The 121,427-nt window shown below is 43.1% G+C and overlaps 2 protein-coding genes across 3 annotated transcripts; one reads left to right on the plus strand and one right to left on the minus strand.

Moving 5' to 3' along the window:
* Positions 1 to 27,045: 27,045 nt before the first annotated feature.
* Positions 27,046 to 40,499, plus strand: LOC311133423 (LHFPL tetraspan subfamily member 5 protein-like; the record flags this gene model as incomplete). Its single annotated transcript, XM_084166915.1, has 4 exons — positions 27,046 to 27,174; positions 27,618 to 27,891; positions 32,340 to 32,588; positions 40,489 to 40,499. 4 exons carry the CDS (start codon positions 27,046 to 27,048, stop codon positions 40,497 to 40,499), a joined length of 663 nt encoding a protein of 220 aa, XP_084023041.1.
* Positions 40,500 to 40,945: 446 nt separating this feature from the next.
* LOC311133585 (SRSF protein kinase 1-like) lies at positions 40,946 to 108,169 on the minus strand. 2 transcript variants are annotated; one of them, XM_084167101.1, is made up of 15 exons: positions 108,072 to 108,169; positions 107,282 to 107,336; positions 73,039 to 73,160; positions 70,173 to 70,281; positions 62,994 to 63,169; positions 54,108 to 54,214; positions 53,691 to 53,856; positions 47,665 to 47,690; positions 47,222 to 47,444; positions 46,579 to 46,821; positions 45,845 to 45,945; positions 45,437 to 45,544; positions 44,589 to 44,658; positions 44,309 to 44,401; positions 40,946 to 43,876 (listed from the first exon to the last, which is right to left on the minus strand). In XM_084167101.1, exons 1-15 carry the CDS (start codon positions 108,082 to 108,084, stop codon positions 43,692 to 43,694), a joined length of 1,797 nt encoding a protein of 598 aa, XP_084023227.1. In that variant the 5' UTR covers positions 108,085 to 108,169; the 3' UTR covers positions 40,946 to 43,691. The 2 variants fall into 2 exon arrangements, with proteins under 2 accessions (XP_084023227.1, XP_084023226.1); XM_084167100.1 differs by having other exon boundaries at positions 46,444 to 46,821.
* Positions 108,170 to 121,427: the final 13,258 nt, after the last annotated feature.

The following is a 121,427-nucleotide window of genomic DNA, read 5'->3' on the forward strand; positions in this document are numbered from 1 at the left end:
CGGACTTGAACCTGATCGAACATCTCTGGAGAGACCTGAAAATAGCTGTGCAGCAACGCTCCCTGTCCAACCTGACAGAGCTTGAGAGGATCTGCAGAGAAGAATGGGAAAAACTCCCCAAATACAGTTGTGCCAAGTTTGTAGCGTCATACCCAAGAAGACTCAAGGCTGTAATCACTGCCAAAGGTGCTTCAACAAAGTACTGAGTAAAGAGTCTGAATACTTATGTAAATGTGATATTTCCGTTTAACATTTTTTTAAACCTGTTTTTGCTTTGTCATTATGGGTGTTGTGTGTAGATTGATGAGGCAAAAAAACAATTTAATCAATTTTAGAATATGGCTGTAATGTAACAAAATGTGGAAAAAGTCAAGGGGTCTGAATTCTTTCTGAATGCACAAACAGACTGTACACAGAGACTCACACGTACACACTATGGTACACACAGATATAGCACTCACAGACTGTTCTTAAGGACTGTACACACAGACTCCCAGACACAGGCAAATACACATACTGTACGCACGAACAGATAAACATGCATAACCCCACACAAATATGTACATATACTGTACTGTTAAGGCACACTCCACACGCACACAGACACATATGCACACTCAAAGCTATTTTGATTTACTCCTTGTTCTCTCAGCCACAGCGACAGCAGTGCATTTTAGTGTATGGTCCCCACTTGACGTCAACTGTAGGTGATTACCTAAGGACTTTACACAGACAGACCATTTCATAACAGTCTGTGTGTTATGAAAGATACTTAAGTGATAATGCCAGAGAAGCTGGTGTGTGGAGGATATGTTGGCACGGGTGTTATTAGGCCCGGCAAATCGTGCAAATATATCCTCCAAACACAAGCTTCGAGGGCATTATCACTTTTATACAACGGGTTACCAACATATCAAATAATGATTTACATATTTTCAGAAACAACTTTATTTGTATTAATTTATTCATACTATTTCATCCTTGCTACCCAAGCCGGCTGGTCGTTCGTTCTATTGGTTCGGTTGCCAGAGACACGACCCAGTCGTTCAGTCTTTTTGTTCTGTACCTATGGACGCGACCCAGTTGTTTGTTCTAAATGTTCCATTGCCATACTGGCTGGCAATGTTCTTATCCCCTCCTTGCTAGCTAGCCAACTACGGCTAACTTACACATTCACAACAAACAGTGCAGCCAGAAAAACAGCAAAGTAGCTGCATTTGTGTGACGAATACTGAGTATAAGAAGAGGCAGGACGCGGACGCAGACGCAGGAATTAACAAGGTAAAGGTTTACTTAATAATCAGAAAGCGCATAACAAAACACTCGCGTAAACAACACAACGCTAACAATTACACACAACAATGAACGAACAGTCCAGGGCTATATAGTGGTGGTGATGAGGTGCAGGTGCGCTGGAGGTGATTAGGGTGCGTTGGGTTTCCATTCCTGGGTTTGCCGAGGTGGTGCGCTCAAACCGGTAGCTCAGTAGACCGGCGAATCAGAGTGCCGGAGTGGAGCAACGGGAGGAGACGTGACAATTTGCATTTGTTTAAGCTGTTTTCTAGTGACATTTATTTGGATACATCCATAACAATGAGCTAAAGATGCGTGATTTCGCCTGGTGTAGAAAATGTGCTCTCTCATCAAGACACTGTTGTTCAGATGAGCTAGCCAACAACACAGCTAACACAATCACTTCAAACTGAAGCTGGAAAGACAGCAAACTAGCTGCACTTTGTTTAGTTTGATCTGTTTTCTATTGATAGTACTTTGTATATAGCCATAAAAATTATGCTGATTCATGATTTCGACTGGCTGAGAAAAGCTGCCTGCCTGTCTGTCTCATCCCGACTCCTGACACGTTCGTTACTATGGGACAGCTTGAGATCTAATTTGAATATTGAAACAACAGACTGCAAGGTTTATACAAATCTCCGCTGTTGAAAACTAAATGTTAGTCTAAAAGAAAATGGAGATAATGTCTAGATGTTTTTCTAGTGGAGATCAAGTTTATAAATTGCATGGCTGGGCTGATGAGACAGTGGATTGCGCAGTCAGATGGAACAGAGTATATAGGTGTTTTAACATCATAGATTTAGCCGGTGGTAATTTGTGGAATAGACACCGGCTGGAATGCCGTTTTAACCAATCAGTATTCAGGATTAGACCCACCCCGTTGTACAAAGTATAACAACAACAACAAAGTACAGCAGTTTATATTTGTCGCAATTGCATACACCATAGCAGTGGAAATTCACAGGGATTTAAGCTTCCAATGTTGTAATAATGGCTCGACTACAATGCATGTGAAGCTGCATGGTATATTCAAAACACCCCACTGCATGAGGTTGTTGGACTGGATATGATAATAAAGCACTAGCTTCATATTTATTTTGGTCAGAGACCCATTTGCTAAACATATTATTTACTGTACACCATTAGTATTTACTGTAAACTTCCTGTGACCAAGCTCTTTACGGATTGCCTTCCTGTAAAATCAACCTGTGTATCATCAACACTGTCTGCTGATCAGAGAGCAACCCAGTTGCATCCATCCTGAGAGAGGAGCAGTAGTAAAGAATGCAGACCCCAGACGTCACACAGAGACACAGTATTCAGTGACTGCACGGAGGCCTAAGCCCTGTCTGTCTGTTACATGATGACAGGGAGAGATAGAGGAGCACACACACACACACACACACAAACACACACAAACACACACAACATTTGGGTCTGTTACAGAAGTGACAGAGATGTAGAGAAGAGGAAGAAGCTGTTGCCTAAACACACACACGCACATAGATACAGCTTCTATTAGTAGCTTTGAAGTCTCTAAGCTGATTCCCATCCTTTAATAAACCCTGTTCTCTCCACTTCCTCTCTTTTCCACCGTTTGAAATGAGCAGGATTACGTAAGAGTCTTTAGCTCACTGATTGGTTAGGAGGGAGGGAAGAAAGAAAGAAAAGTAAGACATACTGCCAATACTGCCACACACACAGCCCTTTAGCTGCGCTGCTATATTTGTATACACTGCCATTACTATCTATAGTCTTTCTCTCTTTTCAGTCTCAGCAAGCAGAACAAGGATACTGAGAGTGTGCACGTGCAGTCATGGGAGTGTGGTGTGTGTGTGCACGTGTGTGTGTGTGTGTGTGTGTGTGTGTGTGTGTGTGTGACGCTGGCTCTTGTTAACGGCTGATAAGCTACAGTACAGTAGGCCCCTCTCTGTTCTCAGTAATAGAAGCCCCTCTGTGGTTCTACAGACAAAGGCTTGTACACAGCAGCCAGGATTGTGTGTGTGTGTGTGTGTGTGTGTGTGTGTGTACGTGCGAGCGAGCGTGCGTACGTGCGCTTGTGTCTGCCATAACGAGGACCCATCCACTGAACAGAGAGTGAGGAAGAGAGAGGAAGAGAGAGGAGAAAGAATAATGGGACATAGATATACTGTACACTGGGAGCCAATTATTGTTTTGCAGTGTGTTGGTTTGGCAACAGTGAATCACTCCTGTCATGTAAATAAACCTTAATTTGAAGTTGGCAGAGATAGAGGGACAGAGATAAAGAAAGAGAAGGAGACAGAGAGAGCAGCCAAGCACAGAGTCAGCTGGTTGTGACTTCATCTAAGTCCAACTGTGTGTTTGTGTGTGTGTGTGTATGGCCTTGGGCCGTGCAGAGACAGACAGACAAACCACTCCCAGTCTCCATCCTACTCCTCCCCGCTCTTCATCCACCTCCAGAGAGAGAGCGAGAGAGCGAGAGAGAGAGAGAGAGAGAGAGAGAGAGAGAGAGAGAGAGAGAGAGAGAGAGAGAGAGAGAGAGAGAGAGAGAGAGAGAGAGAACCATGGATGGAATTAGCAGGATCTGTCTCTCTTTGTTTGCTTTTTGTTTACAGAGCAGTGACACAAAGTACACTACAGACCCTCACACACACAAATGTTCACAACAAACAGTTATTATAGTTATCATCACAACATTACACTGCCTACTGTAGTAACTGTATGAGCGATTCTGGGGTGCAAGGTCAAGTAAGAACAGTAGTAGTGACACACAGTAGAGTACATTACGTCCCTCTCTGCCCAGGGCGCCTGGTGACCCACACACACTCGGACAGCTGTGGGTTGCATGCCCAGGCTTCCTGCCTCCCTCTACCCAGGCCTGAGTGCTTTACACTGGGCTGGGTCAGTGCTGGGAGTGGGGCGAGGGTGGAGGGGCGCTAGTCTAGCCTCTGGCTGTCTGGGAGAGGGAGAAGGCTGGCCCACTGACACTGGCAAGGGGGCTACGGGAGGATAGGAGGACGGGAGGGTGGAGTGTGGGGTGGGAAGGGAAGGGAAGGCGGGGGTGTATGGTTGTGTGAGTGGCAGGGCAGGGGATGGTGACAGCTATACAGTAGGTTGAATAAGAACACTAGAATGGCACTTTGACTCCCCTCCCCCATCTCTCTGACACACAAACACACCAGAGAGGCCCGTCCATCAAAGAGCTATAAGTGAAGCCACATGCAGTAGTTGAACAGAGAGAGGAGAGAGACAACATAGCGACAGGAGGGTTAGGATCAGTAGTGGTGCCTAGGTAAAATCATTGGGGAAACCAAACCCCCTTTAGGCTATATTACAACTTATGTGTTGTGATAATTGAGTTGTTTGCTCTATAACCTGTTAATTCACATGCCTTGCGAGTGTGATATATAGGCTTAAAGGCCGAGACAATAAGAAGACACAGTGGCAGAATAAATTCAACCAGACCTTTGTTTTATCACAGAACCGGATAGCAACCTCTGTCCAGTGAAGTCCACAAAGCATTTTGCATGTACAGTAACAGACAGTTACATGACCTAGAGCATTATCAAGCAAGTTAATGTTTCCGACATTTTCGGACCACTAAACTATTGATTTAGAACCACAGAGAGTTACCGCAAGTCACAAAGAAAACAGAAGCTGCCTTTATCATTCCAGCACCATTTCAACTTCAACATTTCAACAATATCAAATCACCTCTGCCTAGTCTAATACAGTGACAAATAAAAGATACCAAAAACAATTTAGTCCAATGAACGTAAGCTAAATATGTTGTGGCTGTCCATGGTTCTGATTTCTGTGTGCATGTGTGCGCACGCGTTCGTGCAAGTAGGAAAACATGTTGACTCACCCTACATGTAGAGAAACGCCAATGCCATCCTCCTCTCTTTCATGTTGACGAAACGGTCTATCACGCTCTCATACAGTACACACTTTGGATAAAATGCTTGCTCGCTAGCCTAACTTCCATTAATGGGCAACGTTAGCTAGTTAACATTAGCCTTCTACATCTAACTACATATTGAACTTCTATCCTCTCAGGCCAGGGGCACAACAATGTATGAATTAATGGTTGGATCAGAATCGCCGTTGTAACCAAATAAAATAAAATGGTATTTGTCACATGCGCCCAATATAACAGGTGTAGATCTTACAATGAAATGCTTACAAGCCCTTAACCAACAATGCAGTTTTAAGAAAAATAATTGTTAAGTTAACAATTGATAAGTAAAAAATCAAAGCAGCCTTTTTAAGAAGCCTTTTGGAACTAGACTTGGAGCTCCGGTACCGCTTGCCGTGCGGTAGCAGAGAGAAAAGTCTATGACTAGGGTGGCTGGAGTCTTTTACAATTTTTAGGGCCTTCCTCTGACACCCCCTGGTATAGAGGTCCTGGATGGCAGGAAGCTTGGCCCCAGTGATGTACTGGGTTGTACGCACTACCCGCTGTAGTGCCTTGCGGTCAGAGGCAGAGCAGTTGCCATACCAGGCAGTGACGCAACCAGTCAGGATACTCTCGATGGTGCAGCTGTAAAACTTTTTGAGGATCTGAGGACCCATGCCAAATCTTTTCAGTCTCCTTAGGGGGAATAGGCTTTGTCGTGCCCTCTTCACGACTGTCTTCGTGTGTTTGGACCATGATAGTTTGTTGGTGATGTGGACACCAAGGAACTTAAAGCTCTCAACCTGCTCCATTACAGCCCCTTCGATGAGAATGGGGGCGTGCTCGGTCCTTCTTTTCCTGTAGTCCACAATCATCTCCTTTGTCTTGATCACGTTGAGGGAGAGGTTGTTATACTGGCACCACATGGCCAGGTCTCTGACCTCCTCCCTATAGGCTGTCTCATTGTTGTCCGTGATCAGACCTACCACTGTTGTGTTGGAGTCGTGCCTGGCCATGCAGTCATGGGTGAACAGGGAGTACAGGAGGGGACTGAGCACGCACCCCTGAGGGGCCCCCGTGTTGAGGATCAGCGTTGCAGATGTGTTGATGGGGGCGGCCCATCAGGAAGTCCAGGATCCAGTTGCAGAGGGAGGAGTTCAGACCCAGGGTCCTTAGCTTAATGATGAGCTTTGAGGGCACTATGGTGTTGAACGCTGAGCTGTAGTCAATGAATAGCATTCTCACATTGGTGTTCCTTTTGTCCAGGTGGGAAAGGGCAGTGTGGAGTGCAATAGAGATTGCATCATCTGTGGATCTGATGGGGCGGTATGCAAATTGGAGTGGGCCATGAGCAGCCTTTCAAAGCACTTCATGGCTACAGATGTGAGTGCTATGGGTCTGTAGTCATTTAGGCATGTTACCTTAGTGTTCTTGTGAATGTTGACCTGTTTAAAGGTCTTACTCACATCAGCTACGGAGAGCCTGATCACACAGTCGCCTGGAACAGCTGATGCTCTCATGCATGCTTCAGTGTTGCTTGCCTCGAAGCGAGCATAGAATTGATTTAACTCGTCTGGTAGGCTCGTGTCACTGGGCAGCTCGCGGCTGTGCTTCCCTTTGTAGTCTGTAATACTTTGCAAGCCCTGCCACATCCGACGAGCATCGGAGCCGGTGTAGTACAATTCAATCTTAGTCCTGTATTGACGCTTTGCCTGTTTGATGGTTCATCGGAGGGCATAGCAGGATTTCTTATAAGAGTCCCGCTCCTTGAAAGCGGCAGCTCTACCCTTTAGCTCAGTGCGGATGTTGCCTGTAATCCATGGCTTCTGGTTAGGGTATGTACGTACGGTCACTGTGGGGACAACATCATCGATGCACTTATTGATGAATTCAGTGACTGATGTACTCCTCAATGCCATCGGAAGAATCCCAGAACACATTCCAGTCTGTGCTATCAAAACAGTCCTGTAGCTTAGCATCTGCGTCATCTGTCCACTTCTTTATTGACCGAGTCACTGGTGCTTCCTGTTTTAATTTTTGCTTGTAAGCAGGAATCAGGAGGATAGAATTATGGTCAGATTTGCCAAATGGAGGGCATGGGAGAGCTTTGTACGCATCTCTGTGTGTGGAGTAAAGGTGGTCTAGAGTTTTTTTTCCTCTGGTTGCACATTTAACATGCTGGTAGAAATGAGGTAAAATTTGATTTAAGTTTCCCTGCATTCAAATCCCCGCCACTAGGAGCGCCGCCGCTGGATGAGGGTTTTCCTGTTTGCTTATGGCCTTATACAGCTCATTGAGTGCGTTCTTAGTGCCAGCAACGGTTTGTGGTGGTAAATAGACAGCAACGAAAAATATAGATGAAAACTCTCTTGGGAAATAGTGTGGTCTGCAGCTTGTCATGAGAGACTCTACCTCAGGCAAGCAAATGACGTATGCTCTCAATGGGATTTGACAGGAGTGATGCCAAAATCCAAGCTGGCTTCCCTTGACACTTTTTTTGGTGCGCCTTGACCATTCACAGTTGAGCTCACTCAGTTTAGCTCAACGCTGATTGGCACATTTTTCATACATTTTTTATTAAGGGAGGCCAAATGCTCGCTGGCTTTCCTTGCCTTCAATGCTATGGGCGGCAACAATGTTATACTTGTTTGGACCAGACAGCATCAGATAGATGGCCCACGCGTAGAGAGACAGAGGGGCGCTGTTTAGCTCGCTCGGATGCTTTCTCCTGTGAGATACATTCAGCCTCTTGTGAATTGAAGGAAAATTATGAAACACAATCATTATTATTTTTTATTAATTTTTGTATCTGTCCATTTTCTAGGGAAGCCTGGCTTTCCTTGGCATCCATGAATACACGGCACTAGTAGGATACATCCAGAGGTCTGATCTGACCACCAACAGATAGATACACCAGTCAGTCATACATCACACTGGGCTATTCTATCTACACCTTGGGGATATTACCTGTGCCTGTCGTCATCATCATATTTGTTAACGCTGTAAGTTCATTCAGTACAAGTTTTCATTTTCAATGGTGACGACAATATATTGGCATATTAGTTAAATATGCTGTAATTAACAATAGGATGAGAACAGTTTTGGGTGATAGTCGAGTCACATGGTGAAAATAGACCGTTTCTGTGCTTTGATTTGGGCGTGGACATCTTTCTCTCTGCTTTTCTTAAGGGCATCCTGCACATCGTTTCTATGGAAACAGACTCTAAAAAGGGCTGAGAGAGAGAGAGAGAGAGAGAGAGAGAGAGAGAGAGAGAGAGAGAGAGAGAGAGAGAGAGAGAGAGAGAGAGAGAGAGAGAGAGAGAGAGAGAGAGAGAGAGAGAGAGAGAGAGAGAGAGAGAGAGAGAGAGAGAGAGAGAGAGAGAGAGAGAGAGAGAGAGAGAGAGAGAGAGATGCCTCTTAGGACAGGGTAAACACTAACCAGCGCACACACCCTCTCTCTCACACACATGCACACGGCTGGAAGAGAGCAGCATCACCGGATCATAGGACCCTGGTCTGTCTGTCTCTACACCCCAGAGCCCAGGACACCAGCAGACCTAGAGCCTTTATAAATGGCTGCAGAGATGGCTCTGTACAGGCCATAAGACCTGAATAACTCTCACTAACTCATCACAGGACACACGTAATTTAAGTAAGTAAGGCCCATGTTATGGTAGAGAGCCCATGGTTTAGACCAGGTCAGATCATTAGAACTGACTGGGTTTTGGTTGGGGAGTCTCGGCTTACTCATGATCTGCCCTCGACTAGATGTTGCAAGCTCATTAGATCTACAGTCGATGCAGAGAGTGCACAGGGCTCTGTGACTGCGGTGGCAGGGTGTTTTGGCCTGCACAGCACACACACACACACACACTAATGAATACACTCACAAGACACACACACTTACTCTCTCTCTCCATTATGTGGATGAAAATTGGATTGTGTCACACCAGCCTTTGCTTTGGCTCCCCCTCCTGTCCAGCTCAGGCGTTCGGCATCGCTGGCCTTCTAGCTGCTGCTGGCAAACACCCTTCACTCATCAACCCCGGACTTGTCTCGTCATCATTACACACACCTGGTTCCAATCCCCACTCTATCACTGTATATACACTCCCTCTGCCATTTGTCTTTGTCGGTCATTGAAAAATGTTGCTTGTTTTCCTGAGAGGAATCGCTCCTACTATTTCCTGAGTACTTTATATGTTGCACATTGGGTTTGCCCTGTGCCTTTTTTGTTTATGAAGATATATTTTGAGCACAACAGCGTTTGGGTTTGGTCCCGCTTTGATCTATGGTGCTTAATTAAATTCAGTAGTTCTAAACCTGCGACTGCCTCCTGCCTACTCCTCTCTACACCAGTGATAGATTGCTGCTGCTGCTGCTGCTGGATTTGAAATAACTTGATTATAAACAGCCTAACTGTAGTGCTGGGATAATATCACTTAATAAAGCTGAGTGTATTGACACGAGGGAAAACACAGTATACACACACGTAGCTACTGTTGTACACAGAGTATACAAAACATTAAGAACATCTGCTGTTTCCATGACATAGACTGACCAGGTGAAAGCTATGATCCCTTATTGATGTCACTTGTTAAATCCACTTCAATCAGTGTAGATGAAGGGGAGGAGACAGGTTAAAGAAGGATTTTTAAGCCTTGAGACATGGCTTGCGTGTGTGCCATTCAGAGGTTTAATGGGCAAGACACAAAATGTAAGTGTCTTTAAACTGGGTATGGTAGTAGTTGCCTGGCGCAACAGTTTGTGTCAAGAACTGCTACACTGCTGGGTTTTTCTGTTTATATCAAGAATTGTCCACCACCCAAAGGACATCCAGCCAACTTTACACAACTGTGTGAAGCATTGGGGTCAGCGTCCCTGTGGAACGCTTTCGACACCTTCTAGAGTTCATGCCCCGACGAATTGAGGCTGTTCTGAGGGCAAAAGGGAGAGGTGTTCCTAATGTTTAGGATACTCAGTGTATCATGCAAGGATGCACAACGTCCTGCTGTTTTTTATTATCAATTTATGTCATTGATGGCCCAGAGAGTGAGCATAATCTCGAATAAGAGATCAGGCAGGAACCACCTGGAAAGAACTTAAGAAAATTGCCCAGAACAGGGTCCACTGGAGATGCACTGTTGAGGCCCACTAGAAACTAAAAGGAATAAGTTAAGTCAAGATGTACAGGAAATAAAAGAAAGACAGGACTTTAAGGGGAAGTTTAGTAAACTGATAGAAAACGGTAAGAGTTCTGCCCATATATATACACAACACATACTAACCAGGGAAAGTTTAGTGGTTGGGTTAACAATGAGCCAATGTTCTAAAGTAAAATAATCTAAAAACTGAAATGGACTTAAGTCAAAGGACCCTTTCATCCACACAGCTACAGTGTGTCGTGTTTCTCCATAACTATGTTGCATTAAGATATGGGGGGATTAAGATTGAGGGTAACTATGGGTTACCAGGGGTCAGGAAGGTCACCATTCATTCATGTTTTCTGTGCTGTGTAGACCTTCTGTGTGCCTTTCCGTTGTTTATGTATACAGAGTGGTGGACTCTGTATACATAAACAACTGAAAGGCACACATTGTGCGTTTGGATTTTACGACCTGGCTCATAGCTCGTAACAACAAAGGGAGACCACGCATGACTTAAATGTAAAAATAAATAAATGTATTAAACTAACTAATAAATGTAACATAAGCTGTGGACGTCTGTAGGCTCTGTAGCGTATGGATGAGTGGAGAAGGTGGTGGAAGCCAGCCTGCCAGTAAGGAAAGAGAGAGTGTGTTGGCTGATGTGCCCACCCTTTATAGCCTGCAGGCCAAGCCTGCCCAGGTGCGCCACATCAGCTGACAATCCTGCAACAAGCAGACTACCAAACAGAAGATCCCAGCAGACAGAGTAGGAGGGATGTCACAGTAAGGAAATCATTAAAGACTCTCTACAGTATATAATATAACTGTTGACTTTGGCATGAGAGATGACGTAGGCTAAGCATAATTATGTTTAAAAGTTTGCTAAATGATAGGCCTATTACAGTCCTATTTCCGTGAAAAAAATAATGAGTTCAATTCTCAGGGAAAACCTTAACTTCCACACACAGTTATATCAAATGTGAATCAGTATCCTGTATCAAATAGGTCCACTGAGACAGTTAATTAACTGCAGGTCAGCTTTGTTTGTGACCTCACAATCATTAAGGGGTTATCTGATACACTGAATCACCCATGGTAAATATGCTACTTATCCCAAAACACAGGACCTCCATTGTCCTTAGTTGCCAAAACACAACAGTTGCTGATGACAGCTGCTGATAGCTATCATTGATTTATGTGGATCTCTCCTCCTCTCGCTCTCTTTCTCTGAGTGCCTCTTGCACTGTCCTTCTCTCTCCCTTAATCTCTCTATTCCTGTCTCTCAATGTCTCTTTTAACAATCACTTTGGTACAATTGTCACAAGTATGTGGTAGATTTTCATAACTCTAAGCACAAAAATCTAAACAGATCATCACAATGGCTCATGTTTCAAAACTAAGCACATTTTCAATTGGCTGAGTACAAACAAATTTACAGTCATTTGTTCCCTGTACAAAATTAGATACATATTAAATCTAAGTATCTGCTTTTCAAAATGCAATATTAACTTTGATATGATTTTCTTGTCAATTGTTAACAATACAATTAACTATCACAAACTGCTCAAAACTGATAACTAATGAAACAAAAGTACGTAGTGCCTAGTATCACATTTCAGGAGAAGACCCAGGTGCAGACAGTGTCGAAATAACAAAAGTTTATTACAAAAACAGGGGGCAGGCAAACGACAGGTCAAGGGCAGGCAGAGGTCAGTAATCCAGATCAGAGTCCAAAAGGTACAGAACGTTAGGCAGTCTCAGGGTCAGGGCAGGCAGAGGTCAATAATCCAGGCTGGCGTGATAAGGTACAGAACGGCAGGCAGGCTCAGGGTCAGGGCAGGCAGAATGGTCAAAACTGGGAAAACAAGAACTTGAGAAAGACAGGAGCAAGGGGAAAACCGCTGATAGGCTTGACGAAACAAAACAGACAAACAGATAACACAGGTATAAATACACTGGGGATAATGGGGAAGATGGGCGAAACTTGGAGGGGGGTGGAGACAATCACAAAGACAGGTGAAACAGATCAGGGTGTGACACCTAGTTAACGTATATAGTTTGATAACTGCTGAACACTGTACATTTCTATATTTTCACCTCACAAATGTATCAATTTGATATCAATTTATGTTGGAAGGTAAAAACGAATAATATGTGGCTGTAAATATTATATAATCATTCTCCATCAGCCAGTGTGCTTCAGTAGGACAAAGTGTAAGTAGTCACTATGTGGTACCATTTGGAATTATAGTGTAGCGTACAATGCACTGCTGAAATACCTGGGATGTATATAACAATATATTCCGCTCATTATCTGAATTTCCTTGATACACACTGTAAGCTGAAGAATTTCAAGCAGAGCGACAGGCGATACTGTATCAGTTGACAAATCACGTAGAAAAGATGATCTTGTACAATGTTGCATGGTGCAGAAATGGCATATCAGTAAATTTTTACAGTAGCCAACTGCTTCACAATACCCCTATTTCTGATGATTTGTCCTACGTACAGGGGAGTAGCTAAGGGGTAGCTTGGTCCTTGCATAGGGTTGCTTGTAATGTATGGTGTACATGCATGCATGTGCTAACAAAATCTTTCTTTGGGGTGTTAGGCCTATTCTAGAGGGGGCTTCAGCACTGTCTTGCCCCTCCCTGGAGCCACCCATGTCTATACCTATGTACTGTATCAAGATAATGAAATTGTAAGACTGACATATTTCTCAATATGCTCACAACATGCCATTGGATACAAATTAATGAAAAAATGGTGCATGTCAAGTTATAGTCAAATACTGTATGGAAAATGATATTTACCATCTACTATTCTTTCAATTCAGCACATCAAAAATAACAGTTTTGAAATGTGTATCTTGTATGTTTTGCTAGTGGATTAAATGGTAGTTAAAATGACTAAATGGTGAGCCTATAATTATCTAATGTATTGGTGAATAATCAAAATATTCTCAGAAAACGTTGATTTAGCTTGACTGACTCAGGGGTGAAAGATGCGTGAAACCCCAATGAGTGCATAATCACAGGTTCTGAACAAAAGCTAGAAGGCATTACAAGCGTTAACAGTTTAGAGTTTTGTACTAAAGAGTTTTGAAAATATACCACTTACATCTGAAACATTTGCCAAAGTGATTGAAAAAAACATGTACTATGACAGTTACAGTTCCATAGCCTTCTAGTAGGCATATACATGTAGCCTACATGGAAAGGATTAGTCTAGTTGTTGTGGTAGAATTAGCCCAGTGTTCCTATAGAGTTATCATCACGTTTAATAATTTCATCGCATTTATATTAGTTGGCTCATTTCCTTAACATTACAATTGATTGACATTTAATGTTTGGCTACCATTAATTAAAATAAAAAAACATCACTAGGTTGAAGTTGGCAATGTATCTTCAACCTCCCCCTGTCAGCGGAAGCAGATGGTCGTTTCCATTCATCACGAGATGCATGTCTGGTGTTCTATTCATGAGATGTGACGCCGGCGGGGATGAATGGAGGAGCAGATGAGCGGGAGCGTTTAAAAAAAAATGATTTACTGGCCCAGCCCGCCCCTCCCACGAGACCCGGCATTGTTCGATTGTCTCGCACACCGATAATGTGTTTCAGTACAATAGTCATGAGATTATATCGTCAAAATATGCAATGAGACAGGCGGCAGTTCCTATTCTTTGCCTATTATACTCCTTCAATGTCATGATCATTTTGGCCTTGACTAGTTTTCATGAGAGCATCATCTGGACGTGTCATTCTGAGAGTTGACATTGATAATGGGAAAATAATACTATATGCAAATTAGGTTTGTAAAAATAATTGACATTGCAATTAGGGTAATTGGGTAGGCAGGCCTAATAAACATTGGGTCAGAAAGATGGATTGCTCAATTAAAAAAGAGTTAAAAGAAAATAACAATCCATCTGTTTCTGTTTTTATGATGGTTAACATTTTAAGAAAAAGCTGGAGGAAAGCTTTGCTATTGTGTCCTTTATTACTCACATAGCTGACATCTGTCAACTTCTAGATAAATTGTCAGAAAATTGGGCCTAGTGAAGCATTTTAGAACCCGTGTTAGTGTTAGAATATGCTTAAAAAAATACCCATAGTTCCTGATCAAATTCAGATTCGTATTTTAGTCTGACTGTTCATTTGTGTTGTGATGACCTTGTAAGCGCTAATGCTATTTCAATTATAACATTATAGTGACACCTACTGGTGAGCTTCTGTAGCCTATGGCCCTGAACTAAACTTCAACATCAAATAACATTACAAACATTAGACATTGTCGTGCATGATCCGTATACGTTTTGTTACTTTGATTTCCGAGTCAAAACGGAGAGTGGCTTGTTTTCCCATTTATTGTGTCAAAATTGGACATGGAATAACGGTAAATAAATAACATGTATCCATTTTTTAAATTTTACTTTTTACTTTTTGTTAATACCGGGAAAAACACACCCCCTCATAGAATATTCACAGGGTTTAGGGTGTGTGTTTACAGCCTAGGTTGGCAGCACAAAGAAAGGATTAGACTGTGTGAGTGTGACAGGAAGAGAAAAATACTAATGTTAGCTAAGATGCTAAACTTATTATGAAGTTACCAATAGAACAAACTTAACAAAAATTGAACAAAGTTGGCCAGCTACACTCTTAGAAAAAAACAACTAAGTAGAACCATACAGGGTTCTTCGGTTTGTCCCCATAGGGGAACCCTTTTTTGGTTCTGGGTAGAACCCTTTGCAGAGGGTTCTATCTAGAAGCCTCCATGTAGGGTTCTTCAAATAACTCCCTGTATATGGTTCTGCCTAGAACCCTCTATGAAGGGTTCTACCAATAACCATTTTATCATCTAAAGGTTCTTCCTAGAACCGTCTATGAAGGGTTCTACCGAGAACACTTTTATCTTTGGAGGGTTCTTCCTAGAACCCTCTATGAACAGGTTGAACCCACCAGCCTTATTAGCCTTTATGTAATTATTTATGACAATACATTACATATATCATAAGGCCTTTTGTTGAGGGCCTAGTTATACGCTAACACAGTGGTGTTAGGAATCTCTGGGTTTACAGGCCACATCATGCCTACAAGTCACATAATGCTGACATAATGCATTCCTTTTGGAATACAGCCAGATTTAGGATATCCAACAAGTGTAATTGTTAATCACCCCCAACCTGCATTCAGAATAATTGCCAGGATAGGGAAGATTGAATACTGAGACTACCTCAATCATCTAAACTGGAACAACCATCTCAGTAATGGGTGCAATAAATCTAGTTACTAACAGATTGGATTAGTTTATAAAACTGATTTCCAAAAAGGGTTCTTCTGATCAAAACGGTTCTTGGTAGAACCCTATCCCTCTGCAAAGAAAACCTTTTGGAACCTTTTTTTCTAAGAATGTAGCAGGCTGGCTTGCTAGCCCTACCTGGGTGCTGGCTATAGTCATGGGTCGGTCGGTTGGTGTGTGTGTGTGTCTGTGTGTTTGTGAGATCTAAATATTCCCGCAGGAGAAAAGCACAGTATGGCATTTCAGCTGATCATCATGAACTTAATGTAGTTACAGTGCCTTCAGAAGGTATTCATATTCCTTGACTTATTCCACATTTTGTTCTGTTGCAGCCTGAATTCAAAATTGATTAAATGTATTTATTTTTATAATAAAAATCCATTTAAATTACAGGTTGTAATGCAACAATATAGGAAAAACGCCAAGGGGGATGAATACTTTTGCAAGGCACTGTAATGCCACACTCACCCTTAAATTTCCCCAGGTTGTGTTTCCCATTTGTTCTACTAAAACACTCATATATCTGCTTTTTCATCATTGGTCCTATATATTTTGCTTGATATGCCTCAGCCACTAGAAGTGTTATGTGAGGTTCTGTTCCTGGTATCTGAAACCAGTTCTGAATAGTATCAGATCCTGGAGCATCGTGTGCTTCCATTGTTACCCTTGTTTCCCTATTATAAAATATTGTGATCTAATGGGGACCGGTTTACCCCATGCTTTCCTCAACTATAGTTGTTCCAGCAGATTCTTTTGATATTGGTCATATTGCAGTGTACAATGGAATCCTAGCTTGGGTAACATCGTCTGTGGGACTTGTGCCCGTATAAACTTTCCCATTTATTTAGTAGCTCTCGCACCGGGTCTTCTATGTTCCCTAACCTGTACACATTTGCTGTTTCTTCAGCAGTCATCATCATCTGTGGGTATGTTCCTCTTCTGATCTATCACTACTCTCTCTGATGTGCATTTAATTTGGATGCCCATTCTACACAGTGCATCTCTTCCTAATAAGTTAACTGGAGTGTGTTCTGATACTAATATAGGTATGCAGGTAACATTTCCTCCTGCTTCTAGTTTCACTGGAGCTGTTATAGGTATTAGCTGCATTTGTCCCGAAGATCCTACTGTCTTTGCATATTTGCCTGACATGGGGAGATGAGAGGCATAATTTGGACTTACACATTGGTAAGTTGATCCAGTATCTATCATCATGGGTGTGCCTCTGACCCTCCCCTTTAGGATTCCCTGGGCATCCCTAGTATCCCTGATTCTGTCCTCCCCATGGGTTCACTGGGCCCTGTGGAGCCTGTGTCTGAGACTGCTGCCATGCATCTGAGCTTGCCCTGCTGTGGTTGCATAGGCAGCCACGGGTTGGTAGGACAATTCCTTCTTGTATGTCCTGATTGATTGCACCTCCAGCAAACACCTGGAGGCCCTCTTGGTCCTCTGTTTTGATGTGTCTGATGTTGTGGTCGGTGCCCTTGATTTCTGGGGACTGTTTCCATTGCTTTTGTCAAAACTGTCAAGGGGATTGTTGCGTGTACACATTTACTACTGGTGCGGCAGGAGCTTTCTGGCCTTGCTGTTGAGGCGGTGGTTGTAGGGGTCCCTGGGTGACAGGTGCCCCCTTCTGGTGTTGATGGAGTGGTCAATGGGGCTTGTGTTTTCTTTTTGTCCTTTCTTGTCAGCTCTTCCATCTGCGTCAGTTTTCTCTGAATGTCTCTCCCCTGTTCTGCCAGTTTCTGTTCGTCCTTCCTGTATTTTTCCACTGCGTGGATAACATTGTCGCAGAACTCTTTGTGTGATTTTGACGTTAGTCCCAACACGTCTTCCAGTCTGCTTCTGACAGGTGTCGGCATTGCTTCCATCAATGATGTCCTGAACAGTGTTGTCATCAGTGGATCCCCCTCTGGGTCTTTCTCTGTTTCTTGTCGCCATTTTTTCAGCTGGTCATGTAGGTTGTTTGCCGGGTTTTCTTTATCCCCCAGTGGTTCCCCTCTCAGTGCTTTAGGGTCTATTTTGGCTGGATACTCTGTTCTCAGAGTCCTCCATAACATTGGCCTATAAAGGTCAAATGTCTGTCCACCCATTATCACCGTTTGCACCGCCTGTCCCAGGCCACACATCTGCATCATGTCCTCCATTTTGGTCACCTCACCACCCTGGCCAACAATGTCTTCAGGTCTCCCACCGCCAGCAGTTTCCCCATTGTTTGTTCTTCAAACGTTCTAATACATTTTCCTGCTCCTTCATGCATGTTGGGCAGTATAGTCACCAAGCCTTCCAGGTCCTGAGATCCCCAGGACACATAATGGCCTTGTGTCCCTTTTATCAAAATAGGGTATTGAGCCTTGTATCTTTCTGTTTTTTTTTATTGTTTCTCTGTCCCTTAATCTTCTTTCTGACTTTTCTAGGTGAGCTTGTATTACCTCGCTTAGTTCTGTTACTATGGATTTGTTCCCTGCTTTTTATTCCTGCTTTTTTAACTGTTTCTTTAGCCCCCTCTGCTCTTGTTCAGAGGCAGCACAATTTTTTAATTCTTCATCATTACTTACATCATCCCATTCACTTTGCCCATCATAATCTCATCCATACTTTTCCAGTTCTGCTAACATGCCCCTCAGTTCTCCATAGCAGTCCATATCTAGTTTTTGCTCTCTTTTTTCTATTGGGGTAGAGGCCTGCTGCTTCCCATTTCCTTCTTCTATCTTTACATCTCCTTTTATTTCCACCAGTCCTGTAACCTGAGGGTATTGTCCCCCTTGAATGTATGGTGGGGGTGCGGTTGCGCAAGCCCTTTTTCCTTCTCTCTCTTTTTCTTTTAATATCATTCTAGCTTTAGCCATGCTGTCTCTCCACCCCTTGCCTTCCTCCCAGAACATTTTCAGAATCTCTCTCTTTCTTTTTCTCTCTTCTTCTTTCTTTTCTCCTCTTTATCTCCTGCTTTATAGTTTTTTATTACTGTATCCAATTCCTCACACACTGCCACATCAAACGTCCCTTCTTTTGGCCATTTTGTTGCCATTTTTCTGGGGGGTTTTCCCCATTTTGCAGAGATTTTTCCAATCTCTTCTTTATTCAATGAGAACCTTTTCTTTGTTACTTCTACTGGTGTTCCTGCCATTTCTACTCCTTGTATTCTTGGTCTTCCTGTTGTAGCCTTATGTTTGGTTCAGTGTCTCTGTTAGGATGTAGGGTCAGTAATATTTTCCTTATTGTTTTTCTCTTGCCTTTTTGTTTCCTTAGTATTGTTACTCATTTTGGAATAAACCACTGAACTTCTCTTAAAATTACCGACACTTCTATTTGTGGTTCTGTTATTAGTTTTCCTGTCTGTCCTTTTCCTCTCTCAAAACCCTGTTCTTCTCCCAATGCCAGCCAAGGTTCAACTCGTTTATCTATTGGTATTACTAGAACATATAACCTTTTTTGATCTGCTAGCTCTTCAAGAGTTTTTCCAATTTTCTGTACTATCCAATTCCTTCCTACTATCCCGGCCCAATCCACATATGGCCACTCTTCTCTTGTTTCTTCTAAAATTTTTGTTTCCGTTAGTGATCTCAGCTGAAAGTTTTTATATTCCTCAGTCAACTGTATTTTTCTCCCTAATATACCTTCCTACTCTGATTCTTTCCAAAAAATGCATTCTTATCCCTTGTGTCTTTCTTAATATTATTTGTATTATTTGTTCCCTTGTCTAATCTCCCATTAAGAAACCACTCTTGCTCTCCTGTTTTTAGGTATTTTCCCAGTGGTCCATTTAGCCTTGGCTTTTTTGACCACACCCTGTTTTCCCCTATCAGCATCCACATTACTTCCCTCTCAAGTATTCCTCCAGTTTTATTACAGTGATCTATGTTTCCTGTATCTAAATTCTTATATCGGTTTTCTCTTTCTGTATATACAGTGAGGGAAAAACGTATTTGATCCCCTGCTGATTTTGTACGTTTGCCCACTGACAAAGACATGATCAGTCTAAAATTTTTATGGTAGGTTTATTTGAACAGTGAGAGACAGAATAACAACAACAAAAATCCAGAAAAACGCATGTAAAAAATGTTAGAAATTGATTTGCATTTTAATGAGGGAAATAAGTATTTGACCCCTCTGCAAAACATGACTTAGTACTTGGTGGCAAAACCCTTGTTGGCAATCACAGAAGTCAGACGTTTCTTGTAGTTGGCCACCAGGTTTGCACACATCTCAGGAGGGATTTTGTCCCACTCCTCTTTGCAGATCTTCTCCAAAACATTAAGGTTTCGAGCCTGACGTTTGGCAACTCGAACCTTCAGCTCCCTCCACAGATTTTCTATGGTATTAAGGTCTGGAGACTGGCTAGACCACTCCAGGACCTTAATGTGCTTCTTCTTGAGCCACTCCTTTGTTGCCTTGGCCGTGTGTTTTGGGTCATTGTCATGCTGGAATACCCATCCACGACCCATTTTCAATGCCCTGGCTGAGGGAAGGAGGTTCTCACCCAAGATTTGACGGTACATGGCCCCGTCCATCGTCCCTTTGATGCGGTGAAGTTGTCCTGTCCCCTTAGTAGAAAAACACCCCCAAAGCATAATGTTTCCACCACCATGTTTGAGGGTGGGGATGGTGTTCTTGGGGTCATAGGCAGCATTCCTCCTCATCCAAACACGGCGAGTTGAGTTGATGCCAAAGAGCTCCATTTTGGTCTCATCTGACCGCAACAGTTTCACCCAGTTCTCCTCTGAATAGTTCAGATGTTCATTGGCAAACTTCAGACGGGCCTGTATATGTGCTTTCTTGAGCAGGGGGACCTTGCAGGCGCTGCAGGATTTCAGTCCTTCACGGCGTAGTGTGTTACCAATTGTTTTCTTGGTGACTATGGTCCCAGATGCCTTGAAATCATTGACAAGATCCTCCCGTGTAGTTCTGGGCTGATTCCTCACTGTTCTCATGATCATTGCAACTCCACGAGGTGAGACCTTGCATGGAGCCCCAGGCCGAGGGAGATTGACAGTTCTTTTGTGTTTCTTCCATTTGCGAATCATCACACCAACTGTTGTCACCTTCTCACCATGCTCCTTGGCGATGGTCTTGTAGCTCATTCCAGTCTTGTGTAGGTCTACAATCTTGTCCCTGACATCCTTGGAGAGCTCTTTGGTCTTGGCCATGGTGGAGAGTTTGGAATCTGATTGATTGATTGCTTCTGTGGGCAGGCGTCTTTTATACAGGCAACAAGCTAAGATTAGGAGCACTCCCTTTAAGAGTGTGCTCCTAATCTCAGCTTGTTGCCTGTATAAAAGACACCTGGGAGCCAGAAATCTTTCTGATTGAGATGGGGTCAAATACTTATTTCCCTCATTAAAATGCAAATCAATTTATAACTTTTTTGACATGCGTTTTTCTGGATTTTTGTTGTTGTTATTCTGTCTCTCACTGTTCAAATAAACCTACCATAAAAATTATAGACTGATCATTACTTTGTCAGTGGGCAAACGTACAAAATCAGCAGGGGATCAAATACTTTTTTCCCTCACTGTATGTGTACCTCGAACGTTATTACTTTTACGTTTTCTGTCACTGTATACTCCACTGTTTCACAGCCCCTTATCTGATATTTAAATTCGCTTGGTTCTCGCTGTAATCGACGTTTTGGCATTTCTTTTAAAAAATGTCCCGTCCATTCAGACCTCTAGTTGTTACACCAGAGCGGTATCCGGTTCTATTTATTCTGCCCATTCAGACCCCATGTAATATATTTAATATCCTAGGGCGGTATTCACAGATTCTAATCTGTCTGTTCAGACCCCATGTAATATATTTAATATCCTAGGGCGGTATCCACAGATTCTAATCTGTCTGTTCAGACCCCATGTAATATATTTAAAATCCTAGGGCGGTATCCACAGATTCTAATCTGTCTGTTCAGACCCCTAGTAATATACACTAAGGTGGTATCCACAGAATCTAACCAGGTACCTGCCCGTTCAGTCCTCTAGTGCTATATTCCCTTAACACACCTAGAGTGGTATCCACAGGAATTTTCTTATGTTAACATTCATGCATGCTTTTTGTATTTTTTCTAAAAAAAACTCTGTGCTTTTTCCTAAATTTAGCCCGAAATTTTGGTGAGACCTCCGATACCTGACCTCCGAATCAGCTGATCCGAACCACACAAACTTCTACACTAATAGTAAGAACTCTGCTTACCTATTTTTCAGAGGCCACTGTGTTTGTGTAGTTCATTCAGACTTCTCCAGTGGCTTAGTACCCGTCTGGTCCCTTTTTCCAATTTCGTAGTCGCCAATTACAGTGGGGAGAACAAGTATTTGATACACTGCCGATTTTGCAGGTTTTCCTACTTACAAAGCATGTAGAGGTCTGTAATTTTTATCTTAGGTACACTTCAACTGTGAGAGACAGAATCTAAAATAAAAATCCAGAAAATCACATTGTATGATTTTTAAGTAATTAATTTGCATTTTATTGCATGACATAAGTATTTGATCACCTACCAACCAGTAAGAATTCCGGCTTTCACAGACCTGTTAGTTTTTCTTTAAGAAGCCCTCCTGTTCTCCACTCATTACCTGTATTAACTGCACCTGTTTGAACTCGTTACCTGTATAAAAGACACCTGTCCACACACTCAATCAAACAGACTCCAACCTCTCCACAATGGCCAAAACCAGAGAGCTGTGTAAGGACATCAGGGATAAAATTGTAGACCTGCACAAGGCTGGGATGGCCTACAGGACAATAGGCAAGCAGCTTGTTGAGAAGGCAACAACAGTTGGCGCAATTATTAGAAAATGGAAGACGTTCAAGATGACGGTCAATCACCCTCGGTCTGGAGCTCCATGCAAGATCTCACCTCGTGGGGCATCAATGATCATGAGGAAGGTGAGGGATCAGCCCAGAACTACACGGCAGGACCTGGTCAATGACCTGAAGAGAGATGGGACCACAGTCTCAAAGAAAACCTTTAGTAACACACTACGACGTCATGGATTAAAATCCTGCAGCTAACGCAAGGTCCCCCTGCTCAAGCCAGCGCATGTCCAGGCCCGTCTGAAGTTTGCCAATGACCATCTGGATGATCCAGAGGAGGAATTGGAGAAGGTCATGTGGTCTGATGAGACAAAAATATAGCTTTTTGGTCTAAACTCCACTTGCCGTGTTTGGAGGAAGAAGAAGGATGAGTACAACCCCAAGAACACCATCCCAACCGTGAAGCATGGAGGTGGAAACATCATTCTTTGGGGATGCTTTTCTGCAAAGGGGACAGGACGACTGCACCGTATTGAGGGGAGGATGGATGGGGCCATGTATCGCGAGATCTTGGCCAACAACCTCCTTCCCACAGTAAGAGCATTGAAGATGGGTCGTGGCTGGGTCTTCCAGCATGACAACGACCTGAAACACACAGCCAGGGCAACTAAGGAGTGGCTCCGTAAGAAGCATCTCAAGGTCCTGGAGTGGCCTAGCCAGTCTCCAGACCTGAACCCAATAGAAAATCTTTGGAGGGAGCTGAAAGTCTAGATTGCCCAGCGACAGCCCCGAAACCTGAAGGATCTGGAGAAGGTCTGTATGGAGGAGTGGGGCAAAATCCCTGCTGCAGTGTGTGCAAACCTGGTCAAGACCTACAGGAAACGTATGATCTCTGTAATTGCAAACAAAGGTTTCTGTACCAAATATTAAGTTCTGCTTTTCTGATGTATCAAATACTTATGTCATGCAATAAAATGCAAATGAATTACTTAAAAATCATACAATGTGATTTTCTGGATTTTTGTTTTAGATTCCGTCTCTCACAGTTGAAGTGTGCCTATGATAAAAATTACAGACCTCTACATGCTTTGTAAGTAGGAAAACCTGCACAATCGGCAATGTATCAAATACTTGTTCTCTCCACTGTATATGGAAAAATCGTCCTTATCCTCATAAAAAATAAAGCACTTTCCAGAGTCTTGTAGAATCAAGATAGACTTTATTAGACAAGCAATAGAGCCGAGCTGGTCTGCAGAGCAAGTAACTTCTCAGCTCTCGGCTCTCATCCTTTATACAGTTTCATTTTCACTCATAATCCACGCTTTCTAGCTTAATCCCTCCCTGGTCAGTTCACTCCACCATTGTTTCCCAACTTTGACCGTTCCGCCAATTCTTCTTCTTAAGTCATTTTGTTTGTTTTTAATGGTGGCATTATCTGACTGCTCCTCCTGTTATTACTCAGTTTTTGGAAACAATAGTGGCGTGACCAAACCCTATTTAGTAAAAATAAAAGAGCCATTTAATTGGTTCTTAATCCATAGGCATATATGGCATATAAGCGTTTCATTCTACAGCATGCATGATTCATATAATTGTTTTGTTATGTTGTCCGCCCTTAAGTGAGACAGTAGTTAACTAAAAATCTCCAATAAGTGTGGAAAATGTGAAGGGGTCTGAATACTTTCCGAATGCACTGTATACAACAGATTAATGTGTTATCGCTGTCCTTTATCTAATAGGTTGTTTTCAATAACTAATAGATCGTTATCAATAACGTCACAATTCCAATTTTCTATTTTCTGCTGGGGGGCAGCTTCAAATGAAATGTCAACGGAAGCTCATTTAGATATGGTAGAGATGCCTGTGTCAGAATATTTCAAAGGAATCAGCAACAAAGAAAGAGACAGGTACTTGGACAAAATACATCTGTGCGATGGGTGTGATCCTTTTACGATAAATCCGGGAGAGTTATCAAGCGAAACAACAGATTTGTCCAGCCTCCAGTTTCCAGACATAAGCAATTATTTACTGTACCAGACAAGGTAGTCCAGCAATGCCTACAACTACTTTGTATCTGGGTGGGTCCATGATGTTAAAGTGAAGAAATACACTCCCTGGTCAGTTTATTAGGTATACCCATCTAGTACTGAGTTGGACCCCTCTTTGCCCCCAGAACAACCTGAATTCTTTGGGGCATGGATTCTACAAGTCGGAAATGTTCCACAGGGATGTTGGTCCATGCTGACGCAATGGCATCACGCACTTGCTGCAGATTGGACGGCGGTACACCACCGCCACCAGCCTGTACCGTTGACACCAGGCAGGATGGGTCCATGGACTCATGCTACTTACACCAAAACCTGACCCTGACCTCAATTGTCCAGTGTTGGTGATTGCATGCACACTGGAGCCGCTTCTTGATTTTAGCTGATAGGAGTGGAACCCGATGTGGTCGTCTGCTGCAATAGCCCATCCGTGACAAGGATCGACGAGTTGTGCGTTCCGAGATGCCGTTCTGCACACCACTGTTGTACTGTGCCATCACTTGTCTGTTTGTGGTCCGCTTGTTAGCTTGCACTATTCTTGCCATTCTCCTTCGACCTCTCTCATCAACGAGCTGTTTTCACCCTCAGGACTGCCGCTGACTGGATGTTTTTATGTTTGTCATAACCATTATCTGGAAATCCTAGACACTGTCGTGTGTGAAAAGCCCAGGAGGGCAGCCGATTCTGAGATACTGGATCCAGCGTGCCTGGCACTGACAATCATACCACGCTCAAATGTCTTAGGTCACTCGTTTTGCCTATTCAAATGTTCAATGAAACAGTAACTGAATGCCTAGATGTCTGTCTGCCTGCTTTATATAGCAAGCCACAGCCATGTGACTCACTGTCTGTAATCAATTTTTGTGAACGGGGTGGTATACCTAATAAACTGTCTGGTGAGTGTATAATGAAGTTCACGTCGTTGTCAGAAGGGTAAGTGAAACATGAAAGTTATCTTTAGGCTCCTTGTTAACGTTACATTAGCTACCTTCCAATAACTACGGCTACGACAGAGCCTGGATTTGAACCAGGATCTCTAGTGGCACAGCTAGCACTGCGATGCAGTGCCTTAGACCACTGCGCCACTCGGGAGACTAGTAACTAGCCTTAATATTAGGCTATTTACTGTATTACAAAAGTAATATTTAATTGTGTTTGGTTGTCAACGCAACCAAATATCAACATTTGAAGGAGATTTATCTTCTGCTTGGATAGTATCAATTATTAATTTATAGACAAACTGGAATTAAAGCCAGACTAAGTCAGTGGCACAGATGGAACTGTCTAGGCAGAAGATACCTGTCCTTCAAATGTTGATATTTGGTTAAATATCATTACATTGGAAATCAACCGGAGCTTGAAACGCAAGGCCTGTTGTATTGTCTATTTTTAGTTTAATCCTGGGTTGAATTTAAACAACAGCTGTTGATGACTTCCCAAATGCTATATAGGCCTAAGTAGCATCATTGATGATATATGAATGATAAAGTATGGTCACATTTCATTTGCTCTGTTAAACCTTCCAGCAACAGTGAATCGATTTAGTTTTTCACTCAACAATCATTCTCACCACAGCACATTGTTAATAGTTACTGACAAATATCATAGCTAAGCTGGATTTGGTTAAAACCCTGGATGGTAGACCAAAGGGTATCAGTAGATAGATCAATTCTGCAGTAGGATGTGCTGCCCAGTTTTATTTTTTATTTGTATGATAGTGGATAGAACGTTGAAGATCTGACATTGTTTTAAAAGATACAAATTCAACATATTTTATACAAGGTTTGATGACTTTTTTCAAAATCCAATGTATTTTCCATATAGATTCCACATCACAATACGTTGACAAATTACATTGAAACAACCATTTTGTGCCCAGTGGGTAGGCCTTCATAGAGGCTATAAAACACACTCACAAAGTGTCTGAAACTCTGCTGTGACACCGGTGTTTTTAGATGCCTGAGTAGGACTGCATAGCCTATACTCTACACTGCCTTTTCTCTGTAGACAACAAAAGGCTCAGTGTCTTCCTCACCAAATTACTCTCACTATCCACGTAAGATCCCGTTTATCTGTCCATCAATACATTAAAATAGTTTAGAACTTTCCTCGTTCTTCCAAGGATCTGTTTCCCACCATCAATGAATCATTTATTGGAATCCTGAGAACCACGGGGCATCACCCAATAGGCCTACCTTGCACTGCATGCCTCAGTTATGAACCAACCACCTCAACAGGTGGTATTCTGACTGGCTGCCCTGCACAACTGTTACATTCAGTGTGTGTGTGTGTGTGTGTGTGAAAGAGATACTGTATGTCAGTAAGTGACGCCTTTAGCACCGGGATCTGTCCATGGTTTTGAATTTCCGAGCAGCAGCATGCATCAGGACAGAAGACTGACAGAAGAGGCAGAGTGGATACATAACTCTATACCTACGGACACCTAAGTGAGTGAGCGTAGAAAGAAGGAACTACAATTTTTTTTCAATGACAGCATTATATATATTTTTCTCTCTTGACTAGACAGTCACTTGGAAACCATCACCGAAACTCAGTCACTCTTTTGTGTGAGCTTCTCTTCTTCTTCAAAAAGATAATAATCATCTAGAAATAGTTTATCCAACCGTCGCCATGCTCCCGGCGCAGGAAGCGGCTAAGATCTACCACACCAACTACGTGCGTAACGCGCGCGCCGTGGGCGTCCTGTGGACCATCTTTACCATCTGCTTCGCCATCTTGGTGATGGTGGTGTTCATACAGGTCAGTAGACAGTTATTTATTTTCATAAACTATTTCTAGATTAACATTCCTGTGTGTTATGTCCCAAGGACCACATTGGAAATAAATGTGGTCACACTTTCTTTGGATAGACCCATACAGATGGTTATACGAAATCTGTTGATAAGCAACTGCTTGCTAAGGTTAGGGTTAGGTTTAGAACAAGGGTTAGGGTAAGGGTTAAGGTTAGGGTTAGGGCTAGGCTTAGGGTTAGTGGATAGCTAAACTGTTGTTGACAGTTATTGAACATCTGCTGAACATCTACAAACCTAGGTGTTAACAAAAGTGTTTTTAACATTTTCAATGTGTCATCTTCTGGGGTTCTTCTTATTATAAAATGATTTTGTACGCAGCACCCGATGATGCTGGAAGTAACCAAAACCCTTGTGTGCATATTTCTTGTCCTTGGTGTCCCTCTTGTCCAGCCCTACTGGATCGGGGACAGCGTCAACACCCCTCAGGCGGGCTACTTTGGCCTGTTCCACTACTGTATCGGGAACGCGCTCACCGGCGAGCTCATCTGCAAAGGGAGTGCGCTGGACTTTGGCTCCATCCCGTCCGGGGCCTTCAAGACAGCGATGTTCTTCGTTGGTATTTCCATGCTGCTAGTGGTGGGAAGCATTGTTTGCTTCAGCCTCTTCTTCTTCTGTAATGCCGGCAGCGTCTACAAGATCTGCGCCTGGATGCAGCTGGCCTCCTGTGAGTAGAAGAAGAAGCTATACACTAAAACATTTCCTGTAATTTATACAGTAAATCACTGGCAGCACAGTAGTCAGTAGGTTACTGTACATTTACAATAAACTACTGGCAGCACAAAAGCCAGTAAATTACTGTAGATTTATAGGACCTTTACTGAAACACAAATTTACAGCATATTACTGGAACACCTGACTACAGCAACATGCTGTATTTCTAGAATGTATAGTGCAATACTGGAAGCACAGTGGTTAGTAAACAGTTAGATTTACAGTGCAGTAATCTAGTGCCAATGATGGGCAGTATTTCTGTTACATGTATTTGATATACACTACCAGTCAAAAGTTTGGACACCTACTCATTCAAGTTTTTATTTTTTTTGTACAATTTTTTACATTATAGAACAATAGTGAAGACATCAAAACTATGAAATAACACATATGGAATCATGTAGTAACCAAAAAAGTGTTAAATAAATCAAAATATATTTTATATTTGAGATTCTTCAAATAGCCACCCTTTGCCTTGATGACAGCTTTGCACACTTGGCATTCTCTCAACCAGCTTCATGAGGTAGTCTCCTGGAATGTATTTCAATTAACAGGTGTGCCTTCTTAAAAGTTAATTTGTGGAATTTATTTCCTTCGTAATGCGTTTGAGCCAATCAGTTGTGTCGTGACAAGGTAGGGTTGGTATACAGAAGATAGCCCTATTTGGTGAAAGACCAAGTCCATATTATGGCAAGAACAGCAAAGATAAATGACAGTCCATCATTACTTTAAGACATAGAGGTCAGTCAGTACGGAACATTTCAAGAACTTTGAAAGTTTCTTCAAGTGCAGTCGCAACGACCATCAAGCGCTATGATGAAACTGTCTCTCATGAGGACCGCCACAGGAATGGCAGTCCTCTGGAAGATCCAGAGTTACCTCTGCTGCAGAGGATAAGTTCATTAGAGTTAACTGCACCTCAGATTGCAGCCCAAATAAATGCTTCACAGAGTTCAAGTCACAGACACATCTCAACATCAACTGTTCAGAGGGGACTGTGTGAGAATCAGGCCTTCATGGTTGAATTGCTGCAAAGAAACCACTACTAAAGGACACCAATAGTAAGAAGAGACTTGCTTGGGCCAAGAAACACGAAAAATTTAAATTAGACCGGTGGAAATGTGTCCTTTGGTCTGGAGTCCATTTTTGGACTCCAGACACGGTGTGGGTGAACGGATGATCTCCGCATATGTAGTTCCCACCGTAAAGCATGGAGGAGGTGTTATGGTGTTGGGGTACTTTGCTGGTGACACTGTCTGTGATTTATTTAGAATTCAAGGCACACTTAACCAGCATGGCTACCACAGCATTTTGCAGCGATACGCCATCCCATCTGGTTTGGGCTTAGTGGGACTATCATTTGTTTTTCAACAGGACAATGACCCAACACACCTCCAGGCTGTGTAAGGGCTATTTTACCAACAAGGAGAGTGATGGAGTGCTGCATCAGATGACCTGGCCTTCACAATCCCCCGACCTCAACCCAATTGAGATGGTTTGGGATGAGTCGGACGGCAGAGTGAAGGAAAAGCAGCCAACAAGTGCTCAGCATATGTGGGAACTCCTTCAAGACTGTTGGAAAAATATTCCAGGTGAAGCTGGTTGAGAGAATGCCAAGATTGTGCAAAGCTGTCATCAAGGCAAAGGGTGGCTATTTGAAGAATATCAAATATATTTAGATTTGTTTAACACTTTTTTGGTTACTACATGATTCCATATGTGTTATTTAATAGTTTTGATGTCTTCACTATTATTATTACTATTTTCTACATTGTAGAATAAAGAAAAACCCTTGAATGAGTAGGAGTGTCCAAACTTTTGACTGGTACTGTAGGTATTTCAATAGTTTCAATACCTATTTTGTATTTCACTAGCCTACAATTCAGCAAGTTTGAGGGCGGAGATCATTATAATAATACCCAGCAGTGTGCTTTGCAAGTGTTCATTTTTTACACTTACATTTTGGTCATTTAGCAGAAGCTCTTGTTCAGTCAGTGCATTAAAAAGGTTAAAAAATAAGGTTTAAAAAAAACAAAAACATATCACAGTCATTGCAAGTAAAACGTTCTTTAACCGTTACTGAGAATGTTGTTGTAGTTAAGGATACGTTGGTCTTCAAGGTATTTTGTATGATATTGTAATATTCACAGTAACTTGCCACCAGCCTCCTGTAAATTACTGTAATATCAGAGCAACGATACAGTACAATACTGTAAAAGTTTCCTACTATACTGTAAGAAAGTAAATGCTACTGTAATTGTAATATTGGTATTTTACGGTAATTATATGGGATTGGAGCAAGCAGGTTGGCTGCTAGGTATTGTATATTACAGCATATATATGGATATTTGGGGTTTTGCATTTCTAGAGGCCTAAACAAAGGCTTCCAAACTGGCAGTGATTACAGGGCGAAACAGACCAACAGGACTTGGCAAAACACTCAACCAGTAAAGGTTTAAGACATGATGTCACTCTGATCTCTCCCCTATACAAATTATATTCTTCGGGCACTACATCCACATATCAGTTCAATTGGTACAGAATTCTCACTAACAGGTGCAACAAATATAGCCACTTACAAGCCAAGCCTCGAAATATATGAATGAGCCAGAGATTCTTTCCCCTCCCACACCGCACTATACTTTACAGAATTCTGCTGTAAATATATATAAAAACAGCACTTTATTGTTAAATTGTATTGTAACAGAATTACAGCAATTGCTAACAGTGAATATGTAATGATATATTACAGCATACCAATGAATATTTGGTGTTGAATATCACTTGCACTTCTAGAGGCCTAAAGAAAGCTTTCCAAACTGGCCGCGACTACAGTGCAAAACAGACCAATAGGACATGGCTCAACACTCAAGGTCTGAGACTTGCTGCCACTCTGCTCTGTTCCCTATACACATTAAATTGTTAGGGAACTACTACCACATTTCAGTTACACTGGTAGAGCGCTCTCACTAACGGGTGCAACAAATATAGCCGCTTACAATGCACGCCTGAAAATCTGTTAATGAGCCAGAAACAACAATACCATGCACCCACTAGTGTTCAAAAGGTTTTTGGCGCTCCAAAAAATACGGTATGGTACTGTATTCTGTGGGGTACAGCATTCTCACTAACGGTTGCAACAAATATAGCCTCTCACAAGGCACACCTAAAAATATGTTAATGAACCAGAGATTATTTTGCCGCCCACAACGCACCATTATTCACAATATGCTGCTGTAAATATACAGCAAACAGCTAATACAATACTTTACTGTAAAATTGTATTGTAAAAATACAGCAATTTCTGTAATTTTACAGCAGTGTAGCAGAATGCCATTGAGCCCCCTTAATGTGTTGCTCTTTACAGTACTGTAATATAGAATTAAAGTAGCTAACTATTTTTCTTGCTGTAAATTTACAGCAATTTGTTACTGTGTATGATTAGGATAGTGTTTGTTCGGTGCTGTTTACTTGTTTGTAGGCTAAGTATTGAGAGTCTGATTAGTGGTATTGTTCCACTTAGTAGTCATTCTCTTCCTTTTCCTCCTCCACCTCCACCAATCCCACACCTGTGCTTGTGAGTAATGCGACACTGAGGCTTTTCCCCATGGCAACGCAGTCAGTCTGTTTGTGCTTGTGGTGAAAATAACTTCACTCCATCTTTTATCTACTTCTGAAAAGTAGGCTGCAACATCACTGAGTGAACACCTCCCGGGGAGTTTAGGAAATGAACAGAATTAGTTGTTCAACTGAGTATTTCAGCACCAAAGGCAGCTACCTAGAGGGAAGAGGACATCCAGAGTGGTCACCAACTCTGGTCCTGGAAAGCTATGTGGTGCAGGCTTTTGTTGTAGCCCAACACTGGCACATTGATTCAACTAATGAAATGAGTTAGTTAGTGCCGGGCTAGAACCAAACCACATACCCATAAACTCTCCAGGACCATGAGTGAGTTTTAAGAGAGCAAGGCAAGCTGTTGCCAAATGTAACTCAGGAAGCCGAGTCTGAATTGAAAGGGAGAGAGTATATGCTCGGAAAATAGAAAGTGAGTTTGTATGTGCCAGGTTAGAAAGCGAGAGTGTGTAATGTTTCAGGATGGGTAATGTAATCCTATCACATGTAGCGTAGCGTGCCAAGCTGCAGTGAGATGGCTGAGCTCAGGGGTGAATTATGGATGAAGCTTATCTAACTCATCAGACTGGAGTTGCCAAGCAACTACTGCCGTAACTTTCATTACTGTGTGTGTGGGTCTCGGTCTTGTCCATCTGTCTGTCTGTTCATCTACCTACCTGATTGTCAGTCTGTCCATCTGTCTTGCTCCCACCCCCTCCCGAGTCACCTGTACTACAATTCGCTGTATAACCGGTCCATCACTTTCTCTCTTTCCCGCCCCCTTCCCAGCCACTTGCATGGTGATAGGCTGTATGATCTACCCTGACGGCTGGGACAGTGAGGAGGTGAAGAGGATGTGTGGACAGAGAACAGATAAGTACACCCTGGGTAACTGCACGGTGCGCTGGGCCTACATCCTGGCTATCATCAGCATCATGGACTCCCTCATCCTCTCCTTCCTAGCTTTCTCCCTGGGAAACAGACAGGACCAACTGCTGCCTGACAACTTTCAGGTGGACGGGAAAGAAAAAGACAAAGGTAAGGGGGGTGGGATGGAGGGACATGCAAAAGTTGATAATATATATATATAAAATTCCATCTCTAGACTTCCTATTAAAAAAAACTGGAAATCAGAACAGTGGTGGAGAGAGAAAAGAGAGAGAAAAGATGAAGAAGTCTATAGCCTAATTTCTAGCACTGATGTTGATGTGTGTGGGCAGAATGTTCCTCCAAAACAAGGTGTTCCTCCAAAGAATGTTCCTCCAAAACATTATTCTCTGATTGTTGTCCTTGTCCTCATCCAAATCATTAGTGCTAGAATCATATCATATCACAGAGGGCATAATGAGGAACTGGGGCCACTTCAAACGCACCATTATTCAAAATACATTTAGGCAAAGCAACCTCTCAAAACACTACCGACAGTTAGTGAAAGGAATGAATTGGGAGAGCAGAGAACTTGTGACACCACTTTGCAGGTCTTCATCTATATTCTTCGTAGCTGTCTATTTACCACCACAAACCGATGCTGGCACTAAGACCGCACTCAATATACTGTATACGGCCATAAGCAAACAGGAAAACGCTCATCCAGAGGCGGCGCTCCTAGTGGCCGGGGACTTTAATGCAGGGAAACTTAAATCTGTTTTACCTCATTTCTACCAGCATGTTAAATGTGCAACCAGAGGGGAAAAAAACTAGACCACCTTTACTCCACACACAGAGACGTGTACAAAGCTCTCTCTCGCCCTCCATTTGGCAAATCTGACCATAATTATATCCTCCTGATTCCTGCTTACAAGTAACAACTAAAGCAGGAAGCAGCAGTGACTCTGTCAATAGAAAAGTGGTCAGATGAAGCAGATGCCTGCTATACAGGATTGTTTTGCTAGAACAGACTGGAATGTGTTCTGGGATTCATCCGATGGCATTGAGGAGTACACCACATCAGGCACTGGCTTCATCAATAAGTGCATCGATGACGTCGTCCCCACAGTGACTGTACGTACATACCCCAACCAGAAGCCATGCATTACAGGCAACATCCGCACTGAGCTAAAGGGTAGAGCTGCTGCTTTCAAGGAGCGGGACTCTAACCCGGAAGCTTATAAGAAATCCCACTATGCCCTCCGACAAACCATCAAACAGGCAAAGCATCAATACAGGACTAAGATCGAATCGTACTACACCGGCTCCGACGCTCGTCGGATGTGGCAGGGCTTGCAGACTATTACAGACTCCCATCACAGACTCCCATCACATAGACAGACTCCCATCACATAGAAGTAAACTTGGAGTCACGCAATGACATGTTGTATGGTCCTCCACATATGACTCCTCGGGAAAGCATGCAGTTTATTAGGCTACAGATGAAATAAGTTATGAACTTCACAGGGTGGTGAAAGTGCAAGGTGATGAGCTTGATGCTCCTTTCCAATAAATATTGAGGGTCTTATTCTGGTGACATGACCATCGATGCTTGGCTGCTGTTTGACAAATAAAAATAATCTTGCTATTAAGTCCATAATAACAACAGCGCTGTTGGCTAGAGCGCACGTGCGAATACCGGAGTGGGCACACTCCTAAACATTTTGAGAGAAAACCATCAGTAGAGTTGAAAATGCAATGGAAACCCATTTAACTTGTATTTTCTTGTACACTGTCATCACGCACAGCCTTTTATCCACAACAAGTCAATTTGATGGAAACATCTCTGGTGGGAAAATGCGCATATTGTTTTTATGCAGATTTTTGAATATTCACATGTAAATCTGTAGCCTGTTGGAAACTTAGCTATAGTTGAAAATGTTTACAAGCAGTAGGCATTTAGAATTACATGTGGGGTGGAGCTTTATAGTTACATGGTGACATCACGTGCCCTGCTTAGCTTCAAAATAATTAGTAAAATCCACCCGTTGTACTGATACAAATGTTGTTGATCTTTATAAAATGTATCCTATATCTGGCATTTCATTTATATACATACATACATACATACATACATACATACATACATACATACATACATACATACATACATACATACACACACACACACACACACACACACACCAGAAACAAACTTATACAAACATACAAATGAACATTCCATTCACCAAACTTATATCAGGTTTATAACCAGTCTGTGTAGGGATATCTGATGCAAGTTAGAAATGCTAAAGTTTTAACATTTAGCTCAAATGGAAGCTAGCTAATAGCTGCAAGGGTCAGGGTTAGTTCTAACAACTTTTTTTTACAACTAACCCAGAGTAAAACTGAATGTTTTTGGTACATGTTTTCTTTTACTTTCAGCATGCCGAGATCATGGAAAAGAAAGACAGGGGAGTACCTCTCCACACTTTGAAAAGAGCATCAAATGATGTAGCAGAGTAGGGGAAGTAAATCAGATCACTTGCAAAGTTGTATGGCATATGTCATGTGACGCTGTACAGATTCTGCAAAGAGTGAAAGAAGCTACTGGAGAACCGGTCGAGAGCGCTTCCTCATGTAGGCTACCGTAGTGGAAACAGGGTCTTCATGGATGAGAAGGAGCAGAAGTTGTCAGAGTATCTCTTGAGGGCAGCTGATTTATATTATGGATTGTCTCCCCGTGAGGTAAGCACTTGATAGGAATTAGTGAAGAGTAAGTCAGGGCAAAGTTAGCAGTTCATGTTGGTGGCAATTAAGGTCAAGGGAGGGAGTACTAATGTAAATTAATAATGTAAACTATTAATTGAGGGAAGTATTGAATATATTTTATTCTATTGTTACAGGTCAGGAAATGTGTCTACCAACTCGCTGTACAATATGGTTGTAAGCATCCTCAGTCATGGGATGAGACCTCTATGGTGGGAGCAGACTGGTTCTTGTCTTACCTAAAGCAACACCCTCCTCTCTCCATTAGGAGTGCTGAAGCAACTAGTCTGTCGCGGGCCACAAGTTTCAACAGAACAAATGTGGCAAAGTTTTTCAGCAAACTAGGAGAGGTGATAAATAAATACAGCTTTAATGGCAATGACATATGGAATGTTGACAAGACAGGAATAACCACAGTACAAGCACCTGATAGAATGGTTGCGAAACGGGGCACCAAACAGGTTGGAACAATCACCTCAGCAGAAAGGGGTACACTAGTGTCAATGGCATGTGCTATAAATGCAATAGGAAACTGAAACTGAATCTTCCCACGTAAAAGACACCACGACCACTTTGTATGGGATGGACCAATTGGATGTGTTGGAAGTGGAAATGGATCCGGCTGGATGCAGGAGGATGACTTCCTCATTTTCCTTGAACACTACCAAACATACCAAGGTCAGCCTGGAAAGGAAGGTGGTCCTTCTCCTTGACAACCAAAGCTCACATCTGTCTATCAAGGCCATTGATTTCTGTAGGCGCTCTGGCAGTCTTGCTTTCTTTCCCCCCACACTGTTCACACAAGCTCCAACCCCTGGACAGGAGTGTGTACGGGCCATTGAAGAAAATGGTGAACTCTGCCAGTGATGCCTGGATGAGGATGAACCCTGGAAAGACCAGGACCATATATGACATTCCAGGCCTTGTCAAAACAGCACTTCCAGGTGCCACAACACCCACCAATGTACAGGCTGTGTTCAGGTGCACTGGTATTTGGCCATACAACCCTGATATAATTCAGGAATGTGACTTTTCACCCTCACTTGTCACTGATCATCCTGCTTCAGCTGACACACTGTCCTTGCCAGCTGCCTCCCAGGTCACCTCTTCAGCCATCTCTCAGACCACTGTGCCCACTGCTATCCAGCCCACCTCTCCAGCTGCCTTGCAAAAATTAATTTAAGGTTAGGGTTAAAAATCAGATTTTATGACTGTGGCGGTACCAGCTACTAACCTGCGACTCTTAATGGGAAAGTAATCTATAAATAAAAAAGTAATCCGATTACGTTACTGAGTTTGGCTAATCCAAAAGTTACGTTACTGATTACAATTTTGCAGTTAACTAGTAACTAACGAATTACATTTAGAAAGTAACCTACCCAACCCTGCTAAATGCCGATGCATTTTCAAAGCGCAAGATCGGTTACAGAAATAAACTGTGTTTTACACCTGCATTTGGAGTTGAATGTCATTAATGTTAGCAGCCAGTAGAAACTAGGGATATACACTCACTGGCCAGTTTATTAGGTATACCACCCGGTTCACGAAAATGGATCGCTGCTACAGTGAGTCACATGGCCGTGGATTCAATTTCAATTTTATTTTATATAGCCCTTCGTACATCAGCTAATGTCTCGAAGTGCTGTACAGAAACCCAGCCTAAAACCCCAAACAGCTAGTAATGCAGGTGTAGAAGCACGGTGGCTAGGAAAAACTCCCTAGAAAGGCCAAAACCTAGGAAGAAACCTAGAGAGGAACCAGGCTATGAGGGGTGGCCAGTCCTCTTCTGGCTGTGCCGGGTGGAGATTATAACAGAACCATGCCAAGATGTTCAAAAATGTTCATAAGTGACAAGCATGGTCAAATAATAATCAGGAATAAATCTCAGTTGGCTTTTCATAGCCGATCATTAAGAGTTGAAAACAGCAGGTCTGGGACAGGTAGGGGTTCCATAACCGCAGGCAGAACAGTTGAAACTGGAATAGCAGCAAGGCCAGGCGGACTGGGGACAGCAAGGAGTCACCACGGCCGGTAGTCCCGACGTATGGTCCTAGGGCTCAGGTCTCTCAGTTGGCTTTTCATAGCCGATCATTAAGAGTTGAAAACAGCAGGTCTGGGACAGGTAGGGGTTTCGTAACCGCAGGCAGAACAGTTGAAACTGGAATAGCAGCAAGGCCAGGCGGACTGGGGACAGCAAGGTGTCAGCATGCCCGGTAGTCCTGACGTATGGTCCTAGGGCTCAGGTTCTCAGAGAGAAAGAGAGAACGAGAGAATTAGAGAGAGCATACTTAAATTCACACAGGACACTGGATAAGACAGGAGAAGTACTCCAGGTATAACCAACTAACCCCAGCCCCCCGACACATAAACTACTGCAGCATAAATACTGGAGGCTGAGACAGGAGCGGTCCGGAGACACTGTGGCCCCATCCGAAGAAACCCCCGGACAGGGCCAAACAGGAAGGATATAACCCCACCCACTCTGCCAAAGCACAGCCCCCGCACCACCAGAGGGATATCCTCAACCACCAACTTACAATCCTGAGACAAGGCCGAGTATAGCCCACAGAGGTCTCCACCACAGCACAAACCAAGGGGGGGCGCCAACCCAGACAGGAAGATCACGTCAGTAACTCAACCCACTCAAGTGACGCACCCCTCCTAGGGACGGCATGAAAGAGCACCAGCAAGCCGGTGACTCAGCCCCTGTAACAGGGTTAGAGGCAGAGAACCCCAGTGGAGAGAGGGGAACCGGCCTGGCAGAGACAGCAAGGGCTGTTCGTTGCTCCAGAGCCTTTCCGTTCACCTTCACACACTGGATTGCTATATAAAGCAGGCAGATGGGCATCAAGGCATTCAATTACTGTTCGATTGAATGTTAGAATGGGCAAAACGAGTGACCTAAGAGACTTTGAGCATAGCATGATCATTGGTGTCAGCGGCAGTCCTGTGTGTGAAAACAGCTCGTTGATAGGAGAGGACGAATGACAATGGAAATAATTGTGCAAGCTAACAGACGGGCCACAGACAAATCACGGCGCAGTAAAACAGTGGTGTGCACAACAGCATCTTGGAATGCACACCTTGTTGATCCTTGTCATGGATGCAGCAGACGGACCACACCGGGTTCCACTCCTATCAGCTAAAAACAAGAAGAAGCAGCTCCAGTGGTCACGTGATCACAAACATTGGACAATTGAGGAGTGGAAATACATTGCCTGGAACATGACAGCAAGTTCAGTTTACTGAGTGGCCTGTGCAGTCCCCAGACCTCAACCCAATAGAGCATCTTTGGGATGAGATGGAACGGGCTGTTCGCAGCATGAATGTACCGCCGTCAAATCTGCAGCAACTGCACAATGCCATCCCGTCTGCATGGACTAACATCCCTGTGGAACATTTCCGATACGTTGTAGAATGTCCCGAATAATTCAGGCTGTTCTGGAGGCAAAGGGGATCCAACCCGGTACTAGATGGGTGTACCTAGTAAACTGTGCATCACGTCACTTCTCTGGAGTCCAGAGCAAGCAAAATCATACGGCCCACTTGTAGCGGCGGTTGCCAGAGAGGATGGAAAGCATGTTCTGGCTGCACCGTGCCATCACTTTGGAGGGCTGCCTGCCTGCAGAGTGGTCATTGCCAGCCGGGTAGCCCTGTTCTTCCTCACAAATATCGTAATAAATTGGCCAGAATGTTACATCTTCATCCCATAATATTGAAGGCAGTGCGATGTTACAGCTGCTTAAGACATAGCTAGTAGCCAATATGAAATATGAAAATGATCAATCAAATCGCCAGGTAGCCTATTATGGTTCGGGTAAAGATGAGTCGGTAGTAGATTGCTAAACTGTATTTAATATGGATGATAAACGTAGGCCTACTTTGTTTTTGCCAGGCAAAACTGGAGGAAATGAAACAAGTTCTTTCTGGTCAAAAATCTAGATATGCACGGCTGCCTTTGCACGCCAATGACTGGTCATTGGTTAACAATCAAGACACCCAACTTTATGGTTCTGAAGCATAGATGATAATTTAATGACTTGTGGGCAGTGGGTTCAGAACTATAAAACATTTATAAAAATATATTTTTTGGGGGGAAATTATACCACCACCAAAAAGGGCACTTTGGAGATTGGAAGGGCAAAGGGGCATGTGCTCTGCACAGGTATCTGTGCATGTGCCTGGTACTGAGCAATTAGTGCTTTTTGAGGTTCAGTTTCAGTTTGATTATTAAAAAATAATCACGGTTTTCGAATTTCGATTATTTTCTTAAACATTAAAGCTGCAATATGTAACTTTTTGGGCGACCCAACCAAATTCACAAAGAAACGTAGTTATAGATCTGTCACTCTCATTGAAAGCAAGTCTAAGAAGCGGTAGTTCAAATTCATCCCAAAGGTGTTAAGATGGCATTGAGGTCAGGGCTCTGAGCAGGGCAATCAAGTTCTTCCACACCGATCTCAACAACCCATTTCTGTATGGACCTCGCTTTGTGCACAGGGGCATTGTCATGCTGAAACAGGAAAGGGCCTTCCCCAAACTGTTGCCACAACATTGGAAGCAATTTTTACACGCTACACGCTTCAGCGGTCCCGTTCTGTGAGCTTGTGTGACCTACCACTTCGCAGCTGTTGTTGCCCCTAGACGTTTCCACTTCACAATAACAGCACTTACAGTTGACCGGGGCAGCTCTAGCATGGCAGACATTTTATGAACTGACTTGTTGGAAAGGTGGCATCCTATGATGGTGCCACGTTGAAAGTCACTGAGCTCTTCAGTAAGGCCATTCTACTGCCAATGTTTGTCTATGGAGATTGCATGGCTGTGTGCTCGATTTTATACACATGTCAGAAATAGTTGGCTGAAATAGCCTAATCCACTAATTTGAAGGGGTGTCCACCTACTTTTGTATAGTTAGTGTACATTGCCTTTAAGCAACTGCTCTCTATCCCGCTTGATCCTGCATTCTTCAGTCTCTTCTCTCCCTCTCCATGTCTGCCCCCACACTAACCTAATTGCTTCCTTGCCAAAAGGAGGTAATAGAGGGGAGGACCGTCTTCCGTTTGCCTACTAACGAATCAACACTCTCCTCGACCACTTATCAGTTTCCAGGTCATGGAGGATGGAGGGCCGAGGACAGACTTTTTCCCAAATGAGAAAAGGTCATTGTCTTACATCAGATAGCGAAGTCTCCGTCTGCACCGTCTGTCAGTTGATGGATAAGTAGGAGTGGCGCCATCTGCCGGAAAAGAACGCTCCCACAGTACAACAAGAGTCTTATCTCTTTCTCTCTCTGTTTCAGAGGAAGCCTGAGCTCATGAATCTACCACAGAAGACAGACTTACTACATACAACATGACTGAAGGATCTGAGAGGTGGTGGTGTTGTGGAAATAAAGCACAGCTAGTTAAAAGTCAATATCAACTCCACTTTTGTGCACCACTTTACAATACTACATATACCAGGTAGAATGCTGATAAGTGATAATAAAAATGTTCCATATTAATATACTCTGACCTTGCTTTACCGGAATACAGAATAGACTACAGCAGCCTCCTAACAAGTACAAGTCAGACATTTTCTAAATCATTTTTTAAATTAAAACTACAGAAAAAGGGCTTAGTTTAGCAGTGAACAATCAAATGCAGAGAGGGAGGTCAGGAGAGGGGGAGGCAGAAAGGCAAAGAGAGGTCAGGGAAAGAGCAAATCGAGAACAGGGGAGGAAGGCTTGTAGAAAAAAGGCAACCAATGCATTGTAACAGCGTCATCATTATTATTCTTTATTACAATCCACAATTATTAAATGTCTCTGATGCAGTTAAAACAGTCGAACACTGCAAGGGGGGCAACGTCAGTATGAAAATAAGCTTTAAAATGCAGCAAAAAAACTAGCAAATGCGTCTCAAGGCATCAATCGACCTCATAATGACTCATTCAAACATTGTCACCTTAGCAGTCATTCTGTATTCCAAATGGCACCCTATTCCCTATATAGTGCATTACTTTTGACCAGAGCCTAATGTGCCCTGGTCAAAAGTAGGGCACTAAATATGTAATAGGGTGCCATTTGGGACACAAGCAGAGCCTCCTCTCCTTTATAATATACACAGTTCAAACAGAAGCTCCTAAAAAACTGTACAGCCGTCGTTCTGTAGAGGGAGCGCAGAGAGCCAAGGCCAACTCTTTGGTACAGATATGTACAAGATTGGGCTCAAGATATGGTGTGCGCCCAAAATGGCACCCTGTTCCTAACTATATAAAGAATGAGGTGCCATTTTTTTCCTGAATCTGTTCTGCAATAGGATACAGAATTATTCTGATTCTGATCATTTTTCTGAAACTGGAAAATTCTCATGATCTTGTATCACACCATCTAGCTAAACAAAAATCATTATTTTCTCAGAGGCAAACCTTATCTAGAACCTTAAACATCACAGGAGAGGTATGAAACTAGCCAGCAGATTCCGACCCTATGTTACGCTTGTTTACACTGAGCTGCACTGGGGTCGGAACACAATCATTGTTAGATTAAGATACCACTGAGCCGGTGCGAGATATGGCCCGGAAAACGTACATCAATGCAGGGATGGGATGTGCCCAATGATATATATACAGACATTAGATTACTTAGATGGGGCTCTGTTTTGAAGCCGCCGCGCCGTCATCTTGGCACTCCCTCACCATTGTAAAAAATATTTTGGAAACTATAAAAATGCATTTATTTATTTATTTTTAGTCATTTAGCAGACTCTCTTATCCAGAGTGACTTACAGGAGCAATTACGGTTAAGTGCCTTGCTCAAGGGCACATCGACAGATTTTTCACCTAGTTGGCTCTGGGATTAGAACCAGCGACCTTTCGGTTACTGGCACTGCGCTCTTAACCACTAAGTTTGCCACGTTTATTCTGTTAGACACCTTGATTCATACTTTTAAATTATATTATGTGAGCTAAACATAAAAAATATAAAAAAATACAGGTAATTTTGTCCTTTAATTTAATTGAAATACTGTAGAACTCCATTAATTGCTATGAAGGACTGCCTCTTCTGGGGAGTGCTAATATGGCCGACCGGTTGCTTCAAAGTCACTCATTGGTCATACATAACATCAGCAATCCAGGGTTTATATACATAATTGGATGTGCCACTGTACCTATATCCAAACTGATACATCAAGAAGATTGAAATACTGCCAGTTTTTCCAGAAAAATGCCCTTTTCGTCCTCATGCTAGCGAGCAGTAGCCACCAACACCATTTTGGAATGGCAGTTTCAGCCAATCAACTCCTTTTTGTTCAACATGCCGTGCCATTCCATAATGGCTGCTGTGGCTACTGCTAGCTCGGATGAGGAGGACAAGGGCAGTTTAGATATAAGTACAATTTGGAGTACAGTGGCACGTTCCATCGCTGCATTGAGGTACGTTTTACGACTCATACCTCGCGCCGGCTCCGCAGTGTCTTAACCATGATTGCATTCCTGCTGGCTAGTATGAAACATGGTTATTCCGTAGCACTGGTATAGTCATGGTCTGTGGATCCATGCAGGTAACAGAAGGTAGTAAATTAAACACGGGACAGAGTTTGATGGTACCATCTCCACACTGTGCTAAGTGCCATTCCAAAACTGCTGCCTGGTATGAGACATGGAAGGATAGGACAGGGATGATGTCATAGAAGAGACACAGAACCACATGCAGAACCAGAAGTTCCATTCCTTTCAGTCAGTTCCAGTTAGTTCACATCTGTTCCCAGTTCAGGAATACTTAATGGCGAATCAATAGAATCTATAACAGAGTCCAAACCCTTTTCATTACATTCTAGGCAGCTACTCTTCCCCACAATCCTACACACATTGTAAATATGCTTTGTTATTGAAGGAAAAGATTCAAACTAACCTCTATCAATACTGTATATAAAATCACTACCATTTGGATGAGCTAGTATAGTGGTACAGTGGGTGTTTTGTAGATATGATTGGTCTTGAAAATGTCCACTGGAGGTCTGTGAGGTTTGACCTTAACTCTGATTGAACATGCACAGCTGTCAAACAAAGAAACAAAAAGAAAAACACTGAATGAAACTTGTTAGAGGTGTCAATGGCATGGAGAAAAACATGCGTAAAGAAAGAAAAAGAGATCAGATACTCAAGTCATTTCCAGTCAGTACCAAAAAGGAACAAAATAAAGAGATATAGATAGATATAGTGCTGCCGGATTGGACTTCCTTGTGTTTGTTTATCTGGAACCAGTGTTTTCTATGAAGGCCACCAGTAGGGCTTTAGCAGCCAGTCTAGTGTGGTGTGTGTTGAGGAGCCACTAGGGAGGCAATGCAGGCATGGTGCTGGCAACGGCTTCCTCCTAGTGTGTATGTATGTGTGTGTATGCTTGTGAGTATGTATGTTTGTGTGTGTATATGTACATATGTTCATGTATGTGTGTGCATGTGTGCATGTATGTGTGGACTGTATGTGCTGCTTGTTGGCTGTAGTAGCGCTGTGGATCCTCTAGGAGGCGATCCATGCGTGTCTGAGGCACTCTGCAGCCGTAGCTCTCTTCTCTGGTACCAGGTCCAACATTGGGAGCAGGAAGCTAGAGAAGGTAGCTGCCTCCTCTTTAGACCACTCATATTTCTCCACCAGCACCTCCAAAAGACCCCACGGCTTCAGCTTGGTAATGTGCCTCAGGTCACCTAGGGAGGGAGGGAGGAAGTTAACTACACACACATACCCAAGACAGTTTAGTTTACATGTGGGGGGGGGGGGGGACATACACCCACACTTTTAGACAAGGCTCAACTTTAAACCTGCTATGACACGCACACGAACGTGCACACGAAAACTATGGTAACACACACACACACACAGCAGATGGGGTAAACTACAAAGCAGAATCAATGAATTAGCCAGCTAACTCTGATAAACAACCAGCAATTCTTTATTTTGTCATTCATTAACAAAGCTAAACTCAGATATGTTTTTGTTTGTTGAGTGAATTTGACCATGCCCATTTCAAGCATATCCTTCTAAAAAAACACAGTTACTTCATAATATTTAGGCAAGTTTGATGGCTAACTTATTGATCCTGGTTTGTAGTATACCACTCTAGTGTGGTGTTCGATTACCTTTCTTGGTGAAGAACTCCTTGGAATATTTTCCGGCCAGGATCAGCTTCCTAGGAACTTTACCCAACAACTCAATGATCAACGCTATGTGGTCTACACAAGAGAGGAGGACGACAAATGAATTAGACGGTGCCAATCTCATTTGTGATGGTCTGCAGAATCCTCACGGATATAGCAGCAGGATCTACACAACAGGATGTGAGTGAGTGTGTCTTGAGGTATAACATGTTTGAAGGACTATAAAGGCACAATCTTGTGCATTATAGGGAAGGAAACATACCTTCATCTCGAGAGTAGTCTTCCCCAGAGTGAGGCTCAAACAGGTAGTCTCCTGTAGCCAGCTCAAAGGCCTGGAAGGGACAGTCACATATATAGTTACTATAATACAGTACAACAAACCATTGTATATCACACAATACAAATCACACAAAATCAGTCAGTCAGCCAGCATGTCAGTCAATCAGTCAGTGTCTCTCAGTTACCGAAATGTGTTCTTTATGCATTGTCCTTGTACTCTTTCTGTCTTGTCGTCTTTGTGTGTGTTTTCCCTCCATTCCATCCCTCACATTCCTTTGTGGTTAGCTGCCTTCTGAAAGCATTACACTCCTCTTGTCCTTCAAGGAAGGCTGCTCTCCTTTGTCTGTGTGTTACCTTCAGGGAAAACTCTCCTTTGTGTTGGTGTAGGCAACTAATTAAGTAAATCTCAGTGGATTCCCCTGCGCTGTGTAGGCCCAGTCCATAGCTGGTTTTAAAACGCTGAGTCGTACCAGACAGGGGATAGACTGATGACTAGCCAGCCCGGCAGCTCAATACAAATACATATCAGAGCACTGTCTGCTAGGCTAGTTAGTTAAAGATTTTCTGAGGCTAGTTATACATTTACTAAGGTGTTTCACATTCTTGGGGGACCTCCTTGGGAAACTAAACAATTTATTAAACGTGGTTGTACTTGTGAGTTGTAACCCACATTTTTCTTTACCTGACTAAGTCAACATCATACAGCCCGACCTGACTTGACCTGTAATAGTTGGTAAGCACAGAAACTTTCCTTTCGTGTTCCTACTGACAGGAACATGGAGGCAGACTGGCAAGGCCAGTGTGTGTGTCCTCTATCCTCTCTCTACCCACCATTGTGGCAGTGCTCCAGATATCAGCAGGCGTCCCGTAGCCGGCTCCCATCAGCACCTCCAGAGAACGGTACTGACGAGTTTGGATGTCATCTGTAAAGTGCTTGTGCTGAGGAGGAGAGGGGGAGAGAGGGATAGAGAGGGGGGGGGGAGAAAGAGAGTCGGATAGATGACTCGTATTGGTGTAAGCCTTTAAGTCATACACTGTAGTAAAACCCTTGCTGTCTGTCACATATCCGGACATATTTATTCCATCATCTGGTCGTTTAGCGTTGACGGGATGAGAAGTGGCTCTTCCACAATACCCGGTCCTGATTAACGATGAAGTACTTCAAGCTAGCGAGCAAGGAAGGATGATTTGGGCTCAAATAAGATATCTATTTTTCCAAAATGACTGTACTGTACTCACCACCCAGCAGGCATTCCCCAGGTCAGCTATTTTGATCTGGATCTTGTCTGCATTGAGAGGTTCCAGAGGGTTGACCAACAGACTACCTGCTGCTACTTTATCTAAAAAGAGAGCAGGGAGAAGAGGGTGGAAAGTGGAAAGAGAATAAGGAGAGGAACAAAACGCAATATATAACTAGAATGTGAGTGTTGTGTGATGTGGCACCCCCCTGAAAAAGTAAGTTCTACCGAGTCAACTGGAAGAGACGGAAGACAGAAAAGATTGAAAGAGAAGTACTGAGGTGGTGATATTATAAGGAGCACTCAGAATGATGACAGAAGGAGCAGTGAAGAGGTGGTTACTGGGGAGAAAGAGGAGACATTACAGCTATTGACACTTACAGATAACACTTACGCCACCAACAGGAGTGTATTCAGTGAGGTGAAACATTCAGAACGTTGCAACTAGAAATGTCAGGAATAGAGCTGACATGATACATGAATCTATATTTCAAAGAGACATGTCTGAACTACATGATCTCTATTCTATCCGAATGTTCTATAAGGTTTCCCCTCCTGATGAAGTACCCAGCATAGTGTCACCTCTCCCCCTCCACTAACCGTTCCTCTCGCCCTCCTCTCTTCCAGGCACCACCTCCGTCTCCATCTCCTCGTCTTTTCTCTCCTCCTCATCCTTCTCTGGTCGTTTACACTCCTCCGTCTCTCCCTCCGTTCCTCTCCCTCGCCATTCTTTACCGTCTGTTCCGGGGTCGCCGTTGCATTCTGGGTAAGCTGCGTTGGCTGGCAAGTCCCGTCCCTGGGTACTGGCGTTGTCGGGGGCTACGGCGTCAAGTTTGTTGGCGTTCTGTTGGTCCTCCTCTTCTTCTTCGTTGGTCCTCTGTACCGCATGGCTCTCTGAGTGGGCGTGGCCATTGCAGTTCACCTCCATCCTGCTCTCCTCCCGCTCTTTCTTCTCTTCCGTTTTATCTGGAGCTGGGTCTAGAGGACAGAGGGTTAGGGATAGGACAGTCAGTCACATAACCATATATCAACAAGTCAAATCGGATTTGTCACATGTGCCGAATACAACAGGTGTAGACCTTACAGTGAAATGCTTACTTACTACTGATCAGCAACCCTGGTCCCATGACATTTGGTCCAAATATTGTTGGAAATCCACTACATGGCAGCCAGGCTGCCAGAATCACTGATCTACAAATCACCTTGCATGCCATAAGACTACTCATTATGTAATCAAGATTAGCGATTCTGCGCCTCCAATTGATCTCCCCAAACACATGTTTTGCCTTTCAGTTTATTTTAAAAGGTGAACAGGAACAGAATCAAATGGTGGTCCATAATTTAAAATGTGTTCTGTAAAACCATTGTGTTTGTTTACCTGCTGTGACATCATTAGCGATGTCCTGTAGCGTGTCGGAGGTGGGCGGGGGGGCACAGGGAGGGGCGTCTGTGGTCCCTGTCCTCTCCTCGTCTTCCCCCTCCTCTTCCTCTCCTACCTCCGGCGCTCCCTCCATCTCCTGAATCCTCTTCTCTAACATCTCTGCCTGCTTCCGCTGTTTCTTCTTCATCTTCTTCTTCTTGTTCTTCGACATCTTTGCTGTCTGAGGAGAGGGATAAGGAGAGGGGGATGAAGAGAGGAGTGAAGAAGGGAAGAGAGAAGAGGGTTCAAGGCTTGGACTACTGTACAATTTGTAAAACTGCTTTTCCATTGATAAGTGTGAACAGAGAGCCACCCACTCCCATACATTATATGGTAGCAGCAACCACACTCTCAAACACATCATGCTTTTATAAATAACGCATAAAAACTGAGCGACTTACTGGTTTGGGTGCAGGGGCTGTGCTCACTAGGCAGAGAGAAGAGAAAGAGAACATTCTAGTCAGTGTCATATCCTCAGCTAGATAATCACTAAACCAGCAGCATAGGATCTGTCAAATCTGCCTCAGTAATTAGCATCCGGTATCAGTAGCACAGTGTCTGTAGTGTATTGTATTGTCCCTAGAATTTCTAAGCAAACAGCTGGAGGCAGGGCTTTCTCCTATTGATCTAAATTTTTATGGAATGGTCTGCCTATCCATGTGAGAGATGCAGACGGTCTCAACCTTTAAGTCTTTACTGAAGACTCATCTCTTCAGTAGGTCCTACGATTGAGTGTAGTCTGGCACAGGGGTGCGAAGGTGAACTGCAAGGCACTGGAGTGACGAACCACCCTTGCTGTCGCTGCCTGGCCGGCTCCCCTCTCTCCACTGGGAGTCACTGTCTTACTAGTGCTCTCCCATGCCGTCCCTAGGAGGGGTGCGTCACATCTAGCCAGGCTTTTTTCTCTATACTCGACTTGAGTGGGTTGAGTCACTGACGTGAGCTTCCTGTCCAGTTTTAGGCCCTCTCGCGCTCATGCGGTGGGGGAGATCTTTGTGTGCTATACTCAGCCTTGTCTCAGGGTAGTAAGTTGGTGGTGGTCTGTTGATATCCCTCTAGTGGTGTGGGGGCTGTGCTTTGGCAAAGTGGGTGGGGTTATATCCTGCCTGGTTGGCCCTGTCCGGGTCCCCCGTCCCCACCTGTTTCAGTCTCCAATATTTATGCTGCAATAGTCTGTGCTGGGGGGCTAGGGTCAGTCTGTCCTATGTAGTGTAATTCTCCTGTCTTATCTGGTGTCTTATGTGAACTTGAGTATGCTTCTAATTCTCCCATCTCTCGCCCCCCTCCCGGAGGACCTGAGCCCTAGAACCATGCCAGAGGACTACCTTGCCTGACGACTCCTGGCCGTCCCCGTGTAGTGTACAAAACTTGCCTAGCTAACAGCTACACTACATGACCAAAAGTATGTGGACACCTGCTCGTCGAACATCTCTTTCCAAAATCATGGGCATTAATATGGAGTTGGTCCCCCCCTTTGCTGCTATAACAGCCTCCACTCGACTGGGAAGCTTCCACTAGATGTTGAAACATTGCTGCGGGGACTTGCTTCCATTCAGCCACAAGAGCATTAGTGAAATAGCAGAATCCACTAATTTGAAGGGGTGTCCACATACTTTTGTATATATAGTGTAAATGTATGTTTTTGACTTTGTTATACATTTTGAAATATTTTTGAGGCTCCACATGTTGTCATAGAAAATATTAATGTTATTTCTAACAACCAATGAGCAAATCCATCGTAAATCCAGAGCATATTGAACAATGAGAGGGCAGATTCGTGTGTGAACAGGCACAACTCCAATATAGTGTTTTTTTCTCAAGGTTGCCAGGATGTAACATGTCCTACCTATCAGTATACTTCTAACAACCTAAGCACTACAAAACGTATATTAGATCAAATAACACGTAGCAAATAAGTCATTAAATTTTTTTGTTAACCAAAAATTCAACACTCATTGACCACCTGCTGAAGAAGAAAGATTTGGGGCCCAGTTATCCCTCTTGCTTCGCCTCTTGCTCTCTGGTTTGACTCACAAATGTCAGTTAATTACTATAGCTCCCGCCTTGGGCCAGTGCGGTCTGAGATATCGCGTGTGACTAACGTATGGACAGAGAGCGATCCACTGCCCCCTCCCAATCACCCATATAAGCAAACTTCTTTCATTTTAACCTTCACATTTCTCTAGTATAGGCTACTTATCGTAATGAACGATATTATAAAAATGCCTTGTCTGTGTGCTGTGATTCACACACAGCTGTGCTGATACCCTCCCCAGAGCTGAGGACCAGCGGGACTCACACACTCCTCGCTGGCGCTCTATTGCTGCAGTTGCGGAGGGGCCGGTGTATGCAAGATAGGAGAGAGCCGAGCAGACAGAGGGAGAGAGGGAGACAAAGTAACGTTAGTCAAGGCAACTCGTCTACAGCCAAGACTAGCTAACTTGTAGCAGCCACAATGTTATTTATCATCCCATATACAAGTGCCTGTCTTGACTCGAGTAGCCTAGATAAGCTAGCTAAACTAACCAGCTATATCTAGCTAGGGTAATTAAGTCTACAGCTGCGCTTTCTCCCCAACCTCATTCACCTAAAACAGCTTACCTGTTGGTTGCTCGTAGTAGCCTGCTCCTTCTCATTTCGCTAACTTTTAATTCCGTAATTGTATTCCATCTTACATTGCATTAGTGAACTCTCACTCGCTACACATTGAGCCGTTTTGATTGGCCAACATAAAGAAGCTACGCAAGTGAAGGCTAACAGTCTTTATGGGGTCCAAGTCATAAAAACTACATTAAAAAGTTTGTTGATTTATTAAATTAATCATTTGAAATGTCATGGTATAAAATAGGCCTATACATTTGTTAATCTCACAAAAATGAATACTCACAAGTATTTGAATATTAACGTCCATTCGGATATTCAAATAAACGTGCACATCCATCCCTATGCTCTCCCTCTCAATGTCATCTCTCACATTACACAGACGGATGGATCATCACAGCCAGATGAAAGAGTAGGTTGTTTCATAATTTCAACATCGCACCAGATCAAAGCCCAGTCTCATCTCAATCCTTCCATATCACCATCTTCAACTACCTTTGGCACCGCTCCAAAGTCTGAGCGCTCTCATTCATCCCTCAGATGATTTGGTCTCTGATGCTTGCGTGTGTGTGTGTGTGTGTGTGTCTGACTTTCCCTACAAAGCTCTTTATATACCAGCAAAACACAAATCCAGTCAATGAATGAATCATCTCAATGTTTTTACATTTGTGTTCTGATCAGTCTCAAACAGTGTCTCCTACACTGGCTGGTGAGCACAGACTGAAACACTGACTGACTGGCTGGCTTGACTTGGCAGGGTTTGTTCTTTTTGTTCCGAACATTGGGACAAAGCTCTATACAAAAATTTCACTTTTTCCTTTATAGAGTTTTTTTTAATATCCTTTACACAGTGAAGAGTTTTGAATGAAAAGCACTACATTAAAGCTGGAACCCTTAGTTGCTACATCCATTGTTGGATATATACATTAATGATAGAGTGCATTTGGAAAGTATTGAGACACCTTGACTTTTTCCACTTTGTTACGTTACAGCCTTATTCTAAAATTGATTAAAAATCTACACACAATACCCCATAATGACAAAGCAAAAACAGGTTAAGAAATGTTTGCATATATATATATATAAAAAAAGGAAATATCACATTTACATAAGTATTCAGACCCTTTACTCAGTACTTTGTTGAAGCACTTTTGGCAGCAATTACAGCCTTGAGACTTCTTGGGTATGACGCTACAAGCTTGGCATACCTGTATTTGGGGAGTTCCTCCCATTCTTCTCTGCAGATCCTCTCAAGCTCTGTCAGGTTGGATAGGGAGCGTCGCTGCACAGCTATTTTCAGGTCTCTCCAGAGATGTTCGATCGGGTTCCAGTCCGGGCTCTGGTTGGGCCACTCAAGGACTTTCCGGGACTTGTCCCAAAGCCACTCCTGCGTTGTCTTGGCTGTGTGCTTAGGGTCCTTGTCCTGTTGGAAGGTGAACCTTCACACCAGTCGGAGGTCCTGAGTGCTCTGGAGCAGGTTTTCATCAAGGATCTCTCTGTACTTAGCTCCGTTCATCTTTCCCTCGATCCTGACTAGTCTCCCAGTCCCTGCAGCTGAAAAACATCCCCACAGCACGATGCTGCCACCTCCATGCTTCACCGTAGGGATGGTGCCAGGTTTCCTCCAGACGTGACGCTTGGCATTCAGACCAAAGAGTTCAATCTTGGTTTCATCAGACCAGAGAATCTTGTTTCTCATGGTCAGAGTCCTTTAGGTGCCTTTTGGCAAATTCCAAGCAGGCTGTCACGTGCCTTTTACTGAGGAGTGGTTTCTGTCTGGCCACTCTACCATAAAGGCCTGATTGGTGGAGTGCTGCAGAGATGGTTGTCCTTCTTGAAGGTTCTCCCATCTCCACAGAGGAACTCTGGAGCTCTGTCAGAGTGACCATAGGGTTCTTGGTCACCTCCCTGACCAAGACCCTTCACCCCGATTGCTCAGTTTGGCCCGGCGGCCAGCTCTAAGAAGAGTCTTGGTGGTTCCAAACTTCTTCCATTTAAGAATGATGGAGGCCACTGTGTTCTTTGGGACCTTCAATGCTGCAGACATTTTTTGGTAAACTTCCCCAGATCTGTGCCTCGACACAATCCTGTCTCGGAGCTCTACGGACAATTCCCTCAACCTCATGATTTGTTTTTTGCTCTGACATGCACTGTCAACTGTGGGACCTTATATTGACAGGTGTGTGCCTTTCCAAATCATGTGCAATCAATTGAATTTACCACAGGTGGACTCCAATCAAGGATGATCAATGGAAACAGGATGCATCTGAGCTCAATTTCTAGTCTCATAGCAATGGGTCTGAATACTTATGTAAATAAGGTATCGGTTTATTTGTAATACATTTGCAAACATTTCTAAAAACCTGTTTTCGCTTTGTCATTTTGGGGTATTGTGTGTAGATAAATGAGGTCAATTTTAGAAGGCTGTAACGTAACACAATGTGGAAAAAGGGAAGGGGTCTGAATACTTTCCAAATGCACTGTATACCCACTGATTCTTGAAGAATATAACTTATGAATGCCTCATGAGCTTAGTTCAACTGTCGTACTTCATTAGAACTGAAAATACAAAATGGATTTACTCCAATGTTTGTAAACAATGTAAACAAACACTTACATGGTTATAATTTTGATATCATGGATAGTCAGTCCTTTAATCCATAGCTCTGTCTATGAATTTGAGAAGTTACATTTCTCCAGGCCCATCCCTCAGCTTTTTACCAAAACACTAACCTAACATGCTGACCAAACCGGCTCCGCATGTGCGTCTGTGTGCGCCATGGTGCAGGTGTTGATTTTGTCTATTCCCACCAGACGCGTTCATGACACGCAGGTTAAAATACCAAAACCAACATTCATGGACATTAGGCTAGCTTGCTGTTGTCCTGGAAAATAAACATTGGGTTGATATTTTACCTGAAATTCATATGGTCCTTTTATTTTTGCTGGTTCTTTGTAGAATTTTGACCCATGTTGAGTCATACAAAATCGTGTGTTCTCTACTCCGACAATTAATCCACAGATAAAAAGGGGAAACCTAGTTCATTTTTCTCCTTGTTCATTCTTCTTCTTGTTCTTCTTCTGTGGATTTTATATGGCAGTTAGCAACCAACTTTAAGGCGCATTACCACCACCAAATGGACTGGGGTGTGGCCCTCGTTCATCTTTCAATCACCCACGTGGGTATGTGCTAAAAAAACAAACAATGAGGGGATGGGAGAGGCGGGACTTGCAGTGAGTCAAGAGTCTAAAATAGAACCAAGTTCTATTTTAGCGCCTGGCTATGCAGACGTTTGTTGACGCGTGCGAGCAGTTTGGATGAATGATTGATTCATGTGTTTAAATATGCATGTGTAAATGTATTTCGCAACGCTCGCGCACACAATGTGGTCAGCATGTAACGTGGCAGGCGTAAAAGGAACGTCTGTGCGGGGTTAAAAGAAACCGTAAGCATCCGGTTCAGGCTTCGCCTCATCTCTGCTTTTTCCCTGAAAACCATATGCCTCGGGTTCTTCCGACCCCTCTCAGGGTGCCAAAATACATGTGGGGTGACAGCTTTATTGTTTAAATTAAAGATTATAGCTTTACAATCCCATTATTCACCATCCCAAGACCTGATTGGTAACGTTATGTTCATGTTGATACAGCCTTCCTAAACGGTTCACTATGTTAATTCAAAATGCAGCGTGCCAATTGGTTGAGAAAAGTGTCAGTCACCTGCGGATCCAGAGGAGGCTGGCGCGCCTGTCCTCTGCAGCCTCGTCAGCCATCTTCCTATTGTAGGATGTGTATACGTGTCTACTTTGTGGTGTGTCTGTGTATGTACCTGCAGATCCAGAGGGGGGTGGAGCTCCTGTCCTCTGCCACTCCGTAGCCTCAGCAGCCATATTCCTAATGTAGGGCTCGTTAACCGTCAACAAGATGTTCTCTGGCTTGATGTCCGTGTGGATGATCTTACACTTTGAGTGGAGGTAGTCCAGCCCCTGGAGAACCTATAGGAGGAGGGTAGAGCATCAGTAAGACCACTGCTGTGTAGGGTTTCAACAGGAGAATTCCAAGAATCAGGGAAACTTTTGGGAAAGTGTCCGGAATTTTCAACCCTCTCAATAAAAAAAAGCATAATTACTAACAGTTTCAACGTAAAAGTTCTGTAGAGTTCTGTTGAATGTTTGTTTTTGCTAAAAAGAATGCACCCAACCTGGAACACACCCAATGTTGTGTGAGGAATAAGGTGTTGTTTTACCTGTCGTATGATGCTCTTGACACAGGGCAGAGGAAGGCCCTGGTAGTTAGACTTGATGATCCACTTCAGCAGGTGATGACCCAGAACCTCAAACACCATACAGACATCTGATGGGGAGCTGGGTCAAGGACTCAAAACACACACACCCTTGTCATTCTCACCTAATCAAATCTAATTTGATTTGTCACATACACGTGTTTAGCAGATGTTATTGCGGGTGTAGCGAAATGCTTGTGCTTCTAGCTCCGACAGTGCAGTAATATCTAACAAGTAATATCTAACAATTTCACAACATATACCCAATACACACAAAACTAGTAAGGAATGGGATTTAAGAACATATACATATACAAGCAATGACAGAGCGGCATGGACTAAGATACAGTAGAATATTATAGAATAGAATACAGTATATACATATGAGATGAGTAGTGCAAGATATGTAAACATTATTAAAGTGACTAGTGTTCCATTTCTTAAAGTGGCCAGTGATTTCAATAGGCAGCAGCAGCCTCTAATGTGCTAGTGATGGCTATTTAACAGTCTGATGGCCTTGAGATAGACGCTGTTTTTCATTCTCTCTGTCCCAGCTTTGATGCACCTGTACTGACCTCGCCTTCTGGATGACAGCGGGGTGAACAGGCAGTGGCTCGGGTGGTTGATGTCCTTGATTATCTTTTTGGCCTTCCTGTGACATCAGGTGCTGTATGTGTTTTGGAGGGCGGGTAGTTTCCCCCCGGTGATGCGTTCGGCAGACCGCACCACCCTCTGGAGAGCCCTGCGGTTGCGGGCGGTGCAGTTGCCGTACCAGTAGGTGATACAGCCCGACAGGATGCTCACAATTGTGCATCTGTAAAAGTCTGTGAGGGTTTTAGGTGCCAAGCCACATTTCTTCAGCCTCCTGAGGTTGAAGAGGCTCTGTTGCGCCTTCTTCACCACACTGTCTGCGTGGGTGGACCATTTCAGTTTGTCGTTGAGGTGTACGCCAAGGAAGCTTTGCACCTTCTCCACTGCGGTCCTGTCGATGTGGATAGGGGGGTGCACCCTCTGCTGTTTCCTGAAGTCCACAATCATCTCCTTCGTTTTGATGTTGAGTGAGATGTTATTTTCCTGGCACCACACTCCCAAAGCCCTCACTTCCTCCCTGTAGGCGGTCTCGTCATTGTTGGTAATCAAGCCTACTACTGTTGTGTCGTCTGCAAACTTGATGATTGAGTTGGAGGCGTGCTTGGCCACGCAGTCATGGGTGAACAGGGAGTACAGGTGGGGGCTGAGCATGCACCCTTGTGGGGCCCCAGTGTTGAGGATCAGCGAAGTGGAGATGTTGTTTCCTACCTTCACCACCGTTGAATTGTGACTCCACTTTGTCTCTATACTGATGTTTTGCCAGTTTAATTGCCTTGCGGAGTGAGTAGCTACACTGTTTGTATTCTGCCATAATACGGTCGGCATTTGATTGTGAGATATTCTAGGTTGGGTGAACAGAAGGACTCGAGTTCCTGTATGTTACTACAATTACACCATGAGTCGTTAATCACGAAACACACACCTCCGCCCTTCTGCTTCCCGGAGAGATATTTATTCCTGTCTGCGCGATGAACTGAGAACCCATCTGGCTGGACCGATTTCGACAGAATATCCCAAGAGAGCCATGTTTCCGTGAAACAGAGTATGTTACAGGCCTTGATGTCTCTCTGGCATACACCTACACAATATAAAAAATGCGAACACCTAAGGTTCTGCCAAGAACCAAAACGGAAGTGGGCCAACGAACCCAGAAATCATTACGACTCATTACGACCTAGGAATGCTAGGACGGAGGAAGTCTGGGCACGTTGCCCGGACACCCAGCTGTGACTAGGATGTAAGCATTGCTGGGACGGACAGGCAAACTGTCACTACATCTGTGGCTCTGTGCGTGTCATCTAGCTGGAGTGTTTTGTATTGTGCTGCCAAAAGCCATACAACACGGTCCAAACGTCAGTGCAACATCTGTGAACCACTGATAGTGTCAAGACTGGGGCAATAAAGATTTTAAGGCTCATAATATTGACCAATACTAACGCACTGATCTTAGTGAGTACTGAGTAGATGGAATATGCCTGCTTCCTTTGTCTGTTTCAGGGTTATTATAGTAAACTAAAACGAAAAAACTATTGAAAAATGTACTGAAACTATTATATTGGACTCAAAAACTAACTAAAATAAACAAATTATGTTAAGTTTTTTCTTTGTCTTTTAAACTTTCGGCAAAAATCTGAATGGGATTTTCTAGGTTTTTTCAAGCTTCCGAATCTGGCAGGTAAGTGCTGGGAGGAGATGGTGATGTTTCAAATTGGCCTAGCTTGTGCAGACCTATCACTAGCTATCAATGTTGAATTGTTGTGGGAGCATCGAGCACTCCTTAAAAGCCCAGTGCAGTCAAAAATTGATTTTCCTCTATACAGTATATATACAAAAGTATGTGGACACCCATTACAATTACTGGATTCGGCTATTTCAGCAGGTTTCCACATACTTTTGGCCATGTAGTGTATTTCCACACTATGAGGTTGGAATAATACTGTGAAATTGTGAAAATGATAATGCCCTTTTAGTGTAAGAGCTGCTTGAAAGCTCCTGAAATTTCTGCCTGTTTTGGTGGGATGGAGTTTTGGCCTTCCATGGTGACATTACCATGTGGTAAATTAGTTAATTGACCAATAAGAGTTCCAAACCTCTCTGCCAATAACAGCTAATTTTCAGTTTTCCCCTTCCCACTCACACCACTCCAATACACTAAGTCCAAAAATCTTCCTTGAAAAATTGCACTTTGCACTAAGCTATTTTTGTTTCTTTTTGACCATTTTAAAAATTGAAAACCACAGTAACACTTCAGCTCCACTATATGCGTCGCATTGCATTGCCATCAGCGTCGTTCTACCTGCTACACAGAGCATGTAGTTTTGAGAGCAGAGAAGAGCAGAGCGGAAGAGTCTTTATTCTATTTTTATTAAATTGTTGCTAGTGGTTGTACTAAATGATCCTATGATTAAACCAAAGCAACATGTGTAGATTGCAAACATAGCTAGCTAGAGTTTCTGCTAGCTAGTAGCTTCTTGACTTCATAAATCTTAGTAAAATAACCAGTGGTGTATAGTCGAGGCCATATGCAACCGAAATCAACTTTATTTCTCATGATTTCAATTCACAAGATAGAATCAATACGCGCGTCAGCCATCGACAATTGAACTTCGGCGATTCTTGAGCTTGGAAGCTGCCATTGGACTTGATGCAATGCAAGCGCAACATGGGCAGTGTAGTAGCTTGCATTGATTTCAAAGGTGATGGCAATGCCAGACACCCGGTGGCTGTAGTGTAGCAGGGCCGTTAGGTACTTAATTGTTACCCAGAAATTATTTGATATTTAGACAAAATCTGCTGCATAAGACCTTTAAAACAGACAGGATTCAACCCAACACAGGGGTTCCAGGCTTCTCTCAAGCAACATTTCATAATCAGCAACAGAGGTCATGGAAAGCATATCACCTCCCGTAGAAATGATAGTACGGTCAATGTAAGTAGCCTAATTTACATTCCTCTAAATATCTCTATCAAACCGACAGCTATTGTCAGCAGTAATCCTCTGCCTATAAACATGAATTACACTTAGCACAGACAGTTTTCCCTAGTAGGAAGCCAACTGTGAGCAGTTCACCCTGAAGCTCAAATGTAAATATCACGGTCTACCTCTGATAAACGTCCCAGTATAGCACTACAAACAAACAAGGAACACAGAAAAGAGCTCTAAATAGGCCACAATTACATACGTAGTCTAAGAAACAAGGTTCATGAAATCAATAAATTGCTAACATCGGATAACATTCATATACTGGCCATCTCTGAAACTCACCTAGATAATTCCTTTGATGATACATGGTTATAACATCTACAGAAGAGACAGGGATGCCAATGGGAGATGTGCTGCTGTATATATTCAGAGTCATATTCCTGTAAAGCTTAGAGAGGATCTCATGTCAAATGCTGTTGAAGTAATATGGCTACAGGTTCACAGGCCTCACCTAAAGCCTATTTTTGTGGGAAGTTGCTATAGACCAGGGTTTCCCAAACTCTGTCTTGGGGCCCCCCTGGGTGCACGTTTTAGTTTTTGCCCTAGCACTGCACAGCTGATTCAAATAACCAACTCATCATCAAGCTTTTGATTATTTGAAAAACCAAAACCCAGGGGGAGCACCAGGATCGAGTTTGGGAAATCCTGCTATAGACCACCGAGTGCTAACAGTCAGTATCTGGATAATATGTGTGAAATGCTTGATGGTGTATGTGATATCAACAGAGAAGTATATTTTCTGGGTGACCTAAATATTGACTTGTTTTCATCAAGCTGTTCAGTCAAGAAAAAGCTTCAAACTGTAACCAGTGCCTGCAATCTAGTTCAGGTAATCAGTCAACCTACCAGGGTATATACAAACAGCACAGGAAATAAATCATTGATCACATCTTTCCTAACGCTGCAGAAATGCTCTAAAATCAGTATCCACACCCCTCAGATCATAATATAGTAACAATATCTAGAAAAACCAAAGTTCCAAAGGCTGGGCCTAAAATAAAAAGATCATACAAGAGGTTAAAAGATCAAATAAGAGGTTCTGTAGTGATTCCCATGTTGAAGATGTAAAGAATTTGCTGGTCTGTTGTGTGTAATGAGGAGCATCCAGATGCCGCATATATAAAATTGTATTTTCCAGTTACTAATAAGCATGCAGCCATTAAGAAACAGACTTTAAAAACTGCTAAATCCCCATGGATTGATGAAGAATTGAAAAACTATGGTTGAGGGAGACAAAAAGAATGGCAAATAAGTCTGGCTGCACAGCCGATTTGCAAACGTACTGTAAATGGAGAAATCATGTGACTAACCTAAACAAAAAGAAGAAACTGTACTACAAAACAAAGATAAATTATATATAAAGGATGATAGTAAAAAGCTTTGGAGCAGCACCTTCAATTAATCCGACACCCTCTGATATTGCCAGCTACTTTAATTACTTTTTCATTGGCAAGATTAGCAAACTTAGGCATGACATGCCAACAACAAACTCAACCTTCATACCCATGCATAACTGACCAAATTATGAAAGACAAGCATTGTAATTTTGAATTCTGTAAAGTGAGCGTGGAAGAGGTGAAAATTATTGTTGTTTATCAATAATGACAAACCACCTGGTGCTGACAACATGGATGGAAAATTACTGGGGATGGTTGCGGACTATATTGCCATCTCTTCAATCTAAGCCTACAGGAAAGTGTGCGCCCTCAGGCCAGGAGGGAAGAAAAAGTCATTCTGTTACCCTAGAATAGCAAAGCACCCTTTATTGGTTCAAAGAAAAAACCAAATCAGCCTGCTACCGACCCTTAGTAAACTTTTGGAAAAAATGGTGTTTGACCAGATACAACGCTATTTCACCGTAAACAAATTAACAAATGTCTTTCAGCACGCTTATAGGGAAGGGCACTCAACATGTACGGCACTCACACAAATTACTGATGATTGTCTGAAATACATTTATAATTAGATTGTGGGAGCTGTTTTGCTAGACTTCAGTGCAGCTTTTGACATTATCGATCATAGTCTGCTGCTGAAACAACTTGTTATATGGCTTTACATCCTCTGCTATATCGTGGATTGAGAATTGCCTAACAGAACACAGAGGGTGTTCTTTAAATGAAGCCTCTAACGTAAACCAGGTAGAGTTTGGCATACCTCAAGGTAGTTGTATTGGCCCCATACTTTTTTATATTTTTACTAATGACTAGGGTTGGGCATAACTAAGGCTCTAAATTAATATTTTTCATTGGTCGCACTGGTGCTCCCAACATAAAGTTAGGAGCACCACAATAAATTTAGGAGCACCAGAAAATAAGATTTTTCATTGAGATACAGCTTATATTGGGCCTATATGAATTCTAGCTACTTTTGAAGCACATGTTATGCCCTAGAAACTAATATGTGACACGGTAAACGAAGTTTATTATGAATCCTAAAATGGTTAACGACGCGCAAGTAGTTTTAGAACGGACCACGACATGGTTCATGAATATAACATGCGGTCCCGGCGATCTGCTACAGCAAGATAAAAATGTACAATAGGTAGTTTTTGCTAATGGGGCAACCATGACGCATATTTTTTTCTCCAGGGCATTTGGAAACAATGAAGCATTACAACAATTAATTACAACAATTAATTACAACAATTATCTGGCCGATTTTCTTCCTAGTCACACAGTGCACCCAAAATAAAAGTCCTGGTCACACAGCAAAATATTTTGGTCGCACTTTAGAGCCCTGGCGGTCTACAAATGTTCATATCGTCATTCTCTCATTCCGGGATTTACGGTATCACAAGCTTAGTACACAAGAAAGCCCATTGAGTGTCTACTACCAGAACACTAACAAAACTAGCACAAGTACTACTGAATTTCCATAGAAGCTGCTAGCTAAATATGCGAACGAGCGCAAACAAAAATAAACTAATTGCAAAGACAGGCAATCCAACTCAAAGTTTTACATATATACAGTGCATTCGGAAAGTATTCAGACCCATTCACTTTTTCCACTTTGTTACGTTACAGCATTATTCTAATGTTCGATCGGATTCAAGTCTGGGCTATGGCTGGGCCATTCAAGGACATTCATAGACTTGTCCCAAAGCTACTCCTGCGTTGTCTTGGCTGTTAGGGTCGTTGTCCTGTTGGAAGGTAAACCTTCTCCCCAGTCTGAGGTCCTGAGCGCTCTGGGGCAGGTTTTCATCAAGGATCTCTCTCTGTACTTTGCGCTGTTAATCTTTCCCAAATACTGAATAGACTCCCGGATTCAGGCCAAAGAGTTCAATCTTGGTTTCATCAGACCAGAGAATCTTGTTTCTCATGGTCAGAGTCCTTTAGGTGCCTTTTGTGCAAAGTGACCATCGGGCTCTTGGTCACCTCCCTGACCAAGGCAGTTCTCCCCCGATTGCTCAGTTTGGCCAGGCGGCCAGCTCTCGGAAGAGTCTTGGTGGTTCCAAACTTCTTCCATTTAATAATGATGGAGGCCACTGTATTCTTGGGGACCTTCAATGCTGCAGACATTTTTTGGTACCCTTCCCCAGATCTGTGCCTCAACATAATCCTGTCTCGGAGCTCTACGGACAATTCCTTCGACCTCATGGCTTGGTTTTTGCTCTGACATGCACTGTCAACTGTGGAACCTTATATAGACAGCTGTGTGCCTTTCCAAACCATGTCCAATCAATTGAAGGGGGTCTGAACACTTATGTCAATTAGGTATTTTTCTTTGTTTATTTTGTATAAACTTGCAAAAATGTCAAAAAAACAGTTTTCACTGTCATTATGGGGTATTGTGTGTAGATTGATGATAATTTTTATTTACTGAATCCATTTTAGAATAAGGCTGTAACGTAACAAAATGTGGAAAAAGTGAAGGGGTCTGAATACTTACCGAAGGCACTGTAGATAGTAGCTACCGAAAGTAATTTTTGCTAAGTTTGGACATTTACAAGTGAATGTGAATGAGAGACATTGTATTTCCAAATACCCCGTTATACGGTATACTGACCAAGCCTACTAATGACCTACCACTAGTATTGAGTAAAGCCTGAGTTCAATGTACGCTGATGACTCAACATTATACAAGTTAGCTACCACAGCAAGTGAAATCCCTGCAACACTTAAAGAGCTGCAGTCAGTTTTATAAAGGGTGGCAAGTAATAAGCTAGTCCTAAATATATCTAAAACTAAAAGCATTGATATTTGGGACAAATTAGCTAAACCCTAAACCTCATCTAAATCTTGTAATGAATAATGTGGCAATTGAGCAAGTTGAGGAGACTAAACTGCTTGGTGTAACTCTAGATTGTAAACTGACATGGTCAAAACATATTGATGCAATGGTAGCTAAGATGGGGAGAGGTCTGTCTGTGATAAAGCGCTCTTCTGATTTCTTGACATCACAATCAACCAAACAAGTCCTACAGGCCCTAGTTTTATCACACCTGGACTACTACTCAGTTATATGGTCAAGTGACACAAAGGAGGATAGGCAAATTACAGTTGGCCCAAAACAGCGCAGCACAGCTGGCCCTTGGATGTAGACAGAGCGCTAACATGTCAATATTTCCTGGGTCAAAGTAGTTTAGATATTGACTGCATCACTACTTGTCTTTGTGAGGGCTAACACACAGCTCAGACACCCATACATACCGCACAAGACATGCCACCAGGGGTCTCTTCACAGTCCAAGTCCAGAACAGACTCTGGGAAATGTGCAGTCCTACATAGACCTCTTCCACATCAAGTAACTGAAGCGAGCAGTGAAATCAGATTTAAAAAATAGATAAAACACCTTACGACACAACACAGACTGTGAAGAGACGCACACACATGCTGGCTGCATCACCGCTTCATATGGAAACTGCAAGGCACACGACTGCAAGGCGCTACAGAGAGTGGTGAGTACGGCCCAGTACATCCAGGACATCTATACCATGTTTACGAAGGATGTGACATAACATTTGATTTGAGCAGAAATACAACCTACAAAACATAAATGGCCCCTCCCCTCCCATAGGCTACTTTCTGTCCCTAACACTAAAACAAAATAATATAACAATGAAATCCAAAATGTTTATCAAATAAACTGAATAAAAACTAGTAAATCAACTCGGAAAACTAACTGAAACTAAACTGAAATTCAAATAAAAAACTAAAAACTAATATAAAAACCCAATACTATAATAACCTTGGTCTGTTTTGTTGAATATACTTTGTTGAACATGCTTGTGTATAAAAGTTGATAAAGCACTGTTGTCGTTGTTTTACTTAGGATACGACTTCCGTTCATGCCAGAGATCTTGAAGTCGTCTAGTAGCTGAACCACCTTCTCCCTGCTGGGGTCGTTCTGGTCCGTGTTCCTCACTGATCTCAGCAGCTTGATCTCATCCAGGGCTGTCTCAGTGTAGTGCTCTGCACTCTTCACCACCTTCATGGCCACAAAACGCTTCCCCCTGGAAATACAGGACAACATACAGTGTACAAAACATTAGGAACACCCTCCTAATATTGAGTTGCACCCCTTTTGCCCTCAGAACAGCCTCAATTCGTCGGGGCATGGACTACAAGGTGTCGAAAGCGTTCCACAGGGATGCTGGCTCATGTTGACTCCAATGCTTCCCACAGTTGTGTCAAGTTGGCTGGATGTCCCTTGGGTGGTGGACCATTTTTGATACACATGGGAAACTGTTGTGTGTGGAAAGAAAACCCAGCAGCTTTGCTGTTCTTGACACACTCAAACTGGTGCGCATGGCACCTACAACCATACCCCGTTCAAAGGCACTTTTATAAAAAAAATTAACTCCCCGCCCCTCCTCCAAAAATAATATACCGCACAAAAATAAACGCAACAATTTCAACGATTTTACTGAGTTAGAGTTCATAAAAGGAAATCACTCAATTGTGATAAATTCATTTGGCCCTAATCAATGGATCTCACATGACTGGGCATGGGCCCACCCACTGTGGAGCCAGGCCCAGTCAATCAGAATGAGTTTTTCCCCACAAAAGGGCTTTATTACAGACAGAAATACTACTCAGTTTCATCAGCTGTCCTGGTGGCTTGTCTCAGATGATCCCGCAGGTGAAAAAGCCGGATGTGGAGGTCCTGGGCTGGCGTGTTTATACGTGGTCTGCGGTTGAGGCCAGTTGGAGGTACTGCCAAAATCTCTAAAACGACGTTGAAGGTGGCTTATGGTAGATAAATGAACATTCAATTATTTGGTAATAGCTCTGGTGGACAATCCTGCAGTCAACATGTCAATTGCACATTCCCTCAAAACTTGAGACATCTGTAGCATTGTGTTGTGTGACAAAACTGCACATTTTAGGGGGTCTTTTGTCCCCAGCACAAGGTGCACCTGTGAAATTATCATGCTGTTTAATCAGCTTCTTGATATGCCAAACCTATCAGGGGAATTGATTTTCTTGGCAAAGGAGAAATGGTCACTAACAGGGATGTAAACAAATTTGTGCAAACATTTTGAGAGAAATTACCTTTCTGTGCGTATGGAAAATTTCTGGGATCTTTTATTTCAGCTCGTGAAACATGGGACCAACACTACATGTTGCGTTTATATTTTTGTTCAGTGTAGATCACCCCTTTACAAAAACAGAAATCGAAAAGGCAATTTCCTCTCTACAATCCGGCAAATCACCAGGAGACGATGGCTTTCCCCCAGAGTTTTATAAGGATTTGCTTATTCCTCTCTTGATGGATGTTCTAAATTTAGCTGCTGAGATGCAGAGCCTACCGGACTCCCTTTCCATGGCTATTATAACAGTAATACATAAGAAAAATAAAGATCCTCTACAATGCTCTTCCTATAGGCCGATCTCGCTCCTCAATGCCGACTATAAATCAATTTCTAAGGCGATGGCTAATAGATTAGGACAATATTTGCCAAACCTGATCAACACAGATCAAATGGGCTTTATACAGAAAATACCCTCCACCAATCATTTGTGCAGGTTATTCAACATAATTCACATGGCCAGTGTACAGAGCAATCCTAGTATAGCAGTATCTCTAGACGCTGAAAAAGCCTTTGATAGGCTGGAGTGGCCATACCTATTCAAGGTCCTTGCTAAGTTTAACTTTGGTCCTTCGTTTGGCAACTGGGTTAAGACTTTGTACCATAAACCGTAAGCCAAGATCCACTAATGGCATGTTGTCAGCCACTTTCCCCGCTCCTTTTGGTGCTAGCCATAGTTCACCTGGCGGAGGCCATAAGAGCGGATCTTGGCATAAAGGGTTTTCAGATGGGCCAGATTGCGAACAATGAGATCTTGTGTGCTGAGAACATTATCTTGCTCATCTTTGACCGGACCAGATGCCTCTCAAAACTACAGACGCTTTGGGTACATACAGCTCTATATCAGGTGACAAAGTCAACATGGACAAAAGTGAAGTACTTCCATTGACTCGGTTTGTTTATAGCATCTGTGACAGTTCCCTTCAGATGGTTGCCACAGGGGTTCAAATATCTAGGAATCACAGTTGATAATGACTTAAGAAATGTGTACAAGCTTAACTACCCTGTCTTGGTTCAGAAGGTGGTGGATGACTTGAATAGATGGATAGATATGCCTCTTACATTATTTGGGAGAATTAACTGTTTTTAAGATTAACGTTCTGCCTATTAACGTTCTGCCTGAGTGGCGCAGTGGTCTAAGGCAGTGCTAACTGTGCCACTAGAGATCCTGGTTCGAATCCAGGCTCTGTCGCAGCCGGCCGCGACCGGGAGACTCATGGGCGGCGCACAATTGGCCCAGCGTCGTCCAGGGTAGGGGAGGGAATGGCCGGCAGGGATGTAGCTCAGTTGATAGCGCACGGGGGGCCAGTATAAAAAATAAATAATGTATTCACTAACTGTAAGTCGCTCTGGATAAGAGCGTCTGCTAAATGACTAAAATGTAAAAATGTAAAATGTAATGATGATGTATCCATTTCAATCTTAACGTATATCCCTACCCGAGTGTTACTTTAAGTCTCTTAACAAGACCATTAGACAATTTGTATGGAACCGTAAAACTTCAAGGGTGAGCATGGACAAATTAACATGGGATTGTAGTCTAGGAGGTCTCTGCCTACCAAATTTGAATTGAATGTTCATTTCTCTACCAATGTCGTTTTAGATAATTTGGCAGTAGGTCCAACCGGCCTCACAACCGCAGACCACGTGTATGGCGTCGTATAGTTTGTTTTGGTCTTCCTGTGTGAGGTGCAGTAGTTCAATAGTAGACAGAAATGTGTCCATCATTGCTGGTTCCGTTCCATCAGAAGTGTATAACTTAGAATAGTATTGTTTAAATGACTCAATCTCTTCGGGGTTGTGAGACGCTTGACCGAGTTGAGAGTTGATGGTTCTCGAATTCTCCTCCGCTTTTATCTGCCAGGCCAAGACCTGGTGCGTTTTCTCCCCCAATTCATAATATCTTTGCCTAGTTCTAAGAATAAATAGCCTTTTCAGTTTTGTAAGTACTTAGGATATTATATTGTAGTTTTTTATTCACCAATGAGCGGTATGTTTCGTTAGAGACAGATTTTTGGCGTTCCTTTTGTAGTAGGATTTCGTTCTCTAATTCATTCAACTCAGCAGTGTATTTATTTCGGAGACCTTTGGTATAGGAAATGATTTGACCCCTAAGAAAGACCATTAATGTATCCCAGAGTACAACACTATAGGGAGAGGACGGACAGTTTGTTTCACAGAAAACTTAATTTGGTCTCTGATAAATTGACATAATTTTGCCCGTTTCAAAAGAGTTGGGTTTAGGCGTCATCTAGAGGTCCCTTGAACTCCATCCGGCATCCAAACAGAAAGTGTGAGGGGAGAATGGTCTGAGATGGTTCTGGATAAATACTCAGTTTCCACAACTCTATGGGTTAACTGAGCTGATAGGAGAAAATCATCAATCCGGGTATGAGAGTAATAAGGGACGGAGTAGAATGAGTAGTCTTGGGGATGGAGTGGTCTCCATGTGTCTCTCAAATTTAAGTATTTCATAAATGATCAAGTGCATTTGGCTGACTTAAGTCAATAAGGTTACTTTAGTTGAGGATCTATCGAGAATCGGATCCAGACAATTTAAGAGTGTTCCCTGAAATTCTGCTACCTTGAGGAATATATCTTGAATAAAAATGTGATCATAATTAGGTGCATATACATTTAGCAAGGTTCAAGATGCAGAATACATTCTGCCATGGACCACTACATCACGTCCCAGTGGATCAACAATTGTTTTCGTTACATAGAAGGGTAAATTCTTATTGATTAACACAGCTACTCCCAGTGTATTTGTGTTAAATGAAGAGGCAAAGACCTGTCCCAACCATTCCCTCTAACTTTTTATGGTCTGCCCCTGTTAGATGTGTTTCTTGTATAAACGCAACATCAGTCTTTAGCTTTTCAAGTACATAAGCACTCATTTTCGTTTAACAGGTCCATTCAGTCCATTAACTTTCAATGATGTATGATTTACCATCTTAGCCATATTGTTCTGTTCACTCAGTACATGAATGCAAATGTCAGGAATATGTCTCTGGTGAAAATAAATAGCTTGTTTACATGGATATTGGGATCTTACCTCATTGATCTGTCCTTAGCAAGACAGCTACAGTATAATCCAGCAAAGCAGTCCTACCGGTTATACATCTAATAAGGTAGGCTAGTGGGATACAGCAGTGAAATTAGCAGTGAAATTAGCCTGGTCCGCTAGCCAATCAACCATGTCCTGAGCCGATCGCCTTCAGTCCGCTGAGAAAAGTTGCAACTTATTTGGTCGCTTTGAAGAATCTTCTCTGTCCGCCATGGACGATTCTCATCGTTGCAGGTTGAAGCAGCGCAAAGGGAATGTTCTTGGAGCTAAGTAATTTTTTCACCTGTTCGAATTCCTTCCTGCGTTTGAACATCCCAGGATGCATGTCTGGAAAGAATCCCACTGTGTAGGATCACTCCCTTCTCTTTGAAATGTTTGGCCGCAGTGCTGAAAACTCTCTCTGTCCTGGTACACTATATATACAAAAGTATGTGGACATCCCTTCAAATTAGTGGATTCTGCTATTTCAGCCACACCCGTTGCAGACAGGTACAGTGCATTCGAAAAGTATTCAGACCCCAGCTTTATTCTAAAATTGATTAAATTGCTTTTTTCCCTCATCAATCTACACACAATACCCCATAATGACAAAGCAAAATCAGATAAATATCACATTTACATAGTACTTTGTTGAAGCACCTTTGGCAGCGATTACAGCCTCGAGTCTTCTTGGGTATGACGCTACAAGCTTTCCTTCGACCTCATGGCTTGGTTTTTGCTTGTTACATGCACTGTCAAATGTGGGACCTTATATAGACAAATCATGTCCAATCATTTGAATTTACCACAGGTGGACTCCAATCAAGTTGTAGAAACATCAAGGATGATCAATGGAAACAGGATGCACACCTGAGCTTCAATTCTAGTCTCATAGCAAAGGGTCTGAATACTTATGTAAATAAGGTATTTTTGTAATAATTTTTTTATACATTTGCAAAAATGTATAAAAACCTGGTTTTCGCTTTGGCATCATGGGGTATTTTTTAATTTTTTTACCTTTATTTAACTAGGCAAGTCAGTAAAGAACAAATTCTTATTTACAATGACGGCCTACACCGGCCAAACCCGGACAACGTTGGGCCAATTGTGCGCCGCCCTATGGGACTCCCAATCACGGCTGGTTGTGATACAGCCTGGAATCGATCCAGGGGGTCTGTAGTGACGCTTCAAGCATTGAGATGCAGTGCCTTAGACCGCTGCACCACTCGGGAGCCCTACAATCTATTGTGTGTAGATTGATGATGAAAAACATTTATTTAATCCATTTTAGAATAAGGCTATAACCTAACAAAATGTGGAAAAAGTGAAGGGGTCTGAATACTTTCCGAATGCACTGTATATAAAATCGAGCACACCGCCATGCAATCTCCATAGACAAACATTGGCAGTAGAATGGCCTTACTGAAGAAGTAAGTGACTTTCAATGTAGCACTGTCATAGGATGCCACCTTTCCAACAAGTCAGTTAGTCAAATATCTTCCCTGCTAGAGCTGCCCTGGTCAACTAAGTGCTGATATTGTGAAGTGGAAATGTCTAGGAGCAACAACGTCTCAGCCGCGAAGTGGTAGGCCACACAAGCTCATAGAACAGGACTGCAGAGTGCTGAAGTGCGTAAAAATTGTCTGTCGTCGGTTGCAACACTCACTACCGAGTTTCAAACTGCCACTGGAAGCAACGTCAGCACAATAACTGTTCGTCGGGAGCTTCATGAAATGGGTTTCCATGGCCGAGCAGCCGCACACAAGCCTAAGATCACCATGCGCAATGCCAAGCGTCAGTTGGAGTGGTGTAAAGCTCGCCGCCATCGGACTCTGGAGCAGTGGAAACGCGTTCTCTGAATCACACTTCACCATCTGGCAGTCCGATGGACGAATCTGGTTTGGCAGATGCCAGGAGAACGCTACCTGCCCCAATTCATAGTGCCAACTGTAAAGTTTGGTGGAGGAGGAAAAATGGTCTGGGGCTGTTTTTCTTGGTTCGGGCTAGGCCTCTTAGTTCCAGTGAAGGGAAATCTTAACGCTACAGCATACAATAACATTCAAGACGATTCTGTGCTTCCAACTTTTTGGCAACAGTTTGGGAAGGCCTTTTCCTGTGTAAGCATGACAATGCACCCGTGCACAAAGCGAGGACCATACAGAAATGGTTTGTCGAGATCGGTGTGGAAGAACTTGACTGGCCTGCACAGAGCCCTGACCTCAACCCCATCTAACACTTTTGGGATGAATTGTAACGCTGACTGCGGGCCTAATTGCCCAACATCAGTGCCCGACCGCACTAATGCTTGTGTGGCTGAATGGAAGCAAGTCTCGCAGCAATGTTCCAACGTCTAGTGGAAAGCCTTCCCAGAAGAGTGGATGCTGTTATATCAGCAAAGGGGGGACCAACTCCACATTATTTTGGAATGAGATGTTTGACGAGCAGGTGTCCACATACTTCTGGTCATATAGTGTACCTCAGGAACCGAATGAGAAAGGGTTGTGGGTTCCGGTCAGGGGATGGGCGAGTGATCTGTGCACCCGTTCGATGACCAGGGGCTCAGCAAAATGTTCTTTGCCCAGTAGGGAAGGGATAATGGCAGCAGAAAAATCTATGGGGTCTGTCCCCTCACAGCCCTCGCGGAGGCCGATAATTCTGATGATGCCTACTGTAGTTTTCCAAATGGTCTACCTTATTCATCAGGTATTTGTTGTTTTATACTCTGTGTATTTTACAAACTCAAACACACGCACACAGAAAAACAAACACACGCCTCTACTCAAAACACAACTTAGTTTAACATGCCTTTACACAGACAGATAGACACACTATAGATAAGATGTCAGAAAGACAAAGATACTATATGTCAACACTTACTGTATGTCCCAGGCCAGCCATACAGTGGAAAAATGTCCCCAGCCCAGCTTCCTGATCACATGGTATCTCCCATTGAACAGGTCTCCTATCTTCACATGGTGGTAACCTCCTGCAACAGTAACACATGGTAGTTGGTGTGTGTGTGTGTGTGTGTATGTATGTATGTATATACATACATACAGTGAGGGAAAAAAGTATTTGATCCCATTTTTTACATTTTACATTTTTAGTCATTTAGCAGACGCTCTTATCCAGAGCGACTTACATTATGTTTTTATTTTATTTTTCATACTGGCCCCCGTGGGAATCGAACCCACAACCCTGGCGTTGCAAACGCCATGCTCTACCAACTGAGCTCCATCCCTGCCGGCCATTCCCTCCCCTACCCTGGACGACGCTGGGCCAATTGTGCGCCGCCCCATGGGTCTCCCGGTCGCGGCCGGCTACGACAGAGCATGGATTCGAACCAGGATCTCTAGTGGCACAGCTAGCACTGCGATGCAGTGCCTTAGACCACTGCGCCACTCAGGAGTGGCGTCTTGATTTTGTACGTTTGCCCACTGACAAATAAATTATCAGTCTATAATTTTTATGGTAGGTTTATTTGAACAGTGAGTGACAGAATAACAACAAAAAAATCCAGAAAAACAAATTGATTTGCATTTTAATGAGGGAAAAGTATTTGACCCCCTCTCAATCAGAAAGATTTCTGGCTCCCAGGTGTCTTTTATACAGGTAACGAGCTGAGATTAGGAGCACACTCTTAAAGGGAGTGAGAAGGTGACAACAGTTGGTGTGATGATTCGCAAATGGAAGAAACACAAAATTCCTGTCAATCTCCCTCGGCCTGGGGCTCCATGCAAGATCTCACCTCGTGGAGTTGCAATGATCATGAGAACGGTGAGGAATCAGCCCAGAACTACACGGGAGGATCTTGTCAATGATCTCAAGGCAGCTGGGACCATAGTCACCAAGAAAACAATTGGTAACACACTACGCCGTGAAGGACTGAAATCCTGCAGTGCCCGCAAGGTCCCCGTGCTCAAGAAAGCACATATACAGGCCCGTCTGAAGTTTGACAATGAACTGGGTGAAAGTGTTGTGGTCAGATGAGACCAAAATGGAGCTCTTTGGCATCAACTCAACTCGCCGTGTTTGGAGGAGGAGGAATGCTGCCTATGACCCCAAGAACACCATCCCCACCGTCAAACATGGGGTTTTTCTGCTAAGGAGACAGGACAACTTCAACGCATCAAAGGGACAATGGGTGAGAACCTCCTTCCCTCAGCCAGGGTATTGAAAATGGGTCGTGGATGGGTATTCCAGCATGACAATGACCCCAAAAACACAGCCAAGGCAACAAAGGAGTGGCTCAAGAAGAAGCACATTTTCACATGCTGTTGTGCAAATGGAATAGACAACAGGTGGAAATTATAGGCAATTAGCAAGACACCCCCAATAAAGGACTGGTTTTGCAGGTGGTGACCACAGACCACTTCTCAGTTCCTATGCTTCCTGGCTGATGTTTTGGTCACTTTTGAATGCTGGCGGTGCTTTCACTCTAGTGGTAGCATGAGACGGAGTCTACAACCTACACAAGAGGCTCAGGTAATGCAGCTCATCCAGGATGGCACATCAATGCGAGCTGTGGCAAGAAGGTTTGCTGTGTCTGTCAGCGTAGTGTCCAGAGCATGGAGGCGCTACCAGGAGACAGGCCAGTACATCAAGAGACGTGGAGGAGGCCGTAGGAGGGCAACAACCCAGCAGCAGGACTGCTACCTCCGCCTTTGTGCAAGGAGGAGCAGGAGGAGCACTGCCAGAGCCCTGCAAAATGACCTCCAGCAGGCCACAAATGTGCATGTGTCTGCTCAAACGGTCAGAAACAGACTCCATGAGGGTGGTATGAGGGCCTGACGTCCACAGGTGGGGGTTGTGCTTACAGCCCAACACCGTGCAGGACGTTTGGCATTTGCCAGAGAACACCAAGATTGGCAAATTCGCCACTGGCGCCCTGTGCTCTTCACAGATGAAAGCAGGTTCACACTGAGCACGTGACAGAGTCTGGAGACGCCGTGGAGAACGTTCTGCTGCCTGCAACATCCTCCAGCATGACCGGTTTGGCGGTGGGTCAGTCATGGTGTGGGGTGGCATTTCTTTGGGGGGCCGCACAGCCCTCCATGTGCTCGCCAGAGGTAGCCCGACTGCCATTAGGTACCGAGATGAGATCCTCAGACCCCTTGTGAGACCATATGCTGGTGCAGTTGGCCCTGGGTTCCTCCTAATGCAAGACAATGCTAGACCTCATGTGGCTGGAGTGTGTCAGCAGTTCCTGCAAGAGGAAGGCATTGATGCTATGGACTGGCCCGCCCGTTCCCCAGACCTGAATCCAATTGAGCACATCTGGGACATCATGTCTCGCTCCATCCACAAACGCCACGTTGCACCACAGACTGTCCAGGAGTTGGCGGATGCTTTAGTCCAGGTCTGGGAGGAGATCCCTCAGGACCGCCACCTCATCAGGAGCATGCCCAGGCGTTGTAGGGAGGTCATACAGGCATGTGGAGGCCACACACACTACTGAGCCTCATTTTGACTTGTTTTAAGGACATTACATCAAAGTTGGATCAGCCTGTAGTGTGGTTTTCCACTTTAATTTTGAGGGTGACTCCAAATCCAGACCTCCATGGGTTGATACATTTGATTTCCATTGATAATTTGTGTGATTTTGTTGTCAGCACATTCAACTATGTAAAGAAAAAAGTATTTAATAAGATGATTTCATTCATTCAGATCTAGGATGTGTTATTTTAGTGTTCCCTTAATTTTTTTGAGCAGTATATATATGTGTGTGTGTACTGTATCTTACCCCTACAGTAGTCGTTGGGATCCTCCTGCTCCTCGTCATCAGAGCCCAGTATCTCCTCATCCTGGTCTGGGAGAGGAGAGTCATTATGCTGGGACGCACCTCCCCGCAGCGCAGGGTCTGGTCTGGAGAGAAAGAGAGAGGGTTATTGTAAATTAGCCTTTTCCGCTAATTTGGGATTGAGGTGTATAGCAGCTGGATCTACACAACCAATGTCATGGGACGTGGTTTCATCTTGACATTCTACTTTTAAAGGTCGGAAAACGTTTGACATTCTTTAATTTTTGAGTGATATGTCCCTTTAATACTCCCTGAAGCTGGGAGGTCAGGTCCCATCAACAGCTGTGATGCCTTTGTACATATACATTATTTAATCAATCCAAACAATCGGCCTCAATGGCAATAGGCCTAAGTGATATTGAGGTATCTGTCTCTGCATTCCAAATGTCACCCTTTATCTATTTAGTACACTTCTTTTGACCAGGACCCATAGGGTGCAATTTGGGATGCATCAGGTGTCATAATTGTGTATCCCCTACTCCACAACTTAAAGCAGGTGTAAATGTGAAATATATATACAGTAGCTCTGAGAATACAGTAGTTACTTCACTATACACACAGCGGACAGTGGAGAGTCAGTAGTGAGACTAAGTTGATGAAGTAGCTCATTAATGGAAATGTCTGTTTCTCTGTTCTCCCCGTGCTCTGTCATCATCATGTCTTTAATGGACTACTGCAGACGGACGCAGCACACTGCTTAACTCTTTAGAACCCATAGAGGCCGTTGACAACCTTTCTTTAAATTATTATGGTGGTCGCGAACCGCCTTGTTCTAACAATAATATCTGTGTCAATATCGCACAATTAACTTGCTAACAACCTGTTGTCATATTCGTGTGGCTGTTGTCATCAACCAGAAACAGGGTCAGCTGTCAAAGTTTTTTCCACTTCATTACTCAAAATGACGGCGCCGAAGCGGAAACGATTTTTCACTGTGAAAGATCCTGTATCTATGTTGGTTGGTGATACGGATTCGGACACGTCCTTGCACTGTGAAAAGCGATGATGTCAAGGTTAGTGAAATAAATAAGTAAAACAGCAGATATATCCAATGTTTGATGCTGTGAAACTTGGGGAATAGCTCTCAGATTAGCAAGTCCTGTCATGATAACTTGGTTGGTACAGGCGAGCACATCAGCAGTGGAGACTCAAATGATTGCTTTCAGTCTTATGGAAACAGTTGGTGTTAAGCTGTATATAGTCAACTAACTACTTGGTTGTTTTGTCTTGTTTCTACCGATTTAATTCATATGGAAAAGACCCAAGCTGCTTGCTATAGCTAGCTAGCTAGTTTGTCTGTCAGGCAAGAACAGTTGCGTGTAGCGGTAAATTTGGGCTGCGCTCACGAAGCGTCAACCTCAGCTGTCAGTTTCACTAGCTAGCCATACAGACAAGTTTCAAGTTTTAATGTCACATGCACAAGTACAGTGAAATGCCTTTCTTGCAAACTCAAAACCCCACAATGCAATAATCAATAACAATGTACTACTAAATAAAACAAGAAATAAGAAGGAATATGAAATGCACAATAAAGTAAGTAAGCATACTATAGACACAGGAAATATTCAGTTCCAATACCATATTTACAATGTGCAGGGATACTGGAGTGATGGAGGTAGATATGGATAAGGGGACTAGGCAACAGGATACAAGATGTTAACTCAGTCTGTGTACCTATTTTGTTAGCTATTGATCAGTCATATTGCTTGGGGATAGAAGCTGTTCAAGAGCCTGTTGGTGTCAGACTTGATGCACCGGTACCTCTTTCCTTGCGGCAGCAGAGGAAATAGTCTATGGCTTGGGTGGTTGCAGTCTAACAATTTTCCGGCCCTTCTTTTCACACCGCCTGATATAGAGGTCCTGGATGGCAGGGAGCTGATGTACTGTGCACAACCCTCTGTAGCGCCATGCGATCGAGGGCGGTGCTGTTACCATACCAAGCAGTGATGCAGCCAGCCTCCTGAGGGGGAAGAGGCACTGTTGTGCCTTCTTCACAACTGTGCGTGTGTGTTCGGACCATTAAGTCTTTAGTGATTTGGACAATGAGGAACTTGAAGCGGTCTACCTGCTCCACTGCCGCCCGTCGATGTGGATGGGGGCGTGCTCGCCCCCCACTCCCCTTTCCTGTAGTCCACCACCAGCTCCTTGGTCTTGCTGATGTTGAGAGAGAGGTTGTTGCTCCGGCACCACACTGCCAGGTCACTGACGACCTCCCTGTAGGCGGACTCATCGTCGCCGGTGATCAGACCTACCACGCCGTGTCGTCAGCGATTGGTGTGGTGTTGGAGTCGTGTGTGAACAGTGAGTACAGGAGGGGACTAGCACACACCCCTGTGGGGCCCCTATGTTAAGGCTCAGTGTGGCGGAGGTGATGTTGCCTACCCTCACCACCTGGGGTTCGCCCGTCAGGAAGTCCAGGATCCAGGTGCAGAGGGAGGTGTTCAGACCCAGAGTCCTAAGCTTGGTGACGAGCTTGGAGGGGACAACGGTGTTGAACGCTGAGCTGTAGTCAATGAACAGCATTCTCACATAGGTATTCCTCTTATCTAGGTGGGTGAGGGCAGTGTGGAGAGCAATTGAGATTGTGTCGTCTATGGATCTGTTGGCGCAGTATTCAAATTGCAGTGGGTCTAGGATGGCGGAGTTAATGTGTGCCATAACCAGCCTCTCAAACCACTTCATGAATACAGAAGTGAGTGCTACAGGGCAGTAGTCATTGTGGCATGAAACCTTAAGAGTTCTTAGGAACAGGAATGATTGTGGTCATCTTAAAACATGTGGGGATTACAGACTGGGACAAGGTGAGGTTGAAAATTACTGTGAAAATGCCTGCCAGCTGTTCTGTGCATTCTCTGAGAACGTGCCCTGGAATACCGTCGGCCTCTGAGAGCGAGATCACCCAATCCATTGAGTTGGATAGCCATGGGGGGCATCTTGTCCGAGAGCCATGTTTATGAAAAGCAAAAAATATTGCAGTTCTGAGAGTCCCGTTGGTAGCAAATCCGCGATCGGAGGTCATTCATCATATTATCAAGTGACTGCACATTGGCCGGTAGAATGGCGGGAAGAGGTGGCCGGTTTTTCCCTCGCCTTAATCTCACCAGGATCTCCCCTCTCTTGCCTCTGTAAAGCCGGCATTTCATCTTGGGAAACACTAAAATTTGGTCAGAATTACAGAGAGAGCCCAGGGAAAATGAGTTGAAGTAGAAGCCAGAATTGGGGTAAGTAACTGCCAATCTGATGTTCAAAAGTTATTGTCGGTTGTAAGAAATTATAGCGGATACATTGTGAAAATACAGTAAAAACAAACAACAAAATAACCACAAAATAGCAAAGTTGGGTCGGAGCTTGAAAACAGCGGTCATCCAGTATGGTGTCATCTTGGACTTCTGGCCAACCACTAATTAGCCTCCGGAATTAAGGCTAGAGTAATTAGTGTTTGTAATTAGTAATTAGTGGTCCTCTGTAGCTCAGCTGGTAGAGCACGGCGCTTGTAACGCCAAGGTAGTGGGTTCGATCCCCGGGACCACCCATACACAAAAGATGTATGCACGCATGACTGTAAGTCGCTTTGGATAAAAGCGTCTGCTAAATGGCATATTATTATTATTATTATTATTATTATATTATTATTATTATTATTATTATTATTATAGTGTTTATTTGTTGGGCCTAAATTATGGTTTGTCATGTTTGCTAAGTGTAGATATTCATAGGCTATATATTGCCTCGTTTTCATATTATTTGACAGCTTAGCTGTGTAGGGTAGATGCCCACGCAGTGGAGCTCATATGATTATTTGGATATTTGTTTACATAACCAGCTAACAAAGTTGCTAGTTTATTCATGTTTCGACCGATGCAATTAATTTGGAAACTGTCCCAGTTTTGTAACTAAATCAGCTAACATAACATCAAGCAAGAGTTGATTGGAGAGAGAGCGAGAGGGGTTTTGGATTTGTTTTTAAAAGTGTTAGGAACGTATATCTGTTCCAGGGCTTGTAATGGATTACAACATGACAATGGGCGGGGTTGACCATCTTGACCAACTGAGGAGCTATTACAATGTTGGACGCACAGGCAGAAAATGGTGGAAGTATGTATTTTGTCATCATAAACGTATATTGCCATCATAAACGTGTACATTCTCAGAAACTGCAGGAGCTGGTCCCCAAAGGCAATCAAAATGCATTTGTGATATGGCTACAGTGGCAGGAAGACGGGAGCCAAGAGTGTGGCACCAGGGTGTGTGGACTGAGTTGTAACTCATAATTTGAAAGCAGGTAAAGTTTGAAGGGCGCAAGAGAGGGTGGTGTGCATCCGGAGTGGACGCAGGGCAAAGAGTTGGAGATGCGTAGAAACCACCTTTGGGTGCTCTGTGTGTTCTGTGCCACTTTGCAGGATGGGGCCGTGCTTCCAGAAGTTCCATGACATGTTGTAGACTAAATGCAAACACTAAAGTGACAGTGTGAAATAGGGCTTTGGCGGTCATGAAATTGTCAGCCAGTGATTGTCAAGTAAATAACTGCCGGTCTCACGGTAATTGACCGTTAATTAACATAAACACGTTTAGCATCTCCTGGCTTCCACGCATAGCCTACAAGCCACTGATGCACACCTTTGGAACATCTACATTTTAGTCTAATAAATCCATTTAATAAAGCCTACACCATCACAATAAATCCATTATTTCTATTAGACAGGTCTAAAGAAACATGATATGCAGAAAATGTAGTCTATTTCAGAAGAACAGAATAACATACTCTGAGTTGTCCTTATGTTAGGCCCTGATCTGGCTATGCCATATGGCTGTGGGCTACACTAGTTCATTTAGCAGACAAGATTTGATTAGAATTCCGTTGCATTATTTATAGTATGAAGAATACAATTTTACATGGCTGAATAAAATAGAAAGGATATTTTCTCCAAACAATTTACGAGGGAGTGCGCACATGCAGCTATTCTGCGTTGAGCGGTTAACAAAGAAACTGGTCCTTCTATATGCTTAATTTAGAGTTATTTATGCAACTTTAGTTGTGATACAAACATTAGGCTATATGTTTAGATTAATACATTCTAAGGCTGCATGGTGGGACTAATGATGATTTGAAAAAAGTCACATGAAAGGCATGAGCTCTGCTCTGTGTCTTGCGCAAGCTGCACACACTTCATCAGTCTGTCATTGACAATTTGGCACACACTTGATAATATTCTCACCAGGCCTTGAATTTCCCGGTGGCATCGACGGCCTTGTGTGGCCGTAACGCCGCCTAAAAAAATCCATGCCTTGCGACCAGTGGCCGTTGTGCCCTTGGGCTAAATATAATCATTATAATTCCCTTCTCCCGGCTGCCGATCACCGTGCTCCGAAGCACCCGTCACTCACATGGCTCTCTCAGATATCTGAATTATTATTAGCCAATGCCCGTCACGTGATCGCAGCTCCGAAGTAGGCTACAAGTGAAGACCGACACATCAGGGACGCAACTGCGCGCGTCCTTCTTATCGAATACTAGTTCACTACGATTTGGCTTGACTGAATCGTTAAAATGTGAAAATTTCTCTGGTTAGTGTAGTGTATTTCAGCCTTTAGACACATGGGACCTCAGCCCACAGAACTAGAATTCATTCTATATCTATGCCACAGCCTTAGCGTGTGCGCGTGTTCTCCAGTCAGCTCGAGAGGCTGATGTTTGCCATGGGGTAAATCAGTGGGTGAAAACAGAGCAGCAAATGTCAATTTTTTTTAGACTAAGACACTGTCTGGTGTTTTTCCACTCAACACTGGAGGTCTGAGGAAGACTGGATTGTGGATCAAAATTAGTATTGACTTGCACACACACACACACACACACAGACACACACAACAGCACTGAGACAGAGGTGACCTAAAACCCAACAACCACCAACTCCTGTCATCTCAATATCAGCTGAGACTGGTTAGCTGACTGGGATCAAGGGTCAAGTATAGCAGCACTATGCTGAACCTCAGGGACAACTACAAATTCATCCGTCCTTGATTCCTTGAATCCTATCTCATAGCGTTTTGAAAAGGAGGTGAAGTGAAAGAATACAAGGAATCAAGGAAAGATTAATAGACAAAGAGCCATGGTCCTCGTCCACAACAGCTGTAGGTTACAGGGATCCATCATCCTACACAACAATACCAGTGGTTATATTTGTTATTCCACTGCCTCCAGGTTTATACTGTGTGGGAGGAGGCAGGTTTTTATTTTATTTAAATCAGGCACTTCCTTGGCAACAACTTACAGATAATTTTATTGCACAATCAGTTTCATCAAACCAACAGATATACAATCCCATCTGGCAACACATTTAATCTTCCATCACTTATCTTGTATTTATTTATGAGAAATTAGAAAATGTTGTACTGAGTCGAGTGTCAATGTATGGACAAAAAGAAGGGGGAGAGAGAGAAAGTGTGAGTGTGTGTGTATGTGTGATGTGCTTGCAAGTGTGGATACAGCCCCTTTTCTTGTGCGGGTATTGACTGTGAAAGTTAAATAAATCTGAGCCTTTGCTTTCAGTACTTTTCCAGCTCACACCTCCAGCTGCACAGCATAGCACAGACAGCACGAAAAACACCTTGCCTGCATTATGCTAGTCAGTCTCACACACCAGGAATAAACCAGCAACATTCTCACGTTGTCACGCACACTAGAGGTCTTCACGGTTCCAAAAAGTTGGACCGGTTCCAAAATGGATCCGTGGCTTTCCCACCCGATTAGATTTCCAAAGACTGTTCCCGAGGACAGTCAGACCTGTCCTGAAAAGGCCTGTGGTCGGTGTCTCAGACTGCGTGACGGGAAGATAAAACAGACCCGGGTCCCCTGGTTCCAACCACACAAAGACTTGAACACCTGCCTCTCTATAACTGCATACCCAACTTGACACAACACAAGACTAATCAGACAGAGAGAAATAGAAAAGTGGATAGAATGAGGGAGAAAGAGGTGGGGAGTAGGGATGTGACAAATGTACAATTGTTAACGTTTTAACTGCCAATGTTTTTTTGTTTAAACCATGTGTCAAACTAATTCCACGGAGGGCCGAGTGTCTGCGTGTTTTTGATCCTCCCTTGTATTTGATTGATTCATTACAGTCACTAATTAGTAAAGAACTTCTCACCTGGTTGTCTAGGTCTTAATTGAAAGGAAAAACCAAAAACCTGCAGACCCTAGATTTTTATGTTGTAATTTTTATTTTTTATTTTTAAGAGTCAGTTAGGGATTTCTCTTAACGTTAACGATCCCAATGTCGTTTAAAAGTTCCCAACCCTAGTGGGGAGAGATGGGTGGAGAGAAAGAGGGTGACAGACAATTATGATAGGGAAGGACGTGTAGACAATGTCACCGCCATTTTCCCGTCTCCATTGACGAGCAACTGTCACACCTGCTGTTGCATTCGTACCTGACACACATGCAACACACACAGTTCGACATTAACGCTTGTCCTCTTGTAGGGGACAAGTAAAAATAAAATAAATTCAGCAAAAAAAGAAACGTCCCTTTTTCAGGACCCTGTCTTTCAAATATAATTTGTAAAAATCCAAATACTTCACAGATTTTCATTTTAATGGGTTTAAACCCTGTTTCCCATGCTTGTTCAATGAACCATAAACAATTAATGAACATGCACCTATGGAACGGTCGTTAAGACACTAACAGCTTACAGACGGTAGGCAATTAAGGTCACAGTTATGAAAACTTAGGACACTAAAGAGGCCTTTCTACTGACTCTGAAAAACACCAAAAGAAAGATGCCCGGGGTCCCTGCACATCTGTGTGAACGTGCCTTAGGCATGATGCAAGGAGGCATGAGGACTACAGATGTGGCCAGGGCAATAAATTGCAATGTCTGTACTGTGAGACGCCTAAGACAGCGCTACAGGAAGACAGGACGGACAGCTGATTGTCCTCAATTGTCCTTGTTGATGTAACAACACCTGCACAGGATCGGTACATTCGAACATCACACCTGCGGGACAGGTACAGGATGGCAACAACAACTGCCCGAGTTACACCAGGAACGCACAATCCCTCCAGCAGTGCTCAGACTGTCCGCAATAGGCTGAGAGAGGCTAGACTGAGGGCTTGTAGGCATGACACTGCTTGTTCTGTGCGTGATTTCCTGCAAGACAGGAATGTCAGTGTTCTGCCATGGCCAGCGAAGAGCCCGGATCTCAATCCCATTGAGCACGTCTGGGACCTGTTGGATCCGAGGGTGAGGGCTAGGGCCATTCCCCCCAGAAATGTCCGGGAACTTGCAGGTGCCTTGGTGGAAGAGTGGGGTAACATCTCACAGCAAGAACTGGCAAATCTGGTGCAGTCCCTGAGGAGGAGATACAGTACTTAATGCAGCTGGTGGACACACCAGATACTGACTGTTACTTTTGATTTTGACCCCCACTTTGTTCAGGGACACATTATTCAATTTCTGTTAGTCACATGTCTGTGGAACTTGTTCAGTTTATGTCTCAGTTGTTGAATCATGTTATGGTCATACAAATATTTACACATGTTAAGTTTGCTGAAAATAAACACAGTTGACAGTGAGGACGTTTCTTTTTTTGCTGAGTTTATATATCGGACAACAAGAATATAGATTTAAGTTGTCTGAATGGACAAGTAAAAACATTTAAAATCACAATATCAATAACTTTGATCAGAAGAGGCCAACATTGAAAAATAGATTTTTTAGTCGCTCTGGATAAGAGCGTCTGCTAAATGACGTAAATGTAAATTTGAATATTATTCCATGTACCGTAATTTTCGGACTATAAGCCGCGCCTTTCCCCCCCATTTTTCGACCCTGTGGCTTATATAACGGTGCGGCTAATCTATGGATCATTACAGCTAACGGCCACTAGAAGACCTCCTAAATCTTACAGTCCACCAACTTTAACTCTATGGGCTCTATGACCGGTCCGCGCCCCCCACCTTTAAGCGGCGGGCTCCAGCAGGAAAAGCTGGAGGCCGGAAAAGAGTGAGACAGGTAGTGCGCAAAAGTAAAAGTGGAACCGAGAGTGGTACGAGAGACAGAACGAGAGCAAGACAGACAGACATTACGAGAGCGAGACAGTTTGTGCAAAGGAAGTTTTCATGCACAAACCCTCATTATGGAAAACAAACGTAGAAATGCTTACCGTATATTTTAAGCAGCCGTGTTGCTGCAACTTTAGGCTTACGCGCTTACTGTCGTGTTACAGGCACTTTATTTTGCACTTTAAAAAAACACATTTAATTTAGCCATTGATATTGCCTCGTCAAGCGCTGTAAGCTTTGTTTTTTGTTATGGTCCTACTGTAGGCTATAATGTAGATAAATATTCAAAGATGTGCACACTTTTTCAAAAATAACCAAAGTTAAGTGGTTAAATGATTGTGACGCTATTAACTAATTTTGCTGGGGAACCCCTAGCACTCCCTCAAGGACCACTGGTTGAAAACCACTGCTGTAGATCACTGCCGGTATGTGCGCTGGGAGCGCACCGTTTAAGTTTGAAAGTTGAAAAGTTTGTGTGTCTGAAACGCTATGTGATACAGTACAGTTTACACAGCACAGTATATGTTCTGTAGCTACTATTGCACTAAATGGTAACACTTGAATACGTTATGCAAATATGCAACTTGTTTGTTGAAATGTTAATAAATGTGAGCTTCCTCAAGCAGCCATCTCTTTCCCGACAATCCCCTCTGTGCACGAACCCTTACATATGGTAATTAAACATTAAAACACCTGCTGCTTATACTTATAGTCCAGTGCGGCTTATATATGTACACATCATTCAATTTAGCTGCTGCGGCTTATACTCCGGTGCGCCTTATAGTGCGGAAAATACGGTACATAAAAAGCCTACATGTCAAAGTATAGGTGATATGCATATTACCACAGCCTCATGTCCAAACCGACGCTGAAGGCGCCAGAAAATCTAGCCAAACTTGAACCCATAACAGTCTAAGCCCTGTCTAAGCTGGGGGAGGGGTTTCTACTAAGCTATATGGAATTGTTTAAGAAGGTCATACCAAGGATAATTTAGCTATTTTAAGTATAAAAAACATTTGTATTTGTTTTTGATTAAAATGTTTATTTGGCCTTACTGCTATTAACCCATACAAACGCATTGAATAACAGATTCACTACATGGAACAACAGATATCCCCCCCCCAAAAAAAGCTAAAGGAAGTTTGTTCTGAACTGTCTGTCCTATCTGAGAGATAAGAAATATCAGGAAACATACAGTACATTACAAAAAGTATAGGACACCTGCTCGAACATCTAATTTCAAAACCATGGGCATTAATGTGGAGTTGGTCTCCCCTTTGCTGCTATAACAGTCTCCACTCTTCTGGGAAGGCTTTCCACTAGATGTTGGAACATTGGAAGCAAGACCCCGCAGCATTCAGACAAGAGCATTAATGAGGTCGGGCACTGATGTTGGTCGATTAGGCCTGGCTCGCAGTTGGCGTTGCCAATTCATCCCAAAGGTTTTTGATGGGGTTGAGGTCAGGGCTCTGTGCAGGCCAGTCAAGTTCTTCCACACCGATCTCGACAAACCGTTTCTGTATGGACCTTGCTTTGTGCACGGGGGCATTGTCATGCTGAAACAGGAAAGGGCCTTCCCCAAACTGTTGCCACAAAGTTGAAGAAACAGAATCGTCTAGAATGTCATTGTTTGCTGTAGCGTTAAGATTTCCCTTCACTGGAACTAAGGAGCCTGAACCATGAAAAACAGCCCCAGACCATTATTACTTCTCCACCAAACTTTACAGTTGGCACTATTCATTCAGGCTGGTAGCGTTCACCTGGAATCCGCGAAACAGCGGACCATATGGTGAAGCGTAATTCATCACTCCAGAGAACGTGTTTCCACTGCTCCAGAGTCCAAAGGCGGCGAGCTTTACACCACTCCAGCCGACGCTTGGCATTGCACATGGTGATCTTAGGCTTGTGTGTGGCTGCTTGGCCATGGAAACCAATTTCATGAAGCTCCCGACGAACAGTTCTTGTGCTGACGTTGCTTCCAGAGGCAGTTTGGAACTCGAACAGATTATTTTTACGCACTACACGCTTCAGCACTCGGCGGTCCTGTTCTGTGAGCTTGTGTGGCCTACCACTTTGCGGTTGAGCCGTTGTTGTTCCTAGACGTTTCCACTTCTCAATAACAGCACTTACAGTTGACCGGGGCAGCTCTAGCTGGGCAGAAATTTGACGAACTGACTTGTTGGAAAGGTGGCATCCTATGATGGTGCCACATTGAAAGTCACTGAGCTATTCAGTAAGGCCATTCTACTGCCAACGTTTGTCTATGGAGATTGCATGGCTGTGTGTTCGATTTTATGGCTGAAATAGCCGAATCCACTAATTTGAAGCGGTTTCCACATACTTTTGTATATAGTGTATGTTAATTTTTACTTACACGTATTTAACCCCTTATTTTTTGGCACTAAACAGTCTCCATATATACTTCCTAGAGCAAAACAACAGACATGTAAGTGTTTGTGAGAGTCTCATCTTTCCATAGATGGGTCATAGTAGTTTGTAGGCCAAACCGTTCGGACGCTACAGACAATTGTGGAAGACCGATTTTCAGGTTCTCATGGTCTGACCAACACTGCTCTAGCTCTGTCACCTTTCACCGCAGATGCGGTAGTGCGATATTTCTATTTTATGGGGATTGTTTTATTATGCTAATTAGATGTATTTTATAAAGACAAAGTATTTGGTTGTAATTGTAATGTGGCAATATTTTATAGGCTACCAAGGGTGGCCATTCTGGCCAACCATCCTCCAGGAGAGCCTTAAAAGGGGCAGTGTTGTATTTTGAGACAGGCTTGAGTGTAGCCTACATTTTTGTCTGATTCTCTATGGTAAAAAGATAGTAACGCATTTTATTTTGTAAAGTGGTTCGTTGCGTCATAAAATGATGTAAAAATTGTGCTAAACAATTTTGAGGGGATAAAATAATTAGGACACGTGGCTAAAAAAGTTAATGTCAAGCCCTCACACACACCTCCTTTCTCTATTGAACCTTGTCTCCTTCTGTCATGACTTTGCCTATCTAACCTTGAATACCTTGACCAGGGTCAAACAGAGACAGAAAAGACCCACAGACCTCCCTGACCACTGTTTAATTCTCAGTTAGGCTATAGCACCAGACAGACAAGCAGAAAGACAGTGTTTGCAGACAGACTCTCCTCTCCCTAAATCACTGATGTGTTATTTCTGCTTCCTCCATCCTCAGGACCACCGCAGAGGACAGCGTCCAGCTGTTACAGCTCACACACATGTAGGCGCGCATATCAGGAGTACTTCAAGAACATGCAAGTGCAGAGACCCTGACACACACACGCAGGCACATACGCGTGCACACACACACACACACACCTCCTCTCCCGCTGCTCTTACCTGCAGGATGCTCGGATGCCCATGGAGGGAGGTGGAGAGAGGATGGGTGCACGTGGGGCCAGAGACCCTCACTCCATACACCACAATACGACAGGATGAGGAGATGGGATCAGTGTGGAGATGAACAGAATGCAGAGAACAGAGGGGAAAAGTAAAAAGGGAGGAAGAGAGTGGGAGAGGAAGATAAGGGAGCAGTGCAGAGGATAAGAACGAAGAAGAGAAATCTGAGAGCCCCAGTCTCGCTGCAGGCTCAGGCAAAGGAGCTAGACACTGCTGTTACTGCCCCTCTCTCTCCCACCCTCTCCCTCTCTCTGACCGAGAACTCTCCTTAGCTGTCGTCAGCGCCTGGCCCCTCCTCCTCCCCTCTTTGCTCAGCTATGATTGGCTGACTCAGCCCAGCACTGCATTGCAGGTGAAGAATGCTCTCACTTCCTCCTCCTCAGCCCAAAACAACCTCCCCCTCTCTTTCATCCAGTGTCTCTTCTCTTTCCCCTCTCTTTTTCTCCCGCACTCTCTGCTCCCTTCTCTCATCATTACAACACATCACAATCTGAATCTGTACTCTCTCGCTCACTCTCGGTGTTCACTACTCTTAGCAATGCTGCACAACCTGGTTGTCTGGCTCTGTCTGTTTCCATGTGCCTGTGCGGCTCTCTCCCTTTTCCTGTCTTCATGTAGAGCGGCAGTGAGTTAATTCATACATTACTCAGCCTATTACTCTACATTACCGTGTTCCTCTCAATGTTTACCCACTTATTACTGTTACTATGGAGCCGAGGTAAATCAGCACACACACTGAACACTGTCACCTCAAAACATGTACAGCCTAGTCTCTATATAGGCTACACAATGACCAAGAATCTAGGCTTAACAAAGATATGACCGTAATACATTTACTTTTTATTATTTTACTCAGATCCCTGTTAGCAATGACTTTAGCAACAGACAGAGTAATGTAAATGTATATTCAATGGCCAAGGTCTTTATATCCCAGAGTTAATACTTGGTGGAAGCACCTTTGGCAGCCATTAAAACTATGAATCATTTCGAAAAAGATTCTACCAACTTTGCACAACTCTTAGGGCAACATATATCTATTACTTTTGTCATAATTGTTCAAGGTCAGTGAATGTGGTTGGGAATCATTGATGGACAGCAATAGTCAAATATTGTCCCTGATTTCCAAGCAAATTTAAAATCAGGACTGAGACTGGACCATTCAGGAACATTCAACACCTCTTGGAAAGCCATTCTAGTGTGTCTTTGGCATCAACATTTGTGTAATTGTCCCGCTAAAAAAATAAAAACTATCCCTGGGTTAGGTTCAGAAGACTCAGGCCAGTTTTCCCTTTAACCCGGGCTTTGCTAATTTCAAGTTTATTTTGATCCTGACAAACTCCCCAGTACCTGCCGGTGAAAAGCATACCCATAACATGATGCTGCCACCACAATACTTGAAAATACAGAGACATCCATGATTCCCAACTAAATTTACTGAGCTTGAGAAATTGATAAAAACAATGGATATGTTGCCCTAACAGTTGCGCAAACATATTTGACCGAAAGAGAAAAGCATCAGATACCCCAAACAGAGCAACAGAGGGAACAAAAAAAAACTATGGCCAGAGACAGGTTAGTTTATAAATGTGAACCAATCCATACATTTTAAATAATGTACTGAGTTTTAAAAAGTTGTGACTTGTTCCATATATGTTATTTTTTTCAACTTTGAGATTCCAGTGATCATGACTGTTTATTGGGCAGAATAACATATTTTCTCCTGTAATTTCACAGGCTTTGGCCAGTCACCTAAAACAGGGTTTCCCCAAAGTCGGTCCTGGGGCACCCCCTGGGTGCACGTTTAGTTTTTTGCCTTAGAACTACACAGCTGATTTGAAGGGGCGGCAACTGAAGACATGTGGTGACGGACCCAGAAGACCTTGGTGCATTTTTAGTAACCTCTCCATGCTTGCGCTCGCCTGAGTTTGAGGACCTGATTGCATCAGCAGACCAGAGAAGGCCCAAGCGCGCTTATGGGGAGAAAAAGCACAGTCAGAACAGAAACCGGAGCAACTATCCACCGCAGCCCTATCCAGAACATCTGATGCAATAGACCACAGACAATTACCTGCACTTTATAGCCTATTTTTCACTGACTTTCTTCACACCTGCTTCTCAATAGACTTTTTGCACTGACTTCCACTCACCCACCCACAACCACTTGCTGTTACTATTTATTATTTTTAATATAAGCTGGTCAAACATGTCTAGTACATATCATAATCTTTACTGTATATTCTTATGCGTTTCTATTTTCAAACATTACCTTATTTTTACTACTCTTTATTACTTAGGGTTCTTTTTAATTATACATTTCTTGATAGTGTATTTTTTTTCTAAATGTGTATTGCACTGTTGAGGAGAGGGGGGAGCAATACAGTGCACATCATTTTTTGGTATTTCGTTTTAATGTTATTTAATTACTTATTTTTGGAAGGGGTTTGAGAATATTTTTTTATTTATGTCTTATGTTATCTTGCACACTTTTTATTTAATGAGATGCTGTATATTATAATTTGACTTTTAAACTCTTTGGAAAAATAAAAGCATGTTTATATAGTAAACACTTGGATTTTCCTTGATTTGGTGACAGAATAAGTTACCACAGTACGAGTCATAATACCCATAAAACCTAGTGGTCAAACATGGAAACGGTTACAATAGTTTTTCCACCCTTGTTTTTTCTCCATAGGGGACTTTAGAAACACTTCAAATACTGAGGGATGCAAACTGGTGAGGGTTTTTTTGCACTGAAAACACAAAAAATCCCGGCTAGGCTAATTTCTAGTGGCTTTTAGGCTGGGTCCCTTCTTGAAATGCAGGTTTTAACTGTGTAATAATTAAACAACAAAGAATATGATCTACATGATCAGTCTCTGTGTGTAAAATAAAAAGTGGTTCAAGTGAACCTAACTCATACCTACACATTTTAAGGAAAGCAATCCAATGTTTTGTTGCCTACACTTGACTGAAAATGACACTCAAGACCACAGAATTAACAATACATTACTATTGCAGTTAGCCATTACAGCCTTTATAATAGAACGCTTGTGACAACACACACACACATCTAAATATTGTAATTGGGGAAAAAATCTTAAAGTAGAAATAGAATGAAACAAACAGCCATTCTATTTTTGCTCTATTATAGTGGCCACTATAGTAGACATCGATCAAGTGCAAAAGGCAACAATAACCTTCACTGAGTAAAAAATTAAATAATCCCCCCTCAAATCACACCAGTGTTACATATGTCAAGTTCAACACAACAAAAGCAATAGCTTTGGGCTACACTGCGCGTTATTACATTGTACACTTCTGCCTGTGTACATCTGTTCTACAATGTGCCAGCAGAGCATGAGACCCTTTGTTGGCATAATTGATCTCTTTCAAGCAAAGAGTACACCTGCCATACCCCTTTTTATCCACCGTATTGAAAAAGTGAGAAAGTGTGTGGTGTTCCTTTCACCTCTATAGTGGCATCCAGCTTAAGCCAGGCCCAGCTCCAACTACACTTGATCCCTGAATCCACTTGTTTAACAAGCAACGCCTCATTTTCACCTAATTCTCTCAGTCTGAAAATTAACCACAGAGGGAAAACATTAGTTCATAGATAGTAGTTAGTTCGTTAGCTAGCTAACTAGTGAACATTTCACACAGATTGCCAGGGTCCAGTGAGCAACTAATGTTATAGCTTGAGGAACGGCAAGGAGTCATATACCAGTTAATACTATACAGCCAATTGGTTCCTCGAGCTAACGTTACTAATGTTACCTCATCTGACTATGTAACGTTAGCTAGCTAGTTGTCTGATTTTGTTAACCAGCTAATATTCACACCGTAAACTCAATTATTTGATCAGCTAAATGTTGCTCAACATTTCTCTGGCTAGCTAACGTAGAATTCGATCCAGCTAGCAAGATACTTAACGCTAACAATTCTTGCCAGTTGTTTTTCGTACGCTTCATCACCTCTGTACGCTTTATCACCTCTGTTTCCAGGCTTCTCACCTACCTCTTCGTTGTTGTTCAGGGGACGCACTGCTGCTGTAACTGGCAAACTGCCTTTCCACTCTCCGCTGGCTTTCCAGAGCGCGTGCTGATACTGTAACTCACAAGTTGGCTGTCTTTTCAGTTGCGTGCTGCATTCTGTTATGTGAACGATTGGCTGAGCCCAGGCTCGAACCTTGGATACAGACAGTATTGCTCCAAATGTGCATCACTCATTCGCTTACAGCCAGTAGTGATTATAACACGCATATTAGACCCCACCATCCCCCCAAAAAATTTTTGGGATGGAAACGTGCGTGACGTTTTGATAAGTGTAAATCTCTTTCGGTCAAGGTGACTTTCATAAATATATTCGCCATAATTTACCCCCCAAAAATGAAATGCTAATTAGCTGTTAATGTGGCTATCATACATAAAAATACAAATGCCTGTCTCAAGCTTCACGTCACTCACCAGGAGGGCCATAATGATGTGATGGAAATGTTTAATGTTTGTGCTTTTCTAATAACCAATTTCTGTGTTCATGCAAGTGACTGATTGAACGAATCCTCACTATCAGTATCTGCAATTTGGCCGTACGCCCAGAACCTTGTTTTGAGAAAGAGATATCTCAATTTCAAGGTCTCAGCTTAGAGAGAAGAAGCCATGTGAGGTATTGGTCTGTCACATGCATGACCCAGTATTGGTCGGTCACATGAATGAAGCAAACTTTAATTATGAATGAATTATGAATAAGATAAATCATGCAAATATTAACTTGTCTGTATATAAGAGAACTAACGGGACTGCCCCGGGAAGAGCTCCTGATCGACATTTGTACTTGGTGCATTGAGTTGGTTGGAACCACTCCAGCACGCTGATAATAAATAATTATTTATTTCAGATTGACTTAAGAGTGTCCCTGTGTAGAATTTCCACGACAATAATCTGGACGAGACTGCCGAATCGAGGCAAAAGGTAACAATCTCTGGATTAACTAATGTTAGCTCAATTTAGTAATGAATAAATTGCTTACATTTGTTTAAATTGACAATTATGTGAACTGTCTTGGGCAAGTTTAAAATGTACACAATGCCTGTTATCTAGAGTGTTAGCTCATGGTTAGCTAGCTAGTTAGCAACATTAGCCTGGCTAGATAGCTACAATATCTATTTGTCAAGCCATTTAAATGCATTAAAAATTCCTGACTAGTTTAGCTTTTTTGGCTTTTATAAACTAACAGTCTAGCTTGCTAGTTAACTAGCTAACTAACTTAGATATTGAAGCTTGGCATTCTTGATAATGTTTGCTTGATTTTTGGTGAGGGGTGGGTAGCCTACTTTAAGTAGCCTACTACTTGACTTGTAGCTACTCTAGCTAGCTGTACTATTTTGGTCTGTTTTTATTTAGGTTTCAGAAATGGACTGATTAACATCTCGAGTCAACAGTGTGCTTACTTTACTGCGGGAAGACATTTATGTGTGTGCTGTTACCCTCTGGACAGCAGATCATTAGTATAGGTAGTAGGCAAGGTTATGTAACCTTACTTAGTCCTACTTCCTACGGTGGGTTTTAAATTAATTGGTATTCACAGGCTTGTTTTTAGGTTTTTGGAGGTAGAATTGTCATGTTATTGATGCCAAATTACAAACCATATTTTCACCTTCTCTATTCCAGAACCAATGGGTGTGCAAGAGTCTTATCACCTCTCAACTAGGTAAGCTGTTTCAAACTGGAACACTATTCTCCTACTTTGGTCCGTTTGTTATTGCAGGAAGACTGCAGCCAAGGCAGCATTGGTCTACACCTGCCCTGTCTGTCGGGTGAGTAGTATTGGTTGGTACTGTATGTGCCTTTACGTTTCTTTCCATGTGTAGGCTATTGTACTGGCCTGTGTGGTAGAGTCTTTCATATGTGTAGTAGTTTGTTGCATCTTTATTGCTTAGTTTATCATGTGTCAACTTTGAATTCAATCTAAGCCACAGATTGCTAACTTCCTCCATTTTAAACTTAACCTTTATAGACGCAGACCCGAAGACATTTAAGCAGCACTTTGTGGTCCTCTGTAGCTCAGCTGGTAGAGCACGGCGCTTGTAACGCCAAGGTAGTGGGTTCGATCCCCGGGACCACCCATACACAAAAATGTATGCACGCATGACTGTAAGTCGCTTTGGATAAAAGCATCTGCTAAATGGCATATTATATTATATTACTTTGAGAGCAAGCATGGAAGTCTCCAGTGCTTCCAGTACTGGTTGTTGTGCAGGCCTAAATGACCACACACACTCAAAATGGAGCTACAGCTGGTGTAAGATTCTTCCATCATTCACATAGTGCAAACCACCATGTCAACAAAATGCTGTCCTCAATGCTTAAGATGTATTGTGAATGGCTCAATTTGTGGAAATGCTGTGATCACTCATCTTCAATTTTCGCCTAAAATGACATACCCAAATCTAACTGCCTGTAGCTCAGGACCTGAAGTAAGGATATGCATATTCTTGATATCATTTGAAAGGAAATACTTTGAAGTTTATGGAAATGTGAAATTAATGTAGGAGAATATAACACATTAGATCTGGTAAAAGATAATACAAATAAAAAAACATGTGTCTTCTATTTTCTTTTGTTGTAGCATCATCTTTGAAATGCAAGAGAAAGGCCAGACAGTGATCTAGGATTCTAGATGTTATTTAATTGTGTGCACCAGATGGCAGCAGTGTGTGTGCAAAGTTTCAGACTGATTCAGTGAAGCATTACATTACTACACAATACTTTGTATCAAGTCTACCAGCAGTTTTCCCAAATTGGTTTTCAAGTACATAACTATAGAGAACATACAAAAATGCTATGGTAATAAAAGATGTAAGTTTGCACACTCCCAGGAATGTCATAAATGATCGATCATTAGCTTCCCTACAGAAAATACACTAACCTTCACACATCTTGATGGCCGTGCTGGATGGGTGTGGAGTCAGATCAAACTGTAGAACCCAGTTCCTACATTTGAACATAAAGTGATTTTTCAAACAAAACAACATTGCATTTTATCTCTGGGACCCTCAGGACGACAAATCAGAGCAAGATTACTGAATGTAAGTACATTATTACCCTTCAGAGGTGAATGTACCAAACCAGTTGCCGTCTTAAGTGTTTTGTTGTTGTGCACTATCCTCAAACAATAGCGTGGTATTTTTTAGCTGTAATAAGCTACTGTAAAATTGAACACTGCAGTTAGATTAACATGAATTTAAGCTTTCTGCCCATATAAGACATGTCTTTGTCCCGGAAAGTTGACTGTTATTTACAGCCCCATTCTAGTCACATAATGCATATTGAGCAACAACCGTCCCGTATAAGGGACACCAATCCCGTAGAGGTAGTCTTTAATGTTGTGATTCACAGGCACACGATGACCACAATTTGAATGCTGTAACTGGGACAGAATGATGTTGAGGGACACACACCGAGACCCCGAGAATGACTGGACATGGGCCGGATATTTGTGAGAACGACCTAAAAAAGGGGTGCAGAAGCGCCCCAGCACCCCATTTTATGTTTATTCCATGGCCAACCATCCCTCTAGCTACCGCTTATTCCACACTATGCCTTTAATGCCCCATGGTCCCTCAACTTCGGACACTTTGGAACGCCATCTTATCTCAATAAACATACCCTACCTTCACCTATTTTCCCTATGCTGCTTCCTTCACTTGCTCTTCTGATTTGATCAAATGTAGACTCAGTAACACGTTTAAAAAGTGTAGTGGTGTACTGTTTTTGCTACCTTTTTTCCACCTGTTTAATGCTGTCCTCCTACTTATTCTGGGGTTCAGACTGAACACAGTGTTAAATGTGATGCTCACAATTGACAGCAGCAACATGGACCTGTTCAATTGACAAGAAGGGTGTTGATATAGCTGCGTTTAGGCATGGCTTCCTTGTTTTGTGTCTGTTAAGTGTTTCTCATTCTGCTGGAGTTGACCTAACCTAGTATTTTATATTAAACCTACCCTTACACATCCAGTTGTTTCTCCATTTGTCACTCACCTACCAAACACCACAATATGCTGTTTTACATTTTGTGTTGTGCTGGTCTAATTCTTAAAATGGAAAAGCAGAAGAATCTGTGCGCTCTCAGATAGTAATAATAGTTCATATGGTGCTCTTCGATGTCCCAGGTTTGTGGCATTGATTAATAAATAATATAATATTTACTTCAAGTCAGATGTTTATATGTTATGTATAAAAGGCATATGTATGCATTGTTTACCATTTTGATTTCTTCAAAACAATGTAATTGTTGGAGTTCAGGTGTTTGACGTGATTGATGTGTGACTAGGTGCATTGTCAAATAAATATGCTTATTCATTAATGATTATGGATACATTCTGCAATTAGTTCATCTGGCTTTGAATCTGCAACAGAACATGTCAACAAGGTAGTTCTGAATTGCTTTAATACAGCAGTGCATTCTGACACCATGAATTGAAATAGATTTCACCTTGTTCATATACAGTAGTTGGCAGAAATGATAAGGGTTTAAATATAGACCTCCACTGGCTGAAGGAGAAACAAAAAAAAAACAAAGGATCTGGTACCTAGCTAGCTTCTTTGCAAAAAACTAGCCTAGTATTTATGGCACATTGTAAATATCTGACTGCTACTAGGATAGTATTCTGTACAGGACACTAGGCCAAATGTATAAATACGTCAAGAAATATTAGTTAAATAAAATATAGAACGGTAAATGAAACTGTTAAATATATCTTTCATTTTGGATCAAGGTAGCTGGTAGCTAGCTAGCTGACAGCAAATTTGTCAGCTAGAGATGACATGTAGGAGCTTGCAGGGATTTGTAGTCTTGCATGATGTCTACTTTGATGCCAATTAGCATTTTCGCATCTGAAAGTAAATAGAGCCGAATATATTGATAAAAGTCACCTTGTCCGAGAGAGATTTACATGGTTATCAAAACTTTACGCCAGGGAAAGCCTACATGAAACACAGACCTTGTTTGAAGTGGTTCTAAAATCCTCTACGTGAAAAATGAATGGTGAAAAAACGATTTGAACAATTTCCATGCGTGTCAATGCAATAGAATCCTACGCCGATGCGTTCTGCCTACAACAAAATATCAATCACAATTCCCACAGTAAAGGGAAACGTTGATAGTGTCAACTATTTGTAAGTCGCTCTGGATAAGAGCATCTGCTAAATGATGTAAATGTAAACTCTAGAAAGTTGAGTGTGCTTCAATATTAGCACCCAGTAGCACGTGTGTGTGTGTGTGTGTGTGTGTGTGTGTGTGGGGGGGGGGGGGGGGTCGGAATACTTAATGGCATGTCTCAGGCTGGACGCGTCGGCATTCAGGATCTTTAGTCCCCACAGAGTGTTAACATCAAGTTCCCCTTATCCTACAGTCGGTGGAGAAACCAACTTGAGTGTTCAGGGATACAACACTTATTTTCTTCCGACTGGCATGGAAGTGCCTAGAGTCTTCAGAGGTGTGAGGATGATTAGGAGACTAAAACAAGGATATTTGGTGCAGTGGTGGGCGCCCTGAGAAGAGCTACAGAAGTACAACACCTCAGCAGAAACTCTGAAAGCAATATTCTGAGGATGCTGACTGATCTTAAAATGCCCAGTACAGCTCAAAAACTAGATTTTCCTGTTTTATCCATACACACATATATACATATATATATATATATATATATATATATATATATATATATATATATATATATATATATATACACACACACACACACACAAAAGTAGTGGATTCGGCTATTTTAGCCACTCCCGTGGCTGATAGGTGTATAAGATCGAGCACACAGCCATGCAATCTCCATAGACTAAAGAAGAATGGCCTTACTGAAGAGCTTAGTTACTTTCAACGTGGCACCGTCATAGGATGCCACCTTTCCAACAAGTCAGTTCGTAAAATGTCTGCCCTGCTAGAGCTGCCCTGGTCAACTAAGTGCTGATATTGTGAAGAAACATCTAGGAGCAACAACGGGTCAGCCACGAAGTGGTAGGCCACACAAGCTCACAGAAAGGGACCACCAAGTGCTGAAGCATGTAGCGCGTTTTAAAAAATCTGTCCTCGGTTGAAACACTCACTATCGAGTTCCAAACTGCCTCTGGAAGCAAATGTCACCACAATAACTGTTCATCGGGAGCTTCATGAAATGGGTTTCCATGGCTGAGCAGCCGCACACAAGCCTAAGATCACCATGTGCAATGCAAAGTGTCGGCTGGAGTGGTGTAAAGCTCGCCGCAATTGGACTCTGGAGCAGTGGAAACGCATTCTCTGGAGTGATAAATCACGCTTCACCATCTGCCAGTACAACGGACAAATCTGGGTTTGGCGTATGCCAGGAGAACGCTACCTGCCCGAATGCATAGTGCCAACTGTAAAGTTTGGTGGGGGAGGAATAATGGTCTGGGGCTGTTTTTCATGGTTTGGGCTAGGCCCCTTAGCTCCAGTGAAGAGATATCTTAACGCTACAGCATACACTGACATTCAAGATGATTCTGTGCTTCCAACTTTATGGCAACAGTTTGGGGAAGGCCCTTACCTGTTTCAGCATGACAAGGCCCCCGTGCACAAAGGGAGGTCCATACAGAAACGGTTTGTCGAGATCGGTGTGGAAGAACTTGACTGGCCTGCACAGAGCCCTGACCTCAACCTATCGAACACCTTTGGGATGAATTGGAACGCCGACTGCGAGCCAGGCCTAATCGCCCATCATCAGTGCCCGACCTCACTAATGCTTGTGACTGAATGGAAGCAAGTCCCTGCAGCAATGTTCCAACATCTAGTGTAAAGCCTTCCCAGAATAGTGGAGGCTGTTGTAGTAGCAAAGTGGGACCAACTCCATATTAATACCCATGATTTTGGAATGAGATGTTCGACGAGCAGGTTTCCATATACTTTTGGTCATGTAGTGTATTTCCACACTATGAACTTGGAATAGTAGTGTGAAATTACAAAAATTATAATGCCCTGTTAGGGTAAGAGCTGTTTGAAAAGACCTCTTGAAATTTCTGCCTGCTTTGGTGGGATGGAGTTGTAGACTGCCTGGTGAGTGGCGCAGTGAGTGGAACTCCTGAGTGGCGCAGTGGTCTAAGGCACTGCATCGCAGTGCTAACTGTGCCACTAGAGATTCTGGTTCGAATCCAGGCTCTGTCGCAGCCGGCCGCGACCGGGAGACTCATGGGCGGCGCACAATTGGCCCAGCGTCGTCCAGGGTAGGGGAGGGAATGGCCGGCAGGGATGTAGCTCAGTTGATAGAGCATGGTGTTTGCAACGCCAGGGTTGTGGGTTCGATTCCCACGGGGGGCCAGTATAAACAAATATGTATTCACTAACTGTAAGTCGCTCTGGATAAGAGCGTCTGCTAAATGACTAAAATGTAAAATGTAAATGTAATGGTGACATCACCAGGCGGTAAATTAGTTAATACTCCAAACCTTCCTGCCAATAACAACAAGTTCTCAGATTTCCCTTCCCCACTCAGACAACTCCCAGACAGTCCTAGCAAAATTATTGCTCGAGAAATTGCTCTTTGCTAAGAAGCTATTTTTGTTTATTTTCGACAATTTTCATTGAAAACAATCAAAGTATGGTTCTTAATTGTAAAAACGGCTGCATTGGACCTTTAACTTCAGGCAGGAAAAACAAACACCAGAATGTGACTTGCCAGCTAGACTAAGAGGAGGCCTTTTCTTAATTTCCTACGCCTGCCTGGTCCACTCACAATCAGCCAGTTAGTCAATCAGTCAGTCAGTGAGACAGTCAGTCGGTAAAAAAACAGTTATCTTACAACAGTAGTTCTGTAGCCATCTATCTGCACACACACATACAGTCTGTAGTGCTCCTTCCCCACCCCCTTCCATCCCTTCTCCTTTTTTTATTTCACCTTTATTTAACCAGGTAAGCCAGTTGAGAACAAGTTCACATTTACAACTGCGACCTGGCCAAGATAAAGCAAAGCAGTGCAATAAAAACAACACAGAGTTACATATGGGGTAAAACAAAACAAAGTCAAAAATACAACAGAAAATATATATACAGTGTGTGCAAATGTAGCAAGTTATGGAGGTAAGGCAATAAACAGGCTATAGTGCAAAATAATTACAATTAGAATTAACACTGGAATGATAGATGTGCAAGAGATGATGTGCAAATAGATACACTGGGGTGCAAATGAGCAAAATAAATAACAATATAGGGATGAGGTAGTCGGGTGGGCTAATTTCAGATGGGCTGTGTACAGGTGCAGTGATCGGTAAGGTGCTCTGACAACTGATGCTTAAAGTTAGTGAGGGAGATAAGAGTCTCCAGCTTCAGAGATTTTTGCATTTCGTTCCAGTCATTGGCAGCAGAGAACTGGAAGGAATGGCGGCCAAAGAAGGTGTTGGCTTTGGGGATGACCAGTGAGATATACCTGCTGGAGCGTATACTACGGGTGGGTGTTGCTATGGTGACCAATGAGCTAAGATAAGGCAGGGATTTGCCTAGCAGTGATTTATAGATGGCCTGGAGCCAGTGGGTTTGACGATGAACATGTAATGAGGACCAGCCAACAAGAGCGTACAGGTCACAGAAGAAGAGTGTACGGTGGGTACGGTGGTAATTCGAAATGGTCGGTGATCTGTTTGTTAACTTGGCTTTCAAAAACTTTCGAAAGGCAGGGCAGGATGGATATAGGTCTGTAAAAGTTTGGATCTAGAGTGTCACCACCTTTGAAGAGGGGGATGACCGCGGCAGCTTTCCAATCTCTGGGGGATCTCAGACGTTACGAAAGAGAGGTTGAACAGGCTAGTAATAGGGGTTGCGACAATTTTGGCGGCTAGTTTTAGAAAGGGTCCAGATTGTCTAGCCCAGCTGATTTGTAGGGGTCCAGATTGTGCAGCTCTTTCAGAACATCAGCTGTCTGAATTTGTGTGAAGGAGAAGCGGAGGGGGCATGGGCAAGTTGCAGCGGAGGGTGCAGAGCTGTTGGCCGGGGTAGTGGTAGCCAGGTGGAACGCATGGCCAGCCGTAGCAAAATGCTTGTTGAAATTCTCGATGATTGTAGATTTATCAGTGGTGATAGTGTTTCCTAGCCTATGTGCAGTGGGCAGCTGGGAGGAAGTGCTCTTATTCTCCATGGACTTTAGTGTCCCAAAGCTTTTTGGAGTTAGTGCTACAGGATGCAAATGTCTGTTTGAAAAAGTTAGCCTTTGCTTTCCTAACTGCTTGTAGGATGGCCGGGGTGTCAAGCATATAATAATAATAATAATAATAATATGCCATTTAGCAGACGCTTTTATCCAAAGCGACTTACAGTCGTGCGTGCATACATTTTTTTGTGTATGGGTGGTCCCGGGGATCGAACCCACTACCTTGGCGTTACAAGCGCCGTGCTCTACCAGCTGAGCTACAGAGGACCACTATATCCCAGTTTAGGTCACCAAGCAGTACAAACTCTGAGGATAAATGGGGGGCAATCAATTCACATATGGTGTCCAGGGCACAGCTGGGGGCTGAGGGGGGTCTGTAGCAAGCGGCAACAGTGAGAGACTTATTTCTGGAAAGGTGGATTTTTAGAAGTAGAAGCTCAAACTGTTTGGGCACAGACCTGGATAGTATGATAGAGCTCTGCAGGCTCTCTCTACAGTAGATTGCAACTCCACCCCCTTTGGCAGTTCTATCTAGACGGAAAATGTTGTAGTTGGGGATGGACATTTCTGAATTTTTGGTGGCCTTCCTAAGCCAGGATTCAGACACTGCTAGAACGTCAGGGTTGGCGGAGTGTGCTAACGCAGTGAATAACTCAAACTTAGGGAGGAGGCTTCTGATATTAACATGCAAGAAACCAAGGCTTTTACGGTTACAGAAGTCAACAAATGATAGCGCCTGGGGAGTAGGAGTGATACTGGGGGCTGCAGGGCCTGAGTTAGCCTCTACATCACCAGAGGAACAGAGGAGGACTAGAATAAGGATACGGCTAAAGGCTTTAAGAACTGGTCTTCTAGTGCGTTGGGTACAGAGAATAAAGGGGGCAGATTTCCGGGCGATGTAGAAAAGATTCAGGGCATTATGTAGAGACAAGGATATGAGTACAGTGGAGGTAAACCTAAGCGTTGGGTAACAATGAAAGAGATGGCATCACTGGAGGCACCGATTGAGTCGGTCTCCGCGTATATGGGGGGTGGGACAAAGGAGCTATCTAAGGCAGGTTTAGCTGGGCTGGGGGATCTACAGTGAAATAGTACAATGACAAATAACCGAAACAGCAATAAGCAAACCATATTGACATGGGAGAGAGGCATAAAGCAATCACAGGTGTAATTTGAGAGAGCTAAGACAACAGCTGGTAATGGCGACACAGTTTGGGCTGAGGCTAAACATAAAACAGGATGCAGTACCGTAAAAAGGAACAGTCCAGCAGGCATCAGCTGTATAGCTGAGTTATCATAAGGTCCGGTGAACAGCAATAGGATAGTTCGGAGGTAGTTCGGGGGCTGCTAAAGCACTAGCGAGCAAGAGGCCACGGCTAGCGTGTGCTAGCGGGCCGGGGCTAGCAGATAGAATCTTCGTGGTCGACGTCGTAACGGGAAGCCTGTTGTAACCACATCAGACGATTTCGGCAGCAGACCAGTCGTGTTGGATCGGCGGGGCTCCGTGTCAACACTAGGTGGTCCCGTCCGGTTGACAGAGAGGTAGATAGCCAGGAGATGGGCCTGGCTCATCTCATGGGCCTGGCTCAAAGCTAGCTCAGGCTGATTAGCCAAACCACAACGGTAATTTTGTTGCAGCTAGCTGGTAGCGATGAATCCGGTGTTAAAAGTCCAGTGATTCAGTGATTCCTGCAGAAAAATGCAATGTTCTGGGTGAAATACCGCTAAATGTGGCTAATAGCAAGTAGCTAGTTAGCTGGCTAGCTAGTTTCAACTGGAGATTCTAGATAAAAGGTAAGTCAATAATAGAATCCGTTCCACATTGAGTGAGGCGGGTTGCAGGAAAGTATATTTTGTAGAAGGATGAAAAGTCTGATAGGGAAAACAGGGTATTTACAGGCTATTTACAGACACACGACTGCACTGCTACGCCATCTTGGATTCAAATCATGTCCTAACTAACTCTCTCTCATTGCTGGGGGCTCTCTGCAGTCCAACACACACACACACACACACACACACACACTCACTCACTACAGGAAGAAATAGATTACATAATGAGCAGGAGCAGCGGCTATGCAGACAGAGCGAGAGCGGAAAATGGAGCAGAGAATTACAGTGTGTTAGAAAAACACTGCAGTAACATACAGTCCATTGCCCTGGATAATACAACTGGAACTGACTGGTCTTCCCTTTATAAATCTGTAGGACAATGGTTACGATTGGGAGGCAGGGAATAAACTAGATCAGGGGTTCCCAACCTAGGGGTCAAGGCCCCATAGGGGGTGTCAACATTTGGTGGAAGGGCGGGCCGGGGCTAGCAGATGGAATCTTCGTGGTCGACGTCGTAAAAGGAAGCCTGTTGTAACCACATCAGACGATTTCGTCGGCAGACCAGTCGTGTTGCATCGGCGGGGCTCCATGTCAACACTAGGTGGTCCCGTCCGGTTGACAGAGAGGTAGATAGCCGGGAGATGGGCCTGGCTCATCTCATGGGCCTGGCTCAAAGCTAGCTCAGGCTGATTAGCGGTTTTGGAGCAGTAGCTTCTTCCTTGCTAAGCGGCCTTTCAGGTTATGTCGATATAGGACTCGTTTCACTGTGGATATAGATCATTTGTACCCGTTTCCTCCAGCATCTTCACAGGGTCCTTTGCTGTTGTTCTGGGATTGATTTGCACTTTTCGCACCTAAGTACATTCATCTCTAAGAGACAGAACGGGACTCCTCCTGAGCTGTATGACCGCTGCGTGGTGTTTATACTTGCGTACTATTGTTTGTACAGATGAACGTGGTACCTTCAGTTTGGAAAGTGCTCCCAAGGATGAACCAGACTTGTGGAGGTCTATAATTTTTTTTCTGAGGTCTTGGCTGATTTCTTTTGATTTTCCCATGATGTCAAGCAAAGAGGCACTGAGTTTGAAGGTAGTCCTTGAAATACATCCACAGGTACACCTCCAATTGACTCAAATGATGTCAATTAGCCTATCAGAAGCTTCTAAAGCCATGACATAATTTTCTTGAATTTTCCAAGCTGTTTAAAGCCACAGTCAACTTAGTGTATGTAAACCTCTGACCCACTGGAATTGTGATACAGTGAATTATAAGTGAAATAATCTGTCTGTAAACAATTGTTGGTAAAATTACTTGTGTCATGCACAAAGTAGATGTCCTAACCGACTTGACAAAACTATAGTTTATTAACAATACATTTTTGGAGTGGTTGAAAAACGAGTTTTAATGACTTAATGAGTTTTAATGACAAACTCAAGCAAAGAGGCACTGAGTTTGAAGGTAGTCCTTGAAATACATCCACAGGTACACCTCCAATTGACTCAAATGATGTCAATTAGCCTATCAGAAGCTTCTAAAGCCATGACATCATTTTCTTGAATTTTCCAAGCTGTTTAAAGCCACAGTCAACTTAGTGTATGTAAACCTCTGACCCACTGAAATTGTGATACAGTGAATTATAAGTGAAATAATCTGTCTGTAAACAATTGTTGGTAAAATTACTTGTGTCTTGCACAAAGTATTATTAACAAGAAATTTTTGGAGTGGTTGAAAAAACGAGTTTTAATGACTCCAACCTAAGTGTATGTAAACTTCCGACTTAAACTGTATACTGAGATCATGTGATACTTAAAGTCCACCTATGTGCAATCTAACTAATTATGTGACTTATGAAGGTAATTGGTTGCACCAGATCATATTTAGGGGCTTCATAGCAAAGGGGGTGAATACATTTTCATTCAATTCATTTTTTAGCATTTCTTGAAACAAGTTATTTTCACCAATTTGGACTATTTTGTGTATGTCCATTACATGAAATCCAAATAAAAATCAATTTAAATTACAGGTTGTAATGCAACAAAATAGGAAAAACTCTAAGGGGGATGAATACTTTTGCAAGGCACTGTATATAACTTTTGGTACAATTCACATTTGTTTTTACCTATTTAAAATTATGCATAAATCCACAATGCTTTAGGCTAGAAATTAGCAGAAAATGCTAGAGGAAGAGGCGACTGATGCACATGGGAATATGTTTGGTTTGTCTCCATGACATTCAGAATCTGAGCTACGAACTTCTAAAGTTCAGGAGAAATTGGACAATGCTTGGGAAGTAATCTTATACAATGTGTGACAGTCGCTATCAATTGATCTATTCTCTTTCTGTAATATGTATAATTTTATAGAAAACAAAACATTTAGTTGCGGAATAACATTTGGGGAAATCGGGTCTAGAATTTATTTTCCTTATCCATTATTATTAAAAGTGAAATATGCAGAAATCGCTCTGCCATATCATGGTTGCTAAAATTCTAATATATTGCCTAATTTCAGTTTGTGACAAAAGAAGCAGTGTAGAGAATCATTGTACCATCTAAACCACTGAAATATATTTTCAATAAACTAAAATATTGTATTTTCAGCCGTTTGAAGCTGGTGTACAAAACCGAAAGTTAGACGCAAAAAAACAAACTTAAGCATGGGAAGCATAGAAATAGCGCACATAGAACAGATATACCGATTCTTAGACTTGCTTTCAATGACAATGACAGATCTATAACTCATATTTCTATGTAAATTCGGTCAGGTTGCCCAAAAAGTTACATATTGCAGCTTTAGAGTTGTTAAACTATGTAGAATTGCATGAAATGAGCTTTCAAAACAACAGCATTTTCTTAGGTCCCTCTAATTAAACAAATTCAAGCTGGTGGTGTATTTAATATAGGCGCTCAATAAACAACGGGGAGAGGGGTGAAAAAAAAGAAAGAGCGAGCAAGGGAAATAATCATGATATCATTCTGCCAGGTAGGCATAGGCCACTTTGTGGAAAGATCCACCCATTTAATGTTTTCATATGACGCACAACGCATCATACCGGCTTTATTTCTGCCTGCTTGAACGGTGAATACCTATTTAAATTAATATGTTATAAACAACTTACAGAATGCAAGAGAACAATGTAGACCTGTGGAGTGATGTCAGTCAACATCTGCAGCGTAATAAAAAATGAATGGAGTCATCAATAAGTCAGCTGTGCTGCACACACACAGAGATAAGGGATTGACATTAACTTTTTTTGCTTGTCTGAAAGTGAAGTCACTTGCCCCCCCCCCACCCACCCAACGGCAAGGAAGGTTTTGTTTTCTGTCTTATAATGCTTTGCTCAACTGTAGGGTTTGTTCAAATTTCTCATTTGATTTGTATATCTTGCTATTGTTTCTTTAATCTATCCCATATTTTTGGGTTATTCAAAAACAACTTAAAACTTTGAGATAGCCGAGAACGCCTATTAGATTCATTCATTGATTGATCATGAAATAGCGTGGCAGCAGAAATCTAGCATGCATTAAACTGAAAGAGTGGCTTAATAGGCCAAGTCATATTCATATCAAATGGAGAGAAAATAGAACATTTGGGCTTCTTTAACAATAAGACACCAGAGTGTCCGCTTTAAAAATAGACGTTGGCTATTGGCCCAGATCATCTGACATTTTAGAGAAAAAATAATAATATTCTGACCTGATATTTTGCGCTGCTTTGGTGAGACTCTTCGCTGTCTACATTGTTCTCTTGCTTTCTGTAAATATAACATTTATTGAAATAGGCTATAGCAAATAGGAATATAGGCAATTTACTCATGTCAACCATGCACTGCCCTGCCGGATCCAATTCTGATCGGAGTAATTGATAGTGATTTTTAAACTTGTCCATTCGGACAACTGAAATCTATATTCTGGTTGTCTGACTTTTTTTTTTTTTTATTGCCCCGGACAAGTCTTATTGTCGAGCCCTTCACACACACACACAGCGTCGATCTGCCACTCACTTGCACCGCAGGCCGGTGGCCAGCTTGACAACGGCGGAGTTGAGAGAGACGATCCAGTCGAGGAGCCACATGGCCCAGAGGCAGGAGGAGGCTCGGCGAGGCTAACCCAGGAACGGTGCTCTGATCTGGGGCTCGCTACACCACTCCCCTCTCCGGCTCTCCTCTGTACCACACCAGAACTGAACACACAGCGCAACTAATGCTAGTGAGCTACTGAGGCAGGAGAGAAAGCGTAAGTGAGCGAGGAAGAAAGAGAGAAGGGAGGGTGTGGAGGGATGAAGACTGGAAATAGAGAAGAGGGAGGGAAGGAGAGATGAGAGCAGGACTATGAGACAGGAGAAGGGAAGGAAAGTGCGTGAGAGCGCTGCAGGGGAAGTAAAAAACTGGAAGATTCTTCCCCAGTGTTGTGTAGATTGAGACTGGCACTGTTAGGCCATCTTAGGACAACCAAACACAGAGCCGGAGGACTGGAAGTGTGTATGTGTGTCTCGGTTTCCTTTAGCCTGTAATTTAAAGCGCTGATAAATAAAATTGCAGCTGGCCAAATTGTCCAGGAGAATAAATAAAATCCCATTGCGAAATAATGCTTTTGTGCCTATTCATTGATAGAAATACCAGTCGATGTAATTCCTTTGACCGGTCATGCTTATCGGTCTATTAGGTTAATTTGCATAATTTTGTGGAACGAAATTGGCGCTTGTGTATATTCGCTCTGTATCTTACACAGCATACAGATAGAGCCTTTGAGCAGAAAAACTGTCAGACAGCACGAGAGCTGCTGCTACAGCTCCTCAAACAGCTATTTCGTTGCTGCTGAAGTGGAATGTGCTTTTATTAGCCCAATCATTGTAACAATTCTAAATGTTAAAAACTGTTTTGATGGCCACGATTAAAAAAGAGCAACTATTTTTATTTCTCAAATGGTAATTGAAGCACGCTTCCCATTCAACATTCAAATGCATAGGCAACAGAAGGCAGGCTTCACTTTGCAATGAGCTGGAGGCAGTATGCATTTTGAAAACATATACTTATTTATTTCAAACCTGAACGTTTCACTACGTATTATGGAGGCATGTCTTACTTTGCTTCCAAGTAGCCTAGCCAAAATCCAACCATATCCGGAGGTAATTATTGAATAAAGACTTCCATATTGGTTTTCAAATCAACTTTCTTTCATTGTCCAGTAGATTGATGAGGAAAAACATTTATTTAAATCAATTTTAGAATAAGGCTGTAACGTAACAAAATGTGGAAAAAGTGAAGGGGTCTGAATGCCAAGGGTGTGCAAAGCTGTCATCAAGGCAAAGGGTGGCTACTTTGAAGATTCTAAAATATATTTTGATTTGTTTAACACTTTTTTGGTTACTACATGATTCCATATGTGTTATTTCATTGTTTTTATGTTTTCACTATTATTCTACAATGTAGAAAATAGTAAAAATAAAGAAAAACCCTTGAATGAGTAGGTGTGTCCAAACTTTTGACTGGTACTGTATATACCGTTCAAAGGTTAGGGGTCACTTTGTCCATTAAAATAACATCAAATTGATCAGAAATACAATGTAGACATTGTTAATGTTGTAAATGGCTATCGTAGCTGGAAACGGCTGATCTTTAATGGAATATCTACATAGGTGTACAGAGGCCCATTATCAGTGTTCCAATGGCACGTTGTGTTTGCTAATCCAAGTTTATCATTTTGAAAGGCTAATTGATCATTAGAAAACCCTTTTGCAATTATGCTTGCACAGCTGAAAACTGTTGTGCTGATTAAAGAAGCAATAAAACTGGCCTTCTTGAGACCAGTTCAGTATCTGGCGCATCAGCAAATTGTAGGTTCGATTACAGGCTCAAAATGGCCAGAAACAAAGAACTTTCTTCTGAAACTCGTCAGTCTATTCTTGTTCTGAGAAATGATGGCTATTCCATGCAAAATATTGCCAAGACACTGAAGATCTCGTACAACGCTGCGTACTACTCCCTTCACAGAACAGTGCAAACTGGCTCTAACCAGAATAGAAAGAGGAGTGGGCGGCCCCGGTGCACAACTGAGCAAGAGGACAAATACAATAGTGTCTAGTTTGAGAAACAGGCGCCTCACAGGTCCTCAACTGGCAGCTTCATTAAAAACCTTCTAGGCAGAGTTGCAAAGAAAAAGCCATATCTCAGACTTACCAATAAAAAGAAAAGATTAAGATGGGCAGTCTGAGATATGGCTTTTTCTTTGCAACTCAGCCTAGAAGGTCAGTATGCCAGAGTCACCTCTTCACTGTTGACGTTGAGACTGGTGTTTTGCGGGTACTATTTAATGAAGCTGCCAGTTGAGGACCAGTGAGGCCGCCCCTGAGGTAGTGAAGGAAGCCCCTTGACACTATTGAGATGCAGCCCTGGCCAAAACAATGGCATCAGGGCAACTTTCACTTCACATGTCAGTTATGTGAATGAGTCAACCACACACACCAGGATAAGGAATGCACTGAACGGACGACAGCAAAATTATGATTCTGTAGCATAATGAAAACCTAGTAACACCAGCCACCAACTGAAAGACTCCAATCAGACATATCTAACTGATAGCCAGGATCTAATGTTCATGGCAGTCGTGCACTGCCCAGACTGTAAAGTAAATTCGGTCATGCAGAGGAGCACTCTCTCGACAGTCCAAATGACTAACTAATAAAAGTTACTAGGTACTCACTTTTTGCCTGGTTTTTTCGTCTTTGTCCTTTTCTTCCTCGCCTGGAGTGCAATAACTGTCACGGGGTAGATGACAAAATAACATTATAATCATTTAACGTTAATTTGGCAGACTTTTTCATAACAGTCAGTATTAACGTTAACTAACATGTTGTGTATCAAGCTAACGTTAGCTAGCTAATATAATATTGGTAACTAGTTTTAGCGTAAACACCAGTGAGGCTTTTTACATAGTGAAAATGAGGGCTACAAAGTGGCTGCACACAAAGTTGCAATATGGAACTAGTTAGCCAGATAACGTTAACTGCTAAGATCTGCTAAATGACTAAAATGTAATGTAAATGTAAGATAGCTAGCGAGCAGGTGTTAAATGCTGAAATGGCCGGACTTAGTTAGGGTTAGTTAGCTACAAAATACAGGTATGTTTCTCACACGTGGGTTTTGTTTATTCAATTGCACAAACGAGTTTAATAATTAATCTGTTGATAAAATAATATCAGGATTATGTAGCTGTGACAATTCGAAGTTTATTTGGGCGCGTGCACTCAAGCGCTGTGAACATTTGCACCGCTAACTAGTGACGTTAGCTAGCAAGCTTTACAGCTCATGTTAGCTAGCATTACGTGCCTAGCTAGCTACAACGCGTGGTTCGCTATTGGCTAGTTCCACAAAAACTAACACGGCCTTGACAATTCCTTCAATAACAGTAATATGTCCAAAAATGTTGGAGCATTTATGTGCGCATTCACTGATAATATTAATTTATCATCCTTATTCTTTATGCAGATTACCTTTTCTTTCCATACTGTAAACGGGCCGGGGATGGAGTTCAAGCTGGAGTTGAGAGATATGTTTTCAGTGTAGTAGTCAGAGCGCAGGCGTCCCTTGGTCATTGCAAATATGGATTCTTGGGACGTCCATAACCTTAACCTGTGTCAGAGTATGTGAGCGGAGTTGAGCGCCTACCGCTGCAGGCTCACAGGGGGAAAAAACTGCCGCTCCATTCATTAAAATCATAACTTAACCAACACCAATCTATTTTTGTGACTACCAGGACCTCCTTGGGGGACATTTACATTTTTTGTCATTTAGCAGACGCTCTTATCCAGAGCGACTTACAGTTAGTGAATACATATTTTTTTTATACTGGCCCCCCGTGGGAATCGAACCCACAACCCTGGCGTTGCAAACGCCATGCTCTATCAACTGAGCTACATCCCTGCCGGCCATTCCCTCCCCTACCCTGGACGGCGCTGGGCCAATTGTGCGCCGCCCATGAGTCTCCCGGTCGCGGCGGCGACAGAGCCTGGAGGTCCCAAGGATTCTTGATAACACGGTTCGGCGTCCCCTTCCAGGGAAAACTTCACATACTTTCCCTCTTGACCACAGCCACAGGTGGTTGAGCCCCACCTTTTTAGCAAAAACAAAACATTTTTTTTTTGGCGGGGGTTGCCTGTTTTGCATGTTATTTTGGCATTAATACCTGTAACATATCAGTTTGCAAACAATGTAATTTTTTAAAAATATAATAATTGAGTTAATAAAGCCTCCATACAAACATGGTCTCTTTTTTGCTTTCTTGAGTAAGGCAGCTCCAAAATGCAGGTGTTTCAGCCTAGTTCAGTGCTTTCTGTGGTGGTGGGGCAGCCAGCGGAAAATAAGGAGCGTAGGGGTTGGTAATGTTCTCTAGTTGAGCCGTGATTGGCTCAGTGTTCTGTCATTTACATTTACATTTTAGTCATTTAGCAGACGCTCTTATCCAGAGCGACTTACAGGAGCAATTAGGGTTAAGTGCCTTGCTCAAGGGCACATCGACAGATTTTTCACCTAGTCGGTTCGGGGATTAGAACCAGCGACCTTTCGGTTACTGGCACAACGCTCTTAACCACTAAGCTACCTGCCGCTCATGGGGATACTACATCACTACTAAATCTAAGGGTAGAGCTCGAAAATTCAAGCCTCTTGGGTGCTGCCAACTACATCAATACTAAATCTAAGGGTAGAGCTCGAAAATTCAAGCCCCTTGGGTGCTGCCATAGAGTTAAAGTGCCCATCCAAGAAGGCTCAAGGTCATTGGCCACAGATAAAATGAGGTCAAATCACGTTATATCTACAGTAGCTTTGATTGGGCTGATCATGTCAACATCATACTTTCAAAATCTTAGCTAGCAGTCATCATCATGAATCAAGTCGACAATCTTCTGGCAAATCCTTTTTAATCCTTGTCATATGAAGAGAAATTATAGATAAACGTATCAGTGCTCATCGGCCATTGGACATAAACATTACACAACAAGTTGGAAATCGCAAATTCAACAATGAGTGGTTTAGAAAGAATCAGTGGCAAACTGCAAGCATTTCAAAGCAATCACTAGCCTGCTATTCAGTGCAGTGGGTGTGTGGTCCAAATTCTGGGTTTGGAAAATGGGTTTGGAAAAAAGCTTTTCCAAGCTTAAAATGATAAACATTCAACATTGGCCATGCTGTCAATCCAGCATGATTTCTGCCGCGCTCAAAACAACTGTTAACTCGGAACTGGGAAATCTGACTTCAGTGAGTTCAAGACAACTGGGAACTCGGGGAAAAAACGAGCTCCGACTGGGAAAATACGTTTTGAACGGTCATCCAACTCTGAATTATAAGTCGGGAATTCGGGCCTCTTTCTAGAGCTACGACCTGAAGATCACTGACGTCATCATGATTCAACCTTGTTTTTTTCAGAGTTCCCAGTTGTCTTGAAAGCACCATAAATCCAGAGAATGCCAGATTTTGATGACAAAATTTGCCCACAAAGGACCGTCGCACCACCTTCCTGTTCAAGTGAGCACAGCACAACAAGGTGAGTCCAAAAATGTATTGTATGCTGCTGCATAAATGATGTGATATGCCAGGGATATATGTATACTGTAGCTAAGAAAGTAATACTAAGTGTATGTTGTGTAGTAAGCTGTTAGTAGCCCATGTGCCTCACCCTAATAATTTGGTCTATTTTCCCCTCTTAATTTCGCCTACTGTTCTGACTTGGTGGTGCACATGTAGCATATAACCTGTTTTAGAGAAATGTTATCATCGAAAATTGTAAGAGCTTTCATTATTTGCTTATATGACCCCTTTATTTATCCTACGGTTCTGACTTGGTGTACAGGGAGAACACTGTAAGAACGGCCCATGTTCTGAATTCTGTCTATGTACATTTCAAAAGTGCTGAACAAATAGTTATATTGACCATGTCTGTCCTAGCTCGCTCATTAATATCTTTATCGAAATTACGGATTGCCTCTTATCCGCTCGTCGTCCCCTTATGCCATAGTTTGTACATCTCAAATGTCAGTAGAAACCACATTTGTTTAAGCAAGCCAGCCATATCAGCCATGTTTTTTTAAAGGCAGTAAATGTGGCGGAATTAACTGTTTCGCTGCCATACAAGGCTCCGCTGATAGCCAGGTGTAGCAGTGGTAAGGTGTTGGGACAGCTTTATGTAGGCCCTAACAGATTGTGGGCACCGTTTGTCACCGTTATTATAGTGCAATTAATGTATTGTTTAGTGGCTTTGCTGGCATGCATCCCCACATTTTTTGGGGGGTTTGCCACACCAAGATTTATAATATAATAATATGCCATTTAGCAGACGCTTTTATCCAAAGCGACTTACAGTCATGCGTGCATACATTTTTGTGTATGAGTGGTCCCAGGGATCGAACCCACTACCCTGGCGTTACAAGTGCCGTGCTCTACCAGCTGAGCTACAGAGGACCACATTTACATGCTAAAATCGCCACTGGTTACTGTCTGTGTCCCTTTGGTAGGCCTAAATGAAACAAAATGATAATTCATGCTACAATTTATGCCTCTTAGAAAACAAATATGTTTACGGATCATATTGAAAAATGATTATATTGAATCTTATTAATTGAATAAACAGTAGTCCTGGTTCACTTGCCCCAAAAATCCATCATCATTAATCATGCAGATGTGGCCTAGGCCAAATCTAGGCCCACTTTATTGATAATAGTAGTTTGCCATGCATTTAATCGATTAGTACCTTTTCCAGAACTTCATGTAGGTTGGATGGATGCTGCACTGTCAAGAGGCAATGTCCAACCCAACACCAGTGTAGTCCCGTGTAGCTCAGTTGGTAGAGCATGGCGTTTGCAACGCCAGGGTTGTGGGTTCGTTTCCCACGGGGGACCAGTATGAAAAAAAAAATGTATGCACTCACTAACTGTAAGTCGCTCTGGATAAGAGCGTCTGCTAAATGACTAAAATGTCAAATGTAAATGTAGTGGTTCCACCTAGTGGTAGCAGTATGCACAGACACCATACCTGGGGCGTATTCATTACGCCGATTCTGTTGCAAACATTTCTTAAACGGAAGCAAATGAAACGGGGAGGGACCTACCTGAATTTGTCCAATATAAACTTTTTTTCCAACGTTTTAGTTGGAAAACAAAACGTTTTACAACTGTTTTGACTAATGATTACACCCCTGATCATTGGTACAGTAGAATCAAACCAAAGTTTATTGGTTCTGTACACAGTTTTTCAGATGTTGTCGCAGATGCAGCAAAATGCTTATGTTTCTATTTCCAACAATGCAGCAATATTTATCAATACAATAACAATACACACATAATAACAATAAAAAATAACAACAAATTAAATGTGCAATATGCAGAAACCATTCCGCCACCTCCTGGTTGCCAAAATTCGAATAGTTAGCCTAATTTCAGTTTATGTGACAAAACAAGCAAGTGTAGGGAATCATTTTACATTTGCGTCATTTAGCAGACCCTCTTATCCAGAGCAACTTATAGGAGCAATTAGGGTTAAGTGCCTTGCTCAAGGGCACATAGACAGATCTTTCACCCAGTTGGCTCAGGGATTCGAACCAGCGACCTTTCAGTACTATTCTACGGGACTGTTTCACTAGCACAGACTGGAATATGTTCCGGGATCAATCTGAAGGGATTGAGGAGTACGTCCGTACATATCCCAACCAGATGCCATGGATTACAGGCAACATCCACATTGAGCTAAAGGCTAGAGCTGCCGCTTTCAATAAGCGGGACACTAATCCGGACGCTTATAAGAAATCCCTGCTACGTCCTCTGACAAACCATCAAACAGGCAAAGTGTCAATACAGGACCAAGATTGAATCCTACTACACCGGCTCTGACGCTCGTCGGATGTGGCATGGCTTGCAAACTATCACGGATTACAAAGGGAAACCTATCTGCGAGCTGTCCAGTGACGCGAGCCAACCAGATGAGCTAAATACCTTCTATGCACGCTTCGATACTAGCAACACTGAACTATGCATGAGAGAACCAGCTGTTCTGAACAACTGTGTGATCACGTTCTCCATAGCCGATGTGAGTAATACCATTAAACCGGTTAACATTTACAAGGCCGCAGGGTCAGACTGATTACCAGGACACGTATCTAGAGCATGCAGTGACTAGCTGGCAAGTGTCTTCACTACATTTTCAACCTCTCCCTGACCCAGTCTGTAATACCTACATGTTTCAAGCAGACCACCATAGTCCCTGTGCCCAAGAACGCCAAGGTAACCTGTCTAAATGCCTATCGCCCCGTAGCACTCGCATCTATAGCCATGAAATGCTTTGAAAGGCTGGTCATGGCTCACATCAACACCATCATCCCAGACACCCTGGACCCACTCCAATTCCCGTACCGCCCCCAACAGATCCACAGATGAAGCAATCTCTATTGCACTCCACACTGCGCTTCCCACCTAGACAAAAGGAACACATTTGTGAGAATGCTGTTCATTGATTACAGCTCAGCGTTCAACACCATTGTGCCCTCCAAGCTCATCACTAAGCTGAGGATCCTGGAATTAAACACCTCCCTCTGCAACTGGATCATGGACTTCCTGATGGGTCACCCCCAGGTAGTGAGGGTAGGCAACAACACATTCACCACGCTGACCCTCAACACGGGGGCCCCTCAGGGGTGTGTGCTTAGTCCCCTCCTATACTCCCTGTTCACCCGTTACTGCGTGGCCACGCACGACTCCAACAACATCATTACGTTTGCAGACAACACAACGGTGATAGACCTAATCACCAACTACAATGTGACAGGCCTGAGACCTGGCAGTGTGGTGCCAGGACAACAACCTCTCCCTCAACATCAGCAAATTGAAGGAGCTGATCGTGGATTACAGGAAACGGAGGGCTGAGCACGCCCCCATCCACATCGACGGGACTGTTGTGGACAGGTCGAGAGCTTCAAGTTTCTCTGTGTCCACATCACTAAGGAACTATCATAGTCCACACACATCACTGTGGTCCTCTGTAGCTCAGCTGGTAGAGCACGGCGCTTGTAACGCCAAGGTAGTGGGTTTGATCCCCGGGACCACCCATACACAAAAATGTATGCACGCACGACTGTAAGTCGCTTTGGATAAAAGCGTCTGCTAAATGGCATATTATTATTATTATTATCAACACAGTCGTGAAGAGGGCACAACAATGCCTCTTCCCTCTCATGAGGCTGAAAAGATTTGGCATAGGCCCTCAGATCCTCAAAAAGTTATACAGCTGCACCATTGAGAGCGTCTTGACTAGCTGCATCACCGCTTGGCATGGCAACTGTTTGGCATCCGACTGCAAGGTGCTACAGATGGTAGTGCGTACGGCCCAGTACATCACTTGGGCCGAGCTCCCTGCCATCCAGGACCTCTATACCAGGCGGTGTCAGAGGAAGGCTCTAAAAATTGTCCAAAACTCCAGCCACCCAAGTCATAGACTGTTCTCTCTGCTACCGCACGGCAAGGTTGGAACCAACAGGATCCTGAACAGCTTCTACCCCCAAGCTATAAGACTGCTAAATAGTTCGTTAAATAGTTAACCAATAGCTACCCGGAATATCCGCAATGACCCTTTTTGCACTAATCTCTTTTGACTCATCACATGCTGTATGCTGCTGTTACTGTTTATTATCTATCCCGTTGCCTAGTTACTTTATCCCTACCTAAATGTTAATATCTACCTCAACTACCTTGTACCCCTGTACATCAACTCAGTGCTGGTACCTGGTGTATATAGCCAAGTTATCATTACTCATTGTGTATTTATTTATTGTGTTACTATTTTTCTCAGTTTTTAATTTTTTTTCTACTATTTCTCTATTTTTTTCTCTTTGCATTTTTGGGAAGGGCCCATATCACTGTTAATGTACACCTGTTGTTTATGAAGCATGTGACAAATACATTTAGATTTGATTTGATTATAGGAGTGTAGGCCTAATATCAATGCAATTCACAGTGCGTACATGTCTGATTGCTTTCAGCTCCCCTTCCTCTGCGGAAGCATAGTTCCCGCTCAGCCCAGTCAAAACTGTTCGCTGCTCTGGCACCCCAATGGTGGAACAAGCTCCCTCACGACGCCAGGACAGCGGAGTCACTCACCACCTTCCGGAGGCATTTGAAACCCCACCTCTTTAAGGAATACCTGGGATAGGATAAAGTAATCCTTCTACCCCCCCCAAAATTGTAAAGTGGTTATCCCACTGGCTATAGGGTGAACGCACCAATTGGTGAGTCGCTCTGGATAAGAGCGTCTGCTAAATGACGTAAATGTGCCCTTGAGCAAGGCACTTAACCCTAATTGCTCCTGTAAGTCGCTCTGGATAAGAGCGTCTGCTAAATGACTAAAATGTAAATGTAAATGTTAAAGTGTGTTTAATGCACTGTGAATGCATTGTATTGATAGGCCAGTAGGCCTACATCATACAAGATCTGCTTATGGCACACGTACTGTTACACCAATCCAGTTCAGTAGATGGCAGTGCAGTGCCTTTAGCTTTTACTTTTGTACCACAATGCAAGGGGACTTGAACTGGATGGCATGCCAAATTTCATGACTGATTTAACTTGGCGGGGTTTTATGATTCAAGCACTTAAAATAGCCCTCTCATGTGGAAACCTCCCATTTATCAATACAAAAAATTCACCTGGCTTCCCAGTCTCCTTGCTCCGGCCAAACGATAAGCCACAGCCACGGACGTAAGAATGTAGTGTGAGTCTTCAGGCTAGCAATGTGACTTGTATTAACACTATTTCACAATGTTTAACATTGTGTTAACACCATTTCACAATATTGTTTTCTGGAAAAAAACATAGGCAATGTCTTAACCATTCACTATCAATCACTTTTATAGTTCAGATTAAATCATTTGGTGTGATGAACCAACAACAAAGGGAGAAATGCAGAGAACAAGTTAAAGCAATTTAACTTTGGGGGGGGGGGGGGGGTTGAGTGATCATTGGACTACAGATTTTAGTTAGACCTGGCAACCCTGCATGCACCGCATTAACTAGTGCACACAGGACTGAGAAACCGTCAACATTTGCTGTGTCCTTCTTCACTGCACTCTGAGTCTGTTGTCAAATAGTTAAGTCAACTACAGCTCCCAGAGATATAGAACAACAGACGGAGGAAATTAGTAGTTCTTTTTTTGAAGACCTGGACGCAGTAGGTTTTCGGAAAGGAGACGGATGCATTGAGCCCGAAGTACCTGGAGATGGTAAGAATTTTCTTCTAAGCACACACTAGCTATGTTTCCATTATCTTGTCCAGTGATTGTTTTTGTAAATGTGTACTGTTGTAATGTCACCATCTTTATTGCAAAAAGAAATACAAACACACTTTAAGCTGCATATTCATTTGATAGAGGTAATAAACTGCCCATTGATCAGCACAGCAATTGATAAAACAGGACCATGTTTGCAAAACAACAGATCCGCGGATGACGCAATCGCCATTGCACTGCACACTGCCCTAACCCATCTGGACAAGAGGAATACCTATGTAAGAATGCTGTTCATCGACTACAGCTCAGCCTTCAACATCATAGTGCCCTCCAAGCTCATCACCAAGCTTAGGATTCTGGGTCTGAACCCCGCCCTGTGCAATTGAGTCCTGGACTTCCCGATGGGCCAACCCCAGGTGGTGAAGGTAGGCAACAACACCTCCGCTATGCTGATCCTCATCAGGAGGGCCCTACAAAGGTGCGTGCTCAGCCCCCTCCTGTACTCCCTGTTCACCCATGACTGTATGGCCATGCACGTCTCCAACTCAATCATCAAGTTTGCAGAAGACACAACAGTGGTAGGCCTGATTACCAACAACAACAAGACAGCCTACAGGGAGGAGGTGAGGGCCCTGGTGGAGTGTTGCCAGGAAAATAACCTCTCCCTCAACGTCAACAAAACGAAGGAGCTGATCGTGGACTTCAGGAGAGAGAGCCCGCCCCCATCCATATCGACGGGGCCGCAGTGGAGAGGGTGAAAAGCATAAAGTTTCTCGGCGTACACATCACTGACAACCTGAAATGGTCCATCCACACAGACAGTGGTGAAGAAGGCGCAACAGCGCCTCTTCAAACTCAGGAGGCTGAACAAATTTGGCTTGGCCCCTAAGACCCTCACAAACTTCTACAGATGCACCAAGGTAGCTTAGTGGAGGGCGGCAGGTAGCTTAGTGGGTAAGAGCGTTGTGCCAGTAACCGAAAGGTCGCTGGTTCTAATCCCCGAGCCGACTAGGTGAAAAATCTGTCGATGTGCCCTTGAGCAAGGCACTTAACCCTAATTGCTCCTGTAAGTCGCTCTGGATAAGAGCGTCTGCTAAATGACTAAAATGTAAAATGTAAAATGATTGAGAGCATCATGTCAGGGTATATCACTGCCTGGTAAGGCAATTGCACCGTTCGCAACCGCAGGGCTCTCCAGAGGGTGGTGCAGTCAGCCCAACGCATTACCGGGGACATACTGCCTGCCCTCCAGGACATCTACAGCACCCGGTGAAACAGGCAGGCCAAGAAGATCATCAAGGACCTCAGCCACCTGAGCCACAGCCTGTTCACCCCACTACCATCTAGAAGGTGGAGACAGTACAGGTGCATAGAAGCTGGGACTGAGAGACTGAAAAACAGCTTCTATCTCAAGGCCATCACACTGTTAATTATCACCACTAGCCGGCTTCCGCCCAGTACACTGCCCTGAACTTAGTCACTGTTACTAGCCGACTACCACCCGGTACTCTACCCTGCACCTTAGAGACTGATGCCCTATGTAAATAGTAATTGAACAATGGTCACTTTAATAATGTTTACATACTTTTTCAACCACTTCATATGTATAAACTGTATTCTAGTCAATGCTCATCCTATATAACTACTGCTGTAGACACCTTTTCTATACATATACTGTCCATACTGTCTATACACACCATCATATACATTTATATTCCGGACTCTGACATTTCTCGTTCTGATAATTCTTAATTAATTAATTTTATTTTGGGGATTTGTGTGTATTGTTTTGTATTGTTCGGTATTACTGCACTGTTGGAAACATAAGCATTTCGCTGCACCTGCGATAACATATGCACAATTGTCACACCCTGATCGGTTTCACCTGTCTTGTGCTTGTCTCCACCCCCCACCAGGTGTCTCCCATTTGTCCCCATTATCCCCTGTGTATTTATACCTGTGTTTTCGGTTTTCTGTCTGTTGCCAGTTCGTCTTGTCTCGTCAAGCTTACCCGCGTGCCGTTTCTGTACCTTTCGGACTCTGCTCTGGATTACTGACCTCTGCCTGCCCTTGACCTGTCGTTTGCCTGTAAACGTTGGAAATAAACGTTTCGCTATTTCAAACTGTCTGCATCTGGGTCTTATCCTGAGCCTTGATAGTACGAACTGGCCATGACAGACCCAGCAGACTCGGACCAGCTCCGTAATGCCGTCTCCCATTGGGAGGCACGAGGAGTTGCTGCATGGTCTTATGGAGGGTTTCCAGACCTTGGCCGAACGCCATGACCACGCGTTGAATACAGTCTGCCGTGTGCTTCAGTCTGGAGGAGTTTGTGGATGAGGTGAAGAAGGTTTTAAAGTGTTGCAACCCAGGACAGACAATTTTTACACGCAACGCGCTTCAGCACTCGGCAGTCCCATTCTGTGAGCTTGTGTGGCCTACCACTTCCGGGCTGAGCCGTTGTTGCTCCTAGATGTTTCCACTTCACAATAACAGCAGGGCAGAGATTTGATGAACTGACTTGACGAACATACTTGACGGTGCCATGTTGAAAGTCACTGAGCTCTTCAGTAAGGCCATTCTACTGCCAATGTTTGTCTATAGAGATTGCATGGCTGTGTACTCGCTTTTATACACCTGTCAGCAATGGGTGTGGCTGAAATAGCCAAATCCATTAATTTGAAGGGGTGGCCACATACTTTTGTACATATAAACTCAGCAAAAAAAGAAATGTCCTCTCACTGTCAACTGCGTTTATTTTCAGCAAACTTAACATGTGTAAATATTTGTATGAACATAACAAGATTCAACAACTGAGACATAAACTGAACAAGTTCCATAGACATGTGACTAACAGAAATGGAGTAATGTGTCCCTAAACAAAGAGGGAGTCAAAATCAAAAGTAACAGTCAATATCTGGTGTGGCCACCAGCTGCATTAAGTACTGCAGTGCATCTCCTCCTCATGGAGGAGGGTCCCAGACGTGCTCAATGGGATTGAGATCTGGGCTCTTCGCTGGCCATTGCAGAACACTGACATTCCTGTCTTACAGGAAATCACGCACAGAATGAGCAGTATGGCTGGTGGCATTGTCATGCTGGAGGATCATGTCAGGATGAGCCTGCAGGAAGGTACCACATGAGGGAGGAGGATGTCTTCCCTGTAACGCACAGCGTTGAGATTGCCTGCAATGACAACAAGCTCAGTCCGATGATGCTGTGACACACCGCCCCAGACCATGACGGACCCTCCACCTTCAAATCGATCCCGCTCCAGAGTACATGCCTCGGTGTAACGCTCATTCCTTCGACGATAAACGCGAATCCGACCATCACCCCTGGTGAGACAAAACCGCGACTCGTCAGTGAAGAGCACTTTTTGCCAGTCCTGTCTGGTCCAGCGATGGTGGGTTTGTGCCCATAGGCGACGTTGTTGTCGGTGATGTCTGGTGAGGACCTGCCTTACAACAGGCCTACAAGCCCTCAGTCCAGCCTCTCTCAGCCTATTGCGGACAGTCTGAGCACTGATGGACGGATTGTGCATTCCTGGTGTAACTCGGTCAGTTGTTGTTGCCATCCTGTACCTGTCCCGCAGGTGTGATGTTCGGATGTACCGATCCTGTGCAGATGTTGTTACACGTGGTCTGCCACTGCGAGGATAATCAGCTGTCCGTCCTGTCTCCCTGTAGCGCTGTCTTAGGTGTCTCACAGTACGGACATTGCAATTTATTGCCCTGGCCACATCTACAGTCCTCATGCCTCTTTGCAGTATGCCTAAGGCACGTTCACGCAGATAAGCAGGGACTCTGGGCATCTTTCTTTTTGTGTTTTTCAGAGTCAGTAGAAAGGCCTCTTTAGTGTCCTAAGTTTTCATAACTGTGACCTTAATTGCCTACCGTCTGTAAGCTGTTAGTGTCTTAACGACCGTTCCACAGGTGCATGTTCATTAATTGTTTATGGTTCATTGAACAAGCATGGGAAACAGTGTTTAAACCCTTTACAATGAAGATCTGTGAAGTTATTTGGATTTTTATGAATTATCTGTGAAAGACAGGGTCCTGAAAAAGGGACGTTTCTTTTTTTGCTGAGTTTAGTATAAATTATATAAAGAATGATAGTAAAAAGCTCTGGAGTACAGATGTGGTGTTTTGTGCTCATGCACATAATTACATTACCCGAACTCCCCTAGTAAAACTAATCCTGTCCGAATAGGGCTATAGCCTCCCTTCCTCAATTAAGGCTTTTTCTTTGTCTGCCTAATGCAATTGCAAATTAGTCAAGACTGTCAATAAAGGATTTGGCTCCTGAGACCGATTGGAAATAAATCTTAATCACCAAAGCTTTATTAAAATATCAAGTTTGAGAGGAGTTAAACATTGAGCTGATGTTCCCTTTTTATCTATGTATTGTAGGCAGGCCCACGTTATTTTAGCCATGCAGGTCCCGTTTTGAATGTGCATAAAACCCCATATATAGCCCTATTCGGACCGGATTAGTCTTACTGGGGAAGGTCAGGGAATGTAATTATTTGCACGAGAACAGAACACCACATCTGTAATTTTAGTCCCGTCCGAATCTTCCATGTCAGTAATTTTTACATGACAGAAGAGTAACAATTCCAGCCAGAATAACCTACATTTGTTTTGCTCCAAAGTCCTCTGATAATACTAGTCCCGTGCAAATCGACATCCCTGTGTTTTGCAGTGGTGATTTTAGCATGGAAATCTTGGTGGGGCACACTAAATTTTTGTTGTTGTTGATGCATGCCAGCAAAGCCACTACACAAAACAACACAACACTAAACAATACATGAATTGCACTATTACAGTGACAAATGGTGCACACATACTGTTAATGCCTACATAAAGCTCTCCCAACAGCAGAGCATTATTTTCAGCACCATGGAGTGAATCCTTACCACCGCTACACCTGGCTATCAGCAGAGCTTTGTCTGGCAGCGAAACAGTTAATTCAGCCTCATTTACTGCTTTTTTTTTTAAACATAGCTGATATGGCTGACTTGCTTAAACAAATGTGGTTTCTACTGACAATTGAGATGTACAAACTATGGCATAAGGGGACGATAAACAGATATGAGGCAATCCGTAATTTCGATTAAGACATTAATGAGCGAGCTAAGACGAACGTAGTCAATATAACTATTTGTTCAGCACTTTTGAAATGTACAGCGACAGAATTCAGAACATGGGCCGTTCTTACAGTATTCTCCCTTTTTGGACTCACCTTGTTGTGCTGTGCTCTCTTGAACAAGAAGGTGGTGCGGCGGTCCTTCTTGTGGGCAAATTTTGTAATCAAACTTAGTCATCAAAGTCTGGCATTCTCTGGATTTATGGTGCTTTCAAGACAACTGGGAACTCTGAATAAAACAAGGTCAATTTATGACTTCAGTGATCTTCAGGTTGGAGCTCTAGAAAGAGGTCTGAGTTTCCGAACTTGGAATTTCGAGTTGGATGACCGTTCAAAACGTATTTTCCCAGTCGGAGCTAGTTTTTTTTCAGAGTTCCCATTTGTCTTGAACTCACTGAAAGTCTGAGATTTCCCAGTTCCGAGATTCCAGTTGTTTTGA

This window comes from Coregonus lavaretus (genome assembly GCF_964263955.1).
Source record: "Coregonus lavaretus genome assembly, chromosome: 8".
In the NCBI taxonomy this organism is placed as follows: Eukaryota; Metazoa; Chordata; class Actinopteri; order Salmoniformes; family Salmonidae; genus Coregonus; species Coregonus lavaretus.

Coding starts and splice junctions, on each gene's coding strand:
- LOC311133585 (XM_084167100.1), bottom strand. Junction 47,445..47,664: donor CAGCCCCTGCACCCAAACCA/GTAAGTCGCTCA, acceptor CCCTCTCCTCAG/ACAGCAAAGATGTCGAAGAA. Junction 44,659..45,436: donor TCTGGAGCACTGCCACAATG/GTGGGTAGAGAG, acceptor TGTCCCTTCCAG/GCCTTTGAGCTGGCTACAGG.